This window comes from Ornithodoros turicata, unplaced genomic scaffold (assembly GCF_037126465.1).
Source record: "Ornithodoros turicata isolate Travis unplaced genomic scaffold, ASM3712646v1 Chromosome13, whole genome shotgun sequence".
In the NCBI taxonomy this organism is placed as follows: Eukaryota; Metazoa; Arthropoda; class Arachnida; order Ixodida; family Argasidae; genus Ornithodoros; species Ornithodoros turicata.
In genome coordinates, this window is record NW_026999307.1 from 3,798,521 (window position 1) to 3,942,699 (window position 144,179).

At 46.0% G+C, this 144,179-nt stretch overlaps 3 protein-coding genes across 3 annotated transcripts in view; 1 reads left to right on the forward strand and 2 right to left on the reverse strand.

Annotated features, from left to right (window-relative positions):
• LOC135372079 (uncharacterized) overlaps window positions 1-3,694 on the reverse strand; it is a 5,249-nt gene extending 1,555 nt beyond the window's left edge. Inside the window, exons 1-4 of the mRNA XM_064605802.1 lie at window positions 3,512-3,694; window positions 2,510-3,192; window positions 1,967-2,402; window positions 1-1,889 (exon numbers count right to left, since the gene is read on the reverse strand). The exon at window positions 1-1,889 is cut by the window's left edge and continues 1,555 nt beyond it. Of these exons, the coding sequence (XP_064461872.1) occupies window positions 1-1,889; window positions 1,967-2,402; window positions 2,510-3,192; window positions 3,512-3,694 (3,191 nt within the window). The remainder of the gene's footprint in view (window positions 1,890-1,966; window positions 2,403-2,509; window positions 3,193-3,511) is intronic.
• Window positions 3,695-21,034: 17,340 nt separating this feature from the next.
• LOC135372101 (receptor-type tyrosine-protein phosphatase delta-like) lies at window positions 21,035-76,140 on the reverse strand. Its single transcript, XM_064605817.1, has 9 exons — window positions 75,934-76,140; window positions 70,669-70,754; window positions 69,506-69,735; window positions 65,488-65,790; window positions 43,615-43,917; window positions 41,964-42,257; window positions 38,605-38,910; window positions 25,515-26,384; window positions 21,035-22,700 (listed from the first exon to the last, which is right to left on the reverse strand). Exons 1-9 carry the CDS (start codon window positions 75,991-75,993, stop codon window positions 22,402-22,404), a joined length of 2,751 nt encoding a protein of 916 aa, XP_064461887.1. The 5' UTR covers window positions 75,994-76,140; the 3' UTR covers window positions 21,035-22,401.
• Window positions 76,141-144,090: 67,950 nt separating this feature from the next.
• LOC135372080 (uncharacterized) overlaps window positions 144,091-144,179 on the forward strand; it is a 6,680-nt gene continuing 6,591 nt past the window's right edge. Inside the window, exon 1 of the mRNA XM_064605803.1 lies at window positions 144,091-144,179. This exon is cut by the window's right edge and continues 1,326 nt beyond it. Within this exon, the coding sequence (XP_064461873.1) occupies window positions 144,091-144,179 (89 nt within the window).

Genomic DNA, 144,179 nt, shown 5'->3' on the forward strand with positions numbered 1-144,179 from the left:
CCGTCTATGGCCGTTCGTCGCAGACCGTACGTTGCGACAGCCGGTGAAGGACTGTTTCCGAACACGTGAACTCGCATCCTGTACTCCACCACTTCCTTGGTCGGGTCGTTGTCCAGGAACCAGAAGAATCTGAGAAAGTCTCTATGTTCTTCACGGACGACAAAGCAGTAGAACATTTGCTGTATGTCCGCAGTGACAGCGAATGCTTCTTTGCGGAATCGAAGTAGAACTCCGAGGAGGCTGTTCACAAGGTTGGGCCCAGACAAGAGCACATCATTCAGAGAAATGCCTTGGAATTTGGCGCTGGAGTCGAAGACGACACGTATTTGTCCTGGCTTTCTTGGATGATATACGCCGAAGATGGGAAGATACCAATATTCCTGTCCATTGCTCTTCTCCGGGGCCAACTCGGCGTGTCCGTTCGCGAGGACTTTGGCCATGAACGCCAAGAAGTGGTTCTTCACCTCCGGCTTCCTTTCCAATGTACGGCGAAGCGACGTGAATCGAGACATTGCTTGGTCCCGGTTGTCTGGCAGTACACGTCTCTGTGCGCGGAAGGGCAGCGGAGCAACCCAGCTGTTTTCATCATCTATCGTGAAGCCTTCTTCCATCATCTCAAGGAAATGTCTATCCTCAATGGAGAGCGCGATCTTGTTGTCGTCCTTTGTCGTATCGAACACTGAACTGCCGATATCTGCAGTGCGTGGAACAGTATCGCACAGCCCAGTCCTTTCGTTGACCGCGTTGCCGACGCACGGGTCCTGCACGATCTTCTCCCTGATGAAGACGTGACCCGGACACGGAGCGAAGACGCTTGCGCGGTTGTCTTCGATCAACGTAGTCCTGAACACATTGATAGATGTCGGCTTCCGGATGCCATTGATGCAGATGTCACCTACAATGACCCAGCCGAGATCCAGCCTCTGGGCGTATGGAGCGTTGCTGCTACCATTCACCTGTTGGCGTACCTTGTGCACTTGCAAGATATCTCTGCCCAAAAGAAGAAGTATCGCAGCGTCGTCTTCCAGAGGCTGAAGTAGGTGAGCTATTTTTCTGAGATGTGGATGGTGATGCGCCACCTCCGGTGTAGGAATTTCACTCCTGTCGTCGGGAATCTGAGTGCATTCGATGAGGGTTGGGAGCTGAAGTTGAGTACGTCTGTCGATAGACTCCACGACGACCCCGTTTGCTCGTCTTCCCGTAGTCTCGATTATGCCAGCGCAGGTTTTGAGCGTGTACGGTGAGTCGTCTCCGTGGACGTTGAACATGTCGAAGAAGCTTGGCCTCGCCAGGGATCGATTACTCTGGTCGTCCAGAACAGCGTACATTTTGCGTGACCGCTCTGGCTGACTCTTTGGATGAACCCTGACCAGGCAGATCTTAGAACATGACCTATTCCAAGAGCTGTCTCCACACACATTCGTGCACTTCGACATCACTTCTGGCGTCGAAACGTGGCTGTCTTCCTCCCCGCCATCCTGGGAATGTCTTGTGGAAGGAGACATTTCGTGCTGGATAGGATCTGGATGGAGAGCCGAAGCGTGTCCGTCGCTACCGCATACACTGCACTTGATCAATTCTCTGCAGTCCTTGGAGAAGTGATCGATAGACGAACAGCACCTGAAGCAGACTCCGAATTCCTTCAACATGGCCCTCCTTTCTGTGAGAGGTTTCTGACGGAAGCCACGGCATTTGTTCAGAGAATGAGGCTTCCGATGCAGAGGACATTCCTTGCCCGCGTCCTTGACTGCTTTGGATGAAGGTGCCACCGGTTCAGTTGAATGCGTCGTCTGATTGGCTTGGGCAGACTGGACGTCTGTTTTGTTCACAATCACCGGCGGTGTAGTGCCTGGATTTCCAGGAGAGGACCGGTCTTCATTTCGACGGTTCTTGTGGAAGGATGAAGATGCGGATGAACCAAAGAAAAAACGAACTTGGCAAAGATAGAGAAGGGCGGGAAGGTCACTCGGTTCTGTTCCTTATACCTTGACCCGTGTGTGATCCACTTTTCTTGGATGCTTGAAGGGAGTTTCTCCACGATGGGGTTCACACCACGACCAGTATCCAAGTAGCTGAGTCCTGAAAGACGAGGGTCCGATTTCGCTGACTCCAGTTCTAGAAGCAGGTCCCCGAGCTCTCTTAGTCTCGGGTGGTCATTGTTAGAGATCTTGGAGAAGCCGTCGAGCCTCTTCAGCAAGGCGTTCTCGATTGCTTCTGCACTGCCAAAGGTCTCGTCTAATCTCTCCCATGCCATGCGCACTCCAGCAGAAGGGTTGTTGATGTGCACTGATCGCAGTCGCCTCACATGTCGCGAAGACTCTCTTCCCAGCCACTTCACCATGAGATCAAGTTCCTCGCTCGCCGTGATGTCCAAATTATTGGTAGCGTTCTTGAACGAAGACCTTCAGGACATGTAGTTCCCCGGTTGATCGTCAAATTTAGTGAGACCTGTGTTCACCAGCTCCCGTCGTACGAGAAACTTCGCGAGGTCTGTTATTGTCCTGTCCACGGGTCCTGGGGGGCTGGTGCAGTCAGGATATCTTCGTACTGCGTACTGCCCGCCCCAGCACTTTCACATCCGGGGCTAGACGTCCTGACCGGATGCCCCATACTTAATTGTTGTCCCACTGGTACGAAGGTTGAATCAGTGGCATTCAAAGGAGCGGCGGAACCGCGCGTATTGTGAGCTCGAATCTCCTGCACAGCATCCGCTTGCCGCGACGCGTATAGACTACCCTGCAGAAGACGCATCGCGGGATGTGCGCGTTGAGTATGTTCCCCATTCGACTGGGCAGTGTGGGTCCCCTCAAGCGTGAGATCCTCCGTCACTTGAACGTCTTTCGTTAAAACGTCTGAAGGAGTCCCGTGAGCGAATCGATCCCTGTCCAATTCCGAAGTATCTGTTACAGCATCGTAGAGCTTCAGATTTTCGGCCTCCGCGGCCACCTCAAGTACCCGCGCTTGCGTCTCCGCGGCTGCTACATCTCTTTCCTGCTGTAACAGTTGAAAGCTAACTTTCCATTCAGCCTTCCTTCGCCTTGCTGTGGCAGCTGCCACCTGTTCTTGTTCTTCGATCTGGGCTCTGCGAAGCTTCAATTCTGCCTCTTTCTTACTGTTAGCAGAACGGACCTTGGCTGTTTCTGCATCGGCTCTTGCCTTCGCTGCGGACGCACATACGGACGAGACGTTGGACTGGGCAGACCGCACAGAACATCGTGAGGGTGTAGAATCGCGTGAGGCGCTTGAGCGAAGCGAGGCCGTTTCCAGAACTACATGTAGGCGCTGCCTCGCCTCGGCGATTGCCTTTTGCACTAAACCGTCACGCTCCTGGTCAGTAGTTTTCTGTCCATCTCGCTCATGGAGGCTCTCCTCCGTGCCGATCCGCGTGAGGAAGGTAGAGAATCTCTCTGACAAGCACCGATATTTGCTGAGCGTTGTACTGAGTTCCTCTATTGCCCGCCGTATAAGGTCAGGACCGATCAGTGGCGACCGAAGCATTCAGAAGGCACACTTCTGTTTCTTCCCATGCTCTGTCGAGCTTAATTCCAAAATCTTCCTTGTCGCTCGCGAACTTCTCAAGTGCCTTGAGCGATAGGCTCACCTTTCGTTTAGGGCGAGTGTCCTGACTTGCTTGCGTTGGGTCGATGTTAGAGGCACCACCACTCACAATATCCTCTCCAGCGTGGTAATCCATGTTGCTCGTGAAGCGTCGTCTTCGAAGAGCAGAATGCGTTGATGTGCAGTCTTTTTACTATTCCGATCTCAACACATGTTTGTTGCAAAACACACGTTTAATCGGACAGCTTAAACCGACGTAAGCATACATAGACGTACATGTGATTATATCCACTATGCAATATGATGCACGATCGATGCAATGCGTTGCTATGCGGTAAAAAGACTGTGGCATTCGGAAGCGACTTACTGCCACGCCTCACAAAACACAACTGAAATTCTTGCACCTCACACCTCGGAGAGGCACCGCGTAAGGGGTGCCCGAGACGGGGTCCAAAAGGTGGCTCCAGTTACGGTGGAGCATGGCCATGAAGGCACCTTACACCTCGGAGAGGCACCGCGTAAGGGGCGGCCGAGACGGAGTTCAGATAGTAGCTCTGGTTACAGTGGGATACATAGGCACGATGGCAGGACACACATCTCTAACTAAAAGTGAAGATTTAGTACACATGCACGACACAATTGCTCTGCACCTCCGTTCTCATCAAACAAGTGGCTCAAGGCAAAAGTCGGAAGCACAATCGTGCCGTAAAGCTTGCGGCAAAATCGGAAGTAGTTGGCGCCTTCAGTAACCTAACTACTGTAGTTAACTACTTAAAATATAGTTTAACTAGTAGTTGCCACTACATTTCTGCAAGTAGTTGATAACTACTTTTTAACTACAATCAGGTAGTTTAACTACATGTAGTTAACTACTGGCCATCACTGCTTATAACTTACTTATAAACCATTACTGCATGTTTGTATTGACGGCCAATCACTGCCCACTCCCACCCCGCAGTGTAGTAAATCTCAGGCTCTGAACAGTCGCTTGACCGGATACACGGAGCGCTGCAAAGGAAGGCTAAGGCTCAATACATGAGGAGCGACTGCGCACTGGGGACCATGGGCATAATGTACGGTGGTGTTCCTTTCGAGGCGATCACGAGGCCATAAAAGCAATTAGAAATCGCGCAGTCCACACACTGTATAAATTTCTAGTCTACTCTGAACGAATTTAGAAAAATACATAAATATTTTCAAATGATCTAGTGATTGAACTTCTCAGTATAATAATTGGCACAAATGCTTTTTTTGTCCGCCCCAAACATAACACATGTGAGATACCAGCTGCTGTGCCGATGCGTCCAAATAAAAAAGAAACCCATGTCTATATCAGCTTTCACAGTTACATTTCCACTTATACTAGATTATGGAAGTCGTAAGCCAGTGAAGGTACAAAATTCGCTTTTAGATCGATGTGGCGCCTGATATACAAGAGACAGTATTTAAGCTAAAAGCGATAAATACTCCTAGTGCAGGTGTTGCGGTTCGAAAACCGAGCCTTTATTATGATGACGATGAGGATGGGAACGATGGGTCTGAAATCCTTCTCACAACTGCCCCCCCCTCCGGAGAGGAGCCCTCCGGGTGATCTTCTTGTGGCGGGCGAGCAGTGTCGAGAGGTCGTGGGATGTATGGTTTGAGGCGAGAGACGTGCGTAGACTCAGTGGACCGACGCGCCGGTCAACGGGATTATCCAGTGGTTGGATGAGGTACGCTACATCATTGAGCGCTCGGAGTACCTTGTAGGGGCCAACGTAGTGGTAGAGGAATTTCGACGAAAGGCTAGGCTTCCGCAGAGGCACCCAAAGCCAAACGAGGTCCGCAGGACGATAAACAACGTTAGCATGGGACGCGTCGTAACGCTGTTTGGCTGACGCTTGCGTGTCGAAGGTTCGGCAGCGGGCAATCTGTCGGCATTCTTCTGCACGGCAGGTGGCGCTTGCAAGCAGAGAGTCGAACCGAAATGTTTATCGGTTGGGTTCGGGTTTAGGTTCGACGATAAGGGTTCAGTTCCGGTTCAGCTCCGGAAGGCAACTATAATGGTTCGAACCGGTTTTTTCCAAGCGGTTCGGTTCACGAACCGGTTCAGGGGCCACGGGTGGGAATAAGCAAAAAGCAGGTTAAAGCACACTTCCGTTTGTGAGGCACAGTGCTCGTACAGTGCTGTGGTAGAGTGGACAGGAAGACGTCAACGGTCGTTCAACATTTATAACGATTCTGCGTGAAATGAAAGACAAGATTAGTAGTGGTTACGACATCAGCATAACCATGAATTATCGATTTGGGTGGACTGCCCCAGCACGAGCTCATGTCACGATGGTTAACTTACCAACTTAACCTAACTTAGTCAACCAAGAATGCCAACTTGGCCTAAGCCATTTGAGTCATTGATATTGATATTGATATATTGATTCCCAGTCAGGAGACGCGGATACACGTTAATCAGCAAACGACGCTTCATGGTAGTTGGATTGGCATGGTGCGATTCTGAGCCCGCGGTCTTTATGTAAAAGGCGCGTTATCGTTTATCACAGACCGCCGCCATGCTACGATGTCGCCGAAGAAAAAACAAACGAAGAATAGAAAATTTGATAGACCGGAAGTCCCACGGCCCACGACATATCCAGCGGTTGGTCCGCCTACTCGCATATCTAACAAGATGTCCACGACAACCGTAGAAATTATCCCTAACGCATAGCGATGTCAAAGAAAAACTAACAGCTCTCCTATGACGTTTGCGTTACAAACCTTTCTAACACAAACGTCATAGGAGACCAGTCACTTTTTCTTGGACAGCGCTATGCTTCAGCGATCATGTCTGTAATCAGGGTGGACACCCTGCATAGCTCAAGTTGATTATTATATTATTATAATATATGTCACTTCCTGAATGCTACCCAAAACTGTCGTTGATCCCTAATTCTTATATATATTGTTGTGTATGTCTTAGACATTAGTAGTCATAACAGGTTTTAGACACAACTCCTGATTCATCCCCACTCATAATTTTCCATTCATCATCTTAAAATCAAGTTGTTGTTGTTGTTGTTATTTCACGACCCGAGAAAATCCACAGCCTTCCTGCAGGGCACGACTTTTTCGGCAAGCAAGAGGAAGGCTACGAAGCTAATAAAAGAATATTTTTTTTCATGCACAACATGCAAAGTTCCGCCCTTAGTTCCGTATGAACCGTTATTTGAACCGGTTACCGAATTTTTTTAACGGTTCAGTTCCGGTTCAGCTCCAAGATGGCGTCGACTATTTCGGTTCGGTTCAGTTCCGGTTCGGCCAAAAATAACGGTTAATAACGGTTTTCGGTTCAGGTTCGGGTTCGGTTCGACTCTCTGCTTGCAAGTACAGGGTTGGAGATATCAGGCACGTAGGGGAACAAGGTATCAATAGTATGGACTGGATCACGGCCGTAAAGTAGGAAGAAGGGGCTGAAGCGAGTTGTCGATTGTGTGGCAGTGTTGTACGCGTACATGAGGTAGGGAAGGAGGTCATCCCAGTTGTCTTGACGAGGCGAGATATAGAAAGACAGCATGTCGGCGAGGGTGTGGTTGAAACGTTCCACGAGTCCGTTTGTTTGTGGATGGTAAGGAGACGTAAAGTGGTGGGTGACACAGCAGCTGGAGAGGACCTCCTTGACAATCTCAGCCACAAACTGGCAGCCTCTGTCGCTCAACAGGACTCTGGGAGCGCCGTGCTGGAGGAGGATACGTTGAATAAAAAACTGGGCAATATCAGCAGCTGTTGCGGAAGGCAGGGCGGAAGCAACGACGTATCTGGTAGAATGGTCAATTGCCGTTACAACCCAGCGGTTTCCAGAAGTGGACAGGGGGAGGGGGCCGAAGAGGTCAACTCCGACGCGTTCGAAGGGATGGGGTGGGGGTGGTAGAGGATGTAGGCGACCAAAGGATGTGGCGGTAGACTTGCGTTGTTGGCACAGTTGGCATGACGACACATAGCGATGGATGTTTCTGTACATGCCCGGCCAAAAAAACTTGCGACGGATCCTCTCGTAGGTCTTGAAAAAGCCAAGATGTCCCGCTGTAGGGTCGTCGTGAGAATGGCGCAAGATCGCGTTGCGCAATTGAGACGGAACGACCACGAGAAGTCGAGAGCCGTCAGGGCTGTAATTGCGTTTGTACAGCGTGCCTTCTTGTAACACGAAGTGTTTGGCTTTATGTATAAATTTCTTGTCTGTAGAAGGTGCCGCGCCGTCAAGATGACGAATGAGCTTCTGGGCGGCTTCGTCGTGAAGCTGTTCTGAGGGGAAAGTGCTTGGGTCCAGCTCGGAAAGGCACATGACATCCTCATAAGAAAGTACCGGGGTGGAGGTCTCGTCTTGCAGTGGAGATTGGGAAAGGCCATGAGCGTCTTGGTGCTTGCATCCAGACTTATAATGCACAGCGAAATCAAATTCCTGGAGTCTTAGTGCCCAGCGCCCAAGACGTCCAGATGGATCTTTCAAGGACGCAAGCCAGCAAAGAGCGTGGTGATCGGTCACGACCGAGAAATGACGACCGTATAGGTAAGGGCGAAATTTGCCAATGGCACAGATGACGGCGAGACACTCCTTTTCGGTGGCTGAGTAGTTTTTTTCTGCTTTAGTCAATGTGCGACTGATGAAGGCAACTGCTTGCTCCATTGGCGCGTCCGGGTGGCGCTGTGCTAAAACTGCACCCAGTCCTGCCCCACCGGTGTCGGTATGCACTTCAACGGGAAGGGAAGGATCGAAATGCCTGAGAATAGGGGCGGCGGTATGCAATGCTTTGAGCCGCTCAAAAGCAAGCTCGCAGTGGGAGTCCCAGTGGAAGTTGGATTCGCAGGAGAGGAGAGCCGTGAGAGGGGCTACGATATGGGCGAACCCCTTGATGAATCGACGGAAATACGATGCCAACCCAATGAAACTGCGCAGCTCCTTGACACAGGTTGGCTTCGGAAAATCGGAGACGGCTTTGATTTTATCAGGATCTGGAGAAACACCGTTTGCAGAGACAACGTGACCCGGTATTTTAATCTTCTCGAAGCCGAAATGGCACTTTTTCCCGTTGAGTTGGAGGCCCGCAGACTGGAATGCGGAGAATACAGATTCAAGGCGAAGTAGGTGGTCTTCAAATGTTTCCGAGAAAACGACAACGTCGTCCAAGTAACATAGGCACGTTCGCCAGCGGAGCCCACGAAGCACAGTGTCCATCATCCGCTCGAATGCAGCTGGAGCGTTACAGAGGCCGAACGGCATCACATTGAACTCGAATAGCCCGTCCGGTGTAACAAAAGCGGTCTTCGGTTTATCCTGCTCAGCCATAGGGATCTGCCAGTACCCAGAACGGAGGTCAAGAGAGGAGAAATACTTGGCGCCTTGCATGGGAGTCTAGATCGTCGTCAATCCGGGGCATGGGGTACACGTCCTTCCGGGTTATTTTGTTGAGACGTTGGTAATCAATGCAAAAACGTATAGAGCCATCCTTCTTAGGAACCAGGACGACAGGTGAGGACCAAGGGCTCGAGGAAGGACGGATTATTCCTTTGGACAGCATTTGGTCGACCTCTTTATCAATTTGTCGATCGGCGGGGGAAACAGGATACGGTCTCTGTCGAACAGGCCTTTCAGAGCCAGTGTCAACTGAGTGTTCCACGTCGCGTGCAACCCCAAGAGGTGATTTGTCGAGGTCAAATAAATGTGCATAATTTCGTAATAAGGACAGAAGCATGCCTCTACTCCGATCGTCAAGCGAGGGACAAACAGTTTGACATAGGGCCGAGTCGTGCACTGGATGAGGAAGAGTGACCGCAGCTTCGGCGGAATTTCCGAGAGCATGCACGGCGCCGAGCTTCACGGGTTCCAAGGTGGCAACGACAAATCCGCACGGCAACAGGACAGGCTCCCATAAAGTGTTGCTGACAGGGAGAGACGTCTTTCCGCCGTCAATTCGTGAGAGGGAGAACGGAGCAACGAGACCCTTGCGTGCGAGCGTGGTATGGTGAGGAGATAGTATCACCTCACGAGTAGACGATGCTTCAGAGGAGACGGCATCTATGAATATGGTAGTGCGGGGGGGAAGTACGGTATCGTGCTCAACGTGCAGTTTAAGGACGCCGCAGTCGGCCTCACTGGCGTAGACCGGCCCTGTAGGCAGAGTGATCTCACCGCGAGAGTGATCGGTAATGGCGTGATGCTCTTGAAGGTAATCGCAGCCCAGCATAATGTCATGCGAGGTTACAGGGAGGACTCGGAATTCCACAGGGAAGCATACATCGGATATCGCTATACGGGCGGTGCAGGAACCAGTCGTATGAGAAATGTGGTTAAACACCGACTTGAGGAAGGATCCATCTTTGAACGTTACTTTGCGCAGCTTCTTGCACATCTTAGCAGACAAAATACAAACACAGGGGCCGGTGTCAATAAGTGCTGATGAAGAATGGCCATCAATGGAAACGTCGATGCAGTTTCGAGGGTGCGGTGGGGGGCCATTTGAAAACGGTGCAGTCGATGCAGGACGACCCCCAGGAACTGCAACGTAATGTAAGGCGTATGGGGCTACGTGACAGTGACCTGCGGCGACCGGCTGGAGACCGGGAGCGACGTGAACCGGCGTAATCGTCATTCCGGAGTCCGTCACCAGATGTTGCGGTGGGAGGCGCAGAGTAATAATAGCGATCACCGGCATAACGAAATGGGCGGTCTGAGGGACAAGCATCAGTGTAGGGCGCCGAGGACGTAAATTGTGGACGGCCACCCCAGAAAGCCTCCCGTTGACGTTTCCTGCAGAACCTTATTGTATGACCGGTAATGCCGCAGTAGTAGCATGTTGGGCGACGACGGGGCCGGTCCAGGGACATACTGAGAGGAAGTTGAGAACCTGGAAGCATCGACGGGGTGTACATCATGGACTGCTCTCGGGCTTCTGAGACTGCAGCTGTCGCCGGACTCGGGTGGATATTTGACCGAACAACGTCAGCGTACGAGGGCTGAAGCTGGGCTGTGGTGCGCTGTCCAATTGCGCTCGCGAGTTCTTCCCGTACTACCGACTGTACAAGCGCAGTTGTCTCAGTAGGTTGACTCAGTAGTTGACCCGTAGGTGATAAAAGCCTGGAAAGTTCTTCCCTCATTATCTCTCGGATCAAGAGACGCAGATTATCGAGGGACACCATTTCAGAGGCGCCGTACTGGAGATGGGCTTCCTTCGTGCACCGGTTTCTGGAGTCCTGTAGTTTCTTACATAATGCAAGAATTTCGGCAACAGTAGTGATGTCCTTTGCCATGATAAGTTGGAAGGCATCCTCCCGTATTCCCTTGAGTATGTAGCGAATTTTTTCATCGTCAGGCATCTCAGGATTGAGACGCTTGCACAAAGAGAGAATCTCTTCGACGTATGACATGTACGACTCATCGGGATGTTGGGCTCGCGAGGACAGCTTCTGCTCAGCATCTGACTTCCGAAGGGCGGGCCTGCCAAATAAATCCCGTAGCCGAGACGAAAATCGTTCCCAGGCTTGGAATTCTGCCTCATGGTTCAGGAACCAAGTCTTTGCGACCCCGGACAGATAGAAGGCGACGTTATTCAGCTTGCTGTTGTCATCCCACCTGTTGTGACGGCAGACGCGGTCGAATTCGTCGAGCCAATCATCAACATCCTGGCCGTCGATGCCGTTGAATGTGAGCGGGTCACGTTGCCGCAGTACTGGTCGGGGGTTAGTCGACGCGGTCGCTTGTCCTCCCGAGGCAGAACCGTTGCCGGCTGCCGATGGGGGTGCATTAGTCATAAGTACAATGCGACGGCTTCGGAGTTCCAGATTTACTGGCTTAGGAGGAAGGAAATCGAGCGCACCTCCACCAAATTGTTGCGGTTCGAAAAACGAGCCTTTATTATGATGACGATGAGGATGGGAACGATGGGTCTGAAATCCTTCTCACACAGTGTACATAAAGAAGAGATGATTACGAAGACCAAATTAACTACGTCAACAACACGAACTACCAAACAGCGCAGTTTTTACAACTTTTTAATAGTGCTGACAAGAAAAGGGCTCCATAATTCCAAGTTTTCAATATTCACAACATTCAACAGTCCATGAAATAGAGGTCATGCTTCGCCTGAGGTGGTCCTGGTGAAGATTGCTTTGCGTAAGATGCGAACGGTTATGAAGTCTGTGTTCTTAACTCCAAGGCAGAATGCGTACGATATTCTTAATAGCTGTAGCGCTGTAACATACATGGATATGCAGCCTGCCAGCTACTTCGAGCTTGTCATAAAAAAAAATTGAAAATTTGCGGCTATTACAACAATCAGCTTCCCTAGCTTGCTAACTAAGATCATAAGCTTAGCTGCCTTTTTTTTCTGTAAGTAACGCTGCTGCTCCTTGATGTACACGGATAATTGAATATAAATAGTTTAGGCCTAAATGTTGCACACCTGATGTTATATCAGATGTACGTGTTTTAAAGACACTAAGCCGTCTGAAGCTCCACGGCATGCGTCTTCGCCAGTGTGGATGAGGACTCATCCACACGGGTAATGTGTACGGGTCATGTGCTTCTGAGAGTCAGTCGGAATGGCTGAGACAGTGAGCCGTCTGATGACAGGACTCGAACCCAAAGTGTATACGGCCTGTGTCTCGCTAACTATGTTGTATTTCGACTGGAGCACCTTGCATAGAGAACTTCCTTGCGGCAAGATTGAAACCCTTACCTGCCGGTGGTGTCTTGAAGGTGCGGCAAGTAGACGAGGAGTAGACGTCGTCGCACTTTGTTTGCGCGCAGACGACGTAATTTGTGTACGGTTGCAGGATGTATTCTTGCGAACCAGAGTACCAGTAGCAGTGGCAGTCCCAAGGTCCCGTGTCGCAACGTTGATTCATGCTGTTTCCACTGACTACCAACAGGCACGTGCGGTGGAAAGACCTGAAAATGTGCGCCGAAATGTGCTCTGTGACAGCGTTCCCTAAACTTCTCCTTGTGTCAGACACCCAGAGCCACTGAGAATCTATTCGAGGACCCCCGTTAAGCACGGTTCATATTAACATAAATAAGGAACGTGAACAGAGAAACGGAAAACCTAACAAACAAACAAGGCACCGCTATGTAATGAGATTTGTATATTTCTGCCTTCTTTAGTATCATGTATCGTCATATATGAATGTCGTGCCCCTCAGAGATGACGTGACCGGCACTCGCCAAGACGGTCTTCGGGATGTCTTGGAGCATCGCGGACCCCCTCTAACGTTCCCGTGCGTGCGTGTGTGTGTGGAGGGGGGGATATGTTTAATAGAGTGAAAGGCAAAAAGGAAGTAAAAAAAAAAAGGAAATGGACCCCGGGGATCTGGGGACCACCCTTTGGGAACCATTGCTCTATGATACAGTATACAGCTCATGCGCAGTAAATAGTCACGTTCTGTTGGGATACGAATTCTGACAGCTTCTTTAAAGGGACCATGAAATGATTTTCGAGAACTCCCAGTATTCTGCAGGAAACCGTTCTCATGATCCATCACTATCGTACACACATCGACTTTTAACCGAATTCAGTACAACGGGGGCGCAGTTATCAGACAAAAACAGCAGGGCGTGACCGCTGGATATATGCCTTCGAAGTGGGCTTACGTCATCGAAATCCAATCCTCTCAGCCAACTGCGAACGACGAGGAGGACACACCCCACCGGACCACTTGGATGCATGGTTTCGGTTTGGACAATAACGACGTCGTACATCTCCCGTCGAAATCACTTGAAATATGGCGAAAGGCAAATTACCAGCAATTGAGGAACAGGTTATGCGACACATATAGCGTCTATGGATCGTTCGGTACGCAGCAGCTCGTAAAATGTCGCCGACGAAGGTATGTTCTGACGAAGAAGAAGTGACGAAGAAAGAGGAAAACATGCTCCGGTAACCAAGCTGACAGTCAACGGCTATATTACATTTCTCGTAGGATTCTGTATCAACGGTTAGTTACATTCTTGTCTCCAAGTGAAATTAAAACATATTTCATGACAAAGTATGCAAGCTTGTTTGAAAATTTTGCACTTTGCTCGCAAACGCCCGTCCGCGAATAGGCAACATGTTCTGTGTATGATGTCACGACTAGTTCGCCTCGGAGGCGGGCCGTAGCAGCTGCCGTTCACGCCTGTGGGAAATATAGAATATTTTCGCTATTTGTACGATTTTCAACTTCATATTTCACAGAGTGAATGCTTTAGTACAGGGGAACTAATTAAAAATCATCGTGGGCTTGTCAAATATCATTTCATGGTCCCTTTAAGTATGCATATGTAAGAGTGCAATGTTCCTGCTCATTAGCTGATGGACAGATGAAGATGACGAAACCAAAATTATCGCGTGATCACGTTAGAATAATGTAGTTATTTAGTTGCGTAAACAAAATTTCATTTACACACGTAGTGCGCAGTAAACACACGTAGTCTTTGCAAGTGAACTTAAAAACGTCATAGTCCAATGTCCGTAAACGCATTACGGTGGTTCTATATGTGCATGACGAGGCGTTCTAAAAAAGTTCCGATTATCGCAGACATCTTCCCGTGACCATCTCGAAAAGCTGATCCAAGGGGACCCAATAGAAGCTGACAAAATTGTCCATTTTGGTATAGTTGACACACTTTGACAACTTGCGAGAATTTCAGTGCGATGGAACATTCAAAACAGTTTCATGTGTCAGGATGCGACGCATTGAAAGTGACTTAGCTCATGGGTAGGGTTCCGAGTTACGCTGGTAAAAGATACCCCGATAAAGTTTAAATCAATTCGGGAGCAAACTTAAAAGTCACCTTTTCGCGGTTTTAGCAACCCTGCGAATAGCAAGAAAAGCCATGCCTTAACGAATGGTTGGCGGAACTCTTCTCCATTTTTCTCGAGATTGCCTGTCATCGTGGGTTGCCATCTCCCGCGACATGAAGGTGTGGCCCCCTTGACCGAAGTCCACTGTGCAACAGTCTTTCATCTATCGTGGAAGCACCCGCGTAACGCGGTCAAGAGGCCCAGAGGCACCTCGACATTTGAGTAGCTGGACAAGGTACCATATGTAGTGATTACTTGGACAAGAGGGCATTTTGAATTGATTTCGGCCATTTCTCGGGTCGACTGGAAAAACTTCCTGGCCCCTGCGTTTTCATTATTTATTTTTGTGTGAATCGTGCTTCCCCTCCTGGACAACAAATTACCTATAAATGGGATTCCTGAAAGAACAGTTGGTCGATGAAATGCAGACAGCAAGATAGGACTCAAGCGAATTAAGCTGCCTTGGGACCATGTCGACGACTATAAATAATTTCGAGATGATTACGTCGCAAGGCAATTGTGATCCATACCAGGGTTGCGGAGTTGCCTCTCCGGAGTTGGAATGGTTCCGGAGTCATTCCAGATTTATCAGAGCCTGGAATGAAATGGCGGGAACTGTCCTGGGAATGGAATGGAATGCGGATGGAATTGGAATGGTCTGGGTGCTCCGGTAGTATTTTTTATTTCAGCTCACCGGTTTCTGCCCATGCGCCCTTTGCACGCACACACCGCATCTGCACATGGTCAAGAGCGAGATAATATTGTTCAATATTCGGCATGTATAAACGAGGCTCCCTTTCTCCTTCATTTCGAAAATAATAACACATGTAAGCTCTGCGTGGTCACCCAGAACCCCATGCAGCTTCAGCAGAAGTGGAACGAGTATTTTCGACAGCTTCGCACGTTATGACAGCACAGCGAAATGGGCTATCTTATCTTAGCAGGCACCTCTTTTCAGCACCTCATGTTTGTGAACCTGAACACACGTACGATATCCCTGATCAGCAAGATTACTCACATGTCCGAATTAAAATTAAAAAAAAAAGCTTACCATCACAGTTAGTAATGTATCGATGTTGTTGTGAAGTTAGGATCCTTTCCGCACCTTGTCTTTGTGCTTCTTCCGTGCTGGGTAATGCCAAACTCTTCTAACACTGCTGGGCTAGCCAGTACAGTTACGTTTTCCACTTTTTTATTGATGGAATTAAAGGAATGGAATGGGGTTGCCATTCCAGGAGTGGGAATTGACCACACCTTTCCACTCCGAAGAATTGTATGGAATGGAATTTTCACAAATCTCGATTCCTCGGCATGGAATTGGAATAGAATTGGTGGCCCCGTTCCGCAACCCTGATCCAGACCTCGTTGCCTACAAGCTCTGATGCATAACAGTAAGCATATATGGAAGTATGTTGTTTCACAACCATCACGTTTCTTTTAGTTATGAAATGTAGACGAACAAAACCCCTGAAATGTCGAGAAATAATAATCTCCCTCCGAGTATACAGGGCGTTTAAGGAAAATCCCCCTGATGAATAATTCGAAAACTGCGTCACCTATCGGAAAACTTTTGTTTTTCGGTTAGCCTCCTTGATGCGCCGGTCACAAACTGGCCGCTCAGTTTCTCATTTTCATGCGCTCGTTAATTAAATAAACATCTTGACTTTTTTGTTTTGCTTCGCCGGGCCTTGGTACCTGTGCCGTAGCAATGGTCACCCTGAGACAGTACCAAACCAGTAAAAAATAGCTTCGACTTTTGGTGATTTTTTCGAGTAATTACCGTAATTTCACGCGTATAAGCCGCACTGGCAGATAAGCCGCGGGCAATACGAGACGACTGATTTGTGCGACAAATGAGACCATAAAGAAGGCCATAAACCCTGTGGTCCATATTCCGAGTCGGCATAGTGTACAACAAAGGAGGTCAGCTCTAGTGTTTTACAAATATCGGATTGTGTCCTTGTTGGGCGTTTTTCATGGATTGATGGGTCAGTGGTCTTCCAGTACACGTGAATCACTGTCACCACTTTCGTTAAAGCTGCTTGCAGGAATGCACCAGGAAGATCAATCTACTCGAATGTGGACCCGTCCCTGTCCGTGCATCGGCGGGGCAGTGCTGGTCCAGAGACACTGTCGGCCCTTTCGTTAAAACCGACGTATGAGGAAGATGCCAGGAAAAAATAGTCATCAGATAAGCCGCACCGGTGGATAAGCCGCGGATCGTCCGTGAGAGAAAAAAATCGCGCATAAGCCGCGGCTAATACCTGTGAAATTACGTAACTGGTTTCGGTTTACAAATTTCTTGCGCGGAGCAGTGCAGGAATGCGCTCTTTCGCTAAACTATCCTGCGCTGAAATCGTGTTCATTCCTTTGCATGGGTGGCGGGGAACCACAAAATAAGGAACAGCCGCGCGCGAGGGTTTGATATGGCTTTTCTGTTTCTACTAAACTCGTAAACAGGTCTGCGATCGTGTCATTGGATGGGCCATACAGTGCGCCCTTATCGCCATAATGACAAGCACAATGCGGAAGTCTGTACACACACGGGGTAAGTGTACAGACTTGCACTTACAGGGGGTACAGGGTACACTTACAGGGGGTACTGAATGGGGATGTGAGTTTCGACCTATCCCCGTTTTTTTCTTTATCACAACACATCACATCACGGAGCCTAGTTGGCGTTATAGTACACTGGAATTGTTGATAGGCAGATTGCTTTTTTTTTTTTAATTTTCACGCTCTACCTACCAAGACCTAGAGCAAGTGCAAAGTTATGAAGAGTTGTAGCGCATAATACATCGTTCAACGTAGAGCTTGGCCCCCAAACATTCTTTCTATTCCTTTTATCTACAAATCCCGTACTTTATGTTAGGCACATGTCGCCATGCATGACATACCGGCGACATGAAACGTACAATGAATAAAATTGCCACTCACGCTTTTGTCTCCCATCGGAACGTCGCAGAGGTGGACTTCAGATCAGCAACAGCAAGGTCCCGGGGAAGAGGGCAATGATTTGTTGATGCACAGGTCTGCGTGACGCAGGAGACCATACAGGCAAAAAGAGACCGAGAGCTTATTCGAGCAACGACATTTTAACATGTTTCGTGTTAGCACTGGGCTGTAAACCTCTTAAGGCATCAGTGTTTGTTCATTTACTCTCAACGAAAGACTGCAGGAAAGAGGCTGATGATTTAGGAGACGTTCAAAGCGTTTCGTTTCACACATACACAGTGCGCTTTTCGCACTCTGTGCCAGTGAGTGCAGAGAGTGTAGGAGACGAAGGTTGTTTCCATACCATTGTCTGGCCACGTTCTCGGGGCGAGACACGAACACCTCCCACTTAGGAGGAGAGAGCAAAGAACGAAAACTTAAAATCCCAAACCTAGATAGCCTCTGCGCCCTACAACTCAGGATGTACAGGGCGTGCCGGATACGCTTACGCGGTACACTGCCCATAATTGGCTGTTTGTAATCTATAGTTAAGGTCTCGATACTTCCAATAAATCTTGTTGCAACACGTTCCGTACAATAGGAGAATGCAGGACACCTGGTAATTTTACTCTCTATGCTGTCCAAATTGCGGATTACTACAACAGGGCGCGGATTCTCCTGCAGAGTTACAGATCGCCTGATGTGCTGCCTTCACGTTCTCCACCAGTGACTACTCGAAGTCTGCAGCATGGCGATGGCGAACACTATGAATGAGGTCGTGCGTGCTTTTCTGTCGAACTTGAGCTTTTCATTCTTCATTTGTTAACTATATCTTAAGTTGCGAATAACTTAAAAGCTACAGGCAGACATGTACATCTCCGGGAGCCGATGATGTAGTCCTTTCATTGACTGTGCAGCTTCCGAGAGTGGTGCGCATAATCGGACACGGGGAAGCTAAGTCACGTGTTTTCCTTACCGCGAATATTTAATGCGGTTTCTTTATGAACACTCACTCCTTCTCCGTGTGCGTCGTCAACGACACTTCATTTCGAAACACGATCAGTGTCTAACGAAGAGCGTAATGGACGTGCGCGCGATATATTTTGGGACGGAGCTGTAACGCAACCGCGCGAGCAATGACGATTACAGATTTGTGAGTGGAATTGACCTGCACGTTTACCCTGTCTCTGAGTATGGACTCCAAGGTGTATAGCTAAACAAATCGGCCTTCCCCTTTAAGTGCGCTTATGCAGGTTAGCAGGGCTTCCTAGACGCAAACAGTGCCTATTGAACATGAGATAACTGACGTTCTGATGCTGGAACAACATAGAAGGGATAATCACATACAAGGCCTCAAGTTGCCTAAGAAATTAACGATGAAAGATGAAAGTCACTGAAAAGGTTAGCCAGCTGTAGGACTCGAACCCACAACTTCTGGATTACCGATCCAGGGCTCTACCAATTGAGCTAAGCTAACACGCCTTCTCAGCGACTTCCAGGGCGCGTCATCTGAAGGGAAAAACCAGTCACTCTCTCTCACTCATTATCCTTTCACTCTTACATTTTTGCACACTCATACACACATTCATACGACAGGGATCGACGAAGCGGCAATTGTTGAACATGAGATAACTGATGTTCTGAGGCTGGAACAACATAGAAGGGACAATCACATACAAGGCCTCAAGTTGCCTAAGAAATTAACGATGAAAGATGAAAGTCACTGAAAAGGTTAGCCAGCTGTAGGACTGGAACCCACAACTTCTGGATTACCGATCCAGGGCTCTACCAATTGAGCTAAGCTAACACGCCTTCTCAGCGACTTCCAGGGCGCGTCATCTGAAGGGACAAACCAGTCACTCTCTCTCACTCATTCTCCTTTCACTCTTACATTTTTGCACACTCATACACACATTCATACGACAGGGATCGACGAAGCGGCAATTGTTGAACATGAGATAACTGATGTTCTGAGGCTGGAACAACATAGAAGGGACAATCACATACAAGGCCTCAAGTTGCCCAAGAAATTAACGATGAAAGATGAAAGTCACTGAAAAAGTTAGCCAGCTGTAGGACTCGAACCCACATCTTATGGATTACCGTAATCCAGAAGATGTGGGTTCGAGTCCTACAGCTGGCTAGCCTTTTCAGTGACTTTCATCTTTCATCGTTAGTGCCTATTGACCTGAAGTCGAGAAATGTATTTCCCTCAAATTTTGCTGGTGTGGAGGGACTTGCAATACTAGACGACAGCAATTCCGTGGAATTCAACGAGTTCCTTGGTCACGTGGTCTTCCACAAGGAAGCGCACGTTAATCCTCAGTCGAGTCAAACTAATCTCACAGTTGACTGGTGACGTAAGACGCTAAATTATTATTGTTGTGGTTATGATCAAGAAACTGTGGTGGCAAATTGGTGGGAAAAGTTTCCTGCAGGGAACAGTTTGCACTCTACGCATCAGTTTGTAGGTATTTTGTTTGCACGGGTGATGGACTCCCTGCTTCAATTTTCACCAAGTCTGACTGTATTAGTTTTTTACCGGCATTACAAGTAATTAGATCACGGTTCGAAATTCATCCGCAGAAAGTTATGGACACCGTAAGTGTGATGAGGACGCGTCTGCGTTCCCTTGAAGCCTTGCTTCGTTCACTCCTGCTGCAAAAAAAAAATATTAGCTAGTTTTAGTGAATCGATTTCAGCAGAGAGAGAGTGCGTCATAGTGAAATCCTCTGGTTGGGCAGCGGGAAAACAGTTTGAGCGAGAACGATTGACTAAGACTCTCTATTTTCGTCCCGCCACAGAGAATACGTTCGTCGGAGGAGCACAGAGAGGACCCTGACACCAGTGATTTCCCAAGAAATTCACTGCTGGGGGCTGCCAAGCCATCAAGGGGGGGGGGGGGGGGGTTATGCCTGGTGAAGGTCCCACTTAAGGAATTTTTCTTAGACACGGAAAGAATCGTGGCACAATGGTGACATCTCTGCACAGCTTTCCCGTTTTATTTGTACATGTTATTACGTCAGGACACCAGTACATTAGAACACAGATTCATTATGAACTGCATTCCAACATTAAGATGCATAACCACACGACCGACAAAGAAAAAAGACTAACACCTTGTCTCACGAAGCTGAATGAATACGTAGCAACCGACGGTGAAAACCTTAGACGAAAAAAGCAGAATACCTCGCTTGATTGAGTTGGGCACAAATGGTTCTTGATGGTCCACATTGAGTTTACGTGCCCGCACGCATTTTTGCTCGTATATGCTCGCACTATATGCATTGAACAGTCACTTTCAGATGATTTTGGACAAATGCATGGTAGGATCATCTGCATAGCTGTGGTCCTACACCCCAAATTTGACAGTACAGGATGTAATTGGCTGGGCCGAACTCTCTACAAGAGCATGTTGGTGGCCGAGCTGGGTGGGGTCACCTGAGAAATTTCAGGGGGGGGGGGTGTAGGGAAATCCCTGCCTCACACATACATCATCCTGGCGGGAACGTCACGGAAACGTTACGTTTTTGCCCGCAATTTATCCACGTGGATTTGAAAGCGTTCAATGTCTACGCGGATCCACGGATATCCACGCGAACTCATTGTGGATTTCACCGCACACCTGCACATAAGGCACAGAAGAGAAGAACAGAGGCTCGACACGGAGCAACTGAATGTGAGGATTGCTGACTGTTGGATGTGACTTTGTTAAAAATCACACACAAATACCCATCTCATTTTCATTTCATTTATTGTACCTTATATGCCCTGGAAGGGCGTTATACAATAGGAGAAACGGAGCAACAAACAAAACACACGCAGTCAGGTAAACATTTCATAACAAACGTCCGGAATATGCAGAAACCACATATTGTGCAGGCTTCTACTGGAGGATGGTTACATTCATAAAGGTAATAATAAATGTAATGTTGAGTATTTGTAATCATCGGTATAACTAGATCTTTCTCTAATTGACAGGAGAGATCAATATGACTCGATGATTTCATTATGACACAGTGTGACGACGATGTTAGACTTCACCGCTGCCATACGTATTTTGTTGGGTATGCGTGAGGTCGTAAGAAAATTTGTTCAGAGATTTGCATATACGTTTCTACTCTTTTGGACTGTATTGGACAGACATTGGACTGTAAATTCGATTCACCGCTAAAGCTGTACATTAAGCATTCACCGGTCAATGACTGATCTGCCAAAATTCGCAACAGAGTTGAGGGACATAGCTTGGATGCCCAGAGGTAGAACACGAGAGTTGATCGGAAACAACAACAACAAAAAAAAGGCTGTCTTTGAGGCTTCGGCAGGGCCTGTCTTGCTGCGTTCTGCTATCAATTTAGTATACCCCCTTTAGTATTTTGTTGCTCACGGATACCCCTTCGGTGTTGTGTCGATGACACAGTACGATGCCGGAGTATTCCCATGGCGTGACTAGAGCGGACCTTCCGCACGGTTGTTCCAGTTTTCTGACACTACATCAACAATATGAATCCGGGTAAATCACGCCCGAATAATCACATGTAAGTACATGTAAAAGGTGGGTACAAAGTTGTTCCTCTCTGAGGGGTAGACAACAACACAAAACAGCAAAGACGCACCAGCAAAAATGGAAACGTTTTGTCGTAGAAGCTTTCAATTTCTGAAGTTATCTCATTAAGTGAAAAACTCGGCCACTTCATGTTTAGAGACCACCATTTGGTGAAAAAAATATTTTAATGCTGACAGACTTGTGATGTTCCTGCACTACTAGCATCCCCAGGTTTGTCAGATGCACATTGTGCGCAACGCGTCACGTTTCAATTTTCCAGGGGACAATGACTTTAATTTGATGCAAATGCAACAAACGGATTCTGCGATTTACTGCGATGCAACCGCGCGATAATCGTGCGTTTGTGCTGCAGTTTCTGCTGTTGTTGCCAGTTGATGTGTTAAGGCTAGCGGCATAACGAAGCACACTGTACAAAAAAGGTCACGACGCTTGAATATATGTTAGAACGCCTTCATCTCGAAGCATAATATTCTTGTTCAAGTAATTTAGAGAATCACCGCTTCTGGCTCAAGAACGAATACAACAACGAAACCGTGATTAAGGCAAAAAGGTGACGTTGTAAAATGCCCCCACGAGGTTTTGCCCTTCGTGCTCGTTGAACGCCGCTACTGTGACGAGACAGGGCACATTGGCCTTAAGACCCTGAAGAGCCACGGAGGATCGCGCGTTGACTTCTGTGACGTGTAGTACTCCTGCCGCAAAATTTGATTCGGGAGGACAGTACCAAGTGACTTCGTATCCACTTATCGGACCATTGGTTTGGAATGGAGGTACCCAGGAAACTTCGTGGCCGTCGCCAAATTTTGTGACATTGACGTTGCGAATCCGTCCAGGAACTGAAAAATAATGCGAAAACTGTACTCTTTCACTCTTGTGTATTAAAACGTATAGAGTACGTGCTTCCATTGGCATATTATGCATTTCTATTCATGTCACTTGCGACATGCAGTGTTTGTGCTGGGCAATGCACATTTTCTAAGCAGTTATCGGGATATGGTATTGCGGACGGGAAGACAAATGTCTTTTTTTTTTGTTTTCGTAGTACACTCCTAAACCCGTACCTTTTATTGTAACTTTTAGAAACATGTAACTTCTGTATAGACGTAGATTTCGAGATTTCTTATAGGTTACACCACTGTAACGTATATTTAGAGGTTAAAAGCGACCAAAGTCATGTCTTTACAACACGAATAGAAGTTACATCTCGGAAAAAACAAAAACATCTTGTTGTAACTTATAAATGTACCCTCTACTCCGACACTGTAACTTCTAAGCGAAATCTCCAACGATAATCTCTTTGTTAGTTTCTTATCGTTTGTTTTCCTTTTGTTTTTCAGCATAATGCCGCGTTTCAGCCTCCCATTCGAGACGACAGTTGCGAATCTACGCTGTTATTTTTTATCTGTTTCAGCGTCACCTATACGTCAACTACATGTTAGCAATGCTGTATGAACACAGATTATAAGTTCGCAGTCTGAAATACAGATAGTATGTTTCTTTCTAAAGGGTGGAAAACAAATGTCAATGCCGCAACCACCAAGATTTCCGATTTCGCTGCGTAGCCGAGCCTGGTCTAGGTCTATCCACAGTGAGAGCGGTTTCCTTGAAACGCTTAACGCTCGTCGTCCGTCCGTTAACAAGTGTAATCTGTTTTAATCAGTGGTTTTCCTCGCCTTTATCATAGTATCGTCAGGAACACCGGAAAAGCTAGATGTCGCTAGCAAACAAGTATATTTTTGGTGTTCTGAGGGGAATGTGTAGTGAGTGCGAAGATTGCAAAGAATATATAACCGAAAACGAACGTCACCACCGCAGCCCTAATTCACACACTTCATACACTGGGTAAGTGTACATTTTGTGCTAGGTACGTGCGTTATTTTGATAGCAAGAGCTCTTAGCGCATGTTTGTTGTGATTATGGCAAGCGTTTTGCGGTCCTGCATATGAACGCCACTTACGCTTGCTACTTTTCTGCTCTTACTTGGTCGCCAAGTCAATACACCGGCGTGCATTTTGCGAGCTGCGGATATATGCATCGAGATATATAATTCGCAGCTTCCTACTTGTTGTATTCTTACGATATTCTAAGACTCAATCGCGGAGTGAACGCCTTCCTGCATTTATGCTGATTTGTACCTTGTGCTTTGTACGGATTTGAATGGTTCCGTAAATGTTACTCTCATTGCCCAAACTTTTGTTCCCAGGATCCCACATGCAGGTTCACATACCGTCACCAGCGCAATGCAGTACCTCACAAACTCGTCCCAGAGCGCCTCCAACGCTGATAACGCAGTAATGTAGTGTCTCCTGCGTTACTATACACTCATATTCCTCAAGGTTGTGTGCGTTTTATGTAATACTGTATCGCCATTTGCGCTCGCCTCTGCAACACGAATGTGGAATAAATTTTTTTCTGCTGCAATTCTCCATTTCGTTGGGTGTGTTCAGCTTAGCAAACATAGGTCAGTTGTTTTCACTCGCTAGCTTCCTCGCACTTTTATGCATTGCTTCTCACTTAGAAGATAGTTCTTTTTTCCACATACATGGTAAAGCGACCATTGTTTCTCCTCACATCAGAATCGCACTTGTGCACAATGTGTCACCTCTCGACAGACTTCTGTTTTTGTAATATACATATGTTCAAGATCTCCTTTTCTGCTGGTTCATTTTGGTACCTTGGTGTGTTCTGTAAATGTCTGTCGATATCCCACGCACAGGGTGTTTGTTTTTATTCGCATCACACCAGCGCTCATTTGACAGGTGGGTTATGTTAATTTTCGCAAATTAACCCATCCGTAGTTACAAACATTTCCGACATTTCCTGACGCATGTGTTTGTAACTACGGATCGACTAATTAGCAAAAATTCACATAACCCACCTGCCAAATGAGCGCTACTCTGTTGCGAATAAAAATGAACATCCTGTATAAAAAGCCGCACGTTGGCGTAACCTTTACGGGCAGGTGCTGGATTGAAGGCCGTAACCTCTAATTAGTGGGTTTTCTTGTAACTTTTATAAAAGGGGTCGCTCAGAGGGTACCTGGTAGCTTCTGAAATAGAGGGTAAAATATTGCGATTTTTTACCCTTTACTAAAGGGTACGGAGTTAAGAGTGTAGGGTTGACACGAAGTAGTCGTGCACATGTATGCGAGTCTGAATTCGTAGTATATGCAATGCATGCATGCGTGCAAGTAAACGTCAGGAGCTTTTACACGGGCATATTAACCTATACATCGAACTGCCTCTGCCGAAATTTGGGCCTCTGACGAAATAATACTTTACCACTTTGGCTGACGCCTATCTGCATTGCCGCACACACGAATTTAGTTTAGCAAGCCTCCTCCCTGCTGCCCTAGCAACGTGCCACATGGCCTAGAGAGACAGACTGGTCAGTTACGCGACATTGGAAATATTTCGGGTACGTTGACAGAATGGCGTAAATGCAGGCTAGCTGGTAGATAAATTCCATGATAGGCAAGCCTGAACAGGTAAACAAACACAAACACGAAGGCTTCGTGTTTGTGTTTGTTTACGTGTCTTGCCCATCGCTCAGGCTTGCCTATCATGGAATTTCTGGTACGTCATCGCCCTTTCCCATGGGGATGCTCCAGTACAAAATAAAACTATAACCTTGTATTGCGTCGTACTCACCGGATGGCAGCGTCCGAAATGTTACCGACGTCCACTGGCCACAGTAAACTTGCTCCGTAATCGTCAGACACAACCGGATGGACGCAGTGTAGTTATTCCACGACATCAGTCCAGTCACTGCCTTAGAACTGTCGTTTCCGGATAGCACCTCTTCATCCCCTGGGGTTAATTTCGTTAGGTAGTAAAAGACAGCGTCGCCTTTTACTTTCGCTGGACTCCAAGAAAACTTCGCAGAACAACAATCCAAGTTAAGCAGCACAAAGTCTTTTATCTCTGGCACCCCGGTAGCAATCGTCGTGTTCAGGGAAGTTCCATTCACGGTGAAACCGTCGTGCTGGACGAAAGCCGTAACGGCAACGGTGTACCTTACAAGATCTTCGGCAGCCTTGAGGGCGACACGAGCTCCATGTGTCTGTGTGACTTCTTCGCTGCAGTCCGAAAGATCTTGGCGGCAAACACTGACTATAAACTCCAACGGGTCAAGCAGAGGAACTTCTGGTGCACTCCAGTTCACAATGAGAGCTTGGGTGTCGTTGTGAGGTTCTATTGTAACTTTCAGGTTACGAACGGGTGGAAGAGGCAGAGGTTGTGTAGAGCCCACAACCTTAGCAGTAGGCCCCTCGAATGTGACGTTTCCTTCCTTGTTTGTCCTGAACACTTCTATATTGTACTTGGTACTAGGAAGAAGTGACGTTAAGTTGTACGCCGTGCCGTTAATGATAGCATTGTCTCTTTTCTCAATGCCCATTGCTTTCCAAGATACGTTGTACCCAAGGAGTGGGCCATTAGTCCTTTCGGGGTGGTTCCATGTTACGGATATGGATGTCGCGCTGATTCCTCTGGCTCGCAGCTCTTGCGGCTCCCCTGGAACTGATAATATAATGAATTAACATATACTAATTCACAGCACAATAATTTACCTAACAGGAAGCTAACAATTGATCTTTAACTGCGCAAAAGCGTAACCGATCTTAGCATGCAAAATTTGCATACGGCGTGGGCTCATTGGTTACCCGTAGGGCTCCGTTTCAGGTGTGTGTGTGTGTGTGTGTGCGCGTGCGGGGGGGAGGGCATTATTTGATATTTTCTCATCTTCTGGGATGAGCTTCAAATGACGTGAACTTCATCACGACGCCGTTTTCCGTTCTCTCCGTTCTCCTCCCAATAAAAGTCTCCCCACAAACAGTTCGGGTGGGCAGGAGTGGAGAGCACTGAATCATTCGCGATGGCCAAGAGGCGCGGCAATGCCTGTCAACTGATTTCCCCTTTTTTACGGCGATAGCTGTATGGGATAACTTTTGTGAAGGCCGGTGTGTGGTTCCTCCAGTTTTATGCGGCGCGCCATATGTTTGGCGCAGCAGCAAGTCGGAAAGCAGATACGAACAGAAAAAGGCAAACGCAGTCAACACAGGCAGTCCACAGTGCTGGACAAACGTTTACGGAATGCGCGAGCGGAGTATCGTCTCCCCACCTTGTTCCTGTCTGTCAAGGTATTCATTTATATAACATTTAGTTAATAGTCGGCTGAATATGATATGCCTTGCTCGTTTGAGTATGGAGTTGCACACCGTATTTTCTTGTCATTTTGCAGCAACAGTTGTATATGCGGTGTTAAGCATCGAATAGCGTGCGTGCGCCGTGCCCCCCCCCCCTCCGGCCTGGCTCCAGCAAGTAAACATTCCCGTTGCAGCACGATCGCATATTAGAACACTGTTCTACTTGGTTAACCTGGTGTGCTGTGTAAGGAAGCTTCTGTTACTCATTATAATGTCTTTTCTTTTAAAGTGAGCGGTTACAACGAACTGTAACGTGGTCCGCGATATCCAGTCTTCTTTTCCAAGCACTACGGTTAGCTTGTAGCCTACACTATATTTTGTCTCTCCAGACGCTTTGTACGTCTAACAACCTAGACGGATTATGACTAATCCGGCTACCAAGCAGACGAGGTCAATCATGTCGTGGGAACGTCGGACCCAGAGTCGCCAGGCAGTGCCAAAACGGGCCCATTTTCCCCGAGGCAACTTTCCCGCAAGTGGAAGCAAGGCTGTAGGCTTGCTCGTTTGTTATTTGTTCAAAGGGAGACACGACAACTCTTCATTTAAAGGGACTATCACTGCCATTTCGGTCGATTACCGCAACATTCCTCGGTGGTCTCTGACAATGACAGCGAAAGGCCCAAGCAGAGCCGTCGCGAGGCGAGTTTGCGCACTGGACAGGGTAAACATTAAGTGCCCGCCCATGTCTCTCACTGCCGTCAGAAGCTTTGTAAACAAATAAAATAAAACGCTCCCATTCCCTATTTTTTCTTTCAATCATCATCATCATCAAAACGCTCATCCGCACTGCCGAGATTGTAAATCCAAATTATCTTCATTCCCGCTGTCTACTGTAGCGGCACTGTGCGTAGCCGACGATGAAGATGTCACCAGGCGCGTGTTGCCCACGCCCACGCTCTTCTGCACCAGCCACTCAGTCATTCTCATTCTTTTTCCCAGCTGTTCGCCAGTAAACAGTCTAGTCCCGCCTTACGCCTCCGGTCTCCTTCACTCTCAGCCTAACATAACTGGTGACCTGAACGGCACCATGATGACCCCCGATACCACAGCGGCGCCACTCCCATTTCCACCGTTCTGGACGCAGGATCCTGAGCTGTGGTTCGCTCAGATGGAGCGACAGTACAACGTCAGCTGCTCGCGGTATATCTTTTCATCAAGCACTTCCGCCATTTTCTGGAGGGACGCCACTTCACAGTCTACACAGATCACAAGCCCCTGATATTCGCCATCTCATCAGGAGCAAAGAGCCACTCGCCGCGCGAATTACGTCACCTCTCTTCCATTGCCGAATTCACCACCGACGTTCGCTATCTCTCAGGCACCGACAACATCGTCGCCGACGATCTCTCACGAGTGCCGATCGCAGCGGTTACCGATGGATTTCCCGCCTCGATTGATTACTCACCATTGGCAGAAGCGCAAGAGCCCGACGCCGAGATTCAAGAGCTGCTGCTTTCTTCGTACTCTCTCGACATCAAGCGCGTGCTGATTCCCCGCTGATTCCCCGCTGTGAGACCGCTGATTCCCTGCATGCCTTGCTCTGTGACGTAGCCACGGGAACCCCACGACCTCTCATCCCTCAAGCCTTTCGACGCCGCGTTTTTGACCTTTGTCACTCTCTTCATCACCCGGGCATCGAGACCACACAGCGGCTCATTGCCTCACGTTTTGTGTGGCCTGGCATGAACCGGGACATCCGTCAGTGGGCCCGGTCATGCGTGGCTTGCCCGCGCTCCAAGGCGTCACAAGTGTCACACAATCTCACCGCCATCGCAGTTCCCGGAGCCGGACGGACGTTTTCGACATGTCCATCTAGACCTTGTTGGACCCCTTCCACCTTCTAAGGGCTGCGCCTACCTGTTCACTTGCATAGATCGTTTCACGCGCTGGCACGAGGCCGTACCCATCCAAGACATCACCGCCGACACCGTCGTCCACACGTTCCTCCACTCGTGGGTCGCTCGCTTTGGGGCTCCAGCGGTTATCACCACCGATAGAGGCAGGCAGTTTACGTCCCATCTATTCGCCGACGTATGCCGCTTCCTGGGCGCTCGCCACCTGCAGACGACGGCCTACCATCCCAGTGCTAATGGCATAGTCGAACGTCTTCATCGAGCCCCGGAGAATGCGCTTCGCACTTAGCCCACTGGCCGCTGGGTGGAGCGTCTACCCCTTGCACTTTTGGCCATCCGAGTGGCCATCATGTCCGACTTTCCTGTTTCTACCGCAAGTCTCGTCTTTGGGACGCCCCTACGACTTCCGGGACAGTTTTTCGACAGCGCCACGGCACAGCAGCCAGCCCCAGACCCATTGCTATTCGCTGCTCGCCTGCAGGCCTACTGTGCGGATCTCGGTCCGCCCCCGACTCGCTCATCATAACGCCCCACCTTCGTCCACCCAGAACTGGCCACGTCCACCCACCTCTTCCTGCGCCACGACGCCACTCGTAGACCTCTCCAGCCTCCGTACGACGGCCCGTACCTCGTCCACGCCCGCCAAGGCAAGACTGTGACCATCCAACCGCCGAACGGCCGAGAGGTCGTGTCCATCGACAGGGTGAAGCCGGCCTTCCTCCTGCCGGACGCCTCGGCTCCAGCATCACGCATGCCCCTGCTAAAACCTTCTGCACCTTTACCTGCAGCACCTTCGCCGAGAAGGGCCCGCCTTCGGTGCGACTCGTGCCGTCGCGGCCTTCGGTCCAGCCGGGGAGCCCTTGTAGCGGCACTGTGCGTAGCCGACGATGAAGATGTCACCAGGCGCGTGTTGCCCACGCCCACGCTCTTCTGCATCAGCCACCACGTCATTCTCATTCTTTTTCCCAGCTGTTCGCCAGTAAACAGCCTAGTCCCGCCTTACGCCCCCGGTCTCCTTCACTCTCGGCCTAACACTACTGTACAAAAACGTGCTAAGGCCTGCCGTTCGGCGCCCTCTCTGGCGAGGGTGCCCGGGGCAGCTGCACCTCTCGCCACACGGGTACGGATTCCGGTCCCAAGTGAATAGGTTTCGTATATGCTGAGCAATCTGACTAAATACATCGCAAGAGCAGACGACGTATTCTGGATGTCCTTCTCCATAAAATCCCCGAAGCCCCCCGCCAATGCCAGCCGCCAATTCTCTAGCATTCCACAGAACAAAGTTCCCATAGAGTGCTCCATGCTCAAAGATCTCTCCTTGCACCTGGTTGTAATACGCAGGGTCGTGCAATAGTTGCAGCTCTGCTTCGTTTTCACACACGTATCGAGATTCCGCGCTTAGCAAGTCACGAAGGGCGGTGTCCTTTACAGAGTAGGGGCACTTCACTTCAACTGTATACCAAGGCCAGCAGACCAGAGCAGTCACACTCTACAATATATTCGTCTGTGGCTTCAAAATAGAAAAAAGGGTGTGACTTTGACACCATGAGTCCAGTTGCCCTGGACCTCACATTGGTGTGATCCTCAGCGGCAACCGATTTGTAGGCAGATACTGCACTCGCCTTATTATTTCTTCCATACATATTCTTTTGTGGAAAACTGATCGTTCCTTGGGTAACATATTCTTTGAATCAAACTACGAGAAGGGGTAGTTAAGTTTGCATAACAGGCGGATTTTAAGTTCGATGCTGTCATCCTCCCAGTTCGATATTCATACCATTGTGCTGAGCGTGCTTGCTTATCAATGGCCAGTTCACCAGCATTATCAATCTGCAGCTTATCTGCAATAGCTTTACACTTCTCTACTGAGGTGCCCCAGTCCATGTCCACTGCACGAGCGTCTTGCAAAGTGTCAACAAAGAGGCCCTACTCTTTGCTGCTGTTGGCACATAGAGATCACTGAAGCGGGGCAGTGTGCCAGCACACACAGGCCGTAACCCTGTGCTAACCAGCCTGTCAAAAAGCTTCTTCCACTCCTCTTCTGTAGGTTTTGGACTATGGGTACTCGTTGCGTCACTTTTTCGGGCTGAGGCAACGACCCATCCAACTTCCGTTTGCGTGCGAGGGGAAGAAAGATTCGTTTCTCCAATTGGTGCAGGTACAACCTTTCATGTGTGTGCGTGCAGGGAGCCAAGAGTTGCTTCTGTCTGTGCATGAGCTGTTTCTCAATATGTTTCTCCCAATATCTATGTAAAAAAGAAGTGCTGCTGTGTTGGAGCACACCTCCCCTGTATCTGCCATGCATGTGCAGTGTCCAAACACGACTTTCCCCATCTTGCTTCACCAGGACCCAGGACCCAAGGACGGACTATCCTTGCGTTTCCTGACCAAGAGCGAGGGAGGCTCCACCATCTGGATGCGGGCCAATAGGAGAACGCGGAGGGCAGGCACTTCCCAAGCCTCTGCTTTCGCCTAAGAGATGGCGCAGCGTTATCGTTGTTTCGCGTGTCGCAAGGCTTCTGCCATGGGGCTCCAATCTAACCAACGGCTTCGCCGTCCGTTAACTGGCGTCCGCGCGACTCCCGCTTGGCCGCATTCCGGACCGGACGCCTTCCGGCCGCGGCCGCATTCCCGCTTGGCCGCATGTTGACGGACGGTGAAGCCATTGGTTGGATTGGCGCGCCATGGCAGAAGACTTGCGGTGGACGAAATAACGGCAGCTACACTCCTGCCTAAGCCTCGTTCAGCCGTATGTTAGATTGGTGCGCCATGGCAGAAGCCTTGCGGCAGGCGAAATAACGGTAGGTGTACTCCCGTCTAAGCCTCGTTCAGCAGTAGGTTCATAGGGTTAATATAGAAAGAATCTAGAGAACGTACTTGGCGCGTCGTCAATGGGATCCTCCTGTCCCCGAGCGTGACCGCCCGTGCGCAGCCATCCGTTAGTCATGGACAGTGTTAGCGGACGAATTTCAGCCCCCTAACGACAGCGGATCTGCTCTGTTTGTTGCCAACCCTGTGCAGTCACGTGGGATGACCGAGATGAAAAAAGGGGGAACGAGCCGATGGAGGCAATGGCGCCCACCGTACGAAGCGAGGACAGCCGTGTAATTGCATTGATTAAGCACGAATCTTCGCGATATTTGCAGAATTGAGTAGTGCTATCGGAATCACAAGATAAACGTTGCCATAGCAAACGTGAATCACATCTTATCTATGAGATTACCTGCGACACCGCCAACCCTTTGCTTTCCACCAACACGGATGAAGATGTTTATCGCCTATGACGTGTTGAAGTGGCGTTTGTATGTTTTGCGAGCAAAATCAACAAATCGTTACCCATCGTAACAGATGTAGGCATGGATTTCCGAAGGCAACAGAATTCCAAAGATGAATACACGCAGTAAAAGGCCATTTTCATGCAGCTCTGCAAGCCAAGGGCAGCACACAAGCTAGTGTTCTAGTGGAAAATGTTCACAGCTTATTTGTTTAACGAATACATATGAGATACGCACATAGTACGCGGAATTTAGATACCAAGTGATGAATTTAGGAAAACGAGCACGTCAAGTTTAGCGGAATGAAGCAGCCAACGGAAGGCAACGCCTTCCATGACCAACGAATGGCAGCTCCCGCCTAGTCACGCTTTTTTGAGCGAGTCCGACCCCCCTGAGTTGGTTAGATTGGTGCGCTATGGCAGAAGCCTTGCGACACGCGAAACAAGGGTATCGCTGCGCCATCGCTTAGGCGAGAGCCGAGGCTTGGGAAGTGCATCGCCTCCGCGTCCTCCAATTAGCCATCATTCAGGAGGCGGAGCCTCCCTCGTTATTGGTCAACAAACACAAGGGCAGTCGCAGTCAAAGGCGGTGAAGAGATGCTCTGCGAGTGGCTCAACTAAAACAGAAAGGTTGCATACTGACATAACACACAAACAGTTAACGTTAGTGACGTTTGGAATGACACATGTTAACGCACAAATAACTTCGGTAAACCAAAATGAAGGTTGTCAATGCAACATGAAGCTTGACTGTATCGAGATCGCGATGCCACCCTTTCCGAACTTCAGCAGTTGCTCTTTGACCCAGCCACTCGTGACATAGTTGTACGCCTCGAGAGATTTGTGGGCATTCAGTTGTTTCCGCGTGACAAAGCTGGCCCTCGTTACCAAGTAATCGTGAATATCAATGCTGTCAATGTCGGCCACAAGTGGGTGCCTTTCTGGAATTCAGTTTCGCTAAGAACGAATGGGTCGACTCCACTAACTGTCACTTTATAGTTTGTGGAAATCTCTCATTCCCACTCTCGGGGTGTCCGCCCGTCCGCTCCCGGCGAGGAAGGCAGCACAATAAAATGCAATAACAAACAAAGAACAAAGGTTTATTTCCTACCAGACATGCATCCGTCACCGTCCTCACCGCACCGCCGACAGAGAAGAAACCATTCCCCAGTCACCTCTGGCTTTTAAGGATGTCTACCACGCCCCCTCGAGCGTACCGACTGGACTCTACGTACCGACCAATCTCACATCCCACCGGTGCTTAAGAAGACCAAGTCTCTTGGTCGAGACGCAAAGTGCAAAATGCTGCACGAAAGTCTAATAAAGTTCATAGTCCTGAAGATGAGATGGGCATCTCCTGGAGCGTTGAGGGTGGTGCTCGCTGCTCGAATGAGAAGGCAATGAAGAAGCCTGAGTGTCTCCAAGATCTGCCTGTTGTGTGTCGTGGTTGGGCTCTGGAATGGCGACTGGCGAGACTGGGGGTTGTATATCTTGATCTGTGACACATGCAACCGTTCGTGGCTGGTTGGTGAAGGCAGGGGGTCTTTTTGTAGGCAGTCTAGTGACGCAACTTGCACTTGTGCAGCGAAAATTGAGTGCGTCAGAATGACGTCATTAGCCATTTGTGGAGCTAGCTTCTGAGCTGCGGTGACTATCACACCAGAGGCCGCGTGCTGGAGCTGGACTGGCCTAGGGGGTTCGAAGATGAGACGGGCATGTGCGGATTCGAACCAATCTTCACCAATGATGAAGGGAAGAACATTATGTTCCAAAACGGCAGCTTCGACGATACCCGTAACAGTGCCGATCGCTATCTTCAGCAAGGCTGTGCCTGCTGGGAGTACTGTGCTACCTCCAACCAGTGATTTCCCCAGAAATTCACTGCTGAGGGGGTGCCGAGCTTTCAAGGGGACGGGGGGTATGCTTGGTGATGGTTCCACTTACGAAATTTTTCTTAGACACGGAAAGAACCGTGGCACAATGGTGACATATCTGCGGAGCTTTCCCGTTTTATTTGTACATGTTAATACGTTACAACACAGTACAGTAGAACACAGATTCATTATGAGCGGCATTTCAACATTAAGATGCACAATCGCACGACCGATAAATAAAAAAGGCTTTCACCTTGGCTCACGAAACTCAATGAATACCTAGCAACCAACGGTGAAGAGAAAAAAGACGAAAAAAGCAGAATCCCTCGCTTGATTGAGTTGGGCGCAAATGATTCCTTGTGATCCACATTGAGTTTGCATGCCCGAACGCATTTTTTTTCGTATGCGCGTACTATATGAATAATGGGACAGTGATTTTCAGGTGAATTTGGGCAAATGCATGGTAGGATCATCTGCATCACTGTGGTCCTACAGCCCAAGTTTGATAGTACAGGATGTAATTCGCTGCGCCGGACTCATTATTAGAATGTGTTGGTGGCCGTGTTGGGTGGTGTACCCTGAGAAATTTCAGGGGGGTGTTCCAAAAATGCAGGGAGGGTGTACCCCCCCCCCCCCCTGACGGGGGTGTAGGGAAATCCCTGCCTCCAACGACAGCGAGTGGCGGCATAGTCCAAGGATTCAGCATGTGACCAGGGACGAGAGATTTCGAGATCTTTGATCCTGAAGGTGATCACGATCACGATCACGAGGGTGATCTTTGATCCTGAATCTGGGAAGGCTTCACATTCTCCTATTCCCGTGACACTGGCAGTAAAAAATGGGCATTGCAATTGCGATTCCTCCAAGGCCATCGGAGTGCTGTGCAAAGAGGGTTGTGACGTTGTTGCTGGGCTTGGGGTGCTTACTGACGAAGGCGCCGAAGAGCGGCAGCTGTGGCACTTTGACGCTAGATGACCAAGCTTTTTACACTTGTAACATACTGCTTGTTACATGTCTTGAGCACTGCGACAAGCTGGTGCACCGTACTGGGCTGAAATAGCTTGGTGCCTGGCGTCCTGCTGGTCTGCTGGCAAGTCCGCGAGGACGAGAATGTGCTGATGCAACTGCTGACGACTGGGAAACTGACGCTTGTGTTGATGGTTCCGATGGCTTAGTTGTCCGAGGCGACTGTGTGGCAGGCTTCTGTTGTGCAGATGTCGACAATGAGGGACTTGCGTTGTTTTGCTTATAAGCACATTTGTCGAAACTGCAACAGGTCGTGATAAAGCCTTTGACCGTTTGTGGCCTGTTGGCTGCTAGGGCTGCGGAGATGTGTTGCTCACGTATACTTTGAAGCAAGTAGTCATTTTTTTGCGCGTCACTGAGAGTGACAGGACAGCGTTCAGTGACCCGTAGCTTCGCAAAAGCGTACTGATGGAGAGACTGACCATGTTCCTGAGTCACTTTCATGACTTGGTTTTGCCACTTAATCAGGGTCAAGTCCGGAGAAAACGTTTTTTGAACAGCTGCGCTCCATGTTGTCCAAGTGTCAAACTGGCTTCCAAACGCGAGGTGCCAATTACGAGCATCGCCTTTGAGCTTGCTTGCGGCAATCAGGCGGGTCGTAGCGTCCTCCCAAGACGCAAGTTGCTGGACACGTCGAACATCCTCCAACCACATTTTAACATTTTGCTTCCGTGAGTCTTCGAACTGTGGTATGGATGATGATAGATCCGGCAGCGTCGTTAGAGTTGTCGTCGGGCGTGGCATATGCTGAAGCAAAGCTGACAGGTTTTGTAGCGTGGCGGGGTCCAATTGTATCGTGGGGGCACCTGTGCTGGTTGAAGACGTCTGTTCGAGAGGCGGAGACGCTTCACGTTGCGCACTAATATTTGTCATCCAACGTTGCACAAGTTTATCCTTCGGACCAGCACTGCCCAACTGCCGTGCTTCCAGTTCTTCTCTGAGAAGTTCTACACTGAAGCGCGACGTTGTAGCAGCATCTAACTGTTCCCAAACAATACCTTGCATGGCGTTGAAACGGCGGGGCTTGGCGTGTAGATGAAATGCTTGACAAGGCGATGATAAGGCTTCAAAAGGGCTTGCTGTTGTGGCTGAATGGCTGGCTAAGGCTCATGGTCGACTGCGCCAAATATGAGTTGAGGCAGGGAAACAGTTTACTTTAACAATTTACTTAAAGAGTGCATATGGCTCGTGCTTAATACCTCGAGGCCGAGACGCTAACTGATTCTCTCCTCGGCCGTCCGGAAACCTGAGAGCGCGCTAAGAGCGACCACAGGTGTTCAAAATACCGGATGCCTGTCGGCTCGCGTTATCTGATCCTTGCGTGCCGATTCTGTGTGCGTCTGTGTGAGCTATTTGGCTGAGTCCGTCGGGTTTTACAAACTCACACTGGGAAGTAATATGCCAACTCCACCTTCGCAAGGCGTAAAACGCTTGACACCACTAAGGCAACAACGACTTTATTTTTGAGATGATGAACGTGAGGTTTCATTGCCAGGGGCAATACTCTACCCGATTGCTTATGGTGATGCGGGCACCTTCACAATAACGGCCGAAATCCTATGGTGTGTTCATAAATGTCAAACGGGCTTTGAAGCACAACGCTGTTGGGCTGGAGTTGGCCAGGGGCCAAGCAATTTTGAAAGAGAGAGGTGGCGAGAGCCCAGTCAACGGGGAGTCTCTGTGAGAGCTTCGCGGCCGCGCCAAGTGTGTCGCCACGGTAGTATCGATTGGGGCGCCATCACCTCACAAGACTTCTTCACCACGAAAACCAAACCAGGCTTAATAAGTGTACTTCTTCTACAAAAACTGGACAAAGTGCGAGCCTGCGTTTCTTTGAGTAAACCCGTTCTCTTCGATTTAGAATGTGTGTGTCACGTGGTCACATTCCCTCAACCGCCAGCAACCAATCCGAGGTGGGTGGTGCGGGAGGTGGAAGCTGGTGCGTTAGTGTGCGCTTTGTATCAACCTGTAATATTGAAAGTAAGCAACCGTAGAAATATTATGCGGTATGATGAATGTGCTTGGGTGGGGGCGTAAACTGTTGTGCGATTTTGTATTGCACAGATGTGATAGGGACCAGTTCCGGATATACGCCAAGCAAAAGCGCACTTGTAAGAATAAGAATACTCGTATCTCTGCGAAGGCAGTTCGGACGTGCAGAAAACGGAATTGTAGTATTCACAGTTGATCGATTACTTTCAGGTCCTCCGAGGTGCAGAACACGGAAATTGTTTTTTCCGGAAGCGTTGTGTAAGTACGGAAATCCACATTGACATGCCAAGGAACCTTGCAAATATTTAAAGACAACCTGAATGCCAAGCTACATGATACTGGGAAGGAGGTCACAAAGCATGCCTCCTCCAGAAGAGGCTTGTTGCGAAGAAACCCTGTGATGTGCTTGTTAGCACTGTAGTTATACTTTTCTGCAACGCTTGTGCAGCCATTTCGAGAAAAGTGGTGACATCATATTTGCATATCTATGAATAAGCTTGATAAATACCTGTGTCGTAATGTTTGTCGGCCCGGGCCCGGCTCGGCCCGCCGAGCTGGCGTCTTTTGTTGGCCCGGGCCGTGCCCGGCCCGGAGCACACACCCGATAAGAAGTCCGGCCAAGCCCGGGGGCCGGGTCGGGCCCGGGCCCGTGGACAGCACGCTCTAGCGTGGACAGCGAAATCTGGCGAAGAGCGGGAGTGGCCCCTCGACGGCAGCCAATAGGACCGCTCCACGCGCTATCATTTCACAAGCGGAGGTGGCGGGCATTTCGGGAACTGGGAAGCATGCTGTCGCCCTCCCGCTGCTGTCTGAGGGTGCTTTTGTAGCGCTCACGACGCGAATATGCTTCTGTGTACCACCATAACTTTTCTATGTGTAGCAAAATATTTATCAGTTAATTTGAAGTGAAAATTTAGCACGGACTAACGAAACGCCCTCTAGGGCGTCACTGTCCGCCGCAGTGTAACTATGTGCATGCGGCTCGTCCCCCCGTTTTTCCGTCGAGTTGTCGTGCCGGTGGGAAGGTTGGCCGTTTTTTTCGTCGAGAAATCGCCGTATGCGGTTACGCTTATTACTAACATGAAATGGTTTACGATACCATTTCGTGAAGGCAACGTCAATGGGGAAGTGATGCGGAAGATTCCTCCTCGTTCGCTGTTGACACAACTTACTTGTGAGGTATGTGCAAACCAAACGTAAATATGGGCTCCCAGAAGTGCGCGTGTGGAAGTTAAGAAGGGGTGGAGAAACACGACAGTATAAGAAGGGCGTGGAGTAGAACTTCGGAGCCGATTTCAAGCTTGCGTGTTAAAACGCTTTCCTGGGAATTTCTTTTAAATTTTTTGTTGTATGAGTGTCTCGACAACGCGAAGTGTCTTACACAAGAATATTATGCGTGTTCCGTAGATTCCATGGACATTTTAAGGCAGATCGGCAGCATCTGTCTGGTTGAAGTTAATCTAGTATTGAGCAGTTGAAAATCAAGACCAGCGTCTGTTTCAAGAAGTAACTTACCTGTCGGATCAGTGAAGAATTCAAGGTCCCTCTCGTCACCGTGCATCATATTTCCGTCCGGCAGGTCATTGAAAGCAGATATGCGGAATGCGTACTGTGTGTACGGCTCCAGTTCAGTCAGTGTGGCCTCTGTGTCATTGCCTCGCTGAATCGTGTAGGCCGTCGTCACCGCGCAGAACCCTTTGGGGCACGCCATAAACCTGTAGCCATCCACGGGACCTTGTGGGTCGTCGGGTTCTCGCCATGCTATTTCAGCGAACGTTGCGTTGTGTTGGACCACCCGGACGTCCTTGGGTTTACTGGGGCCTGCAATACGGCAAACACTTAAGAATGTATCCAAAGTACAGTACGAATGTGACATGTTATCTAGACTTCACAGGTCGTCTCCGCGCGCTGTTTAGGTTACATGTGAAGGCATACGAATGTACACAAGTCTGTAGTGGATTTGACCTGAATCGTATGAATCCTTCAACACCATGTACTTCACTCACACAACAAATGCGATACATATTAGAGCACTGCACGGGCCCTGGCTTATCCGAAGATACGAGCACGGCCTGGTCCGCGCGTCGGACTGGGCAGGGCTTTGCGTTTTTTTAGGCGTGCCTGGGCCGGGCACGGGTTTCAGCCACCAGGCCCGGGCCGGGTACGGGCTTGAGAACGCTGGCCATGGTCCGGCATGTACGCGAATATATTTCACGAGACTGAACAGCTCAATTTTCATGTCACTTTTCTTTTCTTTTTTATTGGGTATGGGATATTATGGTCTTTGAGAACTCTCACCTCTTTTATATGTGATTATGCTTATTTCACACACACGTGCACGCACACACATTTGGGGACGATTGGTGTGGCGCGCGCGCTGAGAGTCCGGCACCAGGGTCCGTTAGGTTAGGTCTTCTGGGAAAATTAGGCCTGTGCAGTGTTCTAATACATATATGTTCAATGGCGTTAGCAACACCTCTGGAGGCCGCAGTGCAACACAGCATTGATGCCCCACCGAGACGCACCGTCCTGGCAAGACATTAATGTTCCAGTATATTTGCAATACTTCTGGAGATTGCAGTGCAAAGCCAGGAGGCATGCAAGATCGAAAAATAAGCCGAAGATGCGTGGATGCACGTGAGGCATATGTTAACGTGATAGCGCGTTCCACGATTTTAAAGAAACAAAGACGCTTTAAATAATGACTTTCACCAATTCTGCTATCTCTAATTTCCATTAAGGAAACTAGTTACAAAGTCGAGGGACGTTTTTTTTTATCTAGTACGCTACAAGGCCTCACTACATTGTTGCAACGGGGTACATACTAATACAAGTAAATAATAAGTGCAACATGGGAAAAAATAACATAAAAAGCACACATGTATACAACACGCACTCAGGTTCCGACATGCTTCCACTCGCTTATGGTACAAGGAAAGAATGAATGTTCGAAAACGTCAGTTTTATATCTGTACGGCTGAACATTCTTCTCATGATCGAAGCTCAGTGAGATATACGATGGAGGTACCAAGAACGATGAAGAAGATGGAGTAGAGAAGAAGAATCTAACACGAATTAACAGCGGCAGCCGCTCAGGGGTGGTGTAGACAATTTCGCCTCTGCATTTTTGACAAATAATTATTAAATGATTTTACAACAGAGTTTCTACTGAGTGTATTTTATTTAACAGTCCCTCACGTAGCGAGACGATGAGTGCTTTGTGGTCATAGAACATGTGGTAAGAGTTGACAGTTCTATCACCAATGTTCGATTCTCGAAGACCAGGTCGATGCAGGAGTTGTAGACGGTGGTGGTTCCTGTCATGTCATACGTGTCAGTGTGATACGTAGCACTCAAGCGAGCTCTTTGCATCCATTCTCGTTGATCGGCTCGGCGTCGTTCTTTGGTAGGCAGCTTTTTTTGCAGGCGAGGCCTTCGGTCATCCCAGCCTCACTCGATAATTTCGACGCCTAGACAACACACTAAGCGGTGCACGGACCTCAACTTACCATCCCGACGCAGCCCGTACACGAACCCACGCAGGCTTACCCGACACGATCCTGACCCGGCTGCCGAAAGCACGACTGAAGCCCGGTTCGCAGCTGCATAGGCGGATGCCTAATGCGATCCGTCCAACAGTTTATATCTACACTGTGCTGAGTAAACACCGTAAAGGGCGGATCCCATAACACGCGACAAGCGACACGCTACAGATTCTGTCGCTGTCGCCGTTGTCGCGGGAGCAGCTTCCCGGCCCATTTGTGAGGCGACAGCAGCTGGCGACAAAACTATATTGGCGAGAGAAGAATTCGTATTTTTCAATTGATTATGCGGCATATCTGTCAAAAACATCATAAAATTTCGACTGAAACGCCGCAGGAAGATAAACACCGAGAGAAATTTATACTACCGTAAGTTTGTTATAATATGTTTGTCTGTGGTGGCGCTGCAGTTCCATCCGTTTCCACACAATGTGCAATAGATTTTGGCTATACGCGATAACCATCGATTCGAACGGCTGCTTTCCCCTACAATCTCGAAATTTCATTAAAACAAAGGTGACTTGACACTCACGCTACGCTGTTTTCCCCGCATCTCTATGCTTTGTCGTTCGCTCCAGCTACATACCGCCAAATCTAGCGAGTTTTGGGCACGCGCCGGGCAACGGTGACTGGCGACAAGCGACAAATATCTACGGGGAGCAGATGCAGGATTTTGTAGCCGCGATACAGCTTTTTTGTCGCGAGAGCCCGGGTGCCGCCGCCGAATTTGTTGCTTGTCGCGTGTAGCTGTCGCTTCTCGCGCGTTATGGGATCCGCCCTTAAGCCACACATACTTGGAACTCGCAAGCAGAGCTTTGATGTGATGCCTGCTTTTAGCAATATGTGGGCGTCGAGTCCAGCGCGCGCGCCTGTACTGTACACGCCGCAGTCAGAGCGAGATCCTCAACATGGCGGAGCCCCGAACAACTCGTCGCCTATGTTGTAGCATTTTGGTAGACGCAAGGGGTACCAGATATACGGTTGCTTTGTTTACAAAACGAATCTTCAGGATTAAGTAATGCGAAAGAATGGCTCACAAAAGCTCGTCTCGACTCAGGTCCGAGGACTCTCGAACTAAAGCGAGCCCGGCCGGGGAGCCCGTAGTGGAAACAACTTTGACACCCTATTTCGGACCGCGGGCCGGGTCGGGCTCCGATTTTCGGACCAGCCGGCCATTTGTATTGTTCTACAACACGTAAGCAGAAGAAGAGAGAGACCACACCACACGCACGAACAAATAGAAGAGGACCGTAGGGAGGACGGTAGAAGAGGAGGAGGGTTATCGTTATTTTGTCACTGTCGATACGGACGCGTGCGCAGGATGACGCTTACCTCCGGGTAACGTCGTCACGTTCAGTGTAGCTGGTCGGCCGGGTACGTTGTAAGTCCCGAAACTTAGCCGAGCCTCCACTTTGAACTCGTATGCCGTCAGAGGTTTCAGTCCGCCGACGACAAAATGCTTCTTCGTATCTTGCCTGTAGTAGTAACACTTATGGTGGTCCGAGGTGCACCAGGACACTTGGTAGCCCGTGACCTCTTTGCTCGTATACGCTGGATATCCCCAAACCAGCTTCACTCGCCGACTCTCCACAATGGCGGCCTCTAAAGTAGGAGGCTCCGAAGGCACTGCAAATGAAAAGATATCCATTCATATTCATCACCAGGGAAGAGGGGTTGTCTGCACAATAAGGCTACAACTACTCGTGAAACACGGCAACCAGCTACATTGAGACTCCCAACTGAGGAAGATATTACAATACTAATGCTGTCTCTGCCCCGTTTCGAACGCTATAACGTCGCTTTTGTGTTTTTTTTTCCTATCAGTAAATAATGCACTTTGTTTGGGGTTACACTGCATTAGTATCAGTTGTGTATTCGCCGCATCTATGCGCCACACTGTTGGGACAGCCGCAGCGTACTGGAAAGCAGTGAAGAGATGCACGTGCCGCGAGCTGTTGCTTGCATAGAACTCCCGTAATAACTAGAAACCAAACCAGCGAAGGGGGGGGGGGGGGACATCTTAACATGGGAGCCGCCTTGATCGATACATTAGTTCTAGCGTGTTACGAACGGTGTCTCCTACGAGTTCTATGCGCCGGTTTTTCATGTCGCAGCACAAGGTGTAAACTGTACGACTCTCGTTCCCACGGCACACGGCATGGCACACGGAGCCCAGCGGAAGCAACCACGACTTTCATTAGACTGGATGCCATGGCGCCGAACGCGCCTGACCTCTACGCGTGGAAAGGCAGTGGCAGAATCCGACCGAATCCAAAATCTTGACCATGGCGCCTCCCGGGCTTGGACATTGGGAGAGGGTCTCGCCTCCGTTCAACTTATTTGCTCTCCCCCATTACTCTCTCTAGCGGCTTTTCTTCTAGCCTCTCTCCTTATGATTTCTGTGGTTGTTTGTCCGTTGCTTCTTTAAGCTGACTCTCTCCAGGTGCCTCTTCTTCTTGCTGAAATGGCAGCTCACCTCGCCGAAACGGGAGCGACGACGAGCGTTGGGATTAACCTTCAACTGGGCGACGACCACTGGAGCCGGAGACAGCTGCAGTGCCGCTTTGGCTGTGTTTGGTGCTTATGAGCGTCACTTTACACTAAGCGGTACAACTTCTACTAACAATAGTTTCTGTTAGGTGCTTTGTCATGAGTGATTTGTTTTCTTTTTCCTTTGACCGCTATTGTCTTTCTGTTTCTCCATATCTAGAACTCCCTGAAGAAACACTGAGCAATACGTAACTAGCCTCTTTTCAGTCCAAGAGCGTTGTTCCCAGACACACGTGTAGGTCTGTTCTACATTGCACTCTGTGATTCGCCTGCATGTTTTAAAGTGAGTGACCACGTATAACCCGAGCCGCACAACACTTTGACCCAATATTGGCTGGATACCGACAATACTGGTCTAGTACGGAACTAAGTCGTGTCAATATTGGGCCAAGATGTGTGCTGCTTGGGAACTGACGTAAAAATATCAACTTACTTTCGGGCATTGTATAGACGCTGATGGTCGCTGGTTCGCTGTAGAGCTTCTTCTCCCCTTTGGTGTTATAAGCGGTCAACGTGATAGTGTACTTCTGCCACGGTTTCAGGTTTGCGACTTTCTTAGAGTCAGGATTTGACTCCAAATAGTTGGAAGTCATGCTGTCGTCAGGGCACCGCTGCGTTGGGCAGACGTTCAGTCGATATCCATCGATGGGACCGTTTGGGTAAATTGGTTTTTGGATCTTTACCATCACGTCAAAAGGACCACTGCACCACCAGTTCAAAGATGGTTTAGAAGGATCTGGAAAACACGTTATTGTCATGGGTACAGGGAAAGCTACATTGACACACAACGTATTCGGAGGAACATCAGTCAAAGAGCCAAGATTTCAGCAACGCCATCTAGGCAAAAGAAGGCGCGCTAGTTACATATAGTGTTCCTCGAATCACAGCCGCGCCTTCTGCGAGACGTGGAGCGAGAGCCTTTCGTTCAAAAAGACAGGCATTCGGTGCCGTTCGGTGCTCAAAGTCGTCGGCACCGATTTGCTCAAGCAGACGGCAATCTAGTGTTCGGCGTAGCAAGGGTCCTATTCCCGTCAAAAGTAACCCACCTGATTTCTTTACCAACAGGGCAGAAGCATCACAGAGGGAAGCACTCCATTTCAAAAGAGCACAAATTCAACATGGGACCAGTAACACAAATTATATACGAGTAACAGTTATTAAGCAACACAAAAATGTTGGAACAGCGCTTCTTTATAGTGTTGGATGTCGGTTATTGAAGTGATGAAAGTGGGAAGCCGGTTCCATTCAATGGATGTTCGTAGCACAAATGATTCCGCAAGTGTTTGTGTTAAAGGTCAGCTATGCCGATATCCCAAATAGTCGAAACGATTGTGATATTCTGAAAGCCCACATCCAGCTCTCCCCAAAATGCACCTTCATTCTCTCAGTTCGGTAGAGTACCATGTCAAAAAAATAGATAATTCATTCCGAAACACACATGGGCGCAGCCATTTTTATGACGTAGATGCACCCGAACGGGCATTGTGACGTGTACGCGCCTTCGTACTTGTCAGTGGATTTCAGCTACGGCTTCTCACGGCTTCACGTATCTGTGCTTGAAGATGGCGGACAGCCGGGTTCCACCGTTCCGCGATAAGTAAACAGTGCAGCAGCAGCGAACTCATTCGCGAACCAACCCCTGTGCGATGTTGTGACTGGAATTCGTCGTTTGTGTTTTGTGAGCACGTACAATTTGTATCAAGTCGCGTCTGCGTTAGCCCCTTTGCAGCACTTGCCCATTGTAGAGACTGACGTTTCGACAGCCGTGTTAGCAAGAAAATGCCGACAGCATTTTATTCGTGCAGGAAAAAATTGTGCTATGTATTTGAGAAACCGCATACTGCAATGGCACAGGTTTTACGTACGATTTATCAATGTGCAACAGCGTCGACGATGGTATGTAACGATGAGAGACGTAAAACGAAATACAAATCACATTTTAAACATTTTGTGAGATTCTGTGCATTTTCCAGAAGCTTTCTTTGAATCACACACTCCCATGTCACGCTGCGTTGTGTGGCACGCTACAAACTACTGCATTTTATGTCTAACATCTGGATATTGTTTGTAATGAGCACCGTCGCACGAAAACATGCACACGAAAGCTCCAGTAGCCATGTGGTTGCACACTATGCAGACGCAAAAGAAGTACCAGAGCACATATTGCCTCTTAGAAATGGTGTTTTTAGAAATGTGGTGTCTGAAAAGTTAGGGCATAGCATAAATCCTAGAAATCAGGTGCACCTTATGCTTCTGTAGAGTGCTCTTTCAATTCACAATGCAGCCCATGGGGTGTAAAAGTGTTAGAGGCAATTATGTGACTTGTCGTCCTGGGTGACATCACTGGCCAGCCTTGGAATCAATTCCGTGCTCAGGAATTATTGTACAAATCGCTTTGTATGTAGGACATGATAAGCAATATGTAAGTTGCAACCTTGTCTGCAGCATTCTCGATTGCCTCTTACCTTTACAGTTAGAGACACGTTACCAAACCATTTGCAAAGGGTACTCCTACAGGGTCCGCGTAACTTGATTTTTTTAATTTATAGGATTTATAAAAAATAAGTATACAATAAGTAATATAAAATTTATATGAAATAAAAAATAAAACTTATCAAAATAAATGAAAAGGCTTCATGGAAGCAATCCGTTAGCATACCCATTGCACATAAAGTACAATTATATATGCTTGGACATCATCTAATTAATCTTCTGAACCATATGTGTGGCTGCATACGAAATTTTTTAAGCACATGCTCTACCTTCCTATTCCTACATGTGCACACGAATAACAGTGAATATATGTGAAGTGGCAAAAAGCAACGCTAGACTCTACCATCATTGTGCACCTTTAACTTTTCCGCATTTATGTCTTGTAAACAGGGAATATCTCACTAGAAAAGAAGACATTTGTGCATTGTTTGGCAAGCAAATAAATATATTTATTTACATTTTCCATCAATCAACAATGTTGTGACCTGGTGCAAATGTTAATGTCAACAAGGAAAGTACTTACAAATTATTCCTATGTGCTCAAATGTAGATATGACAATTATGTTTTTGTACCTCAGCACAGCACAGTTTCAAAATTAACAAACTGCACAGCATCAGCAATCTTAAAGTATCTCGAGAGGGGAATCACATAAAGCTCCAATAATAGACTGTGCAAACAAAGCTCAAAAAAACAAAGTACTTCAAGAAAAATCTGAATAATCAGTTGCCGTTGTGATATGTACTACTATGCACAGTTTATGAATGGAACATGTTACCTCATTGCATTTCCTCCATGTGAGCACTAGAACAGGCAGCTTTTTAGGTCGTTCTTTTCGTATTTTTCTATTGTCTTTTTCGTTTTCTGTTTTTGCAATAGCAAGCATGGCCATAGTGAAACACAAGCAGCCAAGGACAGGATGAGACATCTACAGTGCGACTGCTAGCTCTAAACTGATATATTTATTAGCAGACTCTGGAATATACACATATATGCTGTTAAGCAAATGACAATTTAACCAATAGAATAACAGACAAGAAAAAAGGGTTATATATCTCCCCCTCTCCTCATTCTACAGGGTGTATGCTATAGAAGGTCAGTCACATTTTCATGCAAGAAGTGATACCTCTTTGATGCTATACCTCTATCACGAAAAGACTTCCTCCGCCTCAAAGTGAATAATTTATGCTAGAGGAACCTACGAAACGATTGTGGTTACCTAGCACTGTGTAACAAAATAAATATGACCATGCAAACTTCCCCTCCATCCATCGGTATTGCGCATAGGAAACACATGAAGACGAAAGTTTCCGTGGCCGTGTTTATTTTATTACGCAGTGAATGGTAACCACAATTTTTTCGTAGGTTTCTCTGGCATAAGTGATTCACTGTATGGCAGCACAAGCCCGTCTCTCAAATAGATATAGTGTCACGCGCAAAAATGTCACTGACCTTTTATAGCATACACCCTGTATTTCACAGGCAGCCCTAGTATCATTCTGAGTGTGCCCGTGCGTTCCCTTTGAGATAACGTATCTCGGAGAGAAGCTAATCCAACAGTGGACTGCTTACACATGCAACTGTCTTGGATTTCTCAAACCATTTGTTATTTAACCGCTGCCTTGAGCTGTGTGTTCTGGAAATTTAGGCAGCATTCAGAGCCCCTGCAATGTGTTGCCATGTTTCTCGAGGGCATCAAAAGTCTGTCCTTGGCTGCCCGTGTTTCACTATGGCTCTGAGATACAAACTACCCCATTTCAACACAGTAGAAAACAATGATTTGTAAATAGCGTCTGTTGATTGCACTGTACATACCCCCCATATAAAGGATCATAGTGGATACTACATCTTGTGCGATAATGTCAGGAACACAAAAAAGCTAGGTTTGAAACCACTCTTACGTCGTAGTAGTACTATTTGTGTGAAGCTACGCAATTCCTGTCCTGCAAATAATTTAAACCATATGGTTCATCTGCCAGCGTGGTGATCCCCTGAAAAGCAATTCACACTTGGCGGGAACTACCGGTTCTGAAACCTATCCCTGACATGTGTAGCCATCAGGGAGGAAACCCAAGGGCTGCGGTGGAAAAGACAAACACACATGGGCTGTGTTCTCACTGTGTATCAGCTGCTCTGGCTACTAAGAAGAACATGTTCCAAATTAATATAACATGGCTTGACATGATATGCCGGCAAAAGCTAACCAATAAAATTAGTAGTTAAATGTACAATACGTACACACTTGCCATAACATGACCGTTTCCTTCCTGCATTCATGCGCTACCATTCAACCCACATAAGCAGTGTACTGAATTTTTTTATAGCATTACACGTCGTTTCACAGAACTTGAACAAGATTATATAGCACACGATAAAAGTAGAGTAAACATAATGTTCAAAAAAAAATGGCTAGGAAGCAAGCGAGCTGGTGAAGATGTTGCACATGTAAAACCCCGAGACTAGGGAACACGAAGGGACGTGTCTGTGTCTGTCCCTTCGTGTTCCCTAGTCTTGGGGGTTTTACATCATGCATAATGTGCAGCTTTCCATTCACGCTTAATGGCCGTAGCAGTAATGCATGAAGGCCATTGCTAAGTTGTGTTGAGAGACACCACTTTATGTTTTTCATGTCTAAATGAAACGTACCTGACCTGATCCAAATTAACCGTTCTGAGTCGGGACCACATAAAGAGAAAAACGCAACACACGCCACAACATTAACAGATAAGCAAATGAACTGTGGCGAGCTCCACCTTGGGACAAAGTCAACAAGTAATTCACCAAAAGTCAATGAGCGCCTGAAATGTAACATCTCTGACTGGTAGCAGGACGGTCCATGTTCAATTCCTGGTGCTAGCACTGACTGGCTTTTTCATGAATTATTTGTTGAAGTTTCGATGTGCTTGAGAACCATTCGTCAACCATTGTATCCTCATGAGGTGATGAGGGTTCACTGTTAAAAAAGACCTTAAATTTACGGAACGCTGCCCACGGAACCAGAGCTTCTCTTTTTCATTGCTGCTCCAATTCCGTAGCGGCACATGAACCGTTGCTATCCCGTCGTCTTTTCCAGGAATGAGTAGAGCAATATCGCTGAAAATGAAATATTTTGTTCAGACCACGTCACGATTATACTAGCAGAAATATGGAAGACGATACATGTCTTCAGCGAAGCACATATTTACCGTTTTTAAACGATCCAACAGTGATATCGCAATATTCGGGCCTAACTTTTTGCTCGGATGAATGTGGCAGGCTCAAGGACGCCGGCGTCTCGCCGTCAGCGAGTACGCAGCGCGGAGCAATACAGCATTGTCACCTGAGCCGCTAACTGGAAGCCTGCGAAATTCTTTCCTCGTAGACGCATGAGACGCTCCGTGAAGTTTTAAGTGTTTGGAAGTGCATCTAGTGTTTGGTCTTTGGCCGACTGTACCCCCGCAAAGCAAAGGTGAGTTCAAAACCTGTTTCGTTGTTCCACCACTATACCAAGTCAAATACGAGCACCACTTGTAAGCATGGTAGCAAAAATTGTTTCGTTGCATACGCGTCTGCAGTAACGGTGTGCGACAGCAGAAAAGCAGTGTCCGTGTGTGTCACTGTGTGTAGATGATGAGTAGAAACGTAAAGAGTTGCCTAATATTCAGTCGTGCAGGGGGAGGCTACTCAAATAATTTCCCAGTCAACCACATCTGTCCTACGGATGTCCGGTTATTATCCCAGAACAAACTGCCTGAATCGATGTCCTATAGATCTCCGTAGGATACCCTTAAAGGATATCTAATGTCCCAAAATTATACAATGAACTACGGACGTCGGATGGACAGAGGACGTCGTGTGGGCATCCGTGTCAGTAGACTTCGCAGTGAAATTCGATTAGAATTAGTGCTGCGACTTCAATAAGCATTAATCTAGTGTACCTGGCTCGCAAGTTTGCTTTGTTGGTGCTCGTGATCCCAAAATGTAGTTCATTACCGTGACGCATTTTTGACTGGGGCAGGAGATCATGCACGAAATCGAGAGCAGCTCACGGCTGGCAACAGCGGGCAGGCGGCCGTGGCGGTTGGTTTTGACCAGTTTGCCCGTCGGTGAGTTTGTCAGCTACACATGTTGGTACTTGTGCACGCTTCAGTTAAAGTATCGCTGAAGCAGCAACGTATACAGGTAAGCTATGCAAAAACAGAACGGCGAGCAGACGCAGCTCATATTCGTCTTCCACAACAGGTCAGGCATTTTCAGGGAGCCGGCCGCCATATTGCGGTCTCCAAGTTATCACAACAGCTGAGAACATCAGCTACGGATATGTCAAGCAACAAACGGTGTTCGCTCAAGCGGTAACATCGGTGATTGAGGTGGGTACTGGGTACACCTGTCCTGTCAGAGTGCCATATATTTCGGATAGCGAAGTGTTTTCAGGTAGTATTTCTGATTTGGATGCAGGTCGTACGGCTGGTTCAGAGGTGCATTTTGCGTTGTGACAAATGTACCTGTGTAGGTCTAGAACGACGCATGGAATTAACTGACGGTGACAAAATAAAGCTATGCTCAGTGTTGTGAAAGCTATAGCGAGGATGCTCCAGAAAAATCTGAAACCTGTTCTTTTGCAGTGAAGAAATGGAAGCTGACTTACACGCGAACTACATTCCTCCAGACTAAGGGACTGTAGCACTCACAGATGTGCCGCTTTGAAGTTTCTTATTGTGTAATAAACGTTCTTTGTTCTGTATATGCTGTCTTTACTGTGTAACCACCACAAGTAAATAAAATAGAGAAATAAAATCAAATCATATAGTACCTGTAGAACCCAATTAATACCTGCCACATCGTCCACAGGATAACCACAGAACGGCCCCCTGCATGCCTCAAATTATCCAAAATGTGTCCTCTGTTCGTCGGCCAGGATGTCCTGTAGACCGGTTCGGGCGGTAACATTGAACAAACTATGTTAGTACAATTTCCATCCGTGGGAAGTTTCCCGACGTCCTGAGGACGTCTGGTTATCCGAGGTCGTTACTCCATGGGACATCCTAAGGTTGTATATGGCTGACTGGGTTGTGTTTTGCTGTGATCTCGCACAAAATATTGATAAATGTTGTGACTCTATTTCCCCCCCCCCCCCCCTTGGAGCTGGAATAAACGGAATTCCTCTGTTGTGGAATGTTCACCTGAAAGTGTCCCAATCTCCAAAGTGGATATCATTCCGATATGGCCTGTTATACTTTCCATTGAAATCTGTTGCATTTGCACTATAGGAAGGCCTCCTGTTTGCAAAATTCCGATCCTCTACAGTTTGCAATTCATCAAAGAGGTCACATTTCAAAGTCTTTCCAAACAAATGTACCTTTCACTAGTCTTAGCGGCGTCAAAATTTTCACCAGTAACGGTTTCATGCTCGCACAGCTGAAGACTGTTTATAAATGGATCCCTTTTTTGCACTCTCTTGGTAGGTGATATACGGGTGCACTTTGTTGCTGCAGAAATTTTCTTGTCGTCGAGCTCTTTTCGGCCATCTGCTATCACATGAAGATTTTTCAAGTGGTGTTCCTTGTACCATAGAGGGACGTAATGCTGCTTCCAAGAACTATAGAACCAATTCCTCATTGAGTCATCCTGACGAAACGCCAACACATTCAACACAAAAAGTATTGTCTTGAGACTTTTGTTCTGTGGCTTCTTGCAGCCAGCTGTGTGGACAGTGAAGAAGCAGATATTGCACGCTAAAAACATCACCTCATCACAAATGCATCGTGCACTGTGAGTTGACAGTCCCTTCTTGTGTGCTTCGACAATCACTACTCTTGGGACTCAACATACAACAGGACACTATCTTGTGGTCTCCGGAGACGAGTACAACTTGCGGTATGGGAAACCGGTACACATCTTTGTGGAAACTGGCCCTGAGGTGATGCCAATTTTTCGCATAACACCATCAAGCTTTCTACCAGACCTCAGACTATACCATCTTGAATCTCAGAGACAAGTGTATATTGTTGTGTGCGACCCTCAGAGTTAATGGACAGTCATCCATATTCAGCTTGTGAAGTAATAAACTCTGTTGGTGTCTCCCTCAGAATATCGCTGCTCAGCCGTGATTATGGAGGTATGTATAGTCTGTTTAACCAAACTTTTGCAAAATATATACGCTACTTCCGGTTTTGCTTAATAACTTTGTTTTCTGACACAGAAAGTTCCATATGAGAGGTACATATCTTTCCCTGTGCATGCTACAGTTGTTGCTATATGTGTGTGGTTTTCAGAGCTTGCTCAATGCTGCTTCTTTTTCTCTTTCTTTCTTGTTTACTAGACGTTTCTGAAGATGAGGAGTGGAGATCACAAAACGAAAAACTTTGTGTCAGTAACATGTCTTGAGGAGCTAATCAGAGTTGCTGTGGGTCATGGAATTTGTCAGGAGGGCAAGATACAGGTATGCCACTTTTGTTATAACGTTTATAACTCTCGTATGAGCTTCAATTGCATTGTTGTTCTAAAAATCTTTGTAACACCAGTTATTTCTTTCTAGGTGTATTTAATGGATGAGTTATCACTTCGCTCTATGGTTGCTGGTGCTGAGAAATGCCTCGATGATATTTTCATTGTTAAAAATGGACTATGGAAACAAGGTATAGTGCATACATCTCCAGATGCCACTTTGCCCTCTTGCTTCGGGCTTTAAGTGCCATTTTTTGTTTTGCTTTCCTGTTTAGATCAGTCAACATCTGTGAGTGCACCTTCACCAATCCCACAAATGCCTCTGCTCTCACGAATTTATTACCCTTGGGAGAGCCTCAGCAAGACAGTACTTGATGCATTGGAAGCAGACAATGTTCTGCTTCCCTCTCAACGACAGGAAGTGGCACACATGGCAGCGTCATGGCCCTGCATATCCATTGAAGGTCGGAGGCACTCCTGATATTTATTCACCGGTATATTTTCTGTTTGCATGGCTTACCTGAATAGAGAACGGCAGATATAAAAAATTATTGTGACATGCATTGAAATGTTGTAGGAGAGCATATCACATTCTGGAAAAATATAGCATTTTGAAACTCACGTGATGTAGTAGAGTAACAAAAAACTGGTTTGGAAGTTTAGATGGTGCTCTAGCTTAGATTATCTGTGGGCCTGTCTTGCAAGAACCCTCCTTATATTATACTACATATTTACTCGGCTGGTACGATACATACTGCAGCAAATACAGCAGGCGATGTAACACATACGTATAGCAGAGGCCATATCAACTGCTAACCTTTCAGAGACATTCATATGCTGCACATATGGTGGTGTCTCTGCCATGCTGAACTATGCTCATAAGCATGTTTCACGGATGTAAAAAAAATCCTATCTATGTGCTCAGAAATTTGTTGTGCCACTTGTAGTGGTGGTCATGTAGTGTTCTTCATAAACTTATTTGGAATAGTTGGTAGAGAAATGGAGTGATTGTCCTGATCATTACACCATGTGAAACTAAGAATATTTCATGCAATTATTTTAAATACTCATAAGGAAATTGTATTAATTGGTTATGATTTTAGGCACCTGGTTGGTATCATTGAGAACGAAGGGAGCCAGCAGGCATAAGAAAATCAAGAGGGCTACATACATAAATGCGTGAGGCAATGAGGGCCGCAGATGAATATAGCAAGAAGTGGGAACATGTAAGTTGTAAATGCTTCCTACGAGCATATTACATTTCTTTATTCATCAAATAATTTAATTTCTTGTGGAAGTATTATGACTAAGGAGGCTCAGTAATACTTTCTTTTCTTTTCAGATCATGTGATACATAGCGGTCAAATGTTCCGCCACCGAAGTCATGCACAAGTTATTTGTACTCTTTTCAGTAATTTCCAAAATAAAGGGTTATTATTGAAAAGCTATCCTCTCTGGACACACAAAACATGAGAATTGAACAATTAACAATGAAACAAAACCTCTGGACATCTCGCATTGACCATAAGGACTGTAAAGGAAAACAACAGGAAACCAGCTAGCATCATGGTCGACAGCATGTATCCCTGTTTTAAAGCGGAATCATCGTTTCATTACTGCACAGGGCCCCGTCATTATAATTAGTGAATTGCTGCCGTAATGAAGAGGCACATCACGAGTACAGTTTCCTGTACTTACTGATATATAGCAGTACCTTGCCCAAACGGCACTTCAGCCGTGATGATGTACTATTTACTGAGTGGTAGCCGTTGGCAGTTCACAACAGACTCAACACCGTTTTTCTGTACATTCGCCGTCTACCATCAGAGCCGTAACGGAAGACTATGGGGACTTGGCTGGCATCAACGGATAGCAGCATTCGGTCCCGTTTTGAAACGGAATATTTTCTTACAGTGTTTGTCATCCCGAAGAGACTCCCTTTCTGGCATGTGTCCTTATGGATGCTCATCACTGCAGAAAAAAAAAAGAAAAAGCATTTAATGACAAAAAATGGATATTCGTATTTACTGTACAATGATTGTGCACAACAGAAAAAAGACTGTCGCACAGAAGGCTGTGCTTCTTCAGGTCTAACATCAAGTTACAAAATTCCAGAATATATGACATGTTGTAAGGTAGAGAATAAGTAGAGTTATTGAGTTGTCGAGTCGAGTTGAGGGGGGAGTTGTACCCCCTTTTTATTTTATTATATATGATTGTATAATTATTTTTATGTCTGTACCAGCCCTCGCTCTCTACATTACAACATGTTTTATATATTCCGGGATTTTGTAACTTCATGTTAGACATTAACAAGAGCAGCCTTGTGCACGAACGTCTCGTCTCATTAAAATTTAGATGCTCTCAACAGTCTTCTTTCTGCTGTGAATCTCTATCGCAGCATACCTGCACATTGCTGTTCTACGTATTGTGACTTTGCAGTAAGAGTATGGACTTTGGGTAAAAAGACTACACAGCACTGCTCAGGTATTTTTGCCTATCGAACAGTATGTATGTATGCAGTATGCACACAGTATTTGTGCACGGGACCCACTAAAAATGTAGTGAGTGTGGCATCGCCCACGGTAATGCACCAAGTTGAACACGATTATTGTAGAATCCAGGTATTTTAGCTTACATGTCAAGCCAGTACCACATCCAGTGTGAAGTTGTGACAAATAAATAGTTTCCATTTTTCTTAGCTCTCAGAACACAGACAGTGAATTAATAAGAGTAGACAATGTTAACATGAATTCTGGGCTATTCTTCAATTAAAGATTCACAGATAGTAAAGGCACCTTCCTCAATGGACGTTGATGACACTGAAAATTCTAAAACGTTATCAGAGGCGACATCAGCTTCGGTGTGCCAAAGGATTGTATGTCCAACAGTAATCCAGCTAACAGTAACAAAAATGTGCAAAAGACAAATTAACTGAACTAATGTAACGTACCTTCTATATCAGACAGTGAAGCTTGTAACACCCCGTCCACAGGAACCAGTGTCCAGACAGCAAAAGTGCTTGAACTGGGAGATAGCAGCTAATCAGGATGGCGACCTTTGTTTTCCACCCTGAAAGCACAGGTTGTAACTTTGAGGGCAGATTTAAAAGTGGTGTCAAGATGTCTGCATGCGAGCGCACATGAAAAGTTGAACATAGGTGAATACTCAAATTATAACATCACATTGTCATACCTATTGGTGGAGGTAGACTGCAACTAACGTGTCAGCCATTTCTTCATGCACCAGATACAAGCCAGATCATGCTTCATTTCCGCCTTCAGCGTGCACCTGTGGTAATTCGGAAGTTAGATTATCAATACTATTGTGTTGCTAATCGTGGTTATATCAGAGTAAGCGCAGTCGGACAGCTGCACAATCGATTCATTAAGCTTGCTATTTTTTATATCTGAACCTCGACTTACCTTTTTTGCTCTAGTTTTTTGCCTTGATCCTCAGTGACACGTTCAAAACGTTGTGCGTCGGGCACCTGAGATTTTCATCAGACGATTTCGTGCCGAGATTCCAAAGTGCCTCTGGAGACGCGCGTAACCTATGATAACGTTCGTGTACGAAATCCTTGCAGTGGAAATTAGCAGGCACCACTGTCAGCCAAGAGCTTCGCACTTTTGGCAGCTTATAATAGGTAACACTTGAATGCTCCGATGATTGTTCTAACAGCGTAGCACCGTCGTATCTTCGACAACTTCGCCGTAGCATATTACGTATCATATCGCTCCAGCCCATAAAAGGCAAGGTCAGAACAAGGAAGCGCACTTTCCAAACGATGCCGTGCCAAAAAAAAAAAAAATATTCACATGCTTTGTTTCCGGCTTAGCAACAACATAACAGCTGTTCGCTTATGTACGCTGCACAGAGGACGAAACGAAAGAAGCCAAGCGGCCAAGCCAAGAGTCCATGCCAAGCCAAAGACAGATAAACCGAGAGCAGTGACGTCGGTGCGCCCGTGCGCAGGGTTTGCCGACGGTCCGACGGCCGGACGTGGAAACTAAAAAAAACTGTTTTCTAAAAAACTACGAACAGTTGGAGCAAGATATTTCGCACACATATTCAGTGTTCGGTAATGAACACACAGCGCGAGTATCGCTCAGTTCTGCGGCACTTCAAAATCGGCATATCTGACCTTTAAGTAACGATGGATGCCGACTTTCTGATGGTGATACGTAACTCGAACTAAGGGTGAGTGACGTTTTCAACGCAGGGTTAAAATAATAAATCTTGTGAAATAGACGGATACGACTTATTTTACGGCACAGTGACAGTGGTGGCAGATGAAGGTTAATTTTCATTTGGTAACGGTGGAGGTGCGATTATCACTACCCAAGATCAAGCGTACTGGTCTATTTTGGACACCTTCTAGTATACGAATGAGCGTCTTTCGATGAGGATTCCAAATTGCGGTAGCGTATTCTAGTTTGGATCGGATAAGCGTCTTATAATGTTACCTTCATTTTAATTGGATCAAAAGACCAGTTACGTTTAATGTACCCTAAACTCTGGTTTGCCTTATTTGAAATGTGTATCATATGGTTGTACTAGGAGAGATCGTGTGAAATATAGACGCCTAGATACTTCTAGTTATTGAAGCGGTACTCGGTGAGTCAGGACTCTTCCAGGCGACACGTAAGTACTTGCATTTAGTGATGGTAAGTTCCATACGCTGGGTTTAGCACCGTTTAAGTATGGGGCTTAGGTTGGATTGAAGGAGGTTGGCCTCGGATTCACTAGTAATTTCGCTGCATAGAACACAGTGGTCCACAAATAGGCGTAAACTGGAAGGAATATTCTTAGGAAGGTCATTAATAGATATGAGAAAAAGCATGGGACCCAAAACCGACCGTTGGGGGAAGCGAGAGCGAACAGCGGTGTAGCCAGAGTTTGTACTTCTTAGTACCATATTTTCCGGTGTATAACGCGCGCGTTATACAGTAACTTAGTGTTCTGAAGAGGTCCTGCGTGGCATCTAACGATGCGCGTTTTACACGGAAGTATTTTCCCGCAGAGTTCCTTTTCAGGTCGGTGACGGTACAAATTCTAGCGTCTTCCAGAGCGTGTTGTGGATTTCTCCCATACCTATTTGCGTCAGTTGATCAAACCGGCTAAAGTGCACTGGACTTCATAAAAAGTATATGATGCTGCCTAAGGATGCTATTCAGCAGCCAATAATCTAATTCCTTTCAGAAGAATGGCGTGATTGAGAAGGGGCGCGGAAATGAGGGACGTTGTTGAGCATCTCAGTTTAACGGATTTGACTAACAGTGTTTCAAATATAGCATATGTATATATAATGCAACCTTACGGTTTGTTGTGTATACTGGTGGAGGTAGAGAAGCCTGTAGCACCATTGCATTGTGCGTTATGCACCGGTGCGCGTTATACATCAGAAAATACGGTAGTTACGAACTGACGACGGTGAAACAAGAACGAATGAAGCTAACCTTTTATGATAGGGTTCATATTAAATACAGATGGTTTATACAGTAATAATTTACGAGAAACATTATCAAACACTTTGAAAAGTCCAAGAAACTTAAGTCCGCAATGGAGCTCCAGTTTAGTATGAAGTAAAAAGACTATTATGCGTGAATGAGACTAGTTGCGATTCGGAAGAATATGATTTCTTTAAGCCGTGTTGGGGACGATAAAAGAAAGGGTGAGGTTCAAGATGTTGCGTCAGATGGGAGTATATGACATGCTCAAGCATCTTGCAATGGACTGAAGTATACTATACTACTAGTTAAAGACTGATTCCTTTACCTATAAGCTGTCATTGGTTCGCCAAATAAAGAAGGCGTGAGACATCTGAATGTAACATCACGTGACGTCAACCAATGCACCATCATTTGCGTATGTGATTGGATTTTGTAGTAGCGCAACTGCCTCACCAGAACAGCCTGTTGTGATCCGCCAGGAACCGCAAAGGGGTGCATTTGAATAGACACCACGCAGAACCGTGTTTTCTAATCCTACCCGGGACATGGTTTCTCATCCTCAAGATAATCGAAACAAGACCATCGAAATAATGGCACGCGGATAGTAATTCTGCACACATTTACTAGGTAGAGCATGCGGTCTTGATTACAAAATAATGCAGATATGTCGTCGATTTAACCGAAAATTTAGTTGTCCTATCACGTTTATATGTCGTCGTGATCGCAACATGCAGATACGTCAGTAAAACATGAAACCAAAAAACAATAATTAAATCCCTCAGTTGCAGTGTACTCCGCGGCCACCTTGTCCATTACTTCGATGTAATCAATGTAATCGTACTTCTACGTCGATCACTTGTCGCCCTTAGAAGTAATCTCAGGCGAGACAGACGATGTCAAGATGACGTTCCTGATGTTAATGCGCTCGCTACTTGGATCCCGGCAGGAAGGGAAAACCGCGTCCCAAAACATTTTTTTGGGGGGAGAATACACATACTGCTCGAGCCACATACTGTTTCCAGTAGCCATGCCAATTTCAAGACAAACCAAGAAAACTTCTGCCAGTGTAACACTCCAGAGCTTTCAAAGCTTCCAAACGCAAAAAGTACTGCTTGCGACACTGTTGTCTGAAATCGGCACCTTCGGCCTTTTTTTTTTTTTTTTACCTCCCGTGTCACCTCCCAGTTTTCAGCACGAATTTGGCTACCATCAAAGGGCGTGACGCCTTAACCCGCTCGGCCATGCCGCTGGTACCTCATAAGCGCGGACCCCATAACGAGCGACAAGCGACAAAACCGATGGCGGCCCCTCCACGTGAGGGACAAAAAAATATCAGTCGCGTCTACAAAATTTTGCATAAGCTCCTCGTAGATATTTGTCGCTTGTCGCCAGAGACTGTTGCCCGGCGCGTGGCCAAATCCGCTAGATTTCGCGGTATGTAACTGAAGTGAATGATAAAGGATAGAGATGTTGGGGCTACGGCGTAGCGTGGTGGGCAAATCAAAGGCATTAAAACGAAATTTCGAGCTTGTAGGTAGGAAGCAAGCGAGCTTTCCGAAGTATAAGTGGCAGAATGAGGAAAAAACAAACAAACAAGAAGACGAAAGCGCGGGAACCGCAGCGCTACCAAGAGCGAGCCCCTGTAAAATACAGGTACAGCTCGAAGCAGAGTTAACTTTAACGCGCCTCCGACCTGCGGAGCGGGGATGGAGCCACCCTAACGGCTCTAACGAGAAATACAAGTAAAGAGTGTTTCGACTGTCCCGCCTTGGGTGGGGTGCGACTCGTCAAAGCGGAACCAAGTTCAACAGGTGACGTCGTGCGCGGAGGAGTTTTGAACTTCCGAAGTTCAAGAGAAATGTTTCCCTTTCCCGGCAACTGAAGTTGGGTGTACGTCAGTGCCGATCAGAATCAGTCTGTGAGCGACCCGCCCACTGGCACGAGCGTGATAGAATGAAGAACGAGAAAGCGCACCGCTTCTGTCCGCTCCGGTGAAGAGTGAAATGCAGAGCAATACATCCTTGAAGGACTTAACGTCAAATCATTCATTGTCAAATATATTTGGGCTGCGCGAATATTAGAATATTTCGGATCTCAACGCGCATAGCTGTGTTCCGAATCGAATGCGGAATTATATGTTCAATTTTGAATCGAATCAATACTTCTTCCAAACTGAATACATCAGAAACAGCATGGCTCGAGGCCTGATCCCATGGCATCATAAAGCACCCGCGCTACTGGGTAATGGTAAAAAGGAAATTGAAGACTGTTGTATGATTCACGAAATTGCAGGCCGGGCAGTCCTCCGTCAAGTTATGCAAACGCAAAAAAGAAAAAAAAAGTCGATAAGACAAAGCACCCGATGACACGGCTTTTCTTGTAACCTCCTCACTGTTGCTTCAGATAGCTGCGTCGGTTCAAGCTTGCTGCCGCTATCAACATAAGCATGGAATAGGGAACTGAAGGGGAGACTCATCGTTTCTTTCCACAGTATGCTACATTACGTGACGGAGTAATTAACGCGGTCGAGGTTTTGCGCAAAGCAAATTTTCCCCAGCTATTTTTGTTGTAGCAGGGTAATGTGTTTTATGTTGAAATTGGTTGAGAAAACGAAATGCCCTTTCTGTTTCGGACCAGAAAAATCACAAATAAAGACAACAACAAACAAACGAAATATAAAAAAAAGTTGCGCTGACTTGGCACATTTCAGAGCTCTATTCAGAATATTTCCTCCGACTGAAAATCGATCAAGTGCGCGCAAGTCACACTAAAATTTTGTCGATGACAAGCGCCAGTGACACCCCGAAGTAGAATTTTAAGCCTCTATTTTGTGACACATTACATGACACACCCGCTGTATCGGCATGTGTGCTATACGTGTATTCGGGATCAGTGAACACAACAACGCTTCGGCTAAAAAACAATTTGCTTCGTATTTCCTTTTTCTATGTATCTGTTATCTTCCTTTTGAAAATGACCCTGTGTAAATTTGAGCACATGTAAACAGACTAGTGAGCGACGACACAACCACTTCATGGTAAAAGGGACGGAAAAGTCGCATGTCCGAGAAACCATGGGTCCGTGCACTTTTAAGCGCTGATTTCGAGCTGCTGCTCCGCTGCATAGAAGAGCACCGACGTTTTCCAACGCCCTGCACATGCGGTGTTCACGTCTCTGTTGCGTGCATTTTGTATTTAGGATGCATCTCTCAATCAGAAGGAAAGCTGTTGTCCTCGTCTGCGTCTCAATGGAAAATCTCATTTTTGTACAGCAAGGAAACCACGTGAAAACAAGAGGACATCACGGAACCTGCAGCCATGGGAGGTACAGTGTCATACGTGGAGAACACAACAATCTTGTTCGCAACGATATCATTATCCGTGACGAGAAGCGCATCTTGCGTGAACCCTACACTCTCGGAGCAGAACTTCACCGCATAGCACGTTGTCCGCAAACCATTGACACGAATGATAGGATTACCGCTTCTGATTCGAAGAGCGAATGGTGCGTATAGCAATTTGTATATATGATAATTGCTATAAAAATGCCTATGTCCCCCTCTCTCTTCAAATCAGAAGCGATAAGCATATCATTCGTGGCTGTAGTTGGCGCACAGCATGCTCTGCGGTGAAGTTCTGTTCTGAGAGTGTAGGCTCTGCGCAGATGGTCACACAGCGAACAAACAGCGTTCTTCGACAGTCGGTAACACTGGCAAAAATTTTCGTTTGACACTTCAAACATATATTCATACTCTTGATAAATGCGGAGTCAGAGGCGCAGTAGTAAAGGCACGTCAATAAAAGTGGCCGCAATCTTTCTAACAAACTTCAAAGTTCACCACTATCTTTCTTTGAACTTTTCTCGGTGGAAAAAAAGTTGCGCGACGTCATTTTGACGTCACGGAACTTCCGCCAAAAGCTGCCCAAGCACCACAATGTACTGAAAGTCGAGTGCAATAGGGGTGGACGGTATGTGTCTTATCAATGTTCTTCAGTTTCAGGAGTCTGTTCAAGGCCTTCCACCTACCCGTCCACCCCTATTGCACTCGACTTTCAGTACATTGTGCAGCTTGGGGAATGTCCCATTATCGATTTTTCGGGTGCTGTCCTCGACTCGTAACTGTCATGGGCTGTTCACGTAAAACGTCTTACGGGAAGAGCGGACGCACGAGTCAACATTCTGCAGCATATCACCGGTTTCTCCTGGAGAATGTCGACAAGGTCTCCGTTACACTCTAAGAAAAAAAAGGAGTACTTTTACTCCTTTTGGGGACTAAATGCATTGCCACAAAAAATAGTCCCTTTCGGGAGTAAATGAATGTCAGAGTGCAGACTGCATTTCACGCGCTGTTGTAAGAGTCCCGGGTACGTAATTCGTGTGCATGCATGAAAATACTTTGAAGCAAACCGTCAACCGTGATATATCGAGTTATATAAAATCTTGCGCTATGCATAGGGCATAATTTGCGAAGAAAGTTGCGCTAACTGTTTCTTACTCTGTGTGGCTGGAAAATTGCTACGTTGGCTAAGTTATACAGCCTTATGCCATCAAATTGACCAAGGGCACATATTGACGTAGACTGTTGCAATCAGGAGACCATTCGCGAAGTTCAGTGACAATTTGCAGTCCTGGGGAGTAAATGTCGGGATAGGGGACTAAAATGGGGAGCAATTGCAATCTAGGTGAGTAGAAGCTGCAATTACTCCCCGTTTTACTCCTTTTTTTCTTAGAGTGTATGGCCCTGCGCTTCTACAGCGCTATATCGGCAGATGATGGCATACCATCTGCTGTTCTACATACCATGGTGTAGTGATGGCTGATACTCATCCAAACAGTATACACAGTAGTATGGATGGTTGAGATGACTGCTCATTTGGGTATCCATAGTTTTGTTCAAAACTATCGATAGTCAGCTGGACACAGTCCAAACCCGCTTGCTCCAAAAATGTGGAAGTCACTGCTCCCAGTTGTATTATCAATCTAATCAAATACCTTTATTTATAGTTGCACAGTTGATATCTTTGAAAATAGTTTCGCACCGTTAGCATGAAAAAAAAAACATAAAGCAGAGCAGCAGTTCCGAAAAACGGACGGGAACTTCTGCTCTGTTTAAACCAACGATGAAACTCCGCCTTCATCTTAAAAATGAAGTTGTTTTTGTTGCTTAAACCAACAAAGCAGAAAAAGAGATTTCGTGGATTGTTGTGCGCTATGCATGTGGTTAATATTCAGAGCAGCCGCATATGTTATTGCCACAGTAATATGGGTTTGTGAAAATTAACGGTCACTAACTCCCCCTCAGAAATGCCAAATTTATAGCAGTGTGTAGATGTATATTCAGATATTTCCTATTTCGTGAACTTCATGATTTATTTCCCGTGATCATGTTTTTCTTCCCCCCACCCCTACTCCCACCCCTTGAGAGGTCATTATCAATCACGAGCAAAACGCGATCGTCGAACTGCAAACGAAAAACGAGAATTGAATTCAGAAGATTTGGTTTCTGATGGAAGTATGTTCAACTTTTAAACTGTGGGTGACTAAACGATAGTTTGTATGAGCGAAACGCGATTTCAGATGCTTTTTTTGAGAAACATTGGTAAATTTTTAAATTCACAGTCAACAAACTATCGAGAGTTTGCAGGAGTAAAACGCTAAATCAGAAAGTTTAGCTTTCAAAAGATACCTGGTCAAATTTTAAATTTGCAGTGAACAAACTATTGGTAGTTTGCAGAAGCGAAAAGCAAATTTCGCAAAAAGTCTCGTTTTCAAAAGAAACAAGCTTAAAATTTTAAATTCTGAATGAATAAAGCATTGATACTTCGCAGACAGGAGCGAAACGCGAATTCAGAAGATGTGCTGGATAGGCTTGGCTTTAAGCGACGTAAAGCTCGGTGAACTGCACCACCTATATGTCCGGATACTATCTGTTATGTTGTGTCGTCCCGTCAGGACGGCTCGACGTAACAAGAGAGTACCGTGAGGCCGGTTCCGAGCCGGGGAAAAAAGGAAGCTTCCCAAGCAGCACAATGTACTGAAAGCCGAGTGCAATAGGAATGGACGGTATGCGTCTTATCGATGTCCCTTAGTTTCACGAGTCTGTTCAAGGCCTTCCACCTACCCGTCCACCCCTATTGCACCCGACTTTCAGTACATTTTGCTGCTTGGGTGCATTTTCTCTTTCCTTGAACTTTGGTTTGATTGACTGCACAGGCTATCACGTGGACCAGGGAAACGGTCCAACGGCTGTCTTTTCCCATATCTCCCGAATTGTTTACATTGTCGAAATCTGCAAAGACACCTTCCCCCAGGGCAACCAAAACGTCATTTTGACGTCATGAAAATATTAAGTGCGCGCGTCTCGGTAACCTTGACCTGAGGTTTGATTGACAGTCAGGAGCGGTCACGTGGGACACGGAAAACATCCAATGGTTGCACTCCCTCCCATCTCTTGAACTTTCTTCGTGTTTCAAGGTACGACGAGTCTAGCACCCCTGCGCTGCGGGGGTGTCCGCCTTGCCGTGAGCTGTTGCTATCATCGCGACGCTTGTTTAGTTTTGCGGCGGTTATGTGGAGGTGTATGCTGGCCGATATCGCGAGGATGTGATGCCGTTATCTCATTGATACACGCGATGGTGGCTGCGTTCGCTGGGTGGGGCGTTATCAGCATTGTGATAAAACAAATGAGGATGCAGAACTGTAGTGGCAAATTTGTTGGATTAACAATGGATTAGGAAAGAAGGGAGTTAACCTGTAATGATTACAATTGGTGCTAGACAACTCAATCTGTCAGGCATCATAGCGATATCATACCAATGAGATAACAGCATCGCACCCTCGTGATATCGGCCAGTGTACACCTATACATATTCGCCACAAACCTAAACAAACCTCGCGATGATAACAGTAGCTGATGGCAATGCAATGCAGGGTCAACAGGTCATGGAAAGGGGACACCCCCCGCAGTACAAGTGGGACAGTCGAAACACTCTATCCCTTCATTTCGCCTAAGCACCACTAGGGTGGCTCTCCTCCCGCTCCGCAGGTCGGAGGCGCGTTAAAGTTAACTATGCTTCGAGCTGTACACATAATTTGACGCTGCCAATTCGTGACTCCTTTTGGTTGTGTGGTGTATGAAAACTAAAATCGCTTCACGTCGTGAGATGTTACGTTCGGAAATGGATATCTTCTTTTTCTTTTTTTTCTTTTTTTTTATGCTGTTTGGTAGATCGCTTTTGCCGCCGCTCAAATGGGTCGGAAAACAGCAGCACTAACACCACGACTGCGACAAAATCTATAGCATGTCACTTGTTATGGGGTCCGCACTTTAGTTTGAGCGACGTAAGAGGCGTCACAGCTTAGGAAAATATGGTAAAGTACATTTTTTCTTGCAAAGTGCACAATGGTGCACATGGGCTGTGTTCCGGTCATGTGAGGACTTTGGACGTAGAAAAGGTGTCAGGTTAGAGAATTTCTCAGAAACGTTGAAAACCGCTTTGGCATCATGCGAGGACGAAATGTTTTATATACACGGATATATTTTTTAGATATTTGAACGGTCGCACATGACAATTCGGAACATTTCTTTACATAAAATGGCGAATTCCTTTTTCTGCCGTTTTAGACGAAAGAAAGAAATTCTTCCTCGACGCTTTCCATCACTACCAATATATATCGAAATAGAGTTCGCGACGTAAGAGGATTCTGCGATTGTAAAACGCGTCAGTAAGTGTACTGCTTACGTACGTATCCGCGCAGTTCAGTCTGTACAGATAGCCGCAAGGTAATTGTTGGCTGAGATTACGGATGCTGTGAATAATATAGTGTCATCATCTCAACATAAAGTTTTTGTTTCAACTGAAGTTAAGGAGCGCTAAAAACAAGACAATAGACGACGACACACAACAGGCGCAACAACAAGAGAAATTTTACTTACATGTGCACAGTGTGGTTACTCGAGACGTTTCCTGAGAGCTGTAGAGGTACTTTCCCCTGTCCATGTTGTATGCCTGGACAGACACACTGTATGTGGTATAGGGCACCAGGCCCATGATGCGATAGCGCCGGTTGTCTGCCCCCTCAACACGGCGGGACCGTGTGACAGGACAGCCCTGGTATTCGCACCAAGATACCAAATAGCCGTCCAGAGGACCGTTCCTGTACAAGGGGTACTTCCAGGTCACCTCGATAGACCATGGCGTGTCGGAGCGGAGGGAGATTGCGAACGGTTCGGTCGGAGCTGCGAAATAATAATGTTTCAAAATATCATAGTCAGGAAGTTTAGCACAATCTAGGTACGCACATAAAGCAGGCTCGCCGGCACAAAATCTTAGAGTGTTTTCTTCTGGCAACTTCATCTCCGTTCACAAAGAGGCACATATATTTCTTTTCCTGTCCACTACTGCACTTCAACCAGCGAATCGAGGACAAGTGTAATCTCTGTGCTTCCCCTCTTAAAGCTGTTGTAAAACCATTTCTGAGCTTTTCCAGAAATCACGATGTAAATGCTGACTGATGTACTGACCATACAGTCGGAACCCTATGTCCCTGGGATCCTGTATTACAAAGCTATTGCACTCCCGAAATAACCAACGCCACCTCGAAACACCAGTGACGAACACCATCAACGAAGGTGAGTTGAACAGCCTTATTACTCGTTTGTACTCGTGTAAGTTTCAATACTTCGTCTGGAACAGTTCTAGAACGGTCTGTCAGCAACATAATTCGAAATACGTGCAAAAGTTGTACTTTGAGGCGTACAATTACAGGTACATATATTTTATGATGCAACATTGAGTACGTTATCAATGGCACTCGTATAACGCTCTGAGCGAATGGCTCAATTACTATTCGTCTTGCAGAGTTTTATCTTTTGTTTCTGAGAAGTCGCTTGCTGCTTCTGCTTGTGCAATTGACGTTCCGCAGCTTGGTGTAGTTATTCAACAAAGCTTTTACAGCTAGAACTAAAAAGCTAAGTAATGGTTTGTAGACGTTTTTGAATATATCTAAAGTTGAACGCTTATTGCTACCTTCATCCTCCCAAATGTATTGACCAATGCCACTTAATGTAGCTTTTTGATTATCATATTAAAGGGATTGCTGACTGTTCTCTTTTGCTCAAGCCGAACTTGCCGAATTCCTTATGCAGAGAGAACAGCTTGACCACAAACGAATGTGTTTCGGCTACAAAGGGCTGGAAATCTTCAACGCCAGCTTCACATTCTGTTGCTCAATGTGGACTTTGTTGAGGGCCGTGAATGTCAGTCCAGGAGCATAATTTTTAGGCAGTTTCTCTCAGGCGCGTAGTAATTATACAGCGCACTAAATGACGCCCCGTCAACCTTGATTTCTTTGTAAATGCCGTCGAAGGTTTACTAGAAGAAATATCTTCTGTGTTCTTTGAGTGTTGTGTTCTTTTGCATAGATGCATCTTTTGCATCTTTTGGTTGAGCCAGTTGTTGCAGGTACGTTTTATGAGGTGAACCGGGTTGACAATGCAAAAGAAACAAAACAACTGCAGTTTGATTTCTTCTTTGTCTTATGGATTTGAGAAGGCTGTAATATCATTGACATCACATGATGTTGTAATAACATTAACATCATTCTTGCATTTGCTTCAGTATTGGCTTTCTTTTTCCTTTCTATTCCTTGTCAGGTGTCTCCTGTAACCTGCTGTAGTACACAAATAACTGGGGCTGGCGGTGAACATATACATGCAGAGTATCCATCAAGAGTCAGCCATGGGACCTTAAAACAACGACTTCCTTCCTTTTCTTGCGGTCGACATAGCCGAGTGTTTTTGTGATTGGCTCTGTTTTAAAATGATCTCGCAAACCGATCAAGAAGTGTTCAATATTTGCAACTATGGCCTTGTATGCAGTGCTGTACCTCATTAACTAAGTATGCATTGATATATGTGCACATCTCCTTATTCTTCTTTGGCATGGTCCAGTGATAGTTCAACAAAAAAGAAAATCTCATGAACAGAGTTGTCAGCTTTTATGATCACATTTGTATTTGAGGAATCAGAAGGATTAAAACTCCTCCGTTTCAGACACGTGTGCTAATTGCCCTGACATCAGGGCTCGTCGATCAAGCATCCTACTAACGCTAAAATGGTCATTCATTCATAAAACATAAGCAGGCATAAATAATCAAGCACGTAGTTGTAAGCGGGCATCTAGCAATGTTAAATCTCGCGGCGGCAGACGAAGCAGCCAAACGGGATTGTGTGACGTCACGGCGCGGAAGAGGGAATCATGGAGAGTACTTGTCCTACCTAGGTCCTTGCTACGTCAAGATTGTGCCGACATCTTGGGCTCTTCCCACAAATTTACATCGTGAAGCCTTTCGGTTTGCATCATCATCGTTGGAACGACAGACGTGACACGGTATGCTACAGATGCAGAGAGGGAACGGCAGGAGAAGCAAAACACGCTAACCTTCTTGCGTTCAGCACACGATTATGTTGCTCGTGCAAATTCCTAGCACGTCGTTGACAACTTAGACAACGAACAACGTTAAGTGACAATGAATTCACTCACACGGTTGCATTAAACACATACGTAAAGGACGAATGACAGTTGCGCGGTGGATTCGGAGCTGGAAGGCCCGCCGGCGCTAAAGAAAGCTCCTCCGCGAGTGCTTCGATTGCTCCCATAGAGCCGTATGTAACCAAAAACCGGAAAACGAGTGGTGATGTCACTGATCTCAGCTTCGCTTCTCGGCCCAATAGGGCTCCTCCTCTCTTTCCTTCCTCCACGATGGAAACGCCTCGCGCCTGCAGGACGCCGCGCCGCGACTGAGCCTAAGAAAGCGACGAAAAAAAAAAAAGCCACTAAAGAGCGACTGTGACCAAATTGTTCCAAGGGCGAATGGTAACCGTAGACGTGCAGTTGGGCGTTTGTCACAGGTACACCTGTGTGAAACAGGAATGAAGAAAATAAGATGTCCCTTTACTTGGCTAAGAGGTGCGTAAGTCATGTATCAAAAAAGCTTTTCAGTACAGCGCTTTGTGCTGTACTGACACTGGCACTGTACTGACACTACTTTCGAGCTTTATCTTAGATACTTCCCATTTAGTACGCTGAGACATTTAATCACTCGCAGACGACGCTGGTTCGTCTCCATGGCTACGACGACTGAAAGCACGTTCGTGGTTGGGCACCACCGTAGAAAACACAATCCTGATTGGCTGACTCTTAGTTGTTACGTCACGTTGACGAGAAAGCAGTCTTTCTCTGTCTAGGTGATGTTGATTAACGTGACGTTACACTCCAAGAAGTATAAAAGAGTTTCTGGCCATGTGGAATACACACTATACTACAAAGCCACGTGAAGCTCTGAATACATGCGTTTATAGTTGGGAGTGTGTGAGACTGGTGTTGGTAGTGGTGTGCTGTCTCCGTTTGCCCGTGTGGATACGAGAGCGCAGTTCCGAATAAAGCGATTGATTGAGCATTTGAGTGTTTTTGCTTCAGCTCTGCGGAGGGGATTTCCAGGGTCATATCATGTTGTGCAGATCGAAAACAGATCTCTTCTTCAATATGGAACGTTGAATGTATTATGTGCCACGTGCGTCAACTGGCGTACTCGCGTGAATGTAAACTTGCAATTCGGGGGGCACGCAAAAAACCACAAAATATACCTCCTGCCGAAAGAAAAACGTGTACGGTACTTGAGCCTGTCCCATTGTCTCTTACGGGAGTCTTGTTTTTTCGGGAAATTTCGGGAAAATTTTCGACGAATGCTGGAGTGGAAGATTTAAACCCTTCAAAAATATTTTCGACTCTGCTTGTAACCCCATAGGAAATTCAGATGGGGATTAGTAGTCAATCCCCAAAAGCACTCACATATTGGTCTTCTCAAGGCTAACGGTTTCCGTATTACCGCTTAGGGAAAATCGACTCTTAACGAGTAACGAGGTAACGACTCGCCTCTCGTGGACGACTTACCCCTAGGTGCTGTGGTAACGGTGAGACAGACTGGTCGAGATACCTTCTCTCCACATTGCCTCTGAGCGCACGCCGTGTACTTTGTGTAGGTATCAAGCTGTTTCCAGAAGTGGGTGTACTTGTTCTCGTTTTTGGAGCAACCCTTGGGAGCCACAACGCCATCGCGGCAGGGATTCTCCACCAAACCACCACGTTGTATGCAGACGCAGTGCCACACGTTGGACATGTATCTGCGCATCGGAGCAATCAGAAGGTGACACACTCAAAATACATAGTAGGGTGTCCTAACGGACATACTAGATGTCAATACCAGAAACACGGTGGAGGCACACTGAGAAAGAAAAATTACCCCGCAAAAAGCCATCAGGTGGACAAAACTAATATACGGACTCACTGCCTTGCTCATCGTCAGAGCGAGTGGTCTCTTGACGTGAAGTAAAGAATTGTTTTGGGTATTTATTTGTTGAGCAATACTGTCAGCCTCTCATTTGAGACCATTACGGGTAGACGTAATTATCAGTTGTTAAAGGTGAATCCAGGTGAAAGATTGCTGTTAGCGTCATGTATCTTGGCACCCAGAAAGATATATCTGTCGTAGTAATTCGAGTCCTTCGAATTACGTCCGCATATTGGCGGGTTAAGTTTCGAATTGTTCGGCACGCGCGCAGAGCGCACTTGTCACACCTATTTTCGAAATACGTCGCGTTCCACACGCGCCTGCGATGGCCTCGGTTTGATGTTCTATAGCGCAGGGAATTATGCAGGGTTTTCATTCGCCGAGTATAGTAGAAATTTCGTGTGTGTATGTGACTCCTGGTCTCTGCCGTACTGTCCTCAGAACAGCACGGTCGTATATGTCGTTATCCGCAAACTGTGATACCACAGCAGAGTTTTCAACCTAGACGGATGGATGAATTTCGCACTGGATGTGACAGCTATCTCATCGGGTCAGTGCAGTTTTGTTCTCAGAACAACACAGCCCAGTATGTCGATATCCGGAAATTTGGGTTGTAAATCTCTTTGGCGTTTTTGGTAGTTCTCTGAAAATGTCTGTACTGGTATTTCTCCCTCCTCATCCCCACAAGACGTATGCGACGTCTTGCGGTATCTTATTGCGGCGCAATAAATCATTCAATGAATAAGGACAGAAAAATGATGCGTACGTGTCTGAGTCCCATCTGTAATAGAATTCTGAATCGGAGTATGCCGTAAGCTCCATGCGGACAGGAGCGGGACAGTCATCCGCCACCTGTAAAGAAAAGGACAATCTGCCTGTATGCTCGTAACGTGGGTTCTACGAAAGCCCGCAAGACGCTTACTTACCATTCTTCACCGTATAATCTCTCCTAGCCATGTTAGGAACGTTGACATAGATGAATATGTTTCACGAGGGTCTCACCGAAATCGAATGCGTTCGTTTAGCGTGATATTGAATGGAGAACGGGTACTACAGGAAACGTAAAAAAAAAGAAAGAAAAACACGGAAGAAAAAAAAAGCCCTACGACTTTCGCATCAAGCCCCAGGACGAGAAGCGCTTTTTTTTTATTTTAGCGCTGCCTTCACCGCGGATTATTCTCCCTCATATTGCAACCAATCCAACTTTCCTCGCCTCTATCCGCTGGCAATATATGTTGATTCAAAGAAAACCAGCGAACCCTTGTGCTCTATTATGTTGTATAAGCAATACGTTCCTAAGACATAGACAGGTCTGAAGTCACAGGAAGGAAATCCTGTTAAATCCTGTCCAGTTAAGATGACCAGAAAATACTAAGTGGCTGATGCTGCTTCGTTTCGTGTACCATATTCTTAAAAATGAACTTCATCACATCGCACGCCCCTAGCCAACCATCATCCAGAGTCCCCGTCTTCATCAAATCAAGTGAGTGAACGTTGTCATTCGGGATGATGGTTGCCTAGGAGCGTGTTATGCGGTGAAGCTCGGATTTAAGAGTGCATGAACAGTTTAGTGCATGGCAACGGGCCTTGGCAATGACACGTATGTGGACATTCCCTGTTCGTACTTATGCTGTTGCAGTCGCTAATAATACAGTAGGTGCTGTCATTCTATCGAAGGTAACGTAGTCACTGGTATCGAGGGCAGGCATGTGCTATTTCGTATGAAGTGCCTGATAGTAGCAAGGTCATGACGATATTACGGTATGTCGCTCAGGGGGAATCATGGGTCCTCGGCCTGCTTCACACGAACCTATTTCAGGATTGTTTAGTGTCTGTGTCCTGATTCCTTCCGTTGTGCTAATCTATCATGTGGGTTTGAAAGGATAGAACACGTTCATGGGAACAAGGCACTGCCAGGATTCTCTTCCTCTCTCACGTGAGAACGTGAGATCACGTCATGCTTAGTGAATTGGAAGTACGACCTGATCAAGGCCAGGCAGGGGCAACTGGCCAGTGTTGCCAGATCTACCGACGTTTCAGCAGATGGATTTCGAGTGGGTCTACTGAAATACCGAAAAAATACCAAAATGCGCCTAAAATTTCCCTAATTTTTTGCCTGAAGCGTGGTGTTACTTAGTGAGCGCCAATGCACGTTTGCTGACACTCTCTGGTTACCTCCGCACTCCGCGCACAAGCGGAAAAATCATGCAATTTTTGCTGGGCGCGCTATTTAGCCCCTAGAGAAATCCCCTAAAAACTATTTTTGGCATAGTGAGGGTGGTGCGCGATATGCGGCAGCTGCAAGCAGTCACCTTAAAAGCGAGCGGCTACCCAAGTAAAACAGTTCATAGCAGATACATTGCAGAAGTATGCACATTCCACAGGACGCCCGATAACATAGCAAACACGAACACGAGTTCCGACGAGCTCATGTTTCCGACGTTAAGGAGTTTCGTTATCAGCCTCCTTCTGCTTGTGGCATTCGAGCGCGTGCGTAGAAATGATATTTTCTGAGGTCGACATCATGAAAACGAAACAGCTTTCGACAGAAGCTATCACTGGACCGCTGCACAAGAAGCACATGATAGGAGACAAGAACTGCAATAACTTCACTGTGAATCTTGGCTTTGTAGAATGTGAATGTATATATGGTATGAGCGAGAGTGTGTGAGGCTAATGACGGTGCATAAGCATGTCTTCGCTGTGTACACCACATAACAAGTGTGTATTTTAGTAGTTATCCTGTCACGTGTATATAGTGATAATTCGTGTTTATTTATCATATGGCCCACTAGTCAAGTCGCCGAGGAGCGTTTCGCCCTGATTTTCTCCTCCCTCCCTCCGGAATTTACGCCTATGTGACCTGGCAACACTGCAACGGCTTCCTCTTGGCTGTCATCTTTACTCCCACGAAGACCACTCCAGAGGTAACGTCACGCAAGCGCCACGATAGCGGCTGAGAGCTTCTCTAATTTTCCTTTCCCCGTGGGTCTGCCCGCGCGACGACTTTAGATAACTTTGTAAACACAACGATTCCGAGCGAACGATCTTACAGGAGAGATGGTTGGAGCCATATGCTCCGGTCATATACATTTCTTTCAATTAGCTTTAAATTTGAGATGATGGACCAACTGTGAGTAACCTAATATGTGCCACACCCTTTTACAAGAAAGGTTGGTTAGAGATATCGGACAATGATGAACAACCCAGTGTTTGTCCCCTGGTTTTATTCGGAACACGTTTCTGATATTCCAGTCATAGCAAATATAAGTGGACAATAAGGGCCGATTGAAAAGTCGTGTTGTAATGCTGACTACTCGGCAGTACCTTCTGAACAGTTACGTGTTACTGATGTCGTTACAACCCAAGCTCGATAAAAGTAACACTCAATTATCAGTGGTCTTGACAATGCCGAGAGTATCATCAACATTAAGAGTTCACCAAGGAGCTTTCATTTCTCTTTTCGTTCTTTTTTGAGGTGTGAAACCAATGTAAGCAAGAGGAATACCCTGCACTTCCCGCGAGCTTTTGCGTGAGGTGTACATCACCTATTTCTGCTGAAACATATTCACGTAGAATCACGGTTTCAAAGTGTAGCTTTAGTGGCAGGAAACTGGCGGCGTCCCCTCTGCAGGTTTCTGAACTCAGATCATCAGAGTAAGCGTGCGTTCATGGCTACTGATGTTGAGCACTCGTTCGCAGGACATCCGGTCTATGAGGATATCTGTTGAGGGGTCCGTAAATGGTGAAACACATATAGACGGATGGGTGCAGGCGCTGATTTAGGGGGCTCAGGATGTGCTGACCACTTGAATTTCTGTCGTTACACAGAGTTTCAATTGACCTTGGTATTGTAGTAGCATGCTCTCCAGGGCACGAACCCCTCAGAAAAACCCTGGATCCGCCTATGGATGGGTGCATGTACGGCTTGTGACACTAGGCCAAAAATTATGTCGAGTAAATATAAACGGCCGTAATTTCCATCGATGTGCATCTGCGTTCCCATCCTTCGTCATTGATTTGGCGCCTTGTGGCCTTAGTGGCTCTTGCGACACTCAACTTTCAACTACACACACATGTGCGTTCCTGTTTTGCAGCAACGTGGATAATAGGTGCATAAAAGATCGGCACCGCGAATATCGGAGCTCACCCGGCCGTGACACCACGGAAGGCACCTGCGTCAGAGTGGTAGCCGCGGAAGAGGTCACATGATAGGAAAGCTCGGGGCTCTCGTTCCTATGACGTTAGGGGTCGGCGCCGAAGTTTGTTCGAGTGTCGTATCTCGCCAAGTACGATACGTGGAAAAGTCCTTCTTTCTCTCTCAATACTTGGGCGCTTAGCGCAGCAAGTGCATGATGAGATGAACCATATATTACCAAAATGTCACAGCCACTGCAGGAACAGGTGGGGTCAGCTCGTACAAAGTGGTTCCTGCTGTCCTCTTACTCGGACTAATCTCTCTCATACACATACACAGTGTAAATAGCTAAGAATCTCTGAATTTAAAGCGAATCCTCCCACAGAATCCTTAATTCGGACGTAGAAGACGTAATAAGTGACTGATAACCTGCTCCCGCCATTTTCTTCGGAACACGATTGTACAGCTTGGGACAAAAGTTTACGGAACATGGTACGGGCGTACTTCTTTACTGGGGCAGCCTCCTGCTAGATATAAGGAAGAGATCGAATAAGAAACAGGTGGCTGGCGTTTCTATCCACTTCTCAGTATGTGTGTTCGTTCCTGGTTTCTGCCAGGGTTTCGCTCCAATGAAGAAAGGTGACACCCCGGTGTTCTGTAAGCTTTTGTCCCAAGCCGTACTACTATGACTGACTAAGAAGTTTTTCTACAGGGCGCGTGCAATTGGGGACCCTCGACTGTACCGTAAAATGAGGGCGTGCAAACCACAAAACATCGTGCGCTGTTAAGTCCCAGTCAGCGATGCAAACTTTCCTTCCTTTGGACCATTAATTAGAAGTTAACACTTTTCTCAGGGCTCTCAAAAAGTGCATAGAACTCTATCGACAACCACTTTGTATAAGCACACTTAGTTCACCGTAAGCTGGTCCTATTCTTGTGCATTACATGCAAAATAGACCACGAGAAATTCCCGCTAATAATGTGTCTCACAGGAACACGCTAAATAGAAGTTACGCCCTATTGTACCTACCTAACATGAGCGCATTTACCGACATTGCGTGTTTGTCGTTGCTGCGACAGGGGTCAGCTAGGACGGTCACGTGGTCATCACTGCAGCGCAGTTATACTTGAAAATTTCGCCTCAAATCATGAATGAAAAGAGCAGCAGAAAATGGAGGATCAAACAACAACTTTATTGCAGGAACAGAATGCTCAGTAGGCCGTTAATTCCGCGAAACAAATTGTCACACACGTCACATCCAAGTAGTGGTAATGGTAAAAGCTAATGGCAACGGTGCTGTGATGTTACACGTAGGTTTGTCTGCGCAGTGTGGCGACATGTTGCACGTGCCGCATGGTGGGACTGCGGATCATTTGGACCACATGGCGTTCTTTTGACGCGCGTCGGAAATCTCCGACACACGGTGCTGGAAGCAATGTTTACCTCCTCCACATGCTACCGCCCTCGGCCGGGATCTTGAGCTCAAGATCCCGGGATCACATCCAATGCTAACGCAAAACCGTCTCCTAGCTCGCGCTTTCTGACCTCCACTTATTGGAAACATTGGCACCCTTATTGTTCTCTCGCCCTTCTAAGGTAAGTTGTCGCAGTTTTGTAACTGTTTCGCCTTTACTACATGTTTTCACCAGACTCTCGCTGCAACTATCGTCTGCGATGAAACGCTGCACAGTTCTTACAGGTACACAGCCCATTTGGTGAGGCTGCCCGGTCTAAAACGAGCTTGCCAAGATCGGACTACAGCACCACACTTAAAACGGGGTAACAGCAGTTCGGTCAGCAGTGTAACAGCTGCAAAACTGCGCACGACGTCAGTTAGGTCAACTAAGGGTTACGTTGCCCCGTGTTATAAAGGGTATATCAGAGTCTCCTACCGTGAGTAGGGCCAGGTTGACGACCATGCAAAGAAGCACGGCTGGTCGTTGTCGACTCATCTTCTTTCGCACTCAAGCATACATTAGCGACCATATCTCATTCGCTCGGTGTGTTTTATATCACCCTTTCATTTATCAAGACAGGCGAGCTCACTTCCTTGTCAGGGAAACCAGGAACTGTAAGGTGAAACTGAAACCCCGCTGAAGGCGAAACAATTTTGATTACCCCGAGCAACTCGGCTGGTAACATCTCTGGACCGCGTTTTGCGTGTTCTTCTCTAAGGCGACGCCGTGGGTCTGTACAGATAAAAGGCAATACGATGCGAATTGCTGTTGTCGGCTAGCGTTCCTTTTGGCACGCCCGCTGTGTTCCAAGTGTCACATCTTCCCTTCCGCAGGGATAAATATAGATTTGGAAGAACATAATATACGCATAGAGGTCAAAGCCAACGTTTTCTCTTTTTTAATTGTTATTATTATTTAATATTAATTTAATTTAATTATTATTATTAACATTATATATATATATATATATATATATATATAAAGTGGGGGAAAAGCCATTAAAAAAAATAAGTAAATGATGCTAGATGTGTTTGAAATTCAAACTTACAGATTAAAATGGCTTCTATGGCTGCACGTAGAGAAACAGATACTCATTGAACGATGCGACAGCACCAGAGGACACGTGTTTCGCCGTGTTTGCGGCTCGTCGGCCCTGGGTAGCTGCGCATCGTTCGGGATTGGCAAACCAGGGGTCACTCAGCGAGCGATATACACCTGGGAGGGTGACTGAGCACTCCTCAATGCCACAGTGCAAGCCAGTGAATTATAAAGAGGGGGAAAAGCCATTAAAAAAATAAGTAACACATAATTTCTACATAATTTCTAACATAATAACTACATAACTAACTAAACATAACTAACTAAATAACTAACATAATAAATAATAACTACATAATTTCAAACACATCTAGCATCATTTACTTATTTTTTTAATGGCTTTTCCCCCACTTTATAATTCACTGGCTTGCACTGTGGCATTGAGGAGTGCTCAGTCACCCTCCCAGGTGTATATCGCTCGCTGAGTGACCCCTGGTTTGCCAATCCCGAACGATGCGCAGCTACCCAGGGCCGACGAGCCGCAAACACGGCGAAACACGTGTCATCTGGTGCTGTCGCATCGTTCAATGAGTATCTGTTTCTCTACGTGCAGCCATAGAAGCCATTTTAATCTGTAAGTTTGAATTTAAAACACATCTAGCATCATTTACTTATCTTTTTAATGGCTTTTCCCCCTCTTTATAATTCACTGGCTTGCACTGTGGCATTGAGGAGTGGTCAGTCACCCTCCCAGGTGTATATCGCTCGCTGAGTGACCCCTGGTTTGCCAATCCCGAACGATACGCAGCTACCCAGGGCCGACGAGCCGCAAACACGGCGAAACACGTGTCCTCTGGTGCTGTCGCATCGTTCAATGAGTATCTGTTTCTCTACGTGCAGCCATAGCAGCCATTTTAATCTGTAAGTTTGAATTTCAAACACGTCTAGCATCATTTACCTATTTTTTTAACGGCTCCCCCTCTCCTCTTTATAATTCACTGGCTTGCACTGTGGCATTGAGGAGTGGTCAGTCACCCTCCCAGGTGTATATCGCTGGCTGAGTGACCCCTGGTTTGCCAATCCCGAACGATGCGCAGCTATTCAGGGCCCACGAGCCGCAAACACGGCGAAACACGTGTCCTCTGGTGCTGTCGCATCGTTCAATGAGTATCTGTTTCTCTACGTGCAGCCATAGAAGCCATCTTAACTGTAAGTTTGAATTTCAAACACATCTAGCATCATTTACCTATTTTTGTAATGGCTTCCCCCCCCCTCTTTATAATTCACTGGCTTGCACTGTGGCATTGAGGAGTGCTCGGTCACCCTCCCAGGTGTATATCGCTCGCTGAGTGACCCCTGGTTTGCCAATCCCGAACGATGCGCAGCTACCCAGGGCCGACGAGCCGCAAACACGGCGAAACACGTGTCCTCTGGTGCTGTCGCATCGTTCAATGAGTATCTGTTTCTCTACGTGCAGCCATAGAAGCCATTTTAATCTGTAAGTTTGAATTTCAAACACATCTAGCATCATTTACTTATTTTTTTAATGGCTTTTCCCCCTCTCTATAATTCACTGGCTTGCACTGTGGCATTCAGGACTGGTCAGTCATTCTCCCAGGTGTATATCGCTCGCTGAGTGACCCCTGGTTTGGCAATCCCGAACGATGCGCAGCTACCCAGGGCCGACGAGCCGCAAACACGGCGAAACACGTGTCCTCTGGTGCTGTCGCATCGTTCAATGAGTATCTGTTTCTCTACGTGCAGCCATAGACGCAATTTTAATCTGTAAGTTTGAATTTCAAACACGTCTAGCATCATTTACCTATTTTTTTAACGGCTCCCCCCCTCCTCTTTATAATTCACTGGCTTGCACTGTGGCATTGAGGAGTGCTCAGTCACCCTCCCAGGTGTCTATCGCTCGCTGAGTGACCCCTGGTTTGCCAATCCCGAACGATACGCAGCTACCCAGGGCCGACGAGCCGCAAACACGGCGAAACACATGTCCTCTGGTGCTGTCGCATCGTTCAATGAGTATCTGTTTCTCTACGTGCAGCCATAGCAGCCATTTTAATCTGTAAGTTTGAATTTCAAACGCATCTAGCATCAGTTACTAATTTTTTTTAATGGCTTTTCCCCTCTTTATAATTCACTGGCTTGCACTGTGGCACTGAGGAGTGCTCAGTCACTCTCCCAGGTGTATATCGCTCGCTGAGTGACCCCTGGTTTGCCAATCCCGAACGATGCGCAGCTACCCAGGGCCGACGAGCCGCAAACACGGCGAAACACGTGTCCTCTGGTGCTGTCGCATCGTTCAATGAGTATCTGTTTCTCTACGTGCAGCCATAGCAGCCATTTTAATCTGTAAGTTTGAATTTCAAACACGTCTAGCATCATTTACCTATTTTTTTAACGGCTCCCCCTCTCCTCTTTATAATTCACTGGCTTGCACTGTGGCATTGAGGAGTGGTCAGTCACCCTCCCAGGTCTATATCGCTCGCTGAGTGACCCCTGGTTTGCCAATCCCGAACGATGCGCAGCTACCCAGGGCCGACGAGCCGCAAACACGGCGAAACACGTGTCCTCTGGTGCTGTCGCATCGTTCAATCAGTATCTGTTTCCCTACGTGCAGCCATAGAAGCCATCTTAACTGTAAGTTTGAATTTCAAACACGTCTAGCATCATTTACCTATTTTTTTAACGGCTCCCCCTCTCCTCTTTATAATTCACTGGCTTGCACTGTGGCATTGAGGAGTGCTCAGTCACCCTCCCAGGTGTATATCGCTGGCTGAGTGACCCCTGGTTTGCCAATCCCGAACGATGCGCAGCTACCCAGGGCCGACGAGCCGCAAACACGGCGAAACACGTGTCCTCTGGTGCTGTCGCATCGTTCAATGAGTATCTGTTTCTCTACGTGCAGCCATAGAAGCCATTTTAATCTGTAAGTTTGAATTTCAAACACATCTAGCATCATTTACTTATTTTTTTAATGGCTTTTCCCCCTCTCTATAATTCACTGGCTTGCACTGTGGCATTCAGGACTGGTCAGTCATTCTCCCAGGTGTATATCGCTCGCTGAGTGACCCCTGGTTTGGCAATCCCGAACGATGCGCAGCTACCCAGGGCCGACGAGCCGCAAACACGGCGAAACACGTGTCCTCTGGTGCTGTCGCATCGTTCAATGAGTATCTGTTTCTCTACGTGCAGCCATAGACGCAATTTTAATCTGTAAGTTTGAATTTCAAACACGTCTAGCATCATTTACCTATTTTAACGGCTCCCCCCTCCTCTTTATAATTCACTGGCTTGCACTGTGGCATTGAGGAGTGCTCAGTCACCCTCCCAGGTGTCTATCGCTCGCTGAGTGACCCCTGGTTTGCCAATCCCGAACGATACGCAGCTACCCAGGGCCGACGAGCCGCAAACACGGCGAAACACGCGTCCTCTGGTGCTGTCGCATCGTTCAATGAGTATCTGTTTCTCTACGTGCAGCCATAGCAGCCATTTTAATCTGTAAGTTTGAATTTCAAACACATCTAGCATCATTTACTAATTTTTTTTAATGGCTTTTCCCCCTCTTTATAATTCACTGGCTTGCACTGTGGCATTGAGGAGTGGTCAGTCACCCTCCCAGGTGTATATCGCTCGCTGAGTGACCCCTGGTTTGCCAATCCCGAACGATGCGCAGCTACCCAGGGCCGACGAGCCGCAAACACGGCGAAACACGTGTCCTCTGGTGCTGTCGCATCGTTCAATGAGTATCTGTTTCTCTACGTGCAGCCATAGAAGCAATTTTAATCTGTAAGTTTGAATTTCAAACACATCTAGCATCATTTACTTATTTTTTTTAGTGGCTTTTCCCCCTCTTTATAATTCACTGGCTTGCACTGTGGCATTGAGGAGTGCTCAGTCACCCTCCCAGGTGTCTATCGCTCGCTGAGTGACCCCTGGTTTGCCAATCCCGAACGATACGCAGCTACCCAGGGCCGACGAGCCGCAAACACGGCGAAACACATGTCCTCTGGTGCTTTAGCATCGTTCAATGAGTATCTGTTTCTCTACGTGCAGCCATAGCAGCCATTTTAATCTGTAAGTTTGAATTTCAAACGCATCTAGCATCAGTTACTAATTTTTTTTAATGGCTTTTCCCCTCTTTATAATTCACTGGCTTGCACTGTGGCACTGAGGAGTGCTCAGTCACTCTCCCAGGTGTATATCGCTCGCTGAGTGACCCCTGGTTTGCCAATCCCGAACGATGCGCAGCTACCCAGGGCCGACGAGCCGCAAACACGGCGAAACACGTGTCCTCTGGTGCTGTCGCATCGTTCAATGAGCATCTGTTTCTCTACGTGCAGCCATAGAAGCAATTTTAATCTGTAAGTTTGAATTTCAAACACATCTAGCATCATTTACTTATTTTTTTTAATGGCTTTTCCCCCTCTTTATAATTCACTGGCTTGCACTGTGGCATTGAGGAGTGCTCAGTCACCCTCCCAGGTGTCTATCGCTCGCTGAGTGACCCCTGGTTTGCCAATCCCGAACGATGCGCAGCTACCCAGGGCCGACGAGCCGCAAACACGGCGAAACACGTGTCCTCTGGTGCTGTCGCATCGTTCAATGAGTATCTGTTTCTCTACGTGCAGCCATAGAAGCCATTTTAATCTGTAAGTTTGAATTTCAAACACATCTAGCATCATTTACTTATTTTTTTTAATGGCTTTTCCCCCTCTTTATAATTCACTGGCTTGCACTGTGGCATTGAGGAGTGGTCAGTCATTCTCCCAGGTGTATATCGCTCGCTGAGTGACCCCTGGTTTGCCAATCCCGAACGATGCGCAGCTACCCAGGGCCGACGAGCCGCAAACACGGCGAAACACGTGTCCTCTGGTGCTGTCGCATCGTTCAATGAGTATCTGTTTCTCTACGTGCAGCCATAGAAGCCATTTTAATCTGTAAGTTTGAATTTCAAACACATCTAGCGTCATTTACTTATTTTTTTTAATGGCTTTTCCCCCTCTTTATAATTCACTGGCTTGCACTGTGGCATTGAGGAGTGCTCAGTCACCCTCCCAGGTGTCTATCGCTCGCTGAGTGACCCCTGGTTTGCCAATCCCGAACGATACGCAGCTACCCAGGGCCGACGAGCCGCAAACACTGCGCAACACGTGTCCTCTGGTGCTGTCGCATCGTTCAATGAGTATCTGTTTCTCTACGTGCAGCCATAGCAGCCATTTTAATCTGTAAGTTTGAATTTCAAACACATCTAGCATCATTTATTAATTTTTTTTAATGGCTTTTCCCCCTCTTTATAATTCACTGGCTTGCACTGTGGCATTGAGGAGTGCTCAGTCACCCTCCCAGGTGTATATCGCTCGCTGAGTGACCCTTGGTTTGCCAATACCGAACGATGCGCAGCTACCCAGGGCCGACGAGCCGCAAACACGGCGAAACACGTGTCCTCTGGTGCTGTCGCATCGTTCAATGAGTATCTGTTTCTCTACGTGCAGCCATAGCAGCCATTTTAATCTGTAAGTTTGAATTTCAAACACATCTAGCATCATTTACTAATTTTTTTAATGGCTTTTCCCCCTCTTTATAATTCACTGGCTTGCACTGTGGCATTGAGGAGTGGTCAGTCATTCTCCCAGGTGTATATCGCTCGCTGAGTGACCCCTGGTTTGCCAATCCCGAACGATGCGCAGCTACCCAGGGCCGACGAGCCGCAAACACGGCGAAACACGTGTCCTCTGGTGCTGTCGCATCGTTCAATGAGTATCTGTTTCTCTACGTGCAGCCATAGAAGCCATTTTAATCTGTAAGTTTGAATTTCAAACACATCTAGCGTCATTTACTTATTTTTTTTTATGGCTTTTCCCCCTCTTTATAATTCACTGGCTTGCACTGTGGCATTGAGGAGTGCTCAGTCACCCTCCCAGGTGTCTATCGCTCGCTGAGTGACCCCTGGTTTGCCAATCCCGAACGATACGCAGCTACCCAGGGCCGACGAGCCGCAAACACGGCGAAACACGTGTCCTCTGGTGCTGTCGCATCGTTCAATGAGTATCTGTTTCTCTACGTGCAGCCATAGCAGCCATTTTAATCTGTAAGTTTGAATTTCAAACACATCTAGCATCATTTACTTATTTTTTTTAATGGCTTTTCCCCCTCTTTATAATTCACTGGCTTGCACTGTGGCATTGAGGAGTGGTCAGTCATTCTCCCAGGTGTATATAGCTCGCTGAGTGACCCCTGGTTTGCCAATCCCGAACGATGCGCAGCTACCCAGGGCCGACGAGCCGCAAACACGGCGAAACACGTGTCCTCTGGTGCTGTCGCATCGTTCAATGAGTATCTGTTTCTCTACGTGCAGCCATAGAAGCCATTTTAATCTGTAAGTTTGAATTTCAAACACATCTAGCATCATTTACTTATTTTTTAATGGCTTTTCCCCCTCTTTATAATTCACTGGCTTGCACTGTGGCATTGAGGAGTGGTCAGTCATTCTCCCAGGTGTATATCGCTCGCTGAGTGACCCCTGGTTTGCCAATTCCGAACGATGCGCAGCTACCCAGGGCCGACGAGCCGCAAACACGGCGAAACACGTGTCCTCTGGTGCTGTCGCATCGTTCAATGAGTTTCTGTTTCTCTACGTGCAGCCATAGAAGCAATTTTAATCTGTAAGTTTGAATTTCAAACACATCTAGCGTCATTTACTTATTTTTTTTTAATGGCTTTTCCCCCTCTTTATAATTCACTGGCTTGCACTGTGGCATTGAGGAGTGCTCAGTCACCCTCCCAGGTGTCTATCGCTCGCTGAGTGACCCCTGGTTTGCCAATCCCGAACGATACGCAGCTACCCAGGGCCGACGAGCCGCAAACACGGCGAAACACGTGTCCTCTGGTGCTGTCGCATCGTTCAATGAGTATCTGTTTCTCTACGTGCAGCCATAGAAGCAATTTTAATCTGTAAGTTTGAATTTCAAACACATCTAGCATCATTTACTAATTTTTTTTTAATGGCTTTTCCCCCTCTTTATAATTCACTGGCTTGCACTGTGGCATTGAGGAGTGCTCAGTCACCCTCCCAGGTGTATATCGCTCGCTGAGTGACCCTTGGTTTGCCAATCCCGAACGATGCGCAGCTACGCAGGGCCGACGAGCCGCAAACACGGCGAAACACGTGTCCTCTGGTGCTGTCGCATCGTTCAATGAGTATCTGTTTCTCTACGTGCAGCCATAGAAGCCATCTTAACTGTAAGTTTGAAATTCAAACACATCTAGCATCATTTACCTATTTTTTTAATGGCTTTCCCCCCCCTCTTTATAATTCACTGGCTTGCACTGTGGCATTGAGGAGTGCTCAGTCACCCTCCCAGGTGTCTATCGCTCGCTGAGTGACCCCTGGTTTGCCAATCCCGAACGATACGCAGCTACCCAGGGCCGACGAGCCGCAAACACGGCGAAACACATGTCCTCTGGTGCTGTCGCATCGTTCAATGAGTATCTGTTTCTCTACGTGCAGCCATAGCAGCCATTTTAATCTGTAAGTTTGAATTTCAAACACATCTAGCATCATTTACTAATTTTTTTTTAATGGCTTTTCCCCCTCTTTATAATTCACTGGCTTGCACTGTGGCATTGAGGAGTGCTCAGTCACCCTCCCAGGTGTATATCGCTCGCTGAGTGACCCTTGGTTTGCCAATCCCGAACGATGCGCAGCTACCCAGGGCCGACGAGCCGCAAACACGGCGAAACACGTGTCCTCTGGTGCTGTCGCATCGTTCAATGAGTATCTGTTTCTCTACGTGCAGCCATAGAAGCCATTTTAATCTGTAAGTTTGAATTTCAAACACATCTAGCATCATTTACTTATTCTTTTTAATGGCTTTTCCCCCTCTTTATAATTCACTGGCTTGCACTGTGGCATTGAGGAGTGGTCAGTCATTCTCCCTGGTGTATATCGCTCGCTGAGTGACCCCTGGTTTGCCAATCCCGAACGATGCGCAGCTACCCAGGGCCGACGAGCCGCAAACACGGCGAAACACGTGTCCTCTGGTGCTGTCGCATCGTTCAATGAGTATCTGTTTCTCTACGTGCAGCCATATTAGCCATTTTAATCTGTAAGTTTGAATTTCAAACACATCTAGCGTCATTTACTTATTTTTTTTAATGGCTTTTCCCCCTCTTTATAATTCACTGGCTTGCACTGTGGCATTGAGCAGTGCTCAGTCACCCTCCCAGGTGTCTATCGCTCGCTGAGTGACCCCTGGTTTGCCAATCCCGAACGATACGCAGCTACCCCGGGCCCACGAGCCGCAAACACGGCGAAACACGTGTCCTCTGGTGCTGTCGCATCGTTCAATGAGTATCTGTTTCTCTACGTGCAGCCATAGCAGCCATTTTAATCTGTAAGTTTGAATTTCAAACACATCTAGCATCATTTACTAATTTATTTTAATGGCTTTTCCCCCTCTTTATAATTCACTGGCTTGCACTGTGGCATTGAGCAGTGCTCAGTCACCCTCCCAGGTGTCTATCGCTCGCTGAGTGACCCCTGGTTTGCCAATCCCGAACGATGCGCAGCTACCCAGGGCCGACGAGCCGCAAACACGGCGAAACACGTGTCCTCTGGTGCTGTCGCATCGTTCAATGAGTATCTGTTTCTCTACATGCAGCCATAGAAGCCATTTTAATCTGTAAGTTTGAATTTCAAACACATCTAGCATCATTTACTTATTTTTTTAATGGCTATTCCCCCTCTTTATAATTCACTGGCTTGCACTGTGGCATTGAGGAGTGGTCAGTCACCCTCCCAGGTGTATATCGCTCGCTGAGTGACCCCTGGTTTGTCAATCCTGAACGATGCGCAGCTACCCAGGGCCGACGAGCCGCAAACACGGCGAAACACGTGTCCTCTGGTGCTGTCGCATCGTTCAATGAGTATCTGTTTCTCTACGTGCAGCCATAGAAGCCCTTTTAATCTGTAAGTTTGAATTTCAAACACATCTAGCATCATTTACTTATTTTTTTAATGGCTTTTCCCCCTCTTTATAATTCACTGGCTTGCACTGTGGCATTGAGGAGTAGTCAGTCACCCTCCGAGGTGTATATCGCTCGCTGAGTGACCCCTGGTTTGCCAATCCCGAACGATGCGCAGCTACCCAGGGCCGACGAGCCGCAAACACGGCGAAACACGTGTCCTCTGGTGCTGTCGCATCGTTCAATGAGTATCTGTTTCTCTACGTGCAGCCATAGAAGCCATTTTAATCTGTAAGTTTGAATTTCAAACACATCTAGCATCATTTACTTATTTTTTTAATGGCTTTTCCCCCTCTTTATAATTCACTGGCTTGCACTGTGGCATTGAGGAGTGGTCAGTCACCCTCCCAGGTATATATCGCTCGCTGAGTGACCCCTGGTTTGGCAATCCTGAACTATGCGCAGCTACCCAGGGCCGACGAGCCGCAAACACGGCGAAACACGTGTCCTCTGGTGCTGTCGCATCGTTCAATGAGTATCTGTTTCTCTACGTCCAGCCATAGAAGCCATTTTAATCTGTAAGTTTGAATTTCAAACACATCTAGCGTCATTTACTTATTTTTTTAATGGCTTTTCCCCCTCTTTATAATTCACTGGCTTGCACTGTGGCATTGAGCAGTGCTCAGTCACCCTCCCAGGTGTCTATCGCTCGCTGAGTGACCCCTGGTTTGCCAATCCCGAACGATGCGCAGCTACCCAGGGCCGACGAGCCGCAAACACGGCGAAACACGTGTCCTCTGGTGCTGTCGCATCGTTCAATGAGTATCTGTTTCTCTACGTGCAGCCATAGCAGCTATTTTAATCTGTAAGTTTGAATTTCAAACACATCTAGCATCATTTACTAATTTATTTTAATGGCTTTTCCCCCTCTTTATAATTCACTGGCTTGCACTGTGGCATTGAGCAGTGCTCAGTCACCCTCCCAGGTGTCTATCGCTCGCTGAGTGACCCCTGGTTTGCCAATCGCGAACGATGCGCAGCTACCCAGGGCCGACGAGCCGCAAACACGGCGAAACACGTGTCCTCTGGTGCTGTCGCATCGTTCAATGAGTATCTGTTTCTCTACGTGCAGCCATAGAAGCGATTTTAATCTGTAAGTTTGAATTTCAAACACATCTAGCATCATTTACTAATTTTTTTTAATGGTTTTTCCCCCTCTTTATAATTCACTGGCTTGCACTGTGGCATTGAGGAGTGGTCAGTCACCCTCCCAGGTGTATATCGCTCGCTGAGTGACCCCTGGTTTGCCAATCCTGAACGATGCGCAGCTACCCAGGGCCGACGAGCCGCAAACACGGCGAAACACGTGTCCTCTGGTGCTGTCGCATCGTTCAATGAGTATCTGTTTCTCTACGTGCAGCCATAGAAGCCATTTTAATCTGTAAGTTTGAATTTCAAACACATCTAGCATCATTTACTAATTTATTTTAATGGCTTTTCCCCCTCTTTATAATTCACTGGCTTGCACTGTGGCATTGAGCAGTGCTCAGTCACCCTCCCAGGTGTCTATCGCTCGCTGAGTGACCCCTGGTTTGCCAATCCCGAACGATGCGCAGCTACCCAGGGCCGACGAGCCGCAAACACGGCGAAACACGTGTCCTCTGGTGCTGTCGCATCGTTCAATCAGTATCTGTTTCTCTACGTGCAGCCATAGAAGCCATCTTAACTGTAAGTTTGAATTTCAAACACGTCTAGCATCATTTACCTATTTTTTTAACTGCTCCCCCCCTCCTCTTTATAATTCACTGGCTTGCACTGTGGCATTGAGGAGTGGTCAGTCACCCTCCCAGGTGTATATCGCTCGCTGAGTGACCCCTGGTTTGCCAATCCCGAACGATGCGCAGCTACCCAGGGCCGACGAGCCGCAAACACGGCGAAACACGTGTCCTCTGGTGCTGTCGCATCGTTCAATGAGTATCTGTTTCTCTACGTGCCGCCATAGAAGCCATTTTAATCTGTAAGTTTGAATTTCAAACACATCTAGCATCATTTACTTATTTTTTTTAATGGCTTTTCCCCCTCTTTATAATTCACTGGCTTGCACTGTGGCATTGAGGAGTGGTCAGTCACCCTCCCAGGTGTATATCGCTCGCTGAGTGACCCCTGGTTTGCCAATCCTGAACGATGCGCAGCTACCCAGGGCCGACGAGCCGCAAACACGGCGAAACACGTGTCCTCTGGTGCTGTCGCATCGTTCAATGAGTATCTGTTTCTCTATGTCCAGCCATAGAAGCCATTTTAATCTGTAAGTTTGAATTTCAAACACATCTAGCGTCATTTACTTATTTTTTTTAATGGCTTTTTCCCCTCTTTATAATTCACTGGCTTGCACTGTGGCATTGAGCAGTGCTCAGTCACCCTCCCAGGTGTCTATCGCTCGCTGAGTGACCCCTGGTTTGCCAATCCCGAACGATACGCAGCTACCCAGGGCCGACGAGCCGCAAACACGGCGAAACACGTGTCCTCTGGTGCTGTCGCATCGTTCAATGAGTATCTGTTTCTCTACGTGCAGCCATAGCAGCCATTTTAATCTGTAACTTTGAATTTCAAACACATCTAGCATCATTTACTAATTTATTTTAATGGCTTTTCCCCTCTTTATAATTCACTGGCTTGCACTGTGGCATTGAGCAGTGCTCAGTCACCCTCCCAGGTGTCTATCGCTCGCTGAGTGACCCCTGGTTTGCCAATCCCGAACGATGCGCAGCTACCCAGGGCCGACGAGCCGCAAACACGGCGAAACACGTGTCCTCTGGTGCTGTCGCATCGTTCAATGAGTATCTGTTTCTCTACGTGCAGCCATAGCAGCCATTTTAATCTGTAACTTTGAATTTCAAACACATCTAGCATCATTTACTAATTTATTTTAATGGCTTTTCCCCTCTTTATAATTCACTGGCTTGCACTGTGGCATTGAGGAGTGCTCGGTCACCCTCCCAGGTGTATATCGCTCGCTGAGTGACCCCTGGTTTGCCAATCCCGAACGATGCGCAGCCAGCCCCCCACAGCTCTCGCAAAATCTGTATCAAAATGCGTGTTACTGCGCACGAAGCAATCCGTGCCTCTCTATTGGTCGGACGCCACAAGCGTGTCCGGATTGGTTGCCAGAATTTGAAAACGGCACTTCGCGCTTCCTCGCCTGCGTGCTGCGTTCTCCTTCGGCGGTTTCATTTGAAATCTGAATGGTGGGCGCCGCGTTGGCTGTGTCTTTCGTTGGGAGGCAAGTGCGTTCGCCGATCGCCGTTTTATCCGTGTATTATGGTGCCTTTGATCGTGTTGTACTGTTTCTCGCCACAAGCATCGGTCTACGAAGAGCCAGTCGGATTTCAAACTGAAGTGTTGTCGTGAATTATGGCTCGGTGAACATGTTCGAGCGCCGTCAGATCTGCATAGCGGTGACAAGAAAATACGATTCATGAAGCAGCATTTTATGTTTGACGTGTAGCAGGCAAGGACATGATGATCAAGCGATTTGCGCAAGTATGTGACAGTTGTTCGTTGCTGGGAATAAGCTGTGTCGATATGCGTATTTTGCAATTTTGAACTTTGTTCCAGTGTGCTAGGAAGCGCTACGCAATGGACTCAGTACGCTCAGTGCATGTATATGTGTCAACCTGCCGATTGTGTCAGTATAAATAAATTTGTTCATTACGACATTTTTCACAGTTGTTTGGGAATCACGGAATAACTTTACGATGTGCATGAAAGCTAGTAGACTTAGAGGTGAGGGGTAGCCGGTACAGGCCAGTATGGAAAGCAGAAGTCAGCAACAGCCAGAACCGGTCGGGCTGCGAGCCGGACGGAAAGACTTCTGATTGGAGGATTGAGGAAGCAATCGCTGCACTCTCATTGGTTGTGTGCCCAGTGTTGTGTGAAGTTAGCTATACTATGGGCTCTATGGGGAGTTGTGGAGGGCTGGCGCAGCTACCCAGGGCCGACGAGCCGCAAACACGGCCAAACACGTGTCCTCTGGTGCTGTCGCATCGTTCAATGAGTATCTGTTTCTCTACGTGCAGCCATAGAAGCAATTTTAATCTGTTAGTTTGAATTTCAAACACGTCTAGCATCATTTACCTATTTTTTTAACGGCTCCCCCCCTCCTCTTTATAATTCACTGGCTTGCACTGTGGCATTGAGGAGTGCTCGGTCACCCTCCCAGGTGTATATCGCTCGCTGAGTGACCCCTGGTTTGCCAATCCCGAACGATGCGCAGCTACCCAGGGCCGACGAGCCGCAAACACGGCGAAACACGTGTCCTCTGGTGCTGTCGCATCGTTCAATCAGTATCTGTTTCTCTACGTGCAGCCATAGAAGCCATCTTAACTGTAAGTTTGAATTTCAAACACATCTAGCATCATTTACTTATTTTTTTAATGGCTTTTCCCCCTCTTTATAATTCACTGGCTTGCACTGTGGCATTGAGGAGTGGTCAGTCACCCTCCCAGGTGTATATCGCTCGCTGAGTGACCCCTGGTTTGCCAATCCCGAACGATGCGCAGCTACCCAGGGCCGACGAGCCGCAAACACGGCGAAACACGTGTCCTCTGGTGCTGTCGCATCGTTCAATCAGTATCTGTTTCTCTACGTGCAGCCATAGAAGCCATTTTAATCTGTAAGTTTGAATTTCAAACACATCTAGCATCATTTACTTATTTTTTTAATGGCTTTTCCCCCTCTTTATAATTCACTGGCTTGCACTGTGGCATTGAGGAGTGGTCAGTCACCCTCCCAGGTGTATATCGCTCGCTGAGTGACCCCTGGTTTGCCAATCCCGAACGATGCGCAGCTACCCAGGGCCGACGAGCCGCAAACACGGCGAAACACGTGTCTTCTGGTGCTGTCGCATCGTTCAATGAGTATCTGTTTCTCTACGTGCAGCCATAGAAGCCCTTTTAATCTGTAAGTTTGAATTTCAAACACATCTAGCATCATTTACTTATTTTTTTAATGGCTTTTCCCCCTCTTTATAATTCACTGGCTTGCACTGTGGCATTGAGGAGTGGTCAATCACCCTCCCAGGTGTATATCGCTCGCTGAGTGACCCCTGGTTTGCCAATCCCGAACGATGCGCAGCTACCCAGGGCCGACGAGCCGCAAACACGGCGAAACACGTGTCCTCTGGTGCTGTCGCATCGTTCAATGAGTATCTGTTTCTCTACGTGCAGCCATAGAAGCAATTTTAATCTGTAAGTTTGAATTTCAAACAGATCTAGCATCATTTACTTATTTTTTTAATGGCTTTTCCCCCACTTTATAATTCACTAGCTTGCACTGTGGCATTGAGGAGTGCTCAGTCACCCTCCCAGGTGTATATCGCTCGCTGAGTGACGCCTGGTTTGCCAATCCCGAATGATACGCAGCTACCCAGGGCCGACGAGCCGCAAACACGGCGAAACACGTGTCCTCTGGTGCTGTCGCATCGTTCAATGAGTATCTGTTTCTCTACGTGCAGCCATAGAAGCAATTTTAATCTGTTAGTTTGAATTTCAAACACATCTAGCATCATTTACTAATTTTTTTTAATGGCTTTTCCCCCTCTTTATAATTCACTGGCTTGCACTGTGGCATTGAGGAGTGGTCAGTCACCCTCCCAGGTGTATATCGCTCGCTGAGTGACCCCTGGTTTGCCAATCCCGAACGATGCGCAGCTACCCAGGGCCGACGAGCCGCAAACACGGCGAAACACGTGTCCTCTGGTGCTGTCGCATCGTTCAATGAGTATCTGTTTCTCTACGTGCAGCCATAGAAGCAATTTTAATCTGTAAGTTTGAATTTCAAACACATCTAGCATCATTTACTTATTTTTTTAATGGCTTTTCCCCCACTTTATAATTCACTGGCTTGCACTGTGGCATTGAGGAGTGCTCAGTCACCCTCCCAGGTGTATATCGCTCGCTGAGTGACGCCTGGTTTGTCAATCCCGAATGATACGCAGCTACCCAGGGCCGACGAGCCGCAAACACGGCGAAACACGTGTCCTCTGGTGCTGTCGCATCGTTCAATGAGTATCTGTTTCTCTACGTGCAGCCATAGAAGCAATTTCAATCTGTTAGTTTGAATTTCAAACACGTCTAGCATCATGTACCTATTTTTTTAATGGCTTCCCCCCCGTCTTTATAATTCACTGGCTTGCGCTGTGGCATTGAGGAGTGCTCGGTCACCCTCCCAGGTGTATATCGCTCGCTGAGTGGCCCCTGGTTTGCCAATCCCGAACGATGCGCAGCTACCCAGGGCCGACGAGCCGCAAACAGGGCGAAACACGTGTCCTCTGGTGCTGTCGCATCGTTCAATGAGTATCTGTTTCTCTACGTGCAGCCATAGAAGCCATCTTAACTGTAAGTTTGAATTTCAAACACGTCTAGCATCATGTACCAATTTTTTTAATGGCTTTCCCCCCCCCTCTTTATAATTCACTGGCTTGCACTGTGGCATTGAGGAGTGCTCGGTCACCCTCCCAGGTGTATATCGCTCGCTGAGTGAGCCCTGGTTTGCCAATCCCGAACGATGCGCAGCTACCCAGGGCCGACGAGCCGCAAACACGGCGAAACACGTGTCCTCTGGTGCTGTCGCTTCGTTCAATGAGTATCTGTTTCTCTACGTGCAGCCATAGAAGCCATCTTAACTGTAAGTTTGAATTTCAAACACGTCTAGCATCATTTACCTATTTTTTTAATGGCTTTCCCCCCCCTCTTTATAATTCACTGGCTTGCGCTGTGGCATTGAGGAGTGCTCGGTCACCCTCCCAGGTGTATATCGCTCGCTGAGTGGCCCCTGGTTTGCCAATCCCGAACGATGCGCAGCTACCCAGGGCCGACGAGCCGCAAACAGGGCGAAACACGTGTCCTCTGGTGCTGTCGCATCGTTCAATGAGTATCTGTTTCTCTACGTGCAGCCATAGAAGCCATCTTAACTGTAAGTTTGAATTTCAAACACGTCTAGCATCATGTACCAATTTTTTTAATGGCTTTCCCCCCCCCCCCTCTTTATAATTCACTGGCTTGCACTGTGGCATTGAGGAGTGCTCGGTCACCCTCCCAGGTGTATATCGCTCGCTGAGTGAGCCCTGGTTTGCCAATCCCGAACGATGCGCAGCTACCCAGGGCCGACGAGCCGCAAACACGGCGAAACACGTGTCCTCTGGTGCTGTCGCTTCGTTCAATGAGTATCTGTTTCTCTACGTGCAGCCATAGAAGCCATCTTAACTGTAAGTTTGAATTTCAAACACGTCTAGCATCATTTACCTATTTTTTTAATGGCTCCCCCCCTCTTCTTAATAATATATATATATATATATATATTATGTTCCAAGAACCTACACAAATTATGGAAAGGGTTATCGTCGGTATTATGTTCCGACCATATTTAATTTGTTACGGCAGGATGCTATAAACTTTGAGACGATCAGAGATGTTAAACAAGCTCTAGCTTCTTTATATATAATGAAGTCTTGAATCGGGCTGACGACTTTACTGTCTAGTTCATTGTACTACCTTATTTGTTTGGTATTCTATTCAGATTGTGCATTGCCACTTGACCGTGGGCCTGTGTTTTGTACAAATTCCGTAAACTTTAATAAAAACGATTACTATTATTATCATTATTTATTCATTTTTTTTTCATTATTTGGAGTATTACGACCTCCATCGTCTTAACTGCATAGACACCAGGGTTCATATATGATATGCAGCTTATAATTTTTCAGTACTGATGTGTAGTCATGTGTGTGCAAGCCGCCTAAAAGACAAGCAAGATTAGAGAAGTCTTTGAATATATTTACCTGTGCAATCTGTAGCTACACCATCATTGGAGAAAGGAAGTTTTCAGATCGTTGAATACACTGAGAAAGCAATTACTCTGTTAACGTCACCTGAACTAGAGAAGAGAATTACAGCATCTTACACATGCGATTGCAAATAAGCTGGAACTGAAATCAATGTGTTTGTCATTCATCTTCAGTTGCATGTTACTTAGTAACTTGGTACTTATTACTTATGTTAATATGTTATTGTTATCTTATTGTTATTATATTATTGTAATTGTTATGTGATTATATTGTCGAAAGCGAAGTCACCCGCGATAAGGTGCGAGCTTGTAACATTATCATTAAGAGTTGCACATGCAACGAAGTTGCATGTGCAACTTCGTTACTCTTCGTTACTCATCTGTTTCGACACTAGAGACAAAGAAAAACATCAATCAGCTTAAAAGCCATCTCATTGTCCTGGTCTACATCGCAGAAACACAATAATACTCCCACCAGTGTCTTACCCCCAAAGCGTGTGGTGTGGTGATGTCTACAGTATGTACTTGTGAATTCGTAAAGTTGACTTTCTACTATATACGTATATATATTGAACTCTGTTGACACTTATTCTTTTCTGTAAAGTGCTGATGAAGCACGGACAATCCAACGCACACGGCAGTGCTGAAAGCACAGCTAGGCACCGTATGTTCTGGTGAGTTTTGTTCCTTCTCCCTGAACACTATGCTATTCCCCACCTTCATGATTGTTGTAGTGTCAGTGTGGCTTTTATGCTACATTGGTAATTTAATGGTGTTTGTGTCAATTTTACTATAACAATATTCCAGTCACTAACACGAAACAACTTTCGGAGGGTCACATCCAGCAAGTGCGCAAGTGACAAATGAGAGGCAGGACAAGCGGCACATGCACCTGGCCGGTTTCACGTCAGTTCAGGCAGGGAGGTCCCATCAATCTCCTCGATTTTGATTATTTTTTATATTTAGAAGCTCATTGTACATGATGATCGACAGCGGTAAAATGGATAATTTCGACTAAATAGTTATCGCGCGCAAAAAAAAAATCGAGAAAATCCGGTCCTGAATTCGAGTGTTTCAGATTTGCCGTGTTTGCACGCGTATATCTCCCGAGTCTTAAAGATACTGTTGTGAAAATTTTTTTATGCTTTAGTATGCCTACAGGCCCGCAGTGCGAGCGCAAATTTTGGCGCGCAGGAGCAACGCTGTGTGATATAAAAAATGGCGAACATGCGCTCTCGCGCAGTTTTGTTCCAACTTTCAGCGTTTAATGCTCTTTCGTCTGATATATATATCATGCGTATACCCCCTGCTGGTGTCTGCTGAAACAGACAAATATTAAGGTATATTTCGAAAACACAAGGATTTTGAGCGTCCGTTTCTCGAAAAGGCCCCTTTTTATTTCATTTATATTTTGTCAGCACAAGGCCCGATGCTTGACCTTTCATCTTACATTAAAAAATTATGCTTTAAAAGGCGTACACTGGCGAATAGCGCGTTAAAACGAGGCCCTACTCTGCGTACGTACAAATCTTAGCAGGGCTGGCGGTACCGCGGGATGGCGGATCCCTGTCGATGTCGTACACGAAAAACGACAACTTTGTGCAATCAAAAGTGGTAGTTTATGTCGATATTTACTAGACTGCGAAAAAGCAGTATTTTGCAATGACAGCGTGAAATGATTTCACGCACTCTCTATGAAAACGTCACTCTTCTGCATTCACTGTCCACGGTACTATAGCTACGAGTTTCTTGGTCGCGACTTTCCGATGTCTTTTGATTGATTTGCCACGCATGCGAACCTTGTAAGCCACTTTGATGCGGTATACATTTACCCATTCCTTTTTCCGTTGGCATTCAGAAAGAAGCCACGTCCTCAGCCCGTACATGGAGTGCGCGTTAGGTGTTTTTACAAGCACGTTATCATATCTTGTGACTCTAAGATGACATCTTGCTCGAGTGAACGCAAGCTAGGTGTCGTGGCATGGTGCTTGATTATTCCACCGATCCTGTCACATGCACTTTTGTCGTGGCCTGTTCCTGACCAGCCATATCGCGGCCGCAAAAGTAGATTCGGAGAGCTCATATAGAGCGTATGCCGGTTTTTAAAATGGCTCGCCGCTCCATCGGACGTGTAAATCATTACCTGCAAGTGGAACATTTTCGTCAAGCCATTCTTCAATAGCTATGGAAACTAACAGTGGCTGTACTGAGTCGTGACACAAGTCTTCGCTCACCACACCAAAACTGTGCGTTCCCGTGCCTGTTGTTACCGCACATGTCAATATGGAAATCTGGTTTTCCCCAGTGGCACGTTTGTATTTCGCTAGGCATGGCTAACGTTCAGTTCTGAGCGAAATCGAAGTGCATTTTGTGCGTCTCCCGTATGGCTCTGCTCTGAACGTCTCTAATGTAACTATGACAAATGCGAAAACCCACCCACCCTCCTAGCTCTGAGAAGAAATGTACTGGTGCAAGTTCAGTACAGAACACGCGTTTCGTGCTAAAAGCCCTCTGAATAACTTAAAAATATCGTAAAATGAAGTACAGCAAGCTTCGCAGGAACTTCCGGGAACCCTGGAAAAAGCAATTCCTAACTCGATATTTATTTGTAGAGAATCGGTATCACCGTGTACGCAGCTTGCATGAGTGAGGTTTTACCTTCGGTGACCATTGGTTTGACCTAGCCGTTGAAATACGGCTTTACGGCAAAGTAGGATTTCATTCAGATGCTTTGTTGGAAATAACTACCTCGCAGGCGTGGATTCTTTCTTCAGCAGGACGTCAAACGTTTGCCGACGAATAGCTTAGGTAAGGCTAAGGCCAGCTCTCACCCTCTATATCCACGGCCTTAAGGCATACAGCTTCATTGCCCATCTAATGAGATCGATCAGGAAATGGATTTTAGGGCGTGTGAACAACAAGCAAGTACAAGGTACAACAAGCTAAAGCAGAGGGATTATTGACTGCCGCTGTGTTCCTCGATGTAAAGAAAGCCCACGACAGCGATTACCATGCTGCCATCGTTGACGCTGTTCCTACGGCTCAAGTTGGGGGCTGCCCTCTGCAGTGGATACTAGACTTTTTATCAGGCCGTTATATCTCTTCGTGCGCTCATGGCCTCCCTTACACCGTTGCTCCCTGCTCATATATCCAACACGATATACGCCGACGACATCTGTATCTGGACTTTTGCAACCCACCGGGATACGATCCAGCGCCGACTGCAACGCTCTCTACATTTGATTACCACCTACCTTGCATCCCGTGGCCTAACAGTTACCCCGGCGAAGACTGTTGCAATGGCGTTCTCGCGCAAATGCGTCCGCAGGTATCCGCTCTACTTTAACGGCTCCCCTCAGACTTTTGCCTCGTCGTGCCGATACCTAGGTCTAATACTAGATCGCGACGTAACGTGGTCTCGCCATGCGAAGATGATTACCGCAAAGCATCGATGGGGAAGCTACTTTTATTTTGTAGTACACTACAGTTACTCTCTAGTATTTAAAAAAGTAACGCGTTACGTGTTTCGTTACTGTTGCGGCAATAGGTAACGCGTTACTAACGCCGTTACTTATGATAGGTAATGCAGTAACTTTTGCATTACTTCACCAGATGTCCTTATATGTACCACTTTTGGTTGAGTCACATACTTGCATTCTGCGGGGGGGGGGGGGTATATGTTTATTATGAAAAAAGAAAAAGAAAGGAAAGGTTAGCCCATTGCTTGCATTGCGCAAATCAATATAAGCAATGTTGGCCACAAACAAGGGTCATACATGAACACAACTTCCGTGTACGATTTATTGCAACGGAGAAGTAGTTGATGTTAAAATTTTTCATGTGTGAACTTTGCCCGTTTGGCTGAGAGGACACCTGATTATCAGTAAGTGTTCCATGTCAAAGTTGATAAAGACGGTGACCTTTAATCTCACACAGTACACATCCAAACAGCCAATCCCTTGGTACTTCATCACATGTTCAGAGGGTAGAGGTTATTTTTCTGTCGCTTTTGCCCCATTCGTCCGAAAAGTACCTAAGGAAGTAAGAAATAGAGGGGGCAAACAAAGGTGACATCTCAACCAGGATAGGTCAATAATCATTCTTTTGCGTTCTTCGCGGGTGCCGATGTGACCTTCTTGTCATTGTTGAAGATGAATAGAAAAACTCGGGGATTTTCCCGGGTTCTGCAGGCACGGTCCTCGCTCAAGCTTCCAAGTTTAGACGCTGAAGCAATGTTCCCGAACACGCAGTAACGCATAACGCCGTTACGCGTTAGTTAGTAAAAATGTAATGACATTACGTTACTCGTTACTTTTCTCCCAAATGTAATGCGTTATCATGTTTCTCTACTCGAATATAACGCGTTGCTTCCCACCCATGCCCCAAAGGCGGCTCCCTCAGTTCACGTCCTCGGACGTATTGCTGGTGCGTCCTGGGGTCCGTCCTTCTCTGATTTCATCGCGTCCACCAGGTCCTCGTGTTGGGGACACTGCGTTACAGCCTCCCTGTCTTGCATGCCCTCAGCCAAACACAGGAGGGCGAGCGAGTGGAGATTGTTTGTTGGGTATCTGATGGAGTGCTGCTCCTGGTTACTTAGTATGTTCGAGAAGTTACATGTCTACAGAAATGTATACTGCTTGTTTCACGGAAAATGAGCCGAAGTTTAAAAAAAAATGCTCGTTGCACACCAGTAAGACGGAATGCATAGTCTTACCAGTGCTGTGAGGACACTCAAACTATTTTGTTTTGTCATTAATAATTAATCGAGTGAAATGAATTAGTCAGTTTTTCACCTCCAGCAATGGGGTAGAGTGTCGCCCACGGCGATGAAACATCCCATCCATTATCCTGTAATAAAGTTGTTGTTGTTGTCAGTTTCTAGTTATAAGGATTTAAGGCAAAATGTGAACGAGAAAGTTATAGCGGGCGATACAACGACACGAAACCCGTTGATTGTACCTTGTACTTTGTACCTTTAACGGATACTTTTTTTTTCGGCGCCAAAACTAACTTTAGGGTTTGCGAAAAAGACGACGCGGGACCTGTCGCGGACGCGCGACGAGTCAATGTCAAGCCAAATGTCATGACAAAATATCAAAATGTCAATGAGAACTGCGAGTAGTCTTCGCTCGATAACAGGAGAGCTCGAGAGCGCTGTGATCCGTCGATCCTCGCACGTCTCCAACGGGTCCCGCGCGGATTTTTTGCAAAACCAAAAGTTACGCTTTGGAACAGGAAAAAAAAAAAAAAGATCCGTCAGAGGCACGAAGTGGCAATCAACGGGTTTCGTGTCATCGTGCCTCCCGCTACAACTTTCTCATTGACATTTTGGCTCTAATTCTTATAATGAAAAAGCTGGCTAATTAATTGCACATAATTAATTAATTAATTAATTGCGAAATAAAAAGAGTCTGAGCATCCTCATACCCCTGGCAACACTATGCAGTTCGTCTTTTTGGTGTGCGATGAACTTTTTTTTTTGCTTATTTTTCGTGAATCACCTTGTATATACAGGGTGTCCCAGAAAACGTGTCATTGAATTATAATAAAAAAACTACACCACCTAGAGTCATGCGGTCAATGGCATTTGTTCTTACTGGGTTTTTGCCACCTCCTCATGTGAATGTCGTGTAACGTAAGTTTAATTATGTAAATTTTTGCGAGCTTAAGTCGGAAATTTGCCTAGTAAAGGCCATTTTTTTACCCCACCAATGTGAAGAGCGTGTCTAATTTAGTCAAATTAATGATAATTGACAGGGATATTCAGGAGCTATCCCATCGGAAAAAATAGCCGAACATCATGGTCTACGGGGGTCGCACAGAATAGCGCACGATGAATTTTTCAGCGCAATCTTTGTCAGTCCGACGAAAGGAGGTTGGAAACCCAGCCCTCCCCGGCCTCGCAGAAAGAGATAAAGCAGGCACGGCTTATCACGTCCGACTTTCGCTGGGATAATGCTTTCCCTCTCCCAATTTTAGGCACTGATACTTTTTGTACTATCACTCTGTGGGCTGGCTTCGGAACCTCCTTTCGTCGCACGGAGAGCGATTGCGCTCAAAAAGTCATCGCGCGCTATGGTCCGATGCTCCGAAAAGCATGATATTCGGCTATTTTTTTCGATCGGATAGCTCGTGAATATCACTTTGAATTATTATGAATTTGAGTGAATTCGGCACGCTCTTCATATTGGTGGGGTAAAAAAGTGACATTTACTTGGCAAATTTTCGAGTTCAGTCCGCAAATATTTACATAATTAAACTTAAAGTACATGACATTCACATTAGGAGGTGGCAGAAACCTAATAAGAACAAATGCTCTTGACCGCATGATTCTAAGTGGCGTAGTTTTTTTATTATAATTCAATGACACGTTTTCTGGGACACCCTGTACATGCATGCAGGCCCATATACTATCAAGGAGCCAGGTAAGGTTCCACTACATTAAAAGTAGCACAAGTATATATTTATCACAAAAGTGAAATATTATTTGGAAAGCAATTTACGGACTCGCTTGCCTTAAATGAGTTCGCTTAGCTGTCATTAAACTGTTGCATTGGGTTGAGTACGTTGCAACGCTTCATTCTGGTAAACCATTTCGATGTTACCTACAAGCATTTGTAGTGGTCCTGATGTAGGAGAAGCCTTGGAACGTAGTAATTTTGATACTGATATTTAACTCATGTAGCGTCACCTATAATCATAGTTGTCATGCATTGCAAAGCCAGAAGGTTTCAGTTATTATGACCAAAGCTGTGATTGCACACATAATCATCTTTTGTTTTTGCTTCTTTGGAACAGCTGTTGGTTTTGGTGTTCGTTCATGTAGATTTCGCTAAAATATATGTCATTTGCCTTGTATTGATAAACACGGCATCGAATACAGTGAAGCTTGTTCGATATTACGAGCGGCTATATACATGCCGGCCATCTGATTGTGCGCAAAATGCTGGACGTCTCTGAGGCGCAGGGATTTTGCACCATTTCGCGATAACACATACATACATACATAATCAATCCTTAACCTATGTGACGCCTCCTTTTGGGTTTCTCCCTTGGTTTCAGGAACGCAATTTGTGTGAACAGCATGCACATGCTTTCTTTGGTGATGAAACAATGACACGCCGGACCTTTTTACCCTGGTTTGCGAATGGTGTAGATAGTTCCTGAGTCAATGATTATTGTGAAAGCTATTGCTCTTGTCGTTCCTGCGACAAACTCATGCTGTTTGTAGGGTATAGAACGATTACATATTAAAAAGGAGACCAAAACTGGTGTGCACATAGTGTGCTTGCAAATTCATGTAAATTGGGAGTTTGACTCAGACGTACAGAACAGCGGCCGTTTCAAATAAAATAGCAGTTACTGTCCCATGACAATGTCACATGTCAGATACATTATTGTGCGGCACAGGCGTGCTAGTGGTTGTCACTTCTTATCGTAATTTTGAAGCCACAATTGTAACGCAGTAAAAATGACAAGACAAGGGTAAGCTAGGTTACCAACATCCCTTCGGAAAAATCCCCTCACTAAGGCCCAGATTCAGAGTTAGTCCGCGATAACGCCTCTCATAACTTGAAATTACGACCAATCCTCTTTCTCTAACGTCAGCTAGCGTTATTGGAATTTGCCTTACGTCACATATACCGTTCGTGGAACCAGGCCCTATTCTGACAAAATAGAAAATCCTAGAAGTTCTGACAAAATAGTCTAGACTTTAGGGTAAATTGTAAGAAAGGAAACTGTCTATTGGGCCATAAGTAACCGTAAAATGCCGCAATCATCGTCACAAATACGTCGTTAATATGCTCAACACGCGTTCTGCACTACATGAATACTACATTGCAACTACATTGCTACACCTGTCAGTCAAAGGTCGTCGACGTCGTGCACATATCAACTTCCGGTCGGTTCGTGCAACGTCGTGCACATATCAACTTCCAGTCGCCTCTCACAACGTCATGCATATATCAACTTCCGGTCAGCTCGCACGACGGAGTGCGTGTAATATTGTTCTTTTGTAGATATAGGTCAACCGTCACTTGACGAGCAGCATCCGGATTTTGTGCATAGTGTGTTTCACTACAGCCAACCGATCGCTGCGGAAACACAAAGGAGCATCGGAGGCAGCCTCGGTAAGTAATGCTTAAGGCTAGGAAATTGATGCTCCAAAAGCTGCCGAAATATGCATGCACTTATGCGCTATAAACAACGAAAATATGCCCTGTAATGTGATATGCCATAATGAACCTCGCTTCTGACACGGAATTTACTTGAAAATTCAAGAGAAACGTCCACTTCGCGTTCCTAAGACGTTTTGCGCTGTAGGCTTTGCAATTTATGCATGCATGTACACGTACGTGCACCTTCAAGTGTGTATAAACGTGCGAGCGCGCACCCGCGATACTGATACTGATATGTTTATTGTGTCTCAATTGAGAGTACAAAAAAATACAAGACCTCGAGGCCAGGCCTGTATGGTGGTCTTAACAACAAATCAAATCACACAATATTGTACTTGTGGGGATATACATATATGTACAAACAGCATGAATAGGAACATACAACACGCGAAAAAACAACACATGGACAAAGAATTTATCCACAATAGTTCATCACAGCCTTACTGAAAAGTCTATAAGACGGCAAAGCTCTTGCTTAAAGCTCTTACAAAAGGAATAGAGTTCCACTGCTTGGCACCAATGTATCTGATACTATGTAGTCCATTCATTAGTCTATGTAGTCTATACTAGCAGTCAAAGATAGGTGAACACACCGACATAACTACGACCACATTGAAAAAGAACTCCCAGCAGCTGGCTCATTTTCTTGTTAGCTTACTGTCGCGAGTGGTTATCCTCACCCGTGCTGCAGACCATCGAATGTTTCGTATCTCCGGATAGCCACATCTGTTCTGTGCGTTTAAATATTTCTCTCTCTCTCTCATCTTTATCAAGTATTTCGCATTCTATGAAATATCTGTTTCTTTTCCATACAATGAAGAAAAAGCTCACAGAAAGGCCAAAGGAATACACAAATGGTGAATCAGCACAATCGCGTTTTCGGAAGATCAGAAGAACGACACTTTTGCTGCTGTGCTAAGTGATCATGTACGAAAACGAAATATTCTGCCTAAAAATAAGTGATCCGGTAATTGTAGCTATATTACATTAGTACTGATTGACGAACAGCAGCTTTGCAATAGCGATATCTGGACGTCCCTGTCTACTCTCTTTTAATTACAATAGAAATTATTGTCGAGTATGTATATATTAATTCACACTAAATGTTACTTTAAGGCCATAGCTGCTTTTGCATCATGAAATTGTTCACAAATAGACCAATCTACCTACCGTGGCGTCGCTCATGATCATAGTCGGCGCCACCAATTATTAATATTAAGATTGTGCTTTTCGCACGCGGACCAATCATTTCACTTCACGAGCTTCTATAGCGCGATTTTCGATTTCGCAACGACATTCAACCAACACAAAGGCTTGATGCATGTTTCAATTTCTGAGCCACGCGTTGCATGTCTTTTTTCTTCTTTTTTTTCCCTTTACCTGAGCACGAGCTCTCGTGCGTGCCCCGCGTGCCCACGGTGTTGTTGCCGTGTAGATGACGTTAAAAGAAACTTTAGGTGCATTCTTTTCGCTTGCACCGCCTGCACCAGATCTGAACTGGGTTATTTGCGTGCTGCACTTTCCTGTTGAAAAGAAAGGCAATAAAGTTCCTTTCAGCTGGAAAGTGCAGCTCCAAGGTCCAAGGCAGTCCAAGGTAGTGCAGTCCAGTGCAAGTGAAAAGAATTCGCTTTTTATCTTTCTTATCTCTTCGCCTCGTCCCCCCCGAATTTTTCTTCCTACCATATCGTCGTGCAAATCTGTCAAGTTGGCTTTCTTGCATGGTTGTCTGCTATCCCGCGAAGCCGGCTTTCTTTGTCGTGTCCCTGAATCCTGGTCATGGCCCAACATAACGCTAAGAGCTTTCTTTTGTAGAAGGTAAATAGGGTTTCAAACTGAATTATACCTTATACAGTATACTTGAACAGCGTACGTCAAATATGGGTGGACCACAGCGTTATAGACCAATAACAAGACGTTGAGAGGAAGAATATGTCTGAGCTTGGTGAGAGCAAAGATGCCGTTGGACATCTTCCTCCTAACCTCCAGCACATGAAGGTTCTATTTAAGGTATTTATCGAATACTATGCCGAGTAATTTAACGGAGCTAGCTTCTTGCAGTACCGTGTTACTGAATATCAAATCGGTCATTTGGTCTGAAAGTTTCTTTTATTTGGGATGGAAAAGAAGACTTATTGATATTAGGAATAAGCTTGTTTAATTGCAGCCATTTAGAAAGTGTCCGAAGCTCGTCATTGGCTTTACTAAACAACTCCTGCTGCCCAACAGCAGATACAAATATGTTGATATCGTCCGCATATAATGTGCTTTTCCCTTTCAACGAGTTAGTCAAGTCATTAATAAAAACTAGAAAAAGAAAGGGGCCCAATACAGAGCCCTGTGGTACGCCGTGGTAGTTTCTTATAATGTTAGAGTTTCACCCGTTCACCACAGTATACTAAAGTCGATTAGGTAAATAACTTGAAAGCAATTCTATGGCTTGCCTCTTACTCCATACCGCTCAATCTTCTGTAGTAAAATGATATGGTTGACAACGTCAAATGCTTTACTAGGATCACGGTCCTTTGATACTCTCTCTGGACACGGAACTCCGCCTGAAAGTTAGTCTAGGGACCGGAGCTGCCGCGCGGCGGCGCGCGCATAAGCAGCAGGTGGTGACGGTCGCGTCAGGCGCATCGTAGCCGTATGTTCGCGCATGGACTGAGCTGGCCGTTTTGGGTGGTTTTGAGCACAATAAACCAAATAATGTTGTTCAACGTATTTGGATTTCGTTTTATTTTACGCGTGCACGGGTGTGCAGCGATATATAGCTCTCTGAGCTGTATAATCGGCTGCGGACGGAGAACTTTCAGCGAGAAATGGCTTTCACATACCGACGTCCAAATGGGACTGATCGCAAATTTGCAGCGGCGCTTTGTCACTTAAAAACACTGTGTTTAGGCAGTTATCTCATCGACACGCTTTACTGTAAGTGTTTCGATCGCGTTTGATGTCTGAAAGAATGAAGACTCCACCTGCGCTACAGCAGTGAACCCAATCATCATTTATTGCATATAGGTTTTAATTAACTACATTTTATGATCGTATTATACATTTTATGATTCGCGAAACAAGTGACCACAATCAGTGGCACTGGCAATGAGGACTTTATATCACAGAACATCAATGGCCGTGAGTGACTGGGCTTTACATAATCAATTATGATAATCGGCAAAAACAATGTTCCAGGGCAACTCATGAAATGAACAAATGCCTTACGGCCCTGGATGGCCAGACTTATTTGCACTGTTCACCGACAGTGGTGAATCTTTCCTGCCACCTGCAGCAGGGCGTTATCTGGGTGTAGCCAGGTTAAGCTTCTTGTTTTTCTTTTTTCTTTCTTTTTTTTGCGGGAAAAGAAGTGCAGCTGACATCTAAAAAAACATTAAGCTCTTCAGCTGTTTTCTGGATTTAGTGCGCACTGCATCCAACGCTAGGACCCGGACATATGACATATATGTGAGGTACATGTGACACCTTGAAGGTTGCACGGACCTGTGCCAACTTTCTCAGCAGGGTGTACTGCTTCTATTGTGTGTCCCACAGCTTCCGCTTTATTCGGTCAAGTTCTGCTTTTATGCAGACATGTGAATCAGTCCGACAGGAATTGTTGCAAGTTTTACTCCAGGCTAGAAAAGATAAATTAATGATTGCGTGTTATTATGGCCTCTTGTTGGCTGCATTGCAGTCATATTTTACAACAGACAAGTTTCAAAGGGCTGCTATGAATAGTAACGCACATTCTACTCTGATGCGCCTAGCTGTCTGTCTTGAACGCAGAGTTCTCCTGTTCCAACGTCGATGAGAGGCGCCGAGCTTCTACCACCAGTACGCATCAGTTTTCTTTTCGCTGCTGGCAGCCTCGTCGTTACACCTTACCTTTTCACCAGAATTATCATGTCCCGAGCGACACGCTGGGATACAACACGTCTGCGGCATGCATAGATAATCCGAAATCTATTCACAGTCTAAGAATGCACGTGGATTTCAGGAAGAAGCGTCTACACTGATCAAAACGCGGGCAAACGAAGAGGCATTTACCCGTATCAGCTGGCGCTTTCTCCCCAAGTAGTGACGCGCGCGCCTCCGCGCGGCTGCGGTTCTCCTTAGGCAAACCTGACCTATTGTTCTCCGGCGGAGTTTCGTGACCAGAGAGAGTATCAATGGACCGTGCTAAGATCAACAAATATACCAAGTGTAAGAGTGTTTAACTCTATGTTACATCTAATTTCTTCTGTTATATCTAATGCAAGTGAAGTTGGTTTCCCCTTCGTAAACCCATATTGTGACGTAGAAAACAACTTTTCCGAGTCGAAGAAATTTTGAAGTACCTTCAACAATAATTTTTCAACCACCTTACTGATTACTGGTAAGATTGCGACTGGTCGAAAATTTTGTTTACGAAGCTTTTCGCCCTTTTTAAAGACAGGTACAACCTTAGCAATTTTAAGTTCATTCGGAAAAACTCCATCCTCAAATATAAAATTAATGACAGAGTACACCGGATAACATAGTCAGTCGGAACACTTCTTAAGCAATAGTGTTGAAATTCCATCATGGCCAACTCTACGAGAATTATTTAGATCACGTACGGCATCTGACTTCCTCTGGAGTTCTGGGAGTCAGGAAAAAACTATTAGGGTTAGATGGTGGGAGGGATATACGTTCGTTAGCAGTAGGTAACTGAGTAAGCTTGTTGGTAACTTCAGAAAAATATGTGTTAAATTCCCCGGCTATCGTAGAACTTTCTGTTATAACATTCCCAAGTGAATCCTTGAGTGCATGAATTTCGCTCTTTTTTCCGCTTTTGTTTAACGTTTCATTGACTATCCTCCACAGTTTCTTTGTGTTCCCATTGGCATCAAGAACACGTCCTTCGTAATAGTGGAGCTCTGCTCCACGTAACACGTTTCTCAACGAATTGTTATATCTGCTGTAACGAGACTTCAGTTCATAATTAGTTGGATTCTGGCGGAGCTTTTTATAAATATTGTTCTTGCGCATAATAGTTCTCAAAGGTCTCCTAGTGATCCATGGTTGCCTAGGGGTATTCCTCTTTGAAAATACCTTAATGTTCTTAGATGCCTCTATAACACTTCCCAGCATTTTCAATAATAATAATAATAATAATAATAATAATCTCTATTAACGTGCCCAAGAACAGCCAAAGCCTTGGTATTGGCGCACGTAGACAATACAGTACTTAGAAACATATACATATATATATATATATACAAACATATACAGATTACGCAAAACATAACATATTTAGGACATATTCACAAACAAGGACATAACAGGAAGATATTCGCATTGATACATACAGTACAAACATACAGACATACATGTTATATAATAATAATAATAAATAAATAATAATAATACTAATAAGGGTAGGTTTACTCGTAAGAGTAAACCTTCCTTAGCGGCGACATGCTGCACGTGCAGAACTGCGGATAATCTCGACAAGCTAGGGCCGAAAGTATGGGACACACGGAGCTGGAAGCAATGCAGACGGGGCTAGTATTGAGGCACCTACAGATCCCACATTGCCACCGGCCTCAGCTGGGATCTACGCAAGTGCATTCGGATTCGGCACACGAGCCAACTTGCGGCGTCGATGTCGCCCGCAATATGTCGGAGCACAAAACACCGTTGCGCGCAGACTGAGTAATAGCAGCCTATAGTACAATTAAAGGATTTTCAAGCGAAGGATAACTGCCTTATTGAAAGCAAATAATGGACAAAAATGTCTTTGCCGCTGAGTGACAGCGGTTTCCTTCATTTTCTTTCCTGCTGACCACAGGGGTTGAGAAGGGCAGGGTTCCAAATTTTTGTACCGGCCCGAAGCGGTCGCTTACGGCAAGGTTGTTGTGAGGTGACTCGTCACCCATTAGGAAGCAACCGAGGCGCTATCTGACCAATATCGTGGTTTCTAAACTTCGCCATTCGATCCACGAAATACATGAATGTAGTGTGTGGGGGAGCACATATTCACGCATATCTAGGGCGATAAGATTGTGCGCGAACTTCCCGGACACGCCCCCGTGTTTTTCTCTTCTTTGGTATTTAAGTTCCCAAGCAGCACAATGTACTGAAAGTCGAGTGCAATAGAGGTGGACGGGTATGTGGAAGGCCTTGAACAGACTTGTGAAACTAAAGAACATTGATAAGACACATACCGTCCACCCCTATTGCACCTGACTTTCAGTACATTGTGCTGCTTGGGTTGCGAGACAGTCACGGGACGGGTTAGTCTCGTCTAGAGCATGCTAGGCGGGCAAGGTTCTGCAGAGCACATCATGTAAGCAAATAAACCTTGTTTCTGTTGTTCAATTGCTGTCTTCGTGTTCTTCGGTGTTACGGCGGGTCGGACACGGAACCACCCCGGGTTTGTGGGCCGCGGTTCCCTCAAGTGCCACCCGAATTACATATTATTTGGCTGCTCTAGGCATCGCGAAAGAGAAAATGCGATGTACGGTGTCGCAACAAACACACAAAAATATATTTGAGACGAGGAGCGTCTATCAAAAAGATCGATAAATACTCGAAATGCATTGTTTAGAAAACAGTTGAGCGCCCACGAAGGACGGCTCCGTTTAGTACGAGGTCAGAGGGGTCAGGTGAGGTGAGCTGGGGCGAGGTGAGGTTAGCTATGACTTGTGAGCAAAAGCACAGCATTGCTCCCTTTATTGTCTTCTCTGTTTGTATAGGAGTTTATGTGCGCAAATCGCAGTAAAAAGTCGCATTTCGAAATTTTTCAGTTCAAAATAATCTATCAATATAAAATGAAAATGATATATGATATTATCCTTAGAAATCAGTTGCGTTAAAGAAAGGCAGAAACATTCACTTATATGCAATCTAAACACTACTTTCACGACTTCCTAAACATGCGTTCCGTACTACAGGCTAGGTCTGCATGCATATGCTGTCCCCACAAAAAAAAAAAAGAACAAAAAAGACGTACATTTGGACACAATTCCTATCCCTAGTAATGATATAAACTTGATAACATGCAAACGCGAGTTTGCATGTAACTTGCATGCAACTTCAATTCGCGAGTTTCCTCGCTCACACACACATTCTGTGCGAAGCTGCTCGATTCCCAAACGGTATTGCAGGATCTAAATATTCTTTGAAGTGTTCATGACCAAGTAAACATTAATTAATGTTGCGATGAATCGATGATTCGTGCTTTTCGTAAATATAGGTCAACCATCACTTGACAAGCAGCACCCGTATTTTGTGCATCGTGTGTTTCACGACAGTCAACCGATCGCTGTAGAAACAACAGAAGTACAAGAGCGCATCGCAAGCAGCCTTGGTAAGTAGTAATCAGACATGCACAAGATACTCAAAAATGTATTTAAGATAAGATAATAAATACTAACGTTAGAATGTAATTAAGATAGAGTATAAATACATGAAAATTAAAGTAATTAAGATAGAGTACAAAATACTTCAAAAAGTACTTGAAATACAATTAAAATACTTTGAACGCAAAAAGTCACCGGTCACTGGTCAATGCGGCAAGTCGCCCCTATGTCAAATGAATCACCTAAACCCCGCGCACAACGCTAGCCGCCGCTGTGTGATAGGAGTCATCTAAACACAAGTCTCAAAAATATTACAAAGATATACCACATAACTCCACTAAGTATATGTGACCCAGAACAAAGCAAACTTCTAGCAGGTCCCTGCTCGGCGAGGTCAGAATTCGGCGTCACCGCGTCAGGGCACACATAATAGAACCCTCACTGGCCAAGGATTAGCACACACGGGGCAAGATCTCTAAATGGAGACTTCCAAGAAGGGCGAATGTCCGGGTCTAAAGTCGCTATCCAGGTCAAGTCTGAGGGACTCAGGAAATTTCCACTAAAAAAACAAGATAATGGAGAGACCAGACAGAGAGAGTTTGAGAGGGAGATAAAAATATGTAATTAGAGTATTGAGTAGAAAATACCATAAAATGTATTTTAAATAGAGTACAAATACACAAAACAAAAAGTATTGAGTAGAGTACCAAAGTACCGCAAATTGTATTTAAAATACAGTATTTTAAATACAATACTCCAAATACGTACAAGTCTGGTAGTACCGTAATATAAACTTTACAACGTGCCAACTTGACTTGGACTGTGGGAGCTTCCTCGCTCAAATGACAGCCACACTCTGTGGAAAGCTACTCGATTCCCAAACGACATTGCAAGGTCTTAATATTTTTTGACGTGTTCATGGCGTAGCAAACATCAATTTATGTAGCTGTGTATAGCAGTGAGTTGGGGATGGGGAATAGAGAGGTGTACCATGTCACTTTGGCTACGTACTATTGCAAGACACCGAAATGGACCCTGCCTGCTGTTGTGGTTACAGATCGTAGTTATGCACAACAGCTGGTAACTTTTGTGTACAGCATGCATGGCAGAGCCAGGCAGTCTTGGGTAAGTTACTTGTAAAAAGTAACTGAGTTACAGTTTATGTGCCAAAAATAGTAACTAAGTTACAGTTATAGTTACTTTCTTGGTCGAGCAACTAGCTACAGTTACAGTTACCGAGAGAAAGTAACTTAGTTACATTACAGTTACTTTTTAGAAAAATGACCATGAGAAGGTGATACAATTGCTAAAAACATGCATTTATTTACATTTACTGAAGTGCAATAAGAATTGTCTTGCACTTAACCAGAAGCAGTATAAGTTAATACGCTGTTATCCCACACTGAAAAATACGACATGTGCATGTGACCTGGCGTATCGCGGTGAAAAAGAACAGCATGGTGACACGCACATGTTTCGTAACGTGTAGAGAGAGAGAAGGAAGAACGCAAGAACAAGGAACTCGCCTCAAGATGCTTTTTCAGGTTTGAAGTTGACGTCGTGCTTGCCGAGTACGTCTTATTCCATAGCTCGCACTTTATAGTTAAATTATTCTCGTCCTTCCATGATAAAAGCTCGAAGGTTGCTTCATAGAGCGGCCACGGAAGCTTATGGTAGCAGCAACCGGAGCAGGATTAGCCATTGCACTGGTCGGAGCGCAAGTGAGCTGACCGGAAAGTTTCTCTTTGTGCATAATCATTCCCTTGTCCATATCCACAGGAGGCAGGATCCCATGCTAGGGCAGTGACACTATTACTCATATATGACTCACTCCGACGGTTGAGGGTCACTAACTTCAACTAATTTCTGTTCGCAAAGCTGGAATTCCCTGCTTGGTCAAGAGCCCAAGGCACGGGGCAAATACCGATTACGGATAAAAGGAAGGAAGACACTATTATGGGGAAGTAGGGGAAGGTAGAGTAAAGAAAAAAAGGAACGACATTTATTCGAGTAACTAGTTACATGTTGCAGTTACTTTCACAGAAATAGTAACTAGTTACAGTTAAAAGCTACTTTTCTGGAAGTGTAACTAGTTACTGTAACTAGTTACCCCCAAAAGTAACTAGTTACAGTTACAAGTTAAAAGTAGCTTAGTTACTACCCAAGACTGGAGCCAGGTCTACCAAGCAGGTCGGAGCAGTCTCCGACTTTATATGTTCCACCTCCCTGTACTATGCATTTTGTCATTTTTGTCGCGCAGATTGAACTAGTAGAAGACCGGCATTCCATAGCTGTGTATCTGCTTTGTACACATGTTTCTGCGAAATGTGTATAACTCAAACAATGCTGCTAATGTGTGCCCGCAAAACGTGACGTGTGTCGCATGGCACGTGCGGCATCACATAAACTGGTAGTTTTGCTTTTCAGCACCATCATTCCCAGAAATCCGGGACATTGTATCTTAAAGCTGGCTTGACTGGCGTACTCGCTGCCCTCCATTGAAGCAATGCATTCCACCTGGTTTTGTTAGAATATCTGTTGACGCTGAGCTTTAGAAAGAAAAGCCCACACATGGGTGTTGCTGTGAGAGGCCCATCGATGGTGTACTACTGGAATGGAAGCGCAATAGCGTCACCGTTTTGTTCCTGGGGGACTTATTTTCGCCGTGTTGGCTTCATGGCAGAATGCACTGGTGTGCTATTTTTGTTGTACTTAGATAAAACAATGGGTTCTCCAGAAAATGCGCATGTAGGACATGAAAGTTTAATTTGTCTTGTACGCTTTGCAACCTTGTGCGCTGTTGTGGGACGCTCTAATTTTGTTCCCACTACAAAAGAAGTATTGACAAGCCATAATAGGCTGTAGCATCATTGTCGAACGCCTTGAAGCCTTAAAATCATTTAGGCTTCCGGTTGTCCCTCCTTGGATCGCGCTACAAGGCTATGGACAAGCTCGGTGTGGCTTGCGAAGCGTCTGTACCTTAATTATGGCAGGGCCAGGTACGGGCAGCGTCGGCTCAGTGGTAAAGATGTTCGTCACTGCTTTCGGGGGCCATGGTTCGATCCGCGGTTTGCTTCGTTTCGGGTTTTTCCTTTTTTTCCCTTTCTCAGTCTATCTTTTTTTCCCCTTTCTTCTTTCTTTTTTTTTTCTAGAGGTAGTTAAACAGAGGTATGTATGAGAGTAACGGCAGGGCGAGAGCGTCAGAGTTTTGGCTTAATAATGCCGTACTGGATCTATATCACACTCCATGGCGTTCAGTTTGATTTAGTTGCGATCGCCCGTGCAGTTAATATGTGAATAGCAGATGACTTTCCCTTGCACTCCCACTTACTTCACCGCTACAGGAATCCCCGTTTTACACAATACCACGCGCGTTTCTTGTAATGTAGATTATTGTCAATCATTTAACATACATTTCGGACTTGTGGCATCAACGCCCTTTCTTGACTGTGAACTCCAGGTCGATGGGACAACGGAATCAATAATGTGGGCCAACTTTGACGCGCTCTAATGTTAAGGGTATTTAAGATGAATGAATTACCACGCGTGTTTGTTGTAGCGTTGATACATGATACATTTACCATAAATCTCGGACCTGTAACGAATGCAAACATCTCAGGAAAAAGAGCTGTAGCTTAAACGTCCTTGTCCCTGTCCTTGTCCCTGTCAAGGTGGAACTCATCAAATTTCCACTGATAGAGGTCGACCTCACACGGAATCGTCGCGCGGACCAACTTTAAAGCGCTCTAATGGCGAAACTAATTAAATGCATGAAGTGTCACGCGTGTTTGTTGTAGTGTAAATACTTGCAAATCATTTACCATCAATTTCAAACATGTGGCTTAAACGCCCTTTATTCCCTGCCAAGACGGAACTCATCAAATTTCCATTGATAGAGGTCGACCTGACACGGAATCGTCGCGCGGGTACACTTTAGCGCGTTAGAATGGCGAAACTAATTGAAATGCACAAAGTGCCACTCGTGTTCGTTGTACTGTCGATACTTGTCAATCATTTACCATCAATTTCAAACATGTGGCTTAAACGCCCTTTGGTCCCTGTCAAGGCGGAACTCATCAAATTTCCACTGACAGAGGTCGACCTCACACGGCATCGTCGCGTGGACCAACTTTAAAGCGCTCTAATAGCGAAACTAATTAAATGCATAAAGTGTCAGGCGTATTTGCTGTAGTGTAAATGTACTTGCAAATCATTTACCATCAATTTCAAACATGTGGCTTAAACGCCCTTTATTCCCTGCCAAGGCGGAACTCATCACATTTCCATTGATTGAGGTCGACCTGATACGGAATCGTCGTGCGGGTACACTTTAACGCTTTATAATGGCGAAACTAATTGAAATGCACAAAGTGCCACGCGTGTTTGTTGTAGTGTATATGCTTGTCCATCATTTACCACAAATTTGAAATATGTGGCTTAAACGTCATTTGTTCCCAGTCAAGGCGGAACTCATCAAATTTTCATAGCTAGAGGTCGACCTGACACGGAATCGTCACGCGGGTACACTTTAACGCGCTATAATGGGGAAACTAATTGAAATGCACAAAGTGCCACGCGTGTTTGTTGTAGTGTAGATGGCTGTCAATCATTTACCATCAATTTCAAACATGTGGCTCAAACGTCCTTTGTTCACTGTCAAGGCGGAACTGATCAAATTTCCATTGATAGAGGTCGACCTGGCACGGAATCGTCACGCGGGTACACTTTAGCGCGTTAGAATGGCGAAACTAATTGAAATGCACAAAGTGCCACTCGTGTTCGTTGTACTGTCGATACTTGTCAATCATTTACCATCAATTTCAAACATGTGGCTTAAACGCCCTTTGGTCCCTGTCAAGGCGGAACTCATCAAATTTCCACTGACAGAGGTCGACCTCACACGGCATCGTCGCGTGGACCAACTTTAAAGCGCTCTAATAGCGAAACTAATTAAATGCATAAAGTGTCAGGCGTATTTGCTGTAGTGTAAATGTACTTGCAAATCATTTACCATCAATTTCAAACATGTGGCTTAAACGCCCTTTATTCCCTGCCAAGGCGGAACTCATCACATTTCCATTGATTGAGGTCGACCTGATACGGAATCGTCGTGCGGGTACACTTTAACGCTTTATAATGGCGAAACTAATTGAAATGCACAAAGTGCCACGCGTGTTTGTTGTAGTGTATATGCTTGTCCATCATTTACCACAAATTTGAAATATGTGGCTTAAACGTCATTTGTTCCCAGTCAAGGCGGAACTCATCAAATTTTCATAGCTAGAGGTCGACCTGACACGGAATCGTCACGCGGGTACACTTTAACGCGCTATAATGGGGAAACTAATTGAAATGCACAAAGTGCCACGCGTGTTTGTTGTAGTGTAGATGGCTGTCAATCATTTACCATCAATTTCAAACATGTGGCTCAAACGTCCTTTGTTCACTGTCAAGGCGGAACTGATCAAATTTCCATTGATAGAGGTCGACCTGGCACGGAATCGTCACGCGGGTTCACTTTAACGCGCTATAATGGGGAAACTAATTGAAATGCACAAAGTACCACGCGTGTTTGTTGTAGTGTAGATGGCTGTCAATCATTTACCATCAATTTCAAACATGTGGCTCAAACGTCCTTTGTTCACTGTCAAGGCGGAACTGATCAAATTTCCATTGATAGAGGTCGACCTGGCACGGAATCGTCACGCGGGTTCACTTTAACGCGCTATAATGGGGAAACTAATTGAAATGCACAAAGTGCCACGCGTGTTTGCTGTAGTGTAGATGCCTGTCCATCATTTACCACAAATTTGAAACATGTGGCTTAAACGTCCTTTGTTCACTGTCAAGGCGGACCTCATCAAATTTCCATTGATAGAGGTCGATGTGACGACGGAGTCCTGGTGAAAGCCAACTTGGACGCGCTCTAATGATGAAACTAAATAGGATGCACATAGTTACGAGCATGTTTTTTTGTAGTGTAGATTTTTTTATGTAATGTAGATCAAACTTGTGGCTTAAACGTCCTTTGTTTCCTGTAAAGAGACAACTCACCAAATTTTCATTCGAGGTCAATATCACGACGGAACCAATTATACGGGTCAGCTTTGACGCGCTCTAATGGTAACTGGAATTAAAATGAAGAAATTCGTACGCATGCTTTTTGCAGTGTAGATGCATTTCAGTCATTTAACATAAATTCCGGACATGTGGCTCAAACTTCCTTTATTGTCTAACTCGCCAAATTTTTCGTTCTCACGCAGCATAGTGCAAGGCCGTAACCTCCTTACGGGTTAAGTCGTTCTAATAGCAAAATAATGAATATGTTAAAAATAGCATGCGTGTTTATTGTCATATACATGGTGTCCCAGCTAAATGTGACCATATTTTTTAAAAGTATATCTATCACTTTTTCCGAGATGAAATCAATTGCAATATATCATATGCTAAAGGGCGCTCTCTAGGAAGGCATTAGGAGACTACTAAGGCAATGTCTTAACTTTTTAATTATGAATGCTACGAAGTTCTTCCAATGAGAACATCTGACCTCTTCCGTCACCAAATACCAAAGCCGTTTTCAGAACAAAATTCCGTTCGATAGATCGTTCGCAGAAAAAAAGATCGTGAAGTAACACAATTTCTTTCTTTATTTTATTTATTACGCATCTCTAAAGTCGTGTCTTTCCTTCGCCCCCAACAAGAGAGAATGAAAGAGCACACTATCGCCTCTTGCGTCCCTGAAAAACAAAAGAAAGAAAAAACCGGAAAATGCAGCTCAAGAGAAGGGCAGCTCTGATAGAGTCACCCGATACATTTGTTTTCTTTCCGCAAGTTGAAACCAATCTTCGACGCATGAGTCGGCACTGCGCTCTTTCACTCTCTCGCATCGGGGGTCAACGAAAGACGCTTTTTCGAGATGCACAATGAACAAAATATAGAAAAAAAATGTGTTTCTTCACGAATTTTTTTCATGCGATATATCGAACAGACTTTTGTTCTGAAAACTGCTTTGGTATCTGGTGACCGAAGGGATAAGATTTTCCCATTGGAACAACTTCGTAGCTTTTCTAATTAAAACGTTAATTGTTGAAAGAATTAAGACATTGCCTTAGGAGTCTGCTAATGCCCTAGGGAATGCCCTTCAGCGTACGCTATATTGCAATTGATTTCATCTCGGAAAATGTGATTGATATATATTTTTTTAAAAAGGGTCGCATTAAGCTGCGGTACCCTGCATACAGGGTACAGGTTGGGACAAAAGTTTACGGAACACGCGAGCGGCGTATTTTTTCGTCGGTACGACACCCTAGCGGCTGGCGGAAGCGGGTGAGTTCACTGCTTCGGAGGGGTGCAAGCGTGAGATGCCAGAGACACAGCGGTAGTTCTGGTATCGCCTGGTTGTTTGGGAAGTGGAAGCTACCGCTGTGTGTCGCTAACAGCGTACCCTTCCACCCCTCCGAAACAGTGAACTCACCCGCTTCCTGCAGCCGCTAGGGTGTCGCACTGAAGAAAAAGTACGCCGCTCGCGTGTTCCGTAAACTTTTGTCCCGACCTGTAGGTGAAGTAAGACTGAATGAATTTGATGGTATCCGCGAATGACTTTCTTTTTCGCAAAAGTCGTTGAATATATGTATTCCGGACGCGGCCAATTGAAAGGTGGTGGCGTATGAACAAATAGCGCAGCCGTTAACTAACGTTCGCGATTAATCATTATAATTAGTGAAAATACGTTGACTGCGTATTTGCAAAGATGTAGAGCATAACCCTGAGGGGCCTACCCCGCAAGAACCGAAATCACAGAGCCTTTTTGCGCTCTAGTAAAAAAATGTGCGAACATACAAAATAATTGAACACTATGCGGGTTTTGCGGCAATTTCTCCTCTCCCTGTCTCGGTGTCACCCCTTCTCAACTAACAACAGGTTGTTGCTGAAATCAACAGCCCGCTTTGTTCCTGGAGTGAGGGAAATAGCGATTTAGTTTCTCAGTCTACATTATCATAAAAGGTGCCGTACTTGTTTTTCTTTCCGTCGTTATCTCGTTTGATCTGCACAACACAGTTCGCGATGTGATGCGATAAACGTCACGCGATAAAACTGCAAATGCATTACTGTAAAAACCTGGCAGATAACAAAAACGCAATCACCCATTCCGCTGCTCAATAAATGTCTACATTGTGTCAGATTTTAACAAGAGAAAAACAACGAGGACGCTAGGAAGCGAGGGGCCCCATGTTTTGAGGAACAGCGTGATGTCAGTATCGTCAAACGGTGACAGTGAGGGTGATAGGAAATTTCATTTTTAAGGGCACAGAGATGTGTTACTGTTTCGAGTCCTGCTGACTAGACTTCTGAGGGTTGTGCTCTCCAAATTTGCAATTGCGCGCTCAGCTTGTTTTCAGGAATTATGAAGATTCATTACAAAAATAATTAATGGCCGCACTAATTAGATTGATAAGACACATACCGTCCATAACTATTGCACTCGAGTACATTGTGCTGCTTGGGCATCTCTCTTCCTTTTGTCTTTAATTCGAGCGCCTATTTGAGCAACACCTCCAGGATATGGAGAAGGCCTATGCCTTGCGTCACATTGGAAGGCCTGCTGTTACTATATTGTGGATGCTGCCACGAAGTAAATGAAAGAACGAACGAGAAGAAAGCTCGAAGCAGGCCGCAGGCCTCCATATAGGTGACGTAAGCGTGCGTGCCCGACATTATTTAGGAAGTGTGGGTTTTCCAATCACTTTTTTGTGCCGAACGTGACTCTGCTTTCACCTCTAGATGTTCTGAAAATAAGCACTTGTTTATTTTCTTACTTTTATTTCTCTAAGGGAGGGAGTTGATAACCGACAAGCATTCTTGATGGTGCCGGGAAGAGACTAAGACGCAAAATTTGAAATTAAGCATTGAAATGTCCTCATGATAAGGGCAAACAAGGGCAAAGGGCAAAGAACAAACTGAGGCGTACGATACAGTGATCACTGAGTAACAAGGTGCAAGTAACAAAGTGAGGTGAAGTTACTTAATGAGCTTTCTTAGCTTATAGAGCATAACTTCTTTTCAGCATAATGTAGGATAATTTCTGGGGTTTTCCTCAGACGCTTTCACACATACGCCGGCACATTTCCCTCAGAAGTCACCCCTGGACACACATTGGTTATCGTCGACGGCATCCCCATTCCCCACAGAGAGAACAAAAAATAGACCAGGGCTAGCCTTACAAGTGGCAATCACCGCGTTCCACACGCTACGAGCAGCAGCCCAGAATTCTGAGCAGCAGCACAGCGAAGAGAAGTTTCACAAAGCTTATCAGAGCTGATTCATCATATTTTCATTCTGCGCTGGGCAATTGCAGCTGATAGCCGGGCTCCGTGCGCGATATCTGATGTACAAATTCCCTTTCTCGTCTGCCCACCCCTTACAAAAATGCCAAATGAGTATGTATAGGGCGTCAATTGTGTTTCTTTTGAGTAATTAAAAACTCTATAGAAAATCGAGGTGTAATGAGTTTTCTCAATAGAAAGTCAAAAGAGTTCCTATTGCGTCCACCACACATGTATTTCTAATGATGTTAGTCAGAAGACTCTCTATTGAGTTTCAAGTGACAGCACTGTTGAATAACTGCGGTACAGAATCAACGTGCGGTACAGAATCAAAGGCTTTAGCAAAATCCAGGAACACGGCATCTGTTTGATAGAACTGTCCATATTTGAGTGGAGGTCGTGGATAAAACCAGCTAGTTGTGAGAAATTTTTACGGAAGCCATGCTGGCAGTGGGAAAAGTAAGCATTTGACTCAGGGAAGTTGATTACCTGCGAATATATAATGTGGTCCATGATTTTGCAGGGGACGCTGGTAACGGAGATTGGTCTATAGTTCAACGGTGAATGAGTGACACCACTTTTATGCACTGGTATTATCATTCCCCGACGCCAGTCTTCTGGCAGAACTGAACTACTAAGTAGGAAGGGAGTTGCGTCAGGACAGAAGCCGCCGATATTTCGAACAGAGACTGTTCTTTCTCTGGACACCGTCCTCATCATTGGCATGGTACATAAAGGGTTAGGTGTGACGTGTTTAAAAGTTCATGCGAATTGTCCCTTTAAACCATGCCAATGATGAGGACGGTGCTCTGAAGAAGAACAGTCTCTGTTCGGAATATCGGCGGCTTCTGTCCTGAGGCAACTCCCTTCCTACATCTGTACCGGTTCGCTGGATTTCTACCAATCTATGAAGTATTAAGTGATTGTTGGAATATTGCAGCAAGAAATCTGCTCTAGTGAGCCTTTGTGTTTTTAAGAATTTTGCTGTTTATTCCATCGAAACCAGCAGAGGAGGAAACCTTGATAGAAGAGATAATCTTTCCAATGCCAGCAGGAGATATCGCTATCGGTGACATGCTATTGAAGATGGATGTGGGAGGCGCGGCAGGGGGAGTTGTGTCGTCGTTGGTGAACACGCTTGCAAATGCGTTATACGCTTCGTGCAAAGCGTCCGCCGCGCCACGGAGAATCCTGGCGGCAGCTATAAGAACTTGTTGTGTGAGTCCGCTCTGTTCTCGAGGGTTATTCGTACGCTTTCAATATTCACCTTGCTTCGGTGACGCCGCGCCTGAGTTGATAGCTGCTAAAAGTAATGCCGCAACGAACTGTTGCGTCGTTGGGTGCACAAATACGTACGAGAACGCCGAGCGTAGCAAAAAAAAATGGTCCCTGGTTGTGTGGGCAGAAAAATGGTCCCACATGTTCCTGCGCGCCCAAAAATACAGGGGCGTGGTTGCGGATAACTGATGAAACAAATCACAGCCGACCGAGTGTTACCACTCGCTCTTCCCATTCGTTGATAAACGAGGCATAGGCCTTTTTCATCTGTTAATAGATAATAAAATCTGCAGGTCATTCAATCAGTAACATAAAAGCGACATAATTCGCAGCACTAGTTCGCTGGATGCTAGTATTTCTCTACTGTTGGTCAGACACCAGTTTTGAGTTTATAAGTTTGAGCTTCATTGTAAAAGAAGAAAATAAAAGGAGACACGAGTTTTACAATTGTCCCCTGCACCTTTTTCGTGTTGATGTTTATGGACAATGAAAGCTGTTGCACCCTCATTCGCTGATTCATTGGCTCTTCAAATCCGCTTCTGCTGACCTAGAAAGTATGACAAAACAACTGTAAAAGCTGTCTGACCAACAATAGGAAAACACTAGCTTGAATTGGGAATCGTAACATTAGGTTGAATTGGGAACTACATCCAACGACCCCCCCCCCCCCCCCCCCCCCCGTACAGCAAGTGTGAGGTTGGAGCAAGGCGGCAATGCGCTCAATACAGCCGGTGCAGCGAATGTAATCGCTTTCCCGCCAAATCCACATGAAGTGGACAGGAGGAGAAGATGGGTGTGGGCCGTCAAACCTACGTGTCACAAAATGAGCTACTCCATGAATGCCGTCTTTTTTTGGCCAATGATCCTAATTGATTGCCGTAATCAGACCGTATATCGTTCGTGATGTATGTTTTCAATTCAGACATGAACTTCCAACTATCTTGGACCTTGTCGCTTTGTCCCGCTCAGGTAATGAGACTTCTGCATCCTTTTGGTGTGGGTGCAACCTTTGCAAAGTTACTGTAAAAGGTATAAAAGAAAACACATGCAAGTGCGGTGCGCAAGAAGAAAAGCTCAAAAAATCGTAATAACGCTGACAAACCTGCTTCTGCATATGGTCTTATGCCTTATTGACCACTGAGGACAGAAATTAGTCGTTCTCAGTTTAAAGCGATTGAAACCGGCAAAATTACACAACCGATTCACGCATTTTTGATCTGCATGACGCCCGCCACATACACTTTTGACTGGTTCCGATATCGGACGACTCACACAAAAAGTTCGCTTTCCCACCGCTACGTGGCCACGCAAAGCGCCACCTTTAGTCTGTGCACGAGGCGTATTGAAGATAAGAGAACATTGGTTATCTCTAACAAAATTACCATCACGATCTTTCAGTTGGATGTTTGCCGATGGAGATTTTGGGTTTATAGCTTTGTAGAATGCTTTGGGGTTGTGCTTCAAGAGGTTAACGAGGCCCTCGCTATAGAACATGCGTTTTGAAGAAGTCACCAACGATTTTTATTTCCGGGCGCACTCTTGATATTTTAGCAGTGATGATGCAGACTTACAGCGCTTAGCAAGCCTGTACAGACGTTTCTTTTTACGGGCGAGCAGTTTGATTTCATGATTGTACCATGGGGCATGACAATGTGTCTTGATGATAATGGAGGGTATATAGGCTTCAATAAGTGCATTAATCTTGGATTTGTATAAATACCAGTTTTCCTCGACTGTCCGTACTTCAAAATTAGCGAGAAAGTTAGCCAAGTAATTGGATAATTCAGAATTTATTTGGTCGTAGTTACCCTTATCGTATAATCTTATGCGTTTGCACGAGGAACGACGGGGCACGCTGGGGACAGATATTGTAAAGTGTAGTACTTTGTGATCACTCAAGGCGCATGGAGAAAATACAGAACCTACTATATCTGAGTCGTTAGCGAGGATTAGGTCTAGGATGTTTGACGAGGTGGGAGTTACACGGGTGGGTTCATGAAGCACCTGATGAAGGTCAAACACATGACATAAATCAATGAAAGAACGTTCTTCACTGCCAGATGCTGAAGTGGATCTCCAATTAATTGAGGGGTAGTTGAAATCACCAAGAAGAATAACCTTTGAATTTGGGAATTTGTGAAATATATGAAGTAGTGATTTGTGTAATTCTGAGATTAATGCATTGCTTGAGGGAGGTCGATAGCATGCACCAACTACTAATCTACACGTGACGCAGTCAATCAATACCCACGTTACTTCGATAGGAAATGTACAATGAACAGCATATGATTTAAAACAGTTTTTAACGACGAGTCAAACACCACCTCCTCGTCTATTTACGCGATCACAGCGATAGAAGGTAAAGCCAGGACACTCTGGTAACAGCTCACTGTCTCTTATATCTGGCGATAACCAAGTTTCAGTAAGTACAACAGGGTCACATTCGCAGGATTGCAACAAACTACACAAATCCTTACGCTTTGGAATCAAACTGCGGACATTACAAAAAAACAACAACAGATAAAGCATGTGCGGTAATACAGTGGTGGGAAACAGAACAGATCATCTATGGTGTACGTTCAACATCCTGTTTTAAACATTAGGAAGGGAGTTGCCTCAGGACAGAAGCCGACGATATTTCGAACAGAGTTTTAAACATTGTTTTTCAAGCAACCTGTTTTAAAGCATTAAAAGTGAAGATTTAGTACACATGCACGACACAACTGCTCTGCACCTCCGTTCTCATCGAACAAGTAGCTCAAGGTAAAAGTCGGAAGCACAATCGTGCCGTAAAGGTTACGGCAAAATCGGAAGTAGTTGGCGCCTTCAGTAACCTAACTACTGTAGTTAACTACTTAACATAGTAGTTTAACTAGTAGTTGCCACTACATTTCTGCAAGTAGTTGATAACTACTTTTTAACTACAATCAGGTAGTTTAACTAGTAGTTTAACTACATGTAGTTAACTACTGGCCATCACTGATAATAATAATAATAATTTTACTCAAGAAAGCAAACTACAAATATAATAAAACAGGCCCGTCTAAGCGGAAAAGCTTGTGGCACTGGGCCTGAAGCAGTCAGCGGCATACAGTTTGACAGTACATGAACATATAAAGGTACTACATCCTATGATAAAGTTGTCGTAGCGCTTTTTTTAGTTTGTACTTCGATTCCAAAGAAAAACTGTCGAAGGGAAGCTCATTAAAGATACGAAGTACATAGCATTGCCTGCGACAAAGTCCATATTTTGTGTGTGCGAAATGCACAACAGGGCAGCATTCGCTAACCGGGGTCCTATATGAGGGGTCCCAAAAATGTTTTTACAACATGCAATTTACCTTGATAATAACTCTATTATTCATGCAAAAGTGACATTTTGATATGTATATTTCTGGTAAGTAAGCATTATCAAATATCTGAATTCATTTACAAGGCGTTTGTGCAAAAGACTTTTCAAAATTTCCGTCGTAGAACAGACTTCTTATTATTACCCGAAAACTTCAGTAACATATTTGAAAGGCTCCTTTCCTCCATGTTCTCCCTTCTTTTTCTTTCACCTTATACCCGCTCAGAAAAATGATGTCAGTCGACAACCCCAGTGACAGGGGACTCCCTTTCTTCTGGTGTACGAGTTTGCAAAACCGTACAAAGGAGGTGAAGGGCGATAAAGGCTTGGGGTCGACACACGGAAATCAACCAAAAAAGATATGGGAAGGTCGGGCGGCAAGGCCTTGCAGCGGGAGTCGCGATATTCCCAACACAGTCTCTTTTTTTTCCCTGAACCCCAAGAGGAACGATTCGACAAAAAATAAAAGGACACATTGTAGAAAATAATAACTATATATATATATATATATATAAATAATAACTATGGTCACCTGACAACATAACAGGTTCTTGTTTGAGTGTGGCAAAAAAGTACAGTTCGGCCTCCTTATTATGTGGGACAGGATAATATATGTCTTCTTTTCTTTTTTTAGAATAATTTCTGAAGCGTAAATTTTTACTCCAGATTTCGTTGTGTTGGATGCTGAGGTCTCAGTTAATTCAATCTAAACTTGAAAACGTGAAATTCGGTCGTGGAAAAGCTGAAGAACTGGACACCATGTGAGCCAAATTTATGCGTATTTTAGGAAAATCACTATTCTTGAAGGGCAACACAGATGCAATTACAAAATTGGGGTTTCCAGAGATGAATATGAGCGCATGTTGCCAAATGAAGGACTGATCACGGAGAAGTCGTTTCATATAATCAAAGCTCGCCCGAGATGCCAGATTTTCATCCCCGGAAAAAAATGTCCCCAGGAAGAACCGTCCCCAGAGAAAAATGCCCCCGGAGAAATCGTCTACGCAAGAACGAAAGCCGTTTGATCGAACGCGGGACATTTGGTCGAAAGTCATTTGATCGAACACCGTTTGATCGAAACGGCAGCGGTCGTTTGATTGAGTTTTTTATTGCTTCGTTTGGAGCAGATGCATACTATAAACAAGATTGATCTAAAGTTTTATATGGCTGTTAATACAATATCTGTATTTTATACTATGGCGAAATTTCCTTCTTAGCATTTATACTTGGAGTGCCTTTCGTGCACATATCACTATCCCATTTCGGATCCCAGCAATGAAAATGGTGCCCAGAAGAAGCACAGACTATTGGCTGCTCCCAACTTGAAGGCATTTACTTCTGTATCTGTCCTACAGCTACGCAGGATACTTCCGCATTGTTCTATTCAATTCAATTCAATTTTATTTCCTTTCGGGTGGGAGAGAGTAAAAAGCCAGAAGGCTATGCTGTTCGTGAATGACCAATAAAACCTTTCTGCAAATGACCAGTGGTCTCCCCTCTTTAGCTGCAAAAAAAAAGAAAAGCAAGAAACAAACAAAAAAGGAGAAGACACTGATTGCCTCATGCTCCGCATGTTCGAATCAAAAGTTACAGAAAAAGAGGTGCTAAGGACACGCTGCGAACTTCGAACTACCCTCGAAAAAACGTCTTTCGAACAGACGGCGTCGATCAACCGGCTTTCGACCGAACGGCTTGCGACCAAGCGGTCTTCGATTAAACGCCTTCTCCAAACAGCTTAGGATTTCGGAATAACTCCTTGAATTCCATCTTTATGTATAAATGTACAAGATAAAATGAAAGGAACTTGACGCGCGACGAGGTCTCGGAGCACGATTTCCGTTTCATAACGCTCTGATTATTACCCGGAAACTTCAGTACTATATTTTTAGACACTCCTTGGTTTTCACAGGGTACTTGACATTACACCAGACCTTTCGTTCAGCGTAGACACTAGTTCAGCGGAGAATCCCCAGTGACCCGGAGCTTTTCCTTATCTTCCTTAGAAGAGGAGGCCTTCTAAGGAAGGCCTTTGTGCGCCGTGCAAAGACAGACGGGTACAGGTTTTGGGTCATCCAACGTGCAACTAGCAAGGATTGTCGAAAGATGGAAAATCCAGGGAACCGGTCTCGAAAAATTGGCCGTATGTCAAAGTAACGTGATCGAAGTCCCCGTTGAAAAATAAACTACTGTAAATAAATGTTATCTGGCTATTTCTGCGTATGCATATATTATACGTCGCCTTGGTTTATTCTGTATACTGGTGGCAGTACAGAAGCTTGTAGCAACATTGCGGCGCGCGTTATGCACCTGTGCGCGTTATACATGGAAGTTTTTTCAAATTCGGCTCATTTTTAGGGGTGCGAGTAATACAAGAGTGCGCGTTATACACAGGGAAATACGGTACTGTAAATAAATGTTATCTGGCTATTTCTGCGCGGAAAATGCCAAAGCCCACTAAGACTAACCTGAACATGAAAATGCAAACACCGAACTTTTACTAACCTAATAATGAACTAACTAACGTGCTGTTCCGTCGCGTCCGTTTCATTTATGTCCTATTTCTTAATTTTATTTATTTATTTATTTATGTATTTTTGGAATAGCAAGCCGACGTCCCGTTTGATTGACCTTTAGCCCGTTTTTTTTTTGTTTCCTTTTGGTCTAATAAATATATCCCCCCTCCCCCGTCACTGTCGTTGGTTGTCGTTGGCTTTCCTTGCTTCGCGAACGTGAATTTGGGTTCCGGAAAAGACTGTTGCTCATTGCGTGGGCGGAAATTAGCAGCGGTCGCTTGATCGATTTTTCTTATTGGTTCACGTGGAGCGTTCATGAAAATAAATAAATAAAATAATAAAGATAAAAATAAAAATAAATCGATCAATAAAAGAAAGAAAGAGAAACACCAAATAAAGCTGCAGTTCTAAGTACCGTTATCCTAAGAAACATTTATCTGTGTGGAATCCGCTTGCTGGCTGTTTCAACATTACGAACATTACAGGGCAGTCCTGTTGAGCGTTACTGGAATGTTTGTGAAGTTGGCCTTCCACTAACCGTAAATACGAGAGATTCTCGTTAGCCTTATGAGACAGTTGACTGAGTAAGCACAAACCCGAAACGGCTGTGATGTTCGTGAATGACAAAGGTCTGCAAATAACCGGTGGTCTCCCCTCTTTAGCTGAAAAAAAAAAAGAAGCAAGAAACAAGCAAACAAAAAAGGAGAGGACACTGATTGCCTCATGCTCCATATGCTTGAGTCAAAAGTTACAGAAAAAGAGGTGCTAAGGACACGCTGCGACCTTCGAACTCCCTTCGAAAAAACGTCTTTCGAACAAACGGCGTCGATCAACCGGCTGTTGATCGAACGGCTTTCGACCAAGCGTCTTCGATCCTTCTCCAAACAGCTTAGGATTTCGGAATATCCAGCTATAATGTGATGAGGACGATGCGATGGTCCGTGGATGGTGAACTGTCAAAAACAAGCCTAAACTAACCTACCCTGGAAACTACCTAACCTAGGACCCGGCTCTAACCGGACTGAGGTCGCTACGTCCAACGAGACGTTACATCCAACGCGCCGCTACATCCATCGGGGGACGTAACGGCGCATTGGATGCAACGGCTCGTTGGCTATAACGGCACGGTATGGATGTACCGACACGTTGGATGTAACCGCACAGTGGACTTGGTGATCTTTTGGATGTAAATGCTCGATGGATAAGCGGCTTCGGGAAATGTCGGTCGTGAACTAATATGGCATTGATGTAGTTTTGGAATCAGCTGCTCCATAACACACATTTCGCGGCGTATCCTCGCAATGTTTTTGTTTGTTTGTTTTCATGATGTGATGTGATGTGATGTGATAAAGAAAAAAAATGGGGATGTGAGTTTCGACGACGTCGAACTGGCTACCCCAGTACTCTTACACAAACACATGATGAGATGATGAAAAACAGAGATGATGATTTTCGTTTTCGTGAGAGTCCGTCAAATTACGATGCTGTATGATTTGATAGGTTCACAAGTTACGGACAGAGTTGCTGTTGTCAGAGAATAAATTAGGTCAGGTTCTAAATTACGAGGTTGGTCCACAAGTTGAAATCCCCAAATCTCAAAATATTCACGAAATAATATAGAGGTAAAAAAGGTAAAAGCGCATTAGGTAAAAAAAGCTGCTGGTCGTGTGTGTCATATTCTGCTTGCCGTACGTAGTTGGCCTCGCTGAGGGCTGGCCGCTCGTCACGACCAACGCAACAGCGCGTGTCCTAGGCCGACTTCCACCGGGAAGTCGGCCTAGGCCGACTTCCCGGCATGTGATCGTCGGGGGAAACCCAGGCAAAACCTCCTGGCAGCACGGCCGGGCTGGGCATAAGTAAGAAAGCACCAACACGACTTTACGACAACGAATGGCGCGAAGGCAGCCAATGATATAAGTGACAACAAAGCAGCGACAAAGATAACTTCCCGGAATGCAGACGCAGCATTGCGATTTTTTTTTATTTCCAAAGTGCTGTCCGTTGACAATACAAAAAATCATCTGCTGTACACCTAACATTTTATTAATATGCGCGTTGCTCCACACATGCGCATTGCTTAGAACTCAGTTGATGTTGATGTTGACGAAAAAAATAATAGGGAGAAATAGGAAACTCTGTAACATGCCTCATACCCTAACGACCTTCGTTTTGTGGTTGTACCAATATAGCAGCTGTCTATGAACCAATCAATGTCAATCCGTATTCCAGGTCACTTCTTTTTATTTAGTTATTTTTTTCCTATTCAAAGAAGTACCCGTGAGGTACCGCGTTAGCATCGTAACAGCTCGTTGTGTATGGTTTTCTGTTGGATGTAACGGCTCGTTGTGTGTACTGACTTATGGACGTATCGGCCAGAAATGGACGTAAAGTCTCGTTGGATGTAACGGTCGTTTGTGTGTAAGAGCAGGGTGGATGTAACGACTCGTTTTCGGATGTAAGAGCATGATGGACGTAACGGCGCGTTGGATGTAGTGGCACGGAATCGCTCTAACCTTGGTTCCCACCGGGGACGATTTTTCCGTATCCCGGAAATTACAGGAGCGCCGTTGTGAACAGCTGAGGAAACGGATCATAGCCGATCAAGTGCTATCACATTATTTGTTTAAATTGGTAGACGGGATTTTTTAAATTAACATGCATGCTAATGCACAGTAAAACCACTGAACAAGGAACATAAATGCGGTTACACCCACTGCGCCGCTTGCGTTGTGCTGATTACATCTGTTCTTTCTGTTCCTCTCTCGCAAAGTTTGCTGAGTGCAGACAATGCGGTAAGATTAGGAAGGGATTCTCCAACAACAAATAAATATTGACTATGACACAAGGTGATTCATCACTGGTGATTTTCCATGGTCCTGCTACCTTCTACTTATTTCTGGCAGATATGTTAGCCGCGTTCTTTTATAAAGGGGAGTACTACAGAATACTGAGCGCAATGACACATTACCTTCTGTATATTCGTGTATATTCTGTGTATTCGTATCAATGAAATGAAACGCTAATGCCCACTATCCTGAGGCTCGTTGAACGTGGATATCGTCGGACGTAGTTCCCAACTCAACCGGAATACTGGTATTTTCATATATAGTTCTGTTTTGTTGTTGGTGGCGGTCAGACAATGATGTTGTAGTTGTTGTCTCATACTTTCTATGTTGATGAACCGTATTTTCAATGCAATCAAACCGCAATGAAACACCTGAATAAGTGGGTGTAGAGCTTTTATAACCCATAAACATCGGCCCAGAAAAAGATGTAAGGACAACTGTAACACCTGTGTCTGACTGACAGTAGAGAAATACTATAGAATCCAGCGAACGATATCGCTAGCGAACTAATGCAGCAAACTATGTATATCCATTTTATGTTGCTTGTTGAATGGAATGTAGATTTAACTACTCATTATTAACACATAGAAAAAAGCACCCTATGTCTCCCAATTTCAACAAATCCGCAAAGCGAACGATAACATTCGGTCGGCTGTGATGTATTTCATCGGCTGTCTAGATTTCAGTTCTTACTTGCATCTATATTCCAGGGGCTTTTAATGCACAATTATCCTCACTTTACCAACCACACACTTTCTTTTCGTAGTAAACATATTGTAGATTATTGTTTTTTCATATTCGCTGGCTAGTCTATTTGCGAGCACCAAATGCTATGCATTTCAGTTACTGTATTTGATTTCTAATACAATAGCCACAAAACTTTTTCATAATCTACACCATCCCATTCAGTGGTCATTCACTGGAGTGCTCACCCGGTGTCTCTTTGGCCTTTCCATTTTCAGCCTTCTGACGGTTCGGCGTTATGATTTTTTGGTCTTTTGGCTGTCGGCCTTCTGATAGTTCGGCGTCATGATTTTCGGCCTTTTGATAGGCTCAATCAGCCTAAATAAATGCATTGCATTTAGCAACAGCTATTCAAGAAAATGAAAAAAAAAAAGCAGGAGGAGGAAGCTCCTAAAACCCCTGGAACTCCATCTTTATGTGTAAATGAACAAGATAAAATCAAAGGAACTTGATGCGCGACGAGGTCTCGGAGCACGATTTCCTTCTCATAATTGCGCTGATTATTACACGGAAACTTCAGTACTATATTTTTAGACACCCCTTGGTTTTCACAGGGTACTTCACATTACATTTACACCAGACCTTTCGTTCAGCGTAGACACTAGTTCAGCGGAGAATCCCCAGTGACCCGGAGCTTTTCCTTATCTTCCTCAGAAGGCCTTCCTTTGTGCGCCGTGCAAAGACAGACGGGTACAGGTTTTCGGCCATTCAACGTGCAACTAGCAAGGATTGTCGAAAGATGGAAAATCCAGAGAACCGGTCTCGAAAAATTGGCCGTATCTCAAAATAACGTGATCGAAGTCGCCGTTGCAAAATAAACTACTGTAAATAAATGTTATCTGGCTGTTTCTGCGCGGAAACTGCCAAAGCCCACTTAGACTACCCTGAACATGAAAATGCAAACACCGAACTTTTACTAACCTAATAATCAACTAACTAACGTGCTGTTCCGTCGCGTCCGTTTCATTTGTCTCCTATTTCTTAATTTTATTTATTTATTTATTTATGTGTTTTTGGAATAGGAAGCCGACGTCCCGTTTGGCTGACCTTTAGCCCTTTTTTTTTCCTTTTCGTCTAATAAATATATCCCCCTCCCCCGTCGCTGTCGTTGGTTTTCCTTGCTACGCGAACGTGAATTTGGGTTCCGGAAAAGACTGTTGCTCATTGCGTGGGCGGCCGCTTGATCGATTTTTCTTATTGGTTCACGTGGAGCGTTCATGAAAAAAAAAGAAAAAAAAAGAAAATAATAAAGATAAAAATAAAGATAAATCGATCAATAAAAGAAAGAAAGAGAGACAACAAATAAAGCTGCAGTTCTAAGTACCGTTATCCTAAGAAACATTTGTCTGTGTGTAATCCGCTTGCTGGCTGTTTCAACATTACGAACATTACAGGGTAGTCCTGTTGAACGTTACTGGAATGTTTGTGAAGTCGGCCTTCCGCTAACCGTAAATACGAGAGATTCTCGTTAGCCTTACGAGACAGTTGACTGAGTGAGCACAAACCCGAAACGGCAAAATCGAGCAAATTGACGTTTCATGTCAAGCTAATAAACTCATCTCACTTCTCTATAAGCGCACCGAAAAAAGAAGAGGTTTATTGGTCTCGGTGGTCTCTTACACGTGCCGCGACAACGCTGGCTCGTCTACCCAACGTTCCTCCCCCCCCCCCCGACAATGCTGGCTGACGATAACCCTTTACGAGCAGCTAAGTAAGCTTTTGTTCTAGTCTCCAAGGCCATGCTCTAAGTCCGCTGTCCATTAAAGTAAAGAGGAGAGAGGGAGCACTACAGTGCGCGTGCGCGCCGCATGGTCGGCGGATGGATACGGTCAAAATGTTCCGCGCGGTTTTTCCTGTGCTACGGCTAGAGGGCGACACAGAATGACGCGGTTTACGGGGCTTTGAGACGGTATTTATTCGTACTCACTTTTCGTGCTTTTTTATAAAAACGGAAAGTGGTAGACATATAAATCTGATGTCTATCGATTCCTGAAATAATTCCAGAGATAGTAAATGGAAAGTTTTTTTAGGGAAATGTCGTGCATTTGGCAGAGGCATATGGCAGAGGTCCGCGTCGCACAGCGCACGAACATGCAGTGTTATAGCAATACAGCGTAAAAAAATCTCACCAGTTCTGTTCTTTTATCAGCTGCTGATGTTCCTTCATCAGTTGCTTCGCCGTCGCTGTCGGACGAAAAATCAGAACTGGCACATTCATTTTCTGTCACGATTTCCTCGGCATCATTCTCAAGCACCTGAGGGGGCTCAGCTTCACTATCGCTTTCCACATTGTCAGCTGAGGTTTCGTTGGTGGAGTTTCTGTCTGTTGAGGACGATAGGGCTGGGCTATCAAGTGACTGCGGCGAAGCTGAATCCGAACTACAAGAGTCACTTTCGTCCTCACTCGCACTGAGAATGTACAAAGCACGACGACGTTTCAGACGGTGTTTAGAACGAATTGGGACCTGTCTCGTTGTATCCCAAAGATAAGCACCGTACTGTTTTCGAGGCGGCATTACGAGCACGTAGTCACCGCAAAACAAAGAAGAAAGGAAAGTCAGAGCACTACTTTTTGCTTGAACTTTGCCTCCACATCATTGGAAACGGATTTAGTACATCTCAACGAAATGGAACAGCGAACCGCGGAATGATCGAAGCAACGAGAAAAATTCGGTAAGCCGTGAGCAGTGAGCCGCTTGTTCGCAATCATTTAGTTTTAATTTTGGTGTTGCCGAAAACGGAACAGTATAATTTTATGAAGTTACATTATTTAAAGCAAAAAAAAAATTGCACGGTCGCCTCATTTAAAGCCATCGGAATTAACACTTGAATGTAATTTGAGATGTCTGACAGGTGCTCCAGCAAATTAGGAACCACAGCGGCAACACTGAGTTCGGCCATTTCAATCTATGACAAACCGCAAGTCCGTCTTTCGTTCTTTGTGTTTGGTTGCTTTCCACGTGTGTTGAACCAGCTGGGTGAACGTGTTCTACTGTTCCACACGCCATGTCACATATTTTGGTAAGGTGGGTTGCGGAGCAGCAGTGGGATGTGTACCCTGTGAAGGCGATTGCCGATACTAAACTAGGAATCCGGCTGCTGACAGAACCGGGAGCCATCGAGGAGCTGCGTGGACTTGTTATAGATGTGCATTGGAAGGAAGGTGAAGAAGCAGCGCCCGCGGAGTTACTTAATTACGGTGAGTTTATTTGTTTCGGAAACACATAATTATATCGATGTCATCTTTTCGTGCGCCGTGCTTTGTAGTAAACACAATTCTTTTGCGCAGGAAAGCAGCATGCCCTTGAAAAGAAAAGATCACGGCTTGCATCACAAATTGATTCTGACCGCCAGGCCGATGCGCGCTGTGCTTCAGCTAATCAGGTGGGCCTTATAGTAACATTGTTTAGACCATAGTAATGAACGATTGATAGCTCGACTAGTTCCGTTATTCATCCTTATTTACTTGTCCTTTATCTGATCTCTGCTGCAGTGACACTTTCGTAAGTCTTTAACGGCTAAAGTGTAAAGCCAGAACGTGTAAAGTCTGAAATTTTTGCTTGTGTAACACAGTGTGTGGGTCCTTTCAGGCCAGGCCATGCAACATGTGCACTGAGAAATTAAAAAAAAATTGAGGAGCTGGAAAAGGAAAATCAAGAACTCAAGCGTCGATTGGACGCCGCAGACACCATAACTGGTATTTCTGTGTTGTGGGATCAGCATGCACGTTAGTAACCCATTGCGCTTTCTTACCATTCCCTCACAGATGCAGCCCGCATGGTCAAGAAGCTGCGCAAAACACTCTCTGACCTGCAGCCAAATCAGGGAGCTGTCATTCCTTGTGGCAAGGTAAATGTTAGCCACTAGCATTTGGGGTGGTGTACCTTGCCCATGTCTTGTTCTCTTCTATTTCTGTTACACGGGCATCCTAAATTACAGTGAAGGCAACTGCAGTTACAGAACTCAGTAATACCTCTGTTACATAGCCACTCCAAACAATGGATACAGTGACTTGTTACTTAATTTAACACGGCAGTTACTGCCAAACCACAGTCCACAACTGTTACGAATGAGTTACGGTTTTCACTTTGCATGATGACAATCAGTGGCGTAAGCAGGGGGAGAGGTCCTGTGGGGTTTAAACCCCTCCCTGAATGTTTTGAAGGTCTCTCCCACCGCTCTCCAGGGAGACGTATGACTGGAATGAGACTACTGGTGGGGTCTGTGGCAAGAAGAGTTGATTATTTTGTAATATGAAAGGGAAAGACAACTAAAGTGCAGTCCACCGTGATCATCCTTGTGGTGTCCCGTAAAATCTCTCGCAGACACACTGAAACTTTCTTCAGTTAGTGAATGCTCGGAGTGCTACCAACTGCCACCAAAATCATATGGCGACGCCATTCAGTTTTTTTTTTTTTTTCTGGGCTGTGTGAGAAATCTCTCTGGGCCTCACTATATCTATGTGCTTAACCAAACCGGTGCATGCCTCAAGAGTGGGTTAAAGGGGTTGCAAAACGAATAAATGTAGAGTATGTTTCTTTGCACTGATGTTTACCTGCACTGAAAGTTAAGTTAAGAAAGTGAAGGGGTAATAGAAGCGCAGAAAATGGGCACTGCGAATACCGAAATTTGTGCTGACATCACAGCCCTCACTGCCGCCGGTGAGGCAGCGCATGAGAAATCTCATGGTTACGACTGCCAATGGGAATGGACGTAGCCTTGAGCTCTGTGACGCCTGCTGTTTGCTCGGGAGTGTGTTCGAGGGTTCATATCTTGCTAAGTACAACACGTAAAAGAACAGATTGTTTCCTCGGTATCCTGGCGTGTAGTACAATGTGTCAGTGATGTAAGGAACCACGTGTATGAAACTGTCCCACCCCTTTTAAATTGCATGTGCATGTTTTATAAAACGTCCTTCATACTTAGCACAGACAAGGCCCTTTTAGACCTGTCGATTCGTTTGCAGGTGGTCATGTAATGGAATGCTGCAGAACACCTCCAAACTTAAAATGCTGGCCCCTCCACTGCTGTTAGAGATCGTGTCGTCGTCTTCACAGAGCTTCGTTTTGGCAAAAAATCTAGGAGTCTTTCTCCGAGCTTTCAACTCAAAAAAGAACTGGAGTGTTTTTGATTATGGAAATTGCCTCAGGACGAGAGCCGCCGATATTTCAAACAGAGGCTGTTCTTCCTCTGGGAGAACAGTCTCTGTTTGCTGTCTACGAAGACGACTACATGATCACTGCCATCAGTGGTGTTGCCAGCATTTTAACTCTAGAGGTGTTCTGTGGCATTCCATGACATGACCCCCATCTGACAAGCCCACAGGTCCAAAAGGGCCTTCATCTTCCTTATCGGTTCGCTAGATTCTCTACCCTGCTGGACTTCTTTCTTTGGGAGGTTGCAAGAACATAACAATATACAGATACTTTATATCGTGGCATTTCTGTAACTGTTGTTCGTGCCACAGCGTTGGTGTTTATCAGTCAGAATTGAAAAATTTGAACTTTGTGTTGTGTTATAACTCATTGTACTACCAGAATTATGATCGTGCTCAATTCCATTTTTAGGTGGACATTGGAGGAGGGGTTCTAGTGGAACAGACAACTTTAGACAGGCTGGCAAAGATGTGCAATGGTTCAGCCACTAAATATGCACGAGCGTCGCTTCGTGCTGTCTTCTCACAAGCAGAATTGAAAGGGAAGTCCCTTTATGGGCAGGCAAGCAATGCCCATCGTGATGTGCCAGTAAAGGAGGGTCTGGACCCCGTGCGTCTGGAGCCAGTGCTAGGTATTCCTTTTTCTTTTAGGTTGAGGTCATATATATGATTCCGAGATTGATGTTATTGTACAGGGTGGTCAGTGAAAGTGACCATCACTGAAGGTTGGGGTGAGGTACTGGCATGACATGATCTGGAGTACATGGACTTCAAATGTGACATTCTTGGCTTTACGGAAGTCTGGACTTGTCTGAACAGAGTGCAAAATGGCCACTTGAACCATAAGGAGTATACAACAATCTATGTGATACAGAGTCAAAACGCAGGCTAACTGGTGGTCCATGGTGCAAATTATTAAGCCCCGTAGATAATTAAAGAACACAGGTACGATTACAGTGGTCGTCGCGGGGGTTTAATCATTTTCATTATATGACAGAACGTGTCATAACTATTCATAACTACGCAACTTGTCCAATTCATAACTATTTGCAAAGCAGGGTTATTCTGAACAGAGTGTTTTCATACCATATTACCCCCAGAGTGTTGTATACTCTCTGTGCTGTTTGTCGACCGAGTTGAGTTTGTCGACCGGGCTGCTGCTGCTGCAGTTTCAAAAGTCGTCAGTCTTTTCGAAATACCTATGCAAGGTATTAGGTCAGCACTTAGCAAATCACTGTACACAAAATGGCAGAGCTTCTGGAACACTCAGACACACAACAAGCTACACTTGATTAAACAACACATCCGAAGTTAGAGACCGGCAGGAAAATAGTCTCGTGTGTTCTGTGAACGAGGTTGCGGATAGGCCACATCTTCCTCACTCACAAATTTTTACTCTGCGCAGAAGAGACACCACAGTGTGTGCACTGTGGTGAACTCCTCTCTGTCATGCACATTCTTATCACCTGCCCACACCACGAAACTCACCGTCAGTATCACTTGGGCTGAGTTTTATCAGTGAGTTTTATACATATTGTTTGCCTCTTCACCCAGCGCTATTGCTCGGTGATGAGGCTATCATCCCATTTAGTAGAGTTTTCAATTTTTAAAGGACATTGGAATTTTAAATCTTTTGTAGTTGTAGGCTTGCTTTTTATCAGGCTTGCTTTTTCTCTCTTTTAAACATCGTACGTCTTTTGTGTTGGCGCACTATGACCTGTGTTGTCGATGCGCCATTAAAACACCAATCATCATCATCACTCTCTGTGCTCGTTCTCTACTATTTCACAAACGTTTCAATATCTGCAATGACAGTGTGGTGATGTGTAATTCAAAGCCTCTGCTCCTCAAGCAGAAGTGAACCAGTATTTATGAACACAGGTTTTTACGTGCATATTCTTAATCATTGCGGGGTACACACACGGAAAGTTCCCCCACATATCTGATAGTCAACTGAAGAGCAGCTTGTCGTCTCTATTATCAAGAGAGCGCAAGTAGTATTAATAAATTTTATTTGTAATAAATGTTATTGTAAATATATATCTGTTTTATGTGTCACTCTCGCACACAATACATTCCCAGGGCTGTGAAGGGGCACTGCACGACTTAAAAGAGCTTCTAAAGGACATCGATAGGAACTCGTTCACTTAAAACTCTATGGAGGATCAACAGAATTCCGGTGGCCAATATTCCGTAAGAATTCTATAGGGTCTCATTAGAATGTAGTACAGAATTCTATTTACTCTCTACGGAGAGTGTATTGTGTCTATCGTGTCGACACTATAGAGATTCTTTAGAAAAACGTTTGAGATTTTTGTAAGGGATACGTCTCTTTCCATCTTCCTTCCTCCTCGCCGCATACTTTTCTTTCAAAGCATGGCCAGCAGAAACTGTCAAAGGTATACCCAGGACCGTGCAGTGTGGACAGCCTTGCGAGGTGCGTTATGTTGAACATGGCGCAGTTTAATGGAAAATATGGCTGCCCATGGTGTGAACAAGAAGGTGAAGTGGTACAAGTTGGCAACGGTCATGCCAGGGTATACCCAGTTTCTGAGGAAGAAATGGTAGAAAGGACCGATCAAAGTATGAAGATGCATGCCAACATAGCAGAGGAAAGTGGGATTCCCAGTTGTGGTGTTAAAGGGCAGACTGTCCTGTTTCTTCTTTCGTTCTTCACTGTTATGTCTGGTTTTGTAGTGGACTACATGCACGCTGTGTGTCTCGGTTTTGTACGAACCACAGCGTGCATGTGGTTCAATGCCAAAGGTCCTCGTAGATATCACATCGGAGGCCGGGTCTCTGAAGTAGATTCTAGGTTGCAGGGACTCAAATCTGTTTGGGAGATATCCCGGCTTTCACGTGCTGTCAAGCTTTGGAAGTACTGGAAGGCTTCGGAGTGTAGGAGCTTTCTGTTGTTTTTCTCTCCTGTTGTTTTGAAAGACATCCTTCCCAAAAAGCACTACAACAACTGGCTGAAGTTTGTGCAAATAATGCATTTTCTTCTTGGAGTAACAGTATCTCTTCAAAAGATACCCATTGTGCGACGTGAACTCTTAAGCTTTCTGGATGAGTACCAGGCACTATATGGGAAAGAGAAAATGACATACAATGCCCATCTTCTCCCTCACATGGTGGACAGCGTAAAAAATTGGGGACCACTGTGGGGCTATTCTCTATTCCCATTTGAGGGTATGAATGGGAAACTTTTGAAGTTTGTTCAGGAAACACGGCGTGTAGGGCCACAGGTGTGTGAGAAGTACATTTTATCTCTGCAACTGCCAAGATTGTGTTGTTATGAAATGGGTCCACAAGAAAACCATACTGAACTTTTTGAAGACATTGCAAGAAATTTCAACCTTCAGTTTGTGAAGGAATGTTCAGGTGTCCTTCTCTATGGTAAAGGTACATTGGAAGGGACAGACATAACTTACAGAAAAATGTCGCTCGGCTCCCTTAAGTTTTGTGTGGAACGGCTTAATAGATCTCGGCGGAACACTTCGTTCGTGATCAGCAACGGTGTTTTCGGCAGGTTAACAAGAATTTCTTCAGCCTCCTGTGTGAACCATGAGCAACAACATGACTGCCGGTGCCATAAAACTGTTGTTATCCATGCTAAACCTTTCAAAGCAACAAGAAATGTACTTTCTCAATTGACAAAAGAAATTGTCTGCGAGACGTATTTTGAGGTTGAAGTAGAGCCTTCTCGTGAGGCAGTTTTGATGAAACCCTCGTCTTTGAGAAAGTGTTTGTCTTTTAATGTAGACGGCAAAAGCTACATGTGTGTAATACACGAAAAACTTGTTATTGAAGCTAACTGAAGACTATGCCTAGTACTTCGATGTAATCCATGGGTAGCGTCAGTTGCTCGGTTGCCTTTTTCCGGCATGCTTTACGTTTAATTTCTGCGATAATTATCACTTTGTGGGGTGAATTACTTCTCACTGTGCATCTTGCTGGCCTGCTTAACAGTTCTATAGAATGAAAAGAGGGTGCTAAAATGACTTCTGTGCTGAACTTCAGTTCAGGAAATGACTTCAGTGACAGAACAATCGGTTTTTGACTTTTGACAAAGTGACTTCGGTTGTCGGCCAGGGTTGTGCAGTTATCAGTCAAAAGTTGGATTGATTCTGGAATCATTTGTCATTCAGTAAATGGCAAAATTTTCTGCTGCCTGGAATGGGAATTTAATTACTTCACTTTTTAAGTGGAAAATGAGCGGAATGGACGCCATAAATGTTTCAGTACTTAGATAGGTGCTTAAAATGCTGATGCATGGACTGCCACAACTCTGGTCTTGTTTGAAGTGATCTAACTGCTGTACCAGGGTATGCATGCAGTGCCAGCGTTCTAGCAGTGATGCCAATGTAGAAAAAAGAGATGCATGTTTCATGACAATTAAATAGGATTGACTATGCTTGTACCTTTGGCTTCTGATTCACATATTTTACCTGCAACGGATGCTCAACAACATTTGTCTATTTGCAACAACTTCAAAACTTACTTCAACTCAGTCCATCAGCAAAAGCAGATCCATGCAAAAAAGATACTTTGACTGTATTTACTTTTCTCTTTGAAAATAAAAAAAATTAGGTCCAAATAAAGTCAATAGACTTTCTTTGGATAGGCTGTTTGGACATCCAGGACAAATGAGGGCTAAACGATGTCTATTGGCACTGTTTGGACTATAGTCTATAGAAAGTCAAAGTTAAAAGAAAGGCCAAATGGGCTAAATGATGTCCAAATCAATAGACTGGCCAAATTAATTTTCATAAGGGATAAGTAATATGTCTTATGTAGTGTTAAGCATTGTGTTGTGTCATCTATATCAGAAGCAGGCTACCCCAAGGCCGTGGTATGCGGCTCGCGTAGTTCCTCCATGACTCAATGTGGCCAGCGGAAACGAATGAGTGCGGCACCCCTGAACTCTATTTTGTTAGCGCATGCATTACCCTGAATGGGTTAGCGGGCATGTAAAAAACTGAGGTACTGTGTTATTACCATTGTATACAGCGAGTAAATTACATGAGCTACGTTTACATGAACTCGACAAAAGCGAGTCGAGTTCGTTTATCGCAGCAAATCCTCTCCCATCAGGCCGTGTCGACCAATCTTCTGGGGAGGATTGATGTTAGGAGGTGCGATAAGTCAACTCGACACCTTTCTGTCGCGTTCGCGTCTTATGAAATGAAAATTGCCTCTCTATTCACATCTTTTGGACATTCTTTGGCTTCTTTGACTTTTGTTTTGGCTTTGATTTTCTATGGACAATGGTCCAAACAATCGCTTTAGACGGCTTTTTTCCCTTTCTTTTTCCTGAAAGTCTAACGAGGTCGTGCCAAAGGAAATCTATTGACTGCCTTTGGACTTCCTTTTTCTTCATTTCCAAAAGACAAGTCAATAGGCAGTCGAAAGAGCGACCAAAAAAGGGTGTTCCGAGGAAAGCACGAATATTTAAGTGGAAGTGTAAAGTGCATTAGTGCTGCGGTAATAGATTACACGATAGGGGGGGTTATACATTCCTAGAGTAGGAAAGAGAAAACCCCCCGAGGGCTCCGCGTGATAGCCGTGAATGGGCTGCATGGAGGAAAGAAGAAAAGGAGGCGCCCTAACGGCTCTTCGACAGAAGAGAGAGGCTTGGGGCAAGTGACGTGAGTATAGGAGGTGAGCCGTAGCTTCTTTGGAGCCACGCGAGGGTCACGTTACCTGAATAGCCCAATGAGGTCGCTTTGCACACGCCACTTTGGGGGCCACTTCGCCGCGCTACCACCACACCTCTCCAAGTATTTCGAAACTATGCGTTGGGGGCTCCCATAGAGATGCATGTAACCGAAACCGGAAGGCCAGCGCTGATGTCAATGGAGTGGCCCGCACTCTCGGCTTCACTTCTCAGAGCAATAGGGCTCCTCCTCTCTTTCCTTCCTCCATGATAGGCTGAGTATAATTGTGCCAATAGGACCCTGCATGATTTCACAGCAGTTAGGTAAAATAAGTAAATAAATAAATTGGGACTTAGGCAAGAAGAAGCGCAACGAAGACGTGAATAAACATCACCCCCCCCCCCCAAAAAAAAGAAAAAAAAAACAAGCCAGATCGGCGAGCACTCCTGCAAGGCCGATGAATTAATACTTAATTATTTGCGCTTCATTATAAAAAAGGAAAAGCTCGTGTTTCTGTTTCTATTAATTATAGTAACACCTGATACTTTTCCTTCCTTTCTTTAATATTGTCATTTTTCCTGCTCCATTCATCGCTCTTGGTGACAATGAATCGCGGCGGGCAACGTTGCTTGGTTTCCAAGCCCAGCCACTCCACTCCTTCCTCGCCTGTTCTTTGCCATGTGTACTTGATTTAGACCTGTGCGCCGCCGCGCTGCGCCGCCGCCGCCGCGATTTCTCCGCGCGCTGACGCCGCCGCTGGCGTCACCCCGTTGCGCTGATACCGTAGAAGTGTTTTTTTTTTTGCGCGAATTTATTTTTCGCGTTTTTCGCTTACACCACTAAAATTGCGAATTTAAGTTTCCGCGAATAACTCTGGCCATATGAGGGCGAAAATCGTTCGGTGTTCGACGCTATACCGTGACTACCTGACCCTTCTACTCCATGCAGCGTAGGCAGTTTACGCAAGCGCAGTTTATCCCATCCGGCAAGATGCAAAGAAATGAAAATTGATCATGCTTTTGTTACTCCTATAAACGCTTTGCACAATACATACAATATACCACTATACCACGAAGCCGGAACATGCTTATACGCATTCTCAAAACCAGCTTGTATGATAGTACCACATCTAAACCGAACTGTAAAATGGCCTTTCGACCATTTTACATGGCCTTTGTTCCATGAAGAAGAGGAATAGACCTAGAATGCCGCAATCCACGTGAACAACGGATGCCTTAGTATGTGCCGAACGACGACGACGACGACACTGAACTGTGCGCACGCACGGCTCTTCTGCTCCGCCTCTGTTTCGCTGGTTTTAAGCCTCAAGCCAGCCGTCATCACCTCCACCAGCGCCTGGCTGAATCCGGGGAACTGGGATTCGCGGCGCGGCTCCCCCCTTCCGAGCATGGAAGGGGTTGAGCTCCCCAACTACAAATCCTCCACAGAAGAGGGAAGTAGCATTGATAGCGACTCAACCGCAAGCTGCGGAACCGTGCTCCTTGGGAAGAGGAGTCTTCCTCCTTCGAGCGATGGTCCCGGTCTCCTATCTTCGGACGATGAGCCGCCCTTCCAGGAGGTCACAAAGCGTCCCCGCAAAGCTGCCTGCCGCAACACCGCACGAGCTTGCGCTCTAGAGGGCACAACAGTACTGTTTGCTCCTACTGACCGCAACTCCAACCGCGCTCGTCTTAACCACCTAAAGACCTCCGAGTTCCTCACCTTCGAGTTTCCAGGGCGAATAAGAGAGATCCGCCCCAATTACTCGAAGAACATAATCGCAGTGGACGCTGTTTCACCGTCCGCAAAGCGATCACTCCTACAACTGGGGCGAATCTGCTCCATCCCTGTGCGCGCTTATGAACCACGGCCACCGAACTCGTGCTACGGTGTGCTCCTACCTTAGTGACCCCTCGCTTAGGGACGAGCAACTACTGGGCGCCATCGTATCTGAACCTCCGGTCCTCGTGGCTCGACGAATCAGAAAGGATGGGGGAGCTGTGCGGCTCACTTTCCCTGGTTCGAAGCTGCCGAAACAAATCAGCCTTCACGTCCTCACGATGCAGGTCCAAGGCTACCTACCCCATGCAGTACAGTGCAACAATTGCCTGAGATATGGTCATGTGACTGCGTGCTGCACCCGAAAGACGACGTGCGCAACGTGCGGGACGTCTCACGACAACGCTGAGTGCCCCAATGGAGAACCGCTCTGCATTAACTGCAAGAGGAGTCATGTTGCCACGTCGTCAGACTGTCCGAAACTCAGGAAACAAAGACGCGTAGCCCGGGTGCGCTCCCGCTCTACGAGCAGCTACAAAGAAGCCCTGGTAGTAGTCAGGAAGGATGAACGCAAGAGGAAGCCAAAAAAGAAGCGCGCGTCTGCCCCGCCAAGTATAACGGGTTCACGCCATCCGCCTACCAACAGCCCTGCCCCCGAGAAGCATCTCTCGTGGGCGGACAGCGACTACCCTCCGCTCGCGCCGCGCGATCCTCCAGCGGTCGCTTCAAAGCGCACAGCGGTTAAGCATCCTGCACCTGCCATGCCAAGCAACACCGAATCCCCGTCCCCCTCATCCCGTACCGCCCTAGACCGGACACGCGGTGATGACGTCGCATCGGTCATATTAGAACTGCTGTTCGCGGCACTTAAGGCCATAGTTACTGCGTGCCCTAACTGTACCATTCTCCCAGATGTTCAATCGATCCTAGGCCTTGAAAACCTCATCGCCCCCCTTCTCCTGCGCATCAGAGCAGGAACTGAGCTCATCCAACCCCGGCCTCACCGATCAGAACATAACATCTGAATGACAACGCACTTCCAAGAGACAACGGTCTTCCAATGGAATGCGAGAAGCCTCCTGTCCAAAGTGTCCGACTTCCGTCAGTTCACCTGGCGACACAAGTTTCCTCTTATATGTATATCGGGATGCGGAATTCCGGTAGAGTTTCGTTTATCGAACTACGTGACATTCACCTCCAGTCCCCGTGGCGGGCGATGCCGCTCCGCGTTGTTTGTTCGGTCCGACATTCCAGCCATCAAGCAGGATATTATTACGTGCGGACAGGGCGAATACGTATGTTGCATCCTGCGCATAGCCGACCTTGTCCTTACTGTGGTGTCACTTGACCTTCCTCCGGCGGTCGCTTACGATGCTGGTGACCTGGCCGCAGTACTGGACAACGTCCCGCCTCCAATGTCTTCTTTGTGGTGACTTCAACGCCCACAATGTCATCTGGCGCGGTTCGGACACGCGAGGGGAGCGACTGGCAGCCCTGTTCGAGGAGCGAAACCTTTTAATCCTCAATGATGGCTCCCCTACGTTCCTGAAGACAACGTACCATTCCTCCTGCTTGGACCTCTCTGTTGTGTCAGCTCCTCTTGTACATCGCTTCAGATGGCAGGTGGGCACTGATACCCTTGGAAGTGATCATCTTCTTGTCCTGATCAGCATGCAAGGTGAGCGAGCACAAGCCCACTCCCACACCGCTAAAAGAACGGATTGGCAGTCCTACAGATGCATACTCGATATTTTCTTTTAGACTGGAGGCCCCAAAATGCCCCTGACTTCTGCGACGTGGCTGCTAATGCGGCACACGCTGCGACCCAGGTGCACCGCATACCCGCCAAGTTCACGTCCGTCGACGCGGAGTATGAGAGGCTGCGCGCTATCCGCCTCCGCGCCGAGCGACGCGCCCACCGCACACATCTCCCAGTCGACAAAAGGAAGCGAGGCGACTACAGAAGGTGATTCATAGGCATCTGTGCAAGCTGACACGCGACCGCTGGAGAAGCTTCGCGACATCATTATCTCCAAGAACACCCATGTCTCGAATTTGTTCGGTGCTCAAAGGGCTCGCCACCCCCGTTTTCCAAAGGCATCCTTTCCGCTCACTATCGCTTGCCACTGGGTGCTCTGAAGTCGAGGTTGCAGAGCAGTACTGTGGCCGCCTGACATCGACACCTGCCGCTCCTCTCGCGTCTTCCCTTGACATCCCTGTAGCCCTTGAGTCCTCCGCAGATCCGTCATTGGATGTCCCATTTTCGTTTACCGAGCTCGAATCTGCTATAGGGCTCTCGCCTGTGCGCACGTCGCCGAGTCCTGACGGAGTCACCTACAAAGCAGTGCGGTATCTCCAACTCTGTGGCCGCCAGCTCCTTCTGGGCCTCTTCAACGAAACTTGGCAGGCCAGCTCCATCCCGCCGCACTCGAAGTCCACGATGATCGTGCCTATCCTTAAACCTGGCAAGTCCCCTCACAATATCGACTCTTTTCGGCCAATCGCACTAACAAGCTGCGAAGAGAAAGTCATGTAGCGGATGGTCCAATCTCGCCTGAACTAGTTTTTCGAAGACTCGAACTTCTTCCCTGATGTCATGGCCTGCTTTCGTCAAGGCAGGTTGGCGATAGACAACGTCATCGACATTGTCCCTAGTGTACAACAAGCGCGATCGGAAGGGAAGCT

What these genes read in the sequence shown, in the direction of transcription:
- LOC135372101 (XM_064605817.1), bottom strand. Translation starts at nt 75,993, where the DNA reads ATGAGTCGACAACGACCAGCCGTGCTTCTTTGCATGGTCGTCAACCTG. An exon ending in TACAGATGGGACTCAGACAC is followed by an intron (nt 69,736 to 70,668) that starts GTACGCATCATT and finishes TCCGATGCGCAG; the next exon opens with ATACATGTCCAACGTGTGGC. An exon ending in CGTCTATACAATGCCCGAAA is followed by an intron (nt 42,258 to 43,614) that starts GTAAGTTGATAT and finishes TTTCATTTGCAG; the next exon opens with TGCCTTCGGAGCCTCCTACT.